The sequence below is a fragment of the Archocentrus centrarchus genome, chromosome 16 (assembly GCF_007364275.1).
Source record: "Archocentrus centrarchus isolate MPI-CPG fArcCen1 chromosome 16, fArcCen1, whole genome shotgun sequence".
Taxonomy (NCBI): Eukaryota; Metazoa; Chordata; class Actinopteri; order Cichliformes; family Cichlidae; genus Archocentrus; species Archocentrus centrarchus.
Window position 1 is genome coordinate 8,035,546 of NC_044361.1, and position 144,179 is coordinate 8,179,724.

The 144,179-nt window shown below is 41.8% G+C and overlaps 1 protein-coding gene across 1 annotated transcript; it reads right to left on the reverse strand.

Annotated features, from left to right (window-relative positions):
* Positions 1-28,032: 28,032 nt before the first annotated feature.
* On the reverse strand, positions 28,033-116,448 carry gask1a (golgi associated kinase 1A). Its single transcript, XM_030750456.1, has 6 exons — positions 116,128-116,448; positions 76,170-77,315; positions 71,269-71,706; positions 39,072-39,194; positions 32,912-33,015; positions 28,033-28,840 (listed from the first exon to the last, which is right to left on the reverse strand). The coding sequence occupies exons 1-6, from the start codon at positions 116,128-116,130 to the stop codon at positions 28,636-28,638; spliced, it is 2,019 nt and encodes a 672-aa protein (XP_030606316.1). The 5' UTR covers positions 116,131-116,448; the 3' UTR covers positions 28,033-28,635.
* Between the last annotated feature and the right edge of the window lie 27,731 nt (positions 116,449-144,179).

A 144,179-nucleotide genomic window follows, 5' to 3' on the forward strand; every position in this document is an offset into this window, starting at 1 on the left:
TCTCTACATTTTACCCTCTGAGCCAAGGGAACAGTACAGAGACATCAGCATTAATAAGGTATGAGGTGGTGTACCATTACCACCTAGACAAACACACAACCACACACACACACACACACACACACACACACAATTGACATCCCTGGACTCTTCCATCAGAAGAAGGGAGTGCAGGGCAGGGTTTCCCTAGGGAGGATGTTCATGTTTTTCCTTGACGGATGCAGTCGCCAAGAAGCCCAGAAAAACAATTCAGAGGGTTGGAAGGGAATTCAACCTGGTAGGTGGTGTTAGGTGAGCTACAAAGACTCTTTTGAATAGAGCATAGTGATGGTTAACAATTCATCTTTAAAATCTGACGAAAAATGACGCTAGTGAAATAATTATACAGAAATTAGTCCTAATGAATGCTGAAAAACTTATACAAAATTAAATTGAGGTCTTTTTCAATAGCTTTCAACAGGCTGCCATGGCTGTTTCACCTTGTTGACAGCACGTCTGCTTCAATACACTGGACTATAATTATTAGAATTTTTATCTTCCTCAAACATTTTGATGTGCTTGTTTCAAATACAGTAAATAGTTCAGATAATTACAACCCTGGATGCCCAGATTCCTATTACCTCTGGTCATTTAATGCATGAAAATCTTTTGGTTGACTACAAGCAAAATGTTGCAAATCATGTGAGAAGAAAAATGTTTATGTGGCTTTAAATTCTTGTCATCAGAGATGCTCACTTCATAGTTTTATTTTTAGGGTCTGGTAGAACATCACCTCTTATCACCCTCTGTCTGATAAACATTAGCTCCTGTTGCTCAGTCTGTTCTGATTAGTCCACTGATGTTTCAAACTCCCACTGTCTGGAATTTGAGTTTTATGGGAACATGTGCAATCAAGCATTCAAGCACTCTATTTTTGATAGAGGGTGTTGTGAAAACAGATTTATTTTCAATTTTTTTTTTGTTTCATTTGTTGTAATAAAAATAGCTGTATGTAAGCATCAGTTTTGCACACGATCTATTTTCCTCTCTCTTCCAAGTCCCTGTTAGTAAATGATTTAATAATTTATCAGCATACTGATTCAACCTGGTTACAGCAGAATGAATATGTTAGTTTAAATGATTCAACACCCCCTAGTCACACTAACTGTCAGAATGCTCAGGGTACAGGTCGAGGAGGAGGAGTAGCAGCAATCTTCCACTCCAGCTCATTAATTAACTAAAGACCCACACAGTTTTAATTCATTTGAAAGCCTGACTCTTAGTCTTCTCCACCCTAATTGGGAAATTCAAAAACCTGTTTTATTTGTTATTATCTATCGTCCACCTGGTCCTTACTCAGAGTTTCTGTCTGACTTCTCAGACTTTTTATCTGATTTAGTGCTCAGTTCAGATAAAATAATTATAGTGGCTGATTTTAACATCCATGTAAATGCCGAAAATGAAAGCCTCAACACTGCATTTAATCTATTAATAGATTCAGTTGGCTTCTCTCAAAATGTAAATGAGCCCACCCACCACTTTACTCTAGATCTTGTTCTGACATATGGCATAGAAATTAAATATTTAATAGTAGTCCTTGAAAACCCTGGAGTGAACAGCAGTGGGGAATAGATTTCATTGCAGCAGACGTCTTTCTGAAAGTGCTGTAACTAAGTTTAATGATAAGTAACTAAGCTTCCCCCAATATTATCTACTTCAATGCCATGTGCCAGTGAAGAGTAGGGGAACTACCTAAACCTTACTCCCGCAAAGGTCAGTTATATTGTCAGTAGTTTTACATCCTTACGGCATACAACTCATAAGGATTTTGTGACTCCTCTGAAAATGAAAACCTCAAATAAGAGGTGCTTGACTCCTTGTTATAACTCTCAAATGCACAGCTTAAAGCAGATAGCCTGTAAGCTGGAGAGGGAATGGCATCTCACTAAATTAGAAGATCCTCATTTAGCCTGGAAAAAGAGTTTGTGGCTCAATTAAGAATCCCTCTGTAAAGCTAGGACATTGATCATTAATTGAAGAAAATAAGAACAACCCCAGGTTTCTTTTCAGCACTGTAGCCAGGCTGACAAAGAGTCAGAGCTCTGTTGAGCTGAGTAGTCCTTTCACTTTAACTAGCAATGACTTTCTTCACAAATAAAATTTTAACCATTATAGAAAAAATATTCATAACTCTCTCATAGACACATATTTATGTATAGCTAATACTGCTACCATCTAATAATACTGATTTATATTTAGACTCTTTCTTTCGGATCGCTCTTTCAGAGTTAACTTCAATAATTACTTCCTCCAAACACTTCAAAGGGTTTATTAGATCCCATTCCTACAGGACTGCTCAAAGAAGTCTTTCCATTCAATTTTAAATATGATCAATCTGTCTTTATTAGTTGGCTATGTACCACAGGCCTTCAAGGTGTCTGTAATTAAACCGCTACTTAAAAAGCCATCACTGACCCAGCTGTTTTAGCTAATTATAGGCCAATCTCCAACCTTCCTTTTCTCTCAAAGATTCTTGAAAGAGTAGTTGTAAAACAGGTAACTGATCATCTGCAGAGGAACGGTTTATTTGAAGAGTTTCAGTCAGGTTTCAGAATTCATCACAGTACAGAAACAGCATTAGTGAAGGTTACAAATGGTCTTCTTACAGCCTCTGACAGTGGACTCATCTCTGTTCTTGTCCTGTTGGACCTCAGTGCAGCTTTTGATACTGTTGTTGACCATAACATTTTATTACAGAGATTAGAGCATGTCATAGGTATTAAAGGTACTGTGCTGCAGTGGTTTGAATCATATTTATCTAATAGACTCCAATTTGTTCATGTAAATGGGGAGTCTTCTTAACACACTAAGCTTAATTATGGAGTTCCACAGGGTTCTGGCTAGAACCAATTCTATTTACAATATACACTATACATGCTTCTCTTATTATTACAAGAAGGTATAGGATACATTTTTATTGTTATGCGGATGATACATGGCTTTAGCTATCCATGAAGCCAGATGACACACATCACTTAGTTAAACTGCAGGAATGTCTTAGGGACATAAAGGCCTCAGCCCCACAAATCTTAGAAACATGGTGTCTAACCAGATCCTTACTCTGGATGGCATTACCTTGGCTTCCAGTACCACTGTCAGGAATCTTGGAGTCATTTTTGACCAGAATATGTCCTTCAATACACATATTACACAAATATGCAAGACTGCTTTTTTGCATTTGTGCAATATTTCTAAAATTAGAAACATCCTGTCTCAGAGTAATGCTGAAAAGCTAAAAAGCTAAAACCTAATTCATGCATTTACCTCTAGGCTGTACTATTGTAATTCATTATTATCAGGCTGTTCTAAAAGCTCCCCGAAAAGCCTTCAGCTGATCCAAAATACTGCAGCTAGAGTACTGACAGGGAATTGAAAGAGAAAACATATTTCTCCCATATAAGTGGATAAGAATGAATGGATGGATCTTAAAGACCTTATAGCACCATATCACCCCAATAGAACAGTTCACTCTCAGACTGCTGGCTTACTTTTCCTCTTCCTTTTCCTGTTCCTTCTTACTGTTCCTCGGCTGTCAGAAACCTTGGAGTGTTTTTTGATAGTTCGTTTAAATTTGAGAAGCAAGTAAACACAGTTGTAAAGACCAGTTTCTATCAGTTACGGCTGATTGCCAAAGCTAGATCCTATCTTCCTCCAAAGGACCTTGAAAAAATTATTCATGCTTTCATCACCTCTAGATTGGACTGCTGTAATTCTCTGTATTTGGGTCTTGAAGGATCATCTCTCCATCGTTTGCAGGTAGTCCAAAATGCTGCTGCACGTCTTTTAACAGGTACTAGAAAGCATGAACACATCACTCCAGTTTTAGCAGGTTTACACTGGCTCCCTGTCCAGTCTCGTATTGATTTTAAGATTCTTTTACTTACTTTTAAAGTCTTAAAAGGAACGGCACCCAGCTATTTGGCTAAGCTGCTCAAACTTTATAACCCCAAGAGAGCACTGAGATCATCTAGCCAGATGCTCTTAGTGCAACCAAGGTCTCATTTTAAACATAGAGGGGATCGGGCTTTTGCAGTCGCAGCCCCTAGACTGTGGAATAATTTGCCACTTTATATTCGTACTGCAGAGTCCATACAGTCTTTTAAATCCTCTCTAAAATCTCACCTCTTTACCTTGGCTTTTAATTCGAGTTCAGTTTGAGTCCTATCAGATTTTATGTTGTGGTGTCTCTTGTTTTAGTGTGTCAGTTTTAGTTTTCTTTTATTGTATCATATTTCTTTTATTTATTTAATTCCTTGTTTTTTATGTTTATGTTGTATTCTATTTTATTCATCAATGGAAATTTCTTTGTTACTTTGTAGTTGATCTTGTGAAGCACTTTGGTCAACAATGTTGTTTTTAAATGTGCTCAAGAAATAAAATTGACATTGACATTGACATTACTTTGGTTCCTAGGATACTTAAGAGTATCCTAGGAACTCTGCCTCCTAGGGAGGTAGGAGGGAGGCCTCCTAGGGAGGCAGAGTCTTCAGCTTTCAGGCCCCTCTTCTGTGAAACCAGCTCCCAGCTTGAATTCAGGAATAGGCTTGTCACATTGTCAGTTTGGAAAGATGCGCTTTAAAAACGTTATCATTCTTGCTATTGCATGATCCTGTTCATGTGTGTGTACGTGTGTATGTGCATGCGCGTGCAACCGTTTTTTGTTTGTGTATTTAGTCAACTGGCACTCTCAAAAAGCATGATGTTGTTGCCATGATAACAGCAAATTTTGTTCTCAGAGTTCACAAATGCACACTATGTTTCTATTCTCTAACAGTCTAACACTGAACCTGCATCAGGATCTGTCTTCCTTATCTGGCAGTCACGCCTCTCACAAGGTGCTGGTTGCTAGTCAATGGTGCCAGTTCTCTCACATCCAGCTACCATGCTGGGTAGTGTTGAATTCTTTCTTTTTCAGATGTTGTACCATGTCAATTACATTTAGGGTTCAGAATTAAACTTCCAATATCTGTTAGAGTACTGGGTATAAACTTTCATGTGTTCAACACAGAGTGTATGTAAAATATGCTCATAGCTTTTGAGCCTGAAAAGTGAAGCTAATGTGCAAGCGCCTTAGACCTGCAAAAGGCAAATCCACTGGTTTTAAGAATGCATCCTGTTGTATAGAATCTATGGGAAAATGACCCTTAAGCTCACTTGAGCTTTCACCTCAATAAACACTTTCTTGGTGGGTTTATGGTATATCATGATTTGTATTGCACACCAATAACATACTATAATACAAATGTTGCTGTTCTTAGGTTAACATATTATACGTACATGTCAAACATCAGCATTAATTTTATACAATATATCCTCAGCAGCCTTACAATCTTGTGATCTCAATCAACATTACAGCCTCACAGAACTTCTACTTTGACTTTCTTGAGACTTGAAAGTGGTTTTAAAATAGCTTTGATAGACTCGAACTGTCTAACAATATCATTTCAAGGTAATCATTCTGGTTTGTAGTAAAACACCAACAAACTTTCCTTTGTGTCCTGTAATGAGTCCTGATATCTTCCATGTGCTAGCAGGAAAAAACATGATGGCGCATCTCCTGAGGTGGAACCGGCTCCCATCTGAACTGACAGCAAATGACATGAGTGAGTGGTCAACTGGAGCAGAACAAGACAACTCTTGGGGAGTTCAGAGAATTAGTGAGACACATTCAGACAGTCCATCCTCAAAGCTTGAATAACCTCGCATGTTTCTGGAATATACAGAGCAGAAAAACAGAGGTAAACACTACTTGGGACTTATTTATTTATTTGTAGACTTTGTTTTGACAGTTGAACCATTGCAATTATTTCTTTTATTAAGAAGATGAAAGCATCAGATTATTTATTTATTTAATTGGTAAATGACACATCTCACCCCAAAAATAAGCCATAAGGTGGCATCTGAAAAATAATCAAATAATTGATCTTATCCTTTTCCATTACTTTCAGCCCCAGCTGCGGGTGTCTCTCTAGAATCACAAAAACATAGGCCAGAGTGTTTTAATTTAGACCTCAGACTCATTAAGAATAAAGCGATTCTTTTTGACCAAACACATTCAGCTGCCACTCTTTAAAACAGTGGCAAAGGAATGACAGAAAATGAGCTTGTATATAATAAGGGAACATGAACCTGACATTACCAGTCAAATGCAAGTGAGTTTAAAACCTCTTATTTTGCTTCTGATTTGCTAGGTGCAGTAACAACAGCCACCTCCACAGGCAACTGGATGGACCTACAGCAGACCTACAGTTCTTCTTCCCTGCAGTCACCAAGTACTCTCTTATGGGGGGGGACAAAGGCTTTTATTTACGTAGACTAACACCATCATGTGCCATTCACCTATGTAATATTAAAATTCAGACAGTTATTTTCCATGGTTAAAGCTTTCATTAAGTACAAGGTTAAAGGTGACCTATTACCCTTTCCCTTATTGCTGCCATAGCCATTGATACGAGGCGGGATGGATCCATGCTTTCATGCTGACCCTACAATCTGAATGTCACTACAGAAAAGAACAGACTCATCGGCCCAGTCTTCTACTGTCCAATTTTGGGGAGCCTTTACAAACTGTAGCCTCAGTTTCCTGTTCTTATCCAACAGGTGTGACACCCGGTATGTTCTTCTCCTGCTGTTGCCCATCAGCTTCAAGATTTAATGTACTGTAAATTCAGAGACCCTCTTCTGTTGATTATGGTTGATATGAATGGTTATTGGAATTACTGTTGTCTTCCTAATCATTTCCCAAACCAGCCCATCTGACACCAACAATCATGCCATGTTCAGTGTCACTTAATCATCCACATTCTGATCTAAGTTTGAATTTCGGTCAAGATAGCTTAGTATGCCTAAATGCATGGAATTGGTGCCATGTGATATTTGCATTAACAGTCTAATCGATGTACCTAGAAGGCATCCAGGATTCATCGTGGTCATTGTTGATGTGGGGGATCACACTGAAGAAAACTCTCCTAGAGATAAAACTAAGGCCGAAAATGTAACCACATATAGCCGTGACCATTCTTTTGTTCACACCACACAGTGTCTGGGCATAGGTGTAGGTAAGGACAAGCAATAAATCGACAGCTTTGCCTTCATGCTGCAGCTGTCATACCAATCCAACTGTTAATATGAGAAAATACACCAATCGAGTAACATTATGACCACTGACAGGTGAAGTGAATAACACTGATTATCGCGTCCTCGTGGCACCTTTTAGTGGGTGAGATACATTAGGGAGCAAGTGAACATTATGTCCTTAAAGTTGATGTGTTAGAAGCAAGAAAACTGGGCAAGCTTAAAGATTTGAGCGAGTTTGACAAGGACCAAATTGTGACTACTGGTTCAGAGCATCTCCAAAACTGTGTTGTTGTGGGGTGTGCCCAGTCTGCAGTGGTCAGTATCTATCTTAAAGTGGTCCAAGGAAGGAACGGTGGTGAATCAGCCACAGGGTCATGGCCAACCAAGGCTCACTGATGCACGTGGGGGTCAAAGGCTGCCCTGTGTGGTCCGACCCAACAGATGAGCTACTGTAGCTCCGATTGCCAAAAAGGTTCATGCTGGTTCTAATCAAAAGGTATCAGAATACACAGTGCATCAGTTTGTTGTGCACGGTGCTGCATAGCTGCAGACCAGCCAGGGCACATGAGCATCAGAACTGGACCACAGAGCAGTGGAAGAAGTTTATTGCTGTAAAAACATATCTAAAGTCTGATGCATTGAGTGTAAAATGACAACAAATGTCTGTAGTTTTACATGCTTTTGTTCATTAAATAACAGATATGTTGTGTCATTATGGACACCACAAATTCACCACAGAAATGGTGGGAAAAAATTTTATAACTTTCATCCGTCCGTCCGTCCATCCATCTTTTTCTGCTTATCCTGGGCTGGACTGTGGGACAGCAGGCCAAGCAGACAAACCCAGAGCTCCCTCTCACCAGCCTCATCCTCCAGCTTATCCGGGTGAATCCTGAGGCGTTCCTAGACCAACCACGAAATATAATCTCTCCAACGTGTCCTGGGTCTGTCCAGGGACCTCCTCCCTGTAGGACATATCTGGACCACCTCACCCAAGAGGCGCCCAGGAGGCATCCTAGTCAGAACCACCCGAACCACCTTAAATGGCTCCTTTCAATGTGGGGGAGTAGTGGCTCTACTCTGAGGCCCTCTTGAATGACTGTGCTCTTCACCTTATCTCTGAGGGAGAGGCCAGCCACTCTTTGGAAGAAGCTAATTTCAACCACTTGTATCTGACCATAGGTGAGGGTAGGTTGAGCAGTAAATTGATAGCTTTGCTTTTAAGGTCAGTTCCCTCTTTACCACGATGGACTGGTGCAGCATCCATACTGCAGCTGCGGCCCCAATATATCTGTCAATCTCCCACTCCCATCTCCCTTCACTTGTGAACAATACCACAAGATACTTAAATCCCTCCACTTGGGGCAGCAATTATTATTTTTTAATTTTTATGCGTATATAACATCTGCAAGTATTACTAAACTGCTGTCCCAGTTTATGGCAATACCACCCTAAGGACGCCTGCTCTCAGAAGCTAAATAGAGTTGGGCCTGGTTAGTACTTGGATGGGGGGCCACCTGGGAGCATCAGGTGCTGTTTGGAGTGCCTGTAGAGCCTACTAATTGGCAGCTTGATCTATGCTGGAATTTTTTTATTTTTTGTTTTATGGAACAGAAAATTTCCTGTTTTTATTATATTTTTCTGGTGCCCCAGCTGCCGGAATATTTGTTATTTTGTACATGCTTTCATGGTATTCCTGTGGCCTCTTTCAGCAGGATAATGCACCTGTCACAAAGTAGAAATGATTCAGAAATGGTTTGAGGAGTACAACAAGGAATTTGAGGTACTGACCTGGTCCCCAAGTTCCCTGAGATCTCAAGCCAATCAAGCGTCTGTGAGATGTGCTGGACAAACTCACAACTTACAACCGTTAAAGGATCTGTTGCAAACATCTTGGTGCAGATGCAACAGCACACCTTCAGGACTCTAGTGGAGTCCCTGTCTCGATGAGTTAGGGCTGTTTTGGGAGCTAAAGAGGGACCAGCACAATATTAGGCAGTCAATGTTATGACTGACTGGTGTATAAAGAAATTAACAGAAGTGCAATGATACATCCTTCAGTTCTCTTAACCAAGTATCTACCATAGGGTCTTGGAGCATATCCCAACTGTTAAAGGGCAAGAGGCAGAGCAGGGGTTAAGATGATGAAGTTGAAGTAAAGTAAGCTTCTCTCGTTTCTTTACAAACTGAAACGCAGTGAAATAACAAAGGGAAAGAGCAATATGAAGGCGGTGGGCAGCAGATGTTACAGAAGGTTTAATTTGGAAAAACTTTGGAAACTTAAGATGTTCCAAAAGTAAGATTGAAGTAATAACTGTTGCACTGGCAGTGTTTGTTGGGAAACGGTGAAGTCAGCTGCTAACAGGCTGCCATGCTTGAGACACAGGATCAGTGCAGGAGTCAGGAGCATCAGCTGTGCCAGACTTGCTGGCAGCTCTTCAACCAACAGTAGCCAAGAATCTGAGCCCAAGCCAGACAAGCCAGGGTGATGCCACTCAGTAGCTTAATTTCCACAGACAGAGACAGGGCTTACTTTCATTGCTCAGGTTACACATGAGTGTGATCTCTCTTCTCCGTAGTACCTCATGAATACTGACACATTAACAGTACAGCACTGTATGTGTTTCAGATATACCTAAATGCATGATAGCAGTTTTGTTTTCTCAAAAAAAAAAGAGAAAAAAATTAACCCATTTTACTGGCAATAGTGAAAAAAGCTTACAAAGTTAACTGCCCTGAGAGAATGCATTTCTCTCAGGGCAAATTCTTCCTCACTGATTTGAACTAAAATGACCTGTGATTTTTGTGATCAAAACCCTGTAACAACATCTTGGGTGACAGGTGATGGGTTCCTTAGTGGTTGTGCTTGGATTTTACATGGACAAAGTCATTTCTAGTATTGTATGGAAAAAGGATATGAAGTTAATTTAAATTCAGTTATTATACTTGTCATATTTTTGTTTGCATATCTTGAGATCAGGGTATTGGTTTTATGGGGTCCCTCAAGGCTCAATCCTCGGTCCCCTGCTTTTCTCACTTTACTTGCTCCCATTGGGCTCAATGCTTAGAAAACATGGGATCTCCTTTCACTATTATGCAGACGATAGCCAGATATACATGCCTTTAAAAAAAGGTACACACTCGATTAAGCCACTATTGCTGTGTCTTGAAGACATTAGAAGAAGAAGAAGAAGAAGAAGAAACAGCCTTTATTGTCCACAGAGGGGAAATTTGGGTGTAACAGCAGCCGCAGTTATTATAATATAAATAAAGATATAATAATTCACACTATTAAGAAAAGAATATATATAAAATCAACAAACAATATTAACCTTAATACTACTAATAATAATAACACTATATACAATGTACATGATGTGCCTGTGTGTTGAACCTTAACAGGCCGGACTATTTACAGTATATTATATATTATCCTACAATGTGTAGGCTATTGTGGTTTTTGTTGGGAGCAGTGATGGTTATAAGTCTTACAGCTGCTGGGAGGAAGGATCTGCGGTAACGCTCCTTTGTGCATTTAGGATGCAGCAGTCTGTCACTGAAGGAGCTCTCCAGCTCAGCAACAGTGTCATGCATGGGATGGGAGACCTTGTCCATCAGTGATGTTATTTTGGTCAGAGTCCTTCTGTCTCCCACCACCTGCACTGAGTCGAGAGGACATCCTAGGACAGAGCTGGCTTTCCTGATGAGCTTGTATATCTTCTTCCTCTCAGCTGTAGATAAGCTGCTGCTCCAACATACTGCTGCATAGAAGATGGCTGATGCCACCACAGAGTCATAGAAGGTCTTCAGGAGTGTCCCCTGCACTCCAAAAGACCTCAGCCTTCTCAGCAGGTAGAGTCTGCTCTGACCCTTCCTGTAGAGCGCATCAGTGTTATGAGTCCAGTCCAGTTTATTGTTTAGGTGAACACCCAGGTACTTATAAGAGTCCACTATCTCAATGTCCACTCCTGGATGTTCACCGGTGTCCGTGTGGTGGGTCTGCGCCTGCGGAAATCCACCACCAGCTCCTTGGTTTTAGCGGCGTTGATCAGGAGGTGGTTCCGCTGGCACCAGTCCACAAAGTCCTGAGGCCACTGTCTGTACTCTGAGTCATCCTCACCTGTGATGAGGCCAACTATGGCAGAGTCGTCAGAGAACTTCTGCAGATGGCAGCGTGGGGAGTTGATGGAGAAGTCTGCAGTGTAGAGGGTGAAGAGGAACGGTGCCAGCACAGTTCCCTGTGGGGCCCCCGTACTGCAGACCAGCCTGTCAGAGACACAGCCCTGTGTCCTCACGTACTGTGGGCGGTCAGTGAGGTAGTCCAGTATCCACTCGGAGATGTGGTGGTCCACTCCTGACAGTTTCAGCTTGTCTCAGAAGTCCTGGCTGGATGGTGTTTAAAAGCACTGGAGAATCAAAGAACATGATCCTCACAGTGCTTCCAGGCTTCTCCAGGTGGGTCAGAGCTCGGTGCAGGAGGTAGATGATGGCGTCATCCACCCCGATGCCAGGCCGGTAGGCGAACTGCAGCGGGTCCAACGAAGACGACACCATGAGGCGTAGATGGTTGAGGACCAGCCTCTCGAGGGTCTTCATTAGATGCGATGTCAGGGCTACCGGCCTGTAGCTGCTAAGATCCTTTGGATGTTTGGTCTTTGGTACCGGTACCACACGGAGGTCTTCCACAGTTGTGGTACTTTCCCCAGCTTCAAGCTCAGGTTGAACATGTATCCCATGATGCCACACAGCTGATCTGCGCAGCACCTCAGGAGCCTGGAGCTGATGCCGTCTGGACCAGCAGCCTTTCGCACCTTGATCTTACGTAGCTCCTTCCTCACATGATGAGTTGAGAGGGACAAGATGGAGGTGGGGGATGGGGGTTGTGAGATGGAGTCCTCAGAAGTGAAGGGGGTGGGTGAATGGCTGAGAGCTGAGAGATGTGAGGTCCCAAGAAGAAGAAAGGTTGGCAGTCATTAAAGATGGTGGGGCTGACAGCAGGGGGGACTGGGCTGGGGGAGGGGTGGGTGGCTGGTCAAACCTGTTAAAGAACTGGTTCGGTTGTTAACCCACTCTAAGTCTCCCACAACCCTAGGGCTTGGTTTTGTGGCCTGAAATTGAGTTCAAACTCCTCCAAACCCCACTGATGTTGCTCTGCTGTAGTGGTCCTCCATCTTCTTCCTGTAGATGTTTTTTCCATCCCTGATTTTCCTTCTCAGATCCTTCTGCACGGCTCTCAGCTCCTCCTTATTCACTGACTAAAGGCTCTCTTCTTCTCCTTCAGTAGGCCTTATTTTCAGAGTTGATCCAGGGTTTTGTTGTTTGAAAAACACCGTACCCTCCTGGTGGGCACAGTGTTTTCCACGCAGAAGAATTGATGTAATCAGTGATGCAGTCCGTGATGCTGTCGATGTCCTCCCATGAGGGGCACAAAGCTCTTCCCACACAGTGAGCTAAAAGCCAGTCTCTCAGAGCTTCTTCAGTCTCCTCAGACCATTTCTTCACGTGTGTGTCACAACGGTTCTCTGTGTACCAAGGGTTTGTACACAGGCTGGAGATGAACCAGGTTGTGATCTGAGCCCCCAGGGGAGGCAGAGAGAGGTGATGAGCTGTATGCCTCCTTGATGTTGGCATTACAGTAGATCAGTGTGTTGGTGTTCCTGGTGTGGCAGGTGACATACTGGGTGAAGGTGGGGAGAGTGGAGGACAGGGAGACGTGGTTGTTAAAGTCCCTGAGCATCAGAAAGAGGGCCTGTGGGTGCTGTGTTTGGAGTCTGCTGGTAGTAGCCTGGAGGACATCGCAGGCTGCAAGCAGCTTAGCAGAGGGCGGCACATACACAGTTATCACAATAACATGTGAAAAATCCCGAGGAAGTAGTGCGGTATCATACCAACAGCGAGCAGTTCAATGTCCTTACTGCAGAGCGTTCTTGATGGTTAGATGTCTGGAGTGCACCATCTATCGTTTACAAACACAGCCAGACCCCCGCCCCTCTTTCTTACCACTCTCCTTGGTTCTGTCGGCACGGATCAAATGAAAGCCGTCCTGTTTATGTGTGAGTCCGGGGTTAGCTCGGTTAGCACGTCTCCGTCAGGCACATGAGGCTGCTCATCCCGGTAGCTCCTTTGATGTCGCGTTAGCGCCGCCAGCTCGTCCACTTTGTTGGGAAGAGATCTCACGTTTCCCATGATGATGGACGGGATGACGGGCCTGTACCTTCTCCCCTGGCAACGACGACCTATGCCCGCACGTCTCCCGCGTCTCTTCCTTCTCAGTTCGCGGGGAATATCGAGTCGTTCTGCAGGAGTAGGCACAGCGGAGCTCCCGATGGAGATCAGCTGGTCCCGAGAGTAAACAATAGGAGCGTAGCCACTCTCGCAGTCTCCAAACATAAACACCATAAAAAGGGTAAATAAAAACAAAGTTTTCCAGAAAAAAGTCTGCTCCATCATGAGGAAAAAGAGCAGAAGATACAGAAACACAAAAACACATCTAATACTAAACAAAATGAGAAAAAACACGGAATTAGTGCGGAGCTGCTGAAACTGGCTGCCTGCTCGCGCGGCGCCGGAAGTTTAAGGCATGATTGGCCTTAAATTTCCTAAATTTTAATGATAAGAAGACTGAGGTAATGGTGTTTTGTCCCAGTGGCTCCTACGCAACATCTTCCATTGACCTGGGGCCCTTGGCATCTTCTTTAAGGCAGACCGTCTCAAACTTAGGTGTAAAAATTGATAGCGACTTTAAAATGGATTCACAGGTCAGGGCAGTGGTTAAGTCCTGTTTTTACCATCTTAGGCAATTGGCAAAGATTAAACCGATCCTTTCAAAACCACATTTTGAAACAGTGATCCATGCCTTCATTACATCTCGGCTTGACTGCTGTAATGCTCTTTACCTTGGAATTAGTCAATCCTCCCTTAAGCGCCTTCAGCTCGTCCAGAATGCTGCTGCACGGCTTCTGATGGGGGCCAGAAGAAGAGAGCATATCACTCCAATTCTGGCTTCACTACACTGGTTGCCAGTGCATTTTAGAGTTCATTTTAAGATTCTCTTATTTGTTTTTAAATGTTTACATGGTCTTGCCCCATCTTATCTCTGTGAGCTATTAAACCCATACCTCCCAGCTCATTGCCTCAGGTCAGCTGATCACCTGCTCCTAGAGGTACCAAGGTCGAAGTTGAAGCTCAGGGGTGACAGAGCTTTTAGTGTTGCTGCTCCTAAACTATGGAACAACTTGCCGTTGCATATTAGGAGCGCTCCTTTATTGGCGACTTTTAAAACCGCTCTTAAGACACATTTTTTATTCCCTGGCTTTTAATACATGCTGAGACTCGTTTTATTTGTTTTATTGTGTTAGTGCTTATTGTCGTTGTTGTCATTGTTATGTGAATTGGTTTATTTGACTTCTATCTGTACAGCACTTTGTTGCAATTGCTGTTGTTTTAAAGTGCTTTATAAATAAAGTAGTAGTAGTAGTAGTAAAAAAGATGAACGTAACAACCATGACATCACCCACTGGTTTTTGAGCCAGAAGTGACCATATTTAGACCAGAGGCTAATGACTTAGCACTTCAGCCTCTGGTCTGAATATGGTGCTAATATTTGCTTATTAGCACTTAGTCACAGACTAATAATGAAGTAGAATTTTCATTCATAAAAACTGAAATGCCCATCTAAGAACCCCCCACCCCCTTCCCCCATCTGACTCCCTTTTAGAGTCCTTGGGTTTGACTGCTGTCTACCTCATGTTGCACCTGACCCCAATGCCCCTCCAATAGGAGAGCTGTTCAAAAGTGATTAGGGCAGAAACAGCATTGTACCAGGTCACTGTGGTGAAGAGGAACCTTCAGTTTATCCATTTGATGTACACATGTTTCAACCTATCTATGGTCATGTGCTTTCAATAATGACTGAAACCCTGTAAATACAAAATGAGTTTCCTACATAGGAGGACTGTATAGGGTAAGGAGCTCAGTCTGGTGGGACCTTGGAGTAGAGCGATTGCTCCTTTGCTTCATAAGGAGCCAGGTGAAGTGGTTCAGCCATCTGATCAGGATGCATTCTGGACAACTATCATTGCAGGTTTTCCTATCACATCCAACTAGTAAGATACCTCAAGGTACACCCAAAATACGCTGGAAAGAATATATATATGTCATCCAACTGTGTAATCCCTCAGGATCCCACAGGAGGAGCTTAAGAATGTTGCTGTGGAAACAAACTTCCATCATGCCCTATTTAAGGACAAGTGTTAGAAATGGCTGGAATGGATTGATACTTGCATCACTGAATTTTTGATGTAAGCTCTGTCTAATCTCTACACTTAATTTTTTTTACCATAGTACGCGGTAAATGTTATGTAATCCCATTAATAAAGTTTTAAAAAGGTATTGTAAGAGATCTGTTAAGCCATGAAAAGGAGACTGCCATAAAGGTCGAATGCAGGCAGTCAGTCAGTCAAGGACAATGCATTTCTGCAAGCAAATAGGCTGACTTGAAGGAATCGTCCTCTGCGAGTATAGAGTTTTACCATCACATCGTCACCACCTGTAGACATGGAACGTGTTTTGAAATGTAGTTTGTCTTCTGTGCAGCTGCAGTCAAGCATGGAGTCACAGCACTTGGATTCCAATGGGATTTTGTCAAAACACGATACAAAACTTCTTTAAATACTGTGATAGCACAATCCATTTTCCACTCTTGGTTTTATGCTCAGAATGTTCAAAACTTTAAAAAAAAAACCCAAAAACAACCAACATTATGTTTGGGACTGTTATTAGACATCATAGTGAAGAGCAAGACAGGAAAGAGGGTGAGAGAGTGGGGGAAGCCAAGCAGGAAAGGGCCCTGGGTCAGAGTCAACCTGTGCCCACTGCATTCAGCCTCACAGCATATGGCTGCCCCGCTCGCCCTATGGGCTAAAATGATACCCAGAATATTCAAGACTTCCTTTGAGTTGCCAATAGAGTGCTTCACATCTATGAAGAGTTAACACTAAAGTCCATTTAACTACGTATGTAGCAGACAGCCGTAAATTGCAAGACTGGTACTTGATGCTTAGAGAAGTGAGTTACATTTCTTTTGGTTATGCCTCTGGGTTGCCCACCTTAATTCCATTAAGCTGGCCATGTATTCAAACCAGTTAAAGTAACTGTAAGGAGCAACTGTGGCTCATCATCACCCAGGTTTTGCAGTTTTATACTATAAAGTGTTTGATTGTTAGAATTAGAAATAGAAGTACATTAATTTTATACAGAGTCCTCCATTTTCAGAGGCTCAAAACTAATTGGTTAATTGACTGACACACAGTTTTCATGGCCAGGTGAGCCCAGTTCCTTTCTTATTTCATGACAACAGAGGGAGACATAATATCTGGAGCTAATTCAATTGTCAAATCAAATGTGAGGACCAAAGAGATGTGGGCATGTCTGAGAAACGCCTGGGTTGCTTTTGCAGTATGCTCTGGATCATTATCCACTGTGACACACTGTCCTATCAGTTTTGCACCATTTGGCTGAATCTAAGCAGAGAGTATGCGCCTGTACTCTTCAGAATCGATGGTGCTACTTGCAGGCTCTTTTAGATGTTTTTCTTGTGAACAGAGGCGAAATTCACTCGGGAACAGCCTCACCTTACACCATGTATATAAATGCCTTTAAGTCCTCATCACTTAAACCCTTCACTTCAGTCACATCTTACAGTAAGTGTTGATTTTAAATCCACTGTGATGGTGTACAGAGGCAAAACTGCAGAAGCTGTGTCACTGCCCAAAAACTCACTGTAACTGTTGGACTGCATTCATCAGACACAGATTTAAATAAAAAATGCTTCTCCATACCACTGGAAACAGCATTAACAATTGCTAATATTTCCATGCCATGTTGTTTAAAAAAAATTAAGATATATATAGTAACATGCTGACTGCACATTTACAGGGTACAGTACAGTGGCTGAAGTCACCAGGCACCAAATGCTGGTGCTTAAGCCAGGCGGTACGTGAAGACTGTGTCGGTTTTAAAAAGCTTTTTAAAAAGTTGATGAGTGAACAAGTTTGAGGTGAAATTGGGTATTATGAATTGCAGCTGCACTGAAAAATGGTCCAAACAAAATGACCTCGAAGGGCAAATTTGCATGACCACACCTCATGCACTGACTGCATTAAATCAATGCTGAAGCTAAATAATGTAATATTTTTAGATCAGATAAGTCAATAAATGCATGAGACTGAATGATTAAGCACACAGTAACTCATTATAGTACACACTCCATTAAACAGTTTCTGTAGGTCACAGCCTGCTGTCTGCCCTGCAGGCTGCCATGTGGCTAATATGTGGCAGGCAGGGGGCTATGTGTCAGCTCCTGCCTATCATGTCACCGGTAAAGAACTGATGGGGTTTCTGCAGGGGCGAGAGCAGCAGTCACCTTTGCATGGATCTTCACAGTAGCTTTGGCATATCAAAGGACCCCACTGTGTGCTCACGTGAATGTTATGGCGCATAATCCACCCTGCAGTGTTGCAGTGAGGAGCTGCTGCTGAGTGAAAGTAAGCTGTATTATAGGATGAAGAACATAAGCTTATATGAGCATGTGATCTACAGTATTTAAATATATAGAATGAAAACCTCAGGTATTATTTTTCTTGCTTCAAAATGGAGCAACCCTTTTAAACCACTGTTCTTCTTCTAGTTTAAATTTGTCAGGGGTCTCGAGCTTTTGTTCATTTGGAGACAGGAAAGAGCCGCCGTCTCCAGCTGGTTTCTCTCATCCCAATATGTGTCTGTCAACCAATTACTTAATCATTCCACTGCTACGCTCTTTTCCAGACCTGTATTTTCATTCTTGGATTCAACTAGAGCAGCTTTGCATGAAATAAACATGTTTATAGGTGCAGCCCCTCATCATGTTTGAATCAACCTGGTTCACTCCACTGTCTTTAGCCTTTTTCTTTTGATTAGCTGACTATCATAAACACAGTGTGAAAGCTGATGGGTTTGAATCAACCTGGTTCTGTGCTCACAGCCAGAGCTTTGTACCTCAGATGGATATATGGGATTTTCCTTATAAATGACATCATACAGATACAACAACGGGTGGGGGGGGGTATTCGATGTTGCCGTAAGTGCATCAGGACAGTTCTAGATCACATGCATGTCTTCACAAATGCACACAAATTAAAAAGGCTAATGATGTATCAGAAGAATGACAGATGTCTCAATATACATATGACAGCTGAGCACTCTACCTGTTTTTAAGGTAAATACAACCATGTAACTATATTTAAATGGACACATCTTAATAGGGCTGCACGATATATCGAAAAAATATCGTCATCGCGATATTGGCACGTGCGATAGGCATATCTAAAAATGCGCGATAATTTCTAATTATTTAATGTATAAATCACGTCTTTCTTTATGTCCGCACTTTGACCAATCCCGCGCGACCTTAAATGTGAAGGTGCCGCGTCGCTATTGGCCAGAGCGAGCACATGCTCTCAGCGGCGCAGGGAGCACGTACACACACAGAAGGAAAACAAGCATGGCGGGAATTGAAGAGACGAGTCGAGACGAAAACAGAGAGCATTTGGGACGACTACGGTTTTTCCACACAGGACGAGTCACAGACACAAATTCTTTGCAAGTCATGCCGAAAAATCGTGGCTATGTCAAGAGGAAACACGACAAACCTCCTTCAATACAACCACAAGGAACTTTACAACGTATATTTAACATCTAAAAACCCACAGCCTACTCCGGTAAAGTCAAGCAAACGAAAGGCAAGTTCACAAACTAACATAAATGATAGTTTTGCTTCTGCCGCTCCTTATGAGAAGGCAGAGCTCAGTGAAGTGGATTTTTATGCTAGCACTACTGACTTGTGGTCCAGTCGAACCACTGAGCCATACATGAGTTTTACCGTGCACCTTTTGACATGCAAATTTGAGCTCATTACACGCTGCCTATAAGTAGCATACTTCCCCGAGACACACACTGGTGAAAACATTGCTGCTGCCCTGCGGGATGTTTTGAACAACTGGAACTTGCCCAAACACAAACAAGTGGCCATCACAACAGATAACGGAGCGAACGTGGTGAAGGCTGCTGAGGTCAACAACTGGTTCAGAGTGCAGTGCTTTGGCCATCGCCTGCATCTGGCAATTAGTAAGTGTTAAAGATAAAAATTACTCTCAAGACATATAGCCCTAATGTACTATAACATTTAAATGAAAAACAAACAAACATGTGACATGTTTGTTTATATGTAAATAATGCAACATTTGAAATGCATATTTGTTGTTGGTATACATTTTATAGATTTTTTTTTCTTATTGTCATGTATATTGCATTTTTAGGTAAAAGAAAAAATATCGCGACAATATCGTTATCGCAATACTAGACCTCCATATCGCATATCGCACTAATTTCCAATATCGTGCAGCCCTACATCTTAACATTTATAATTCTGTACAACATCTAACATCATTCTGTAGCTCCTGCTGTTAATGTGTTAGAAGCTTGTAGTTAGCAATTCTACACACCTGTGTTACTCTCATAGCCACTGTGTTTGGATAATTAGTCACCCTTTTAGTTTTTGTTATCCTCATTTTAGACAAAGATATGGCATCAGCGGCACATGCTCCTCAGAGGCCCAGAGTTACTGTAAATATCAGAAGTATCTGGAAATTAAATGTTGCCTTTTGAGATTTTAACACAAGATTAAACATGATATAAAAGTGTGAATGTATAATGGCTCTGTTTACATTTTCACTGAACATTTTAAATAAAGTGTTAGCTTTAAAACTCACCAGCAGAAGATTTAATAGAAGTGTAATTTGCTCCCAAAGTAAACATTATTATCAAAACATCATGTCAGAAACATCAGGAGCACCGAAGCTCATTGCAGGGATCAAGCAGGACCTCACAGTCTTCACCAGCAGCTCCCTCAGATTTCCTTCCGAGTTTTCCCTCAGAGGGAAATCTTCACCACGTCCAGAGAAGGTGGACAAAACCCTGCACTTATGAACAGTGTGGTAGCAACTTGCTTTGTGTAATGTTAGAAGTACTGTGCAGAGGGTTTGGATTTGTTCACATAATGATGTTCTATTCAGTCCTGTAGAAAATGCTCAGTTTAAAATATATATTACCTTCTGGTAGCTCTGGTATGAAAGCCTCTTAATTATGTTGGAGTAAATAACACGTTTAGCCAAACACAGTATGTGAAATAACTCCAGATCAAGTTTTTAGCTCAACATTCAAGTGAAAACATTTTACTTTACATCAGGTTTTATTGAATGCTGTCAGAGAAAAAAATCATGCACTCTTCATTACAGCCGACTACATTCAGTATTAAAAATGGAAGCTGTGCAACAAATAAGTGTTACATAACCTGTAAACTGCAGGAAAATGGAGCAAAACCTATGAAATTACTATCACCAGTCATTTCAGCTGCGCTAGAATTGGACAACATATAATCAGAATCAGAAGCCTTTATTGTATATAATAATACTTTATATTATTTCTCTCAAAGGATGTGGGCTATACAGGGTACTGCACATGTAATTTTGTGAAAAATGACACATTGAGAATAATTCAGACTGCTTTATAACTTGGATATTTGAGACAAACCTTCAGTTAAAAAAAATAAAAGCCTAAAACTCGGTAGACACTTGCTGACTTGGAGTCTGCCTAAGCTGCCTGCAGAAGCTGAAATCAGGACTTAGTGCTCCAAATGCAGAGCGCAGACAAGAGGAGAGAGGGAGCAGAAATCAGGGTATAAAAGAAAGTAAAAGAGAACAGCAGAGACTTGAGGCGCTGACCTCTCTCTGATCCACATTCCCTCCTCCATAGTTAGAAACTGCTGAGCAGCTGAGCACTCTTATTTATGGCTTGCTGTCACCTACCGTGAAAATATTATTATCAGCTGATAGGCAAGAGCATAAAGTGTGTAAATATTCTTTTAATTGCTGGCAGCCTGCAGCACTCATTACTACAGCTTCAAGTGAGAGACATGAATGGAGGAGTAATCGGAGAGGGAGGGACAGGCTGAGATAGTTTTAGAGTCTTCATTTATTTTAAAAGTGAAGGAAAAATTTGCATACTGTTTTGTTTTGAATGTGTTCTTCAACTATAAGAGGACCAACCAGACAATTTCAGTCCACTCTGACATGTTAAAATTTGATCTTTTTTATGGTGAATGTTGATTTCACCTCACAGTTTGATGTGATTGATGGACGTCATCAAATGATCAAATTCACTAGACGTCTTTTGCTGTGATGCCAATTAGTTCTCAGTCTGCAGAAATCATGAAAATATTATTTATTAAGTTACAAATACTCCATTTAAGGAACTGCAAATAGAATTCAATTGCAAACAAATGTGGGACAGACAACATAAAAGATTATTTAGTTTCCAGGTCAGAATCCTTTAAGATGCCCAGATCATCAAGTTTCCTGGGCACAAATGTTTGATGGACCCTAGCCAACTTGATTTGATGATCATGCTTCTTTTTTTTTCTTAGTAATTACACACAACATGCAGGAATGTATAGAATATTTGGAAAAAAAAAAGAAAAAAAGAAAAAGAACCATTGCAACTTCACTATGCTTTAAAGATTCTGATATTAAACAAAAAAATGAAGCCGCCAGAGTTTCTTCTTGGTTTTTTTTTTTTTTTTTATGAGGATAACAGTGTCCACACATGTGCACACACACAGACACACACAAAAGTCCATTTTGTCCATTTTAATTTGTTCAGAAAGATCAACTCTCCCACTGTATTGCTCATGGCTAATGACATGTGAATGGCATGTCGTTAGCCAATGACTGCAGCTCTGCAGACACACCTCTCACTTGTCACGGTCGCTACAGTACATCCATCTCTTTTATACTGTTTCTGAGGACTGTAGCATTGGACATGAATGTGCTTAGTGAGTGGCAGTTGAATCATCTCTAAAAGACACGGCAGAGCCTGAATGCAATCCAGCTCGAACCTGTTTGTCCACACTGGCTGTAAACAACAAATGCAAACCTGTGACCATCACTGTTAAAAGATTTGCATGACTTCTGCCAAATCAGAAAACCATTGAATTGACTCGGACTGTTGATTGGTGAAAACATTTCTGGTCCTGTGCAGAAAAGCACAGCCAGGCTTTGATGGATGCAGGAGTTGTGTACACTTATGAACTCGCTGGGCTCGCTGTAATAGCGTGAAGCTAATGCAAAATTTGATATCATGCTAATAAGGGGAGAAAAAATATCCTCATTACCTGCATGCCTCCTTTTTCCAGAGAGCAGCGGTCTGATTCACACGTTCACATCAGCTTAGAGGCAGCAAACATCAGGCCTGCACCTCTGCCTCTCATAATAGCCCATTCTTTTTGCACTGCACCAGATAATGACCTTCACCATACTGCTCCATGATGATAGCTTTTTACGGATGAGTCATGGTTGACTGGCCATTTATGTTTGCCATCTATATCTCTGTCTCTGCTGCTTTCTCTGTCTCACATAGAAAACACATTTGAGGTTGTTTTTTTAGCATGCATGGGAGGGCATACATTCATTCAATGGAAATCACTGCAAACAGGAACGAGGCTAATATGCTTCGCAGTACGCAGCAGGCTTTATCGGCTATCATTTACATCCGAGATGCATTACTTTAAATGATAATGACAGTAGCACTCACTTACACGCTTTGAGTTCAGAGAAGAAGCAGTCAGTGGACAATGTACATAGTAAAATGCAGCTTCTTAATATTTTCAAGTGATATAACATTTAGATCACATTGCGAAATCAAAAATCAGTGCTGATGTCAGGGGACTAATATCCAATGTCCAGTCCTCTGAAAAGACAACAGAGGAAAGGAGTTGAAGGTTCATTCTCTAGTCAGTTCTCATGTCAAAGGTGGGAGTGAGGAGCTGAGGTGTACCCTGTTCAGTTTGGGAACAACATAAATTCTTTTACAAATTTGAGGAAAGGCTGTGAGCCTGTGCAGGCAGCCAACACTGAACATTGTGCATCTGGAGGAAAAAATCACTGTTACTGGACAGGTTTACAAGTATGACTGATCTTATCCTCCATCCATCTTCTTCTGTTATCCGATTTAGGGTTTGCAGAGGGGGCTGGACCCTATCCCAGCTGCCATAGGGTAAGAGGAAGGGTGCACCCTCACAGGCAGCCAAACTGTCACAGGGCTAACACAGACAACCACTCACACCTATAAGCAATTTAGTATCACTAATTAACCTAACCCCATTATTGCATGCCTGTGGGAGGAAGCCAGCGTACCTGAAGAGAACCCACGCAGACATGGGGAGAACATGCAAACTCCACACAGAAAAGTCAGATTGGTGGGATCAAACCCAGGACGTTCTTACTGTGAGGCAGAAATTGCTAAGCACCACGCCACTGTGCTTATTTCTAGGGAATGTGTTGCATGTTTTGAATGGGAGCTGAGGATTTTGATCCTGTGCATTGGGTTTGGTTGTGGCAGAAGATGTTGAAATGGGAGTAACTATAATACAGCCTTGCTACTGTAGCAACATTTTGTGGTCATAAACAGAACGGTCCGTTTGAGGGAGACAGCTGAGGCTGACAGAAAAGACATTAGATTTTCAAGTAGCCTTTTGAAAAAACTAAATGTTACAAACCATCTCAAGCTAAGAAAGAGGGAAGCAACATAAAGCCATATGGATTTAGTTCAGCAAAGTTACCTAGTGCTTATGTATTCAATAGATGGAACTGTAGTGGGATACTGCAAAGGAAGGGGGACTGTGGATACTGCTAAATCAAAGAAACAAATGAATCAAAAGACAACAGAAGTTATTACTGACACACAGAGCTGGACCGGATGCCTTTGGAAATATGAGGGAATGACTTGTCAGTCAAGTGTCTACTTTTTGACCCAGTTAATGCAGTTGTTAGAGCTGCTGTCATATTCATGTGGTCATTCTTTTTTATTTATTCTTCCTTAACAATCTGTTTGTGTGGCAGCTTGGGAAATCGGGTGCTTTTTATGTAACGTCTCAGACCTCTCTGGATGGGGCATAACAGCAGTGATTTCAATATTCACATTATCAACAGCAGAAACTCCGACACCAACCAGTTCACCAGTTTATTAGAATGTTTAATAATTTTGAACAGCATGTGACTGAACCCCTCCGTGCAAATCCTGGTCACACACTTGATCTAATTTTTTCCAGAGGCCTCGATGTCACAGTCACAAATGTTCCAGAGGTTGCTGTCTCTGAATCATTACTGCAGATTTTCAGTATTTTGTTCATCTGTCAGAAAAAATATCAACCAATTATCAAAAGCATCATATCAATGCCAGCACAGCTGATACATTCGATAGTGAATTTCTCTGATGCCGCTTCTCAAGTTATTGACCATATTGCAACCTGTGAAAACTGTACGTGGTCCACTTAAAGCAACCCTGGAGAAACTGTGCAAAGGTAAAGCTGGAAAAAAGAATCTGCAGGAGAGCTGAGAGAAAACACAGAAACTGCAAATTCATTTTGAAATCTATAAAAATGTGAACATCTGCATGGTGGAGGAAAGAACAGTGAAATAAAATTAGCCAGATAATCTTACACCTCCCAACTGAGTAACAGTAACCAGTTCTAACTCTGCTTTTCTATTTTCATCCACTGACAAACTACTCAGTCCCCTCCCTCATTTATTAAGTGCTCTAAAACCCAAATGTTTACAGCTAACAGGCGTTTTTCACCCGTTTTCAGTGCAGCTAGCCAACAACAAAGAGCTGCTTAAGAGACACGGAGTGAATGTGGACAGCATAGCATCAGGTTTTTAACATAAAACCTACTGCTGCAGCCAGGGCCAGCACAAAAGTGACCTCCTTAGGCTTCTTTTTGGTTTAACTTCCTAATTTCCACCAAGTTATTAGTTCTGTCACTAGTTAGCTACATAAACTAATGTAAGATTCTATTAGCGGCAAACGACCAACCGACCCAGTGACGTACATTCTGCCCGGCAAAAGATGGAGCTACAAATGCTCTAAACTTGAACTTGAAACACTTATTTCATGAGTCCAGCTTCACAGACCGTGTTAAAACTATGGCATTTTTAGAGCAGTGTGAATTAGCCTTTGAACATGTAGTGTTTTATGTCCACTAAAAAGCTTTAAGTGTTGGATGGAGCTGCAGTTTCTCTATGTGCTTTTAGTATTTTAGTAATAGGTTACTTGAGGTCAGGCATCATATTTACTCCATCAAATCCATCTGCTTTTTATGTGTTTTAAAGCCAAATCCTGGTAGTGTATTCATTTGTTTGCCTTTCTATAGTCACAAAGTCCTGCTATTTGAACTGCAGTCGTTCAGCAGTACAATACGAAGGATTTACTATTTATATCTGAAAGCATACAGTAAAGCATGGTACAATCCAGATGGGGCTTAATGAGCCGGACAGAATGGATGCAAAAATAGCAAAAACCAGCACACTGGTTTGTCAGTGGTTTAAAAAAAGAAATGGCATGATATATAATGTAAAAGAGATCAAGCGGGCATGAACAGAGGATCACAAATTTGAATCATTTCTCATTACAGCCATTTATTCAGTGATAAAAGAGGGAGCCATAGAAATGTAATTAATCTGGGAATTGACTTGGATTTTAATTCGGGGTGAGTAAAACATAAAACAGCTTCCAGTGATATCATCTGTGCTTTTTTACAAGACCAAAATACCGAACGAATATTTTCTGACAGTTCAGCTTATAACTGTGCTGCTCGCACAGAAAACCCCTCAGCTCTCCTCCTTCACTAATGACATTTGATTTTCTTCCAATTCCCTTTTCTTTCATCTTTAGTTTCACTGTTGTGCAATATACAATGTACAAAAAAATAGATTAAAAAAATATACCGAAATATATTTAATCCATTTTTATCAAAAAGCTTCCAGGATCTGCTCCAGAAGCTATTTGCTGACAGCCATTTTTAATCCCTCGATTAAAAGCTTATCTCACAAAAACAGACTTCCAAATCAACCACTTGATCTGCTGCTAGCTCTCTGTAATATTAAAATAGAACGAGAATAATAATAAAAAAAAATGCTTTGATAAAACCGGCTGTTGTGGAGGAAATGGGGGATAATTTGTCTCATATTTCCCTTCAGTGAGGCGACATTTGGAGAGAAGTTAGTGAGTGCAGGTCGGAGGCTTCAGTGAAGAGCAGTGACAGGGATCCCGAAGAGCAGACAGAGCTACAGGGGTGCACATGATCAAACCATTTGAGTCAATCAGATTTAGGACAGGCGTCTTTTTTTGCTTCATGGCAGTCCAGCAGGGGAAACACAACGACAGCTTGGGGTTTAGTTTTGATTCTGTTTCCAGAAGAACACCATCTCATCTTCTGCTCGCAGAACAAAAGAAAAAAGGCTAAAGCACATACACTGACAGCAGACTTTTCTATGGGAAGATGGCTATTTTGTAATAAGTTAAATGGATTGAAGCCTGTGAGTTCAGGCAGGTAACTGCAGCTGCACTGTGTCATACATCTGTCAATGTTGAAAAATTTCCCATCCCTCCCTCTGACATATCAATGGCTCTGCTACCTCCATCAACCTGTAGGTTCTAGGAAAGCTGTTTACTCATCACTCCCCAGTTGCCATGTGAATCACATTTGGGGGAAGTGATGAACTTGAAGCCCAGATATCAAACTTTTTGTGGTAGGACTGGGTAATACAGTATAATGCAAATAGGAATATACTTTTAGAAAGTTAAATTCAAAAAATAAAATGCTCTGTATCAACTCAGTCTCATGTGAAGTCATCACATGGAGACATTTGGTCAGTCCCACAGGCATCACATTGTGAGGCACCGAGTGTCCTTTAGCACCTTCACAAAGTGCAGGCAGCAGTCCCTCAATGACTGAGGAGCTGTGATGGGCAAAAGTGCTCTGCGGGTGTTGTCATGATCAGTGATGGTATAGTTACCTTTAAAAATCTGATTACTCCTTTTAAAAGTAACTCAGTTACTTTACTGATTACTTAATTTTAGAAGTAACTAAGTTAGATTACAAGTTACTTTATTAGTTACATTCAACAGCTGCCGGTGTGCCAAAAAGTGATCGTCTGTATTTAAACGGCAGTAAATGACTTGTTGACCTATAATCTGTGAAAGGTGTCAAACATATTTCTCATGAATGATATCAGGTCATTTTGAGTGAGAAACAGCATTTCTATCACAAGGTAGAAGCTGCACTCAGTTTTTGGCAAAGTGACTTTTGTATATTGTTTTTTTATCAAGGTAAAAACTGTCATTGACATAAAAACTGTCTTTTTAAACAGAAATCTGGCTCAGAAGGCTGCAGAAATCACAACAAATAGAACATCACAGTTCTATAAAGATATTTTAAGTGGCCAAAAAGCACTGGATTGATTACAATGTAGGTACAATAACACAGACTCCTAAAGATTGTTGCAAACAGGTTATTTCTTCATTTTATATATAAGCCCTTCATAAATCAGGCTGACTGCACTCTATTTACCAATATAAGCAAATACATTACACATAAAAGCACATAGAAACATCTGAATCACTTTATGGCAGACGATCGCTTTTTGGCACAACACCGGCAACACCCCCCCACCCACCACCACCAGCACCACCACCAGCACCTGGTGGGACTCGCTCTGTAAGTTTGACTGTGCCGTGCTGCAACTCCAAATGTTTCTTCAAATCTGACGTAGTGTTTCTGAAGCTAGATAGCACTTTGTTGCCAGCACAGAGTGCACAACTATCCTTGATATTGTCATCATCGTTACTTAGTAACGTGTTACTGTAATCCGAGCATCAAAGGGTAAAGTCAAAAACAAAAGTGAAATGAAGTTAGGACAGGGTCACAGACACCCTGGAGTCTTGTGGACCTCCCCACCCCCCTACCCCCCACCCTTTGTTACAAGTTTAGAAAGTTGTGGCAAATTGATTTTTTTTATAATAATCTTTTGATTGTGGTTAGTGCGAGTCTTTCTAACTCTGGACTCTTCCACCTGTCTAACTGAGCTCAGCTTTAACAAACCAAAGACTGAACTGAATCTGCTCTACAGCTGGTACTACAGATGGCTTCTGTTAAAACAGAAGAATGAAAGCCTTCTCATGAAGCAACAAACTCAGAAGCATGTTAATAACTCGCTGTGCTTAGTCTCTCAGTCTTTGCAGTCCACATTGTTGCTTTGTTAATCTGTTTGCCCACATTTTCACATAAATATTTTATTCCAGTTAGACGACCCCTGGATGTCTCTGTATTGCAATCACCATTTGAAATGTGTTTACATTGTGCGTTGGTGCATTTGCATGAGCATTTTTTGATCTAAATGACTTTTGTGATTTCAGCTGGATGCGATGTGCTTTTAAATTACCCGACTCATTTCGTTCTTGCATGCTTCTTTTCATTCAGAGACTCTTCTGCTCCTGAATGAGCTCTCTTTGATCACACCGTATCATGTTGAGCTCATCCATCTGTAGTTTGCATCTACTTTCTGCTCCAGTTCGGCCTGATCGGCTCAGTCACAGGTCCCTCTTGAGCTGAAGCTTTTTGTTCCTGATGTGCTGGAGGAGAATTTTCCCTCTCTGCTCCACCATACGGATGAGAGGCCTGAGACCGCTGGACCCACCATGGCTGTCCCAGAATTCCCTGTCTGTGTACAGGGAGCGTAGAAGAAGATTTTCCAGACAGCCTGAGCGCAGCACAGACACAGCTTTTTCTGGAAACCTGGCAAGAGATGCAACACTGGATGTGATATGTTGTATTTTTAATGGCTGCTTCACAGTCTAGAAAAGAAGACTATTTATGTGTAGACCCACTTCAGCAGACTCTAAAGGCTGTCATGTTCTTTCCCCACCACAATATAAGACAAGAAGCAACCATTTATGATTTAGGTTTTCTCACAGCCATACCAATGCCAGGGATGAAATAATGGTACCAAGCCTGATTTGTACGTACCGAACACTTTAAAAGAAGAAAGTGCTTCTGTATGAAAAGTGAAAAAAAAATTGCCCCGAGCATGCTGCTAGAATAAAGGCTGCAAGGCCACTGAAGACTGACATTTCAGCCTGAGGGTGGCACGAGAAGAAAACTTTTGGATTATCAAAAATAAAAAGGGGTTCATTCTGTTGGGATGCGCTTCAAACGTTAATGTAATCCACAAACTGTATATTTATAACATAGAAATACACATTTAGACCCGGTAATGGTGCTAGAGGTGGAGTCACCAGGTGCAATAACACAAGAATTCACTCTGGCAATAAATGTCCACACAGCAAATTTTCTCTTCAGCCGTCATCATTTTTGAACCCCCTGATTCACTGAAAGGAAGAAGACACTTTTCTTCATCACCTCTCAGGGTCATGGGTTAACACCACCTTTCTTTGCTTTTTCAAAAAAAAAATAAATAAAAAATTGCTGTCCTCAGTGTGTCATTGTAAATATAAATAAAGTTATGAAAATCTGACTGTCCCTCACATGTTTCCCACTGCATACCATTCTCGAACTGTTTTACTCCCCAAAGGTGAATTTCAAAGGATGTGTAAGACATTGTTCCTTAATTATTACACAAAATGCAGTCTATGAAACACATTTCACAAGCTGCGTCTTGTTATCTCCGTCACCTCAGGGCTGAAGCTTGTCTTTCAGTGTGTCTCCTGACGCATGTTTATGGAGGTGCGTTCACAAATAAAATCAACAGATCTCAGAAATTTCAACCAATTTTCAAGCAGTTTGGTTTCATATACACTTCTGACAGAGCAACGCCTCTGCTGGAGCCTTAATGCAGGTTTATTTTTTGTTATTTATTTGTTGTTTATTTGTCTGATTATGTAAAAATTACCAGTCCAAATTTAGCGAGGTAGAATGGGCGAAGGAAGAACTCTTTACATTTTGGTGCTGATCTGCATCACTTTTCATAATTTTCTTTATTTAGGATCACTAAACAACAACAACAATCACTTCTTATCAGTTTTTCTTTTTTAAATCATTAAAGAACACAAGAAGTGTTAATAACCTGATGGCACATTTATCTTAATGAATTGATAAATAAGTAAACAATAGCACTGAGCTAAAGAAAGGATGCACACTTTTCTGGCTTTCCTCATATTTACCTTCCTGTAACCTCATGGAGAGGGAAATTGGGACATCTGCTTTATGCCATTTCTTTGTAATTGCTCTTCTTACAGCTATATTCAAAACTCTAAGCCAATAATTTGAAGTTTGCAAGAGACAGGTCTCTCCTGCCACCAGGCACGTGTCCAAATCTAAACCTGAAGCTTACAGTTTTTCCACTTTTTAAGACGGACACTGGCCGACTAAAAGGGTTAAAATGGGCGACCAAGTTACGTCTGTTTTTGAACATTTAATTGAAAGGATGGTGTTCTGGACCTCGCCCGGTGTGTTTCTTGTTTATTGTGTTTAGTCGTTCTCCTCCGTCCTGGTGCAGGTGAAGCAGCAGCAGGAGTATAAAGGAGATTTTTTATATGGCAGTGCTCATACGGTATGTTTGCTTACTTTTTTCTGCTGGAACTGTTTAACTTACCTTTTGTAATCTATCCTTCAAGCCACCATTGCTGGCTGTTTGAGTTAAACAAAGGCAGACTTTCTGTTGTTATCTTTGAATATTCTTGACTTTTGTTCTGTTTGTCTTTAATTTGAAGCTAGTTTTTGTTCATAGTTCTGCTTCTGACTCACTCCACATGGTTATTTTTTAACAGATCAGTAATTACGCAGGGAAAATTTTAATGAGGAAAAAGGAGGCATATCATTTTTTTTTTTTTTTTTACATTCCTGTGCCTTATTAGATTTTTGTGACAGTGAGCTGCAGACTTCAGTGAATCCTGAATCATTAACTCATAAGCAAAAATCTCTCGAGCACAATTTGGTGAAGATCTGTGTTTCACTCTCAAAAATTCTGTGTTTCAAAACACAGGAACAGGCATTATACTGTACAGCTAGGTGGTGGTCGTCATTTTAAATAATGTGAGCATTATTTTCCAAGAAATGTCTTCTTACAGTAATCTGGTCTTGTGGATGTTTAAATACTGCAGTACCTGTGAGGTTTTTTTTTTCCCATGGTTACTAAGAACAAAACAGTCAGAGAATCTGTGCAATTCAAATCAAATTCAAAAAGTTATCTTTTTACAACATGCAGTCTGCTGCCTGTGTTTGCCATTAAAAGCTTTTGTTTAATTTCATCTTAATAGTAGTTGTGTGTGTGTGTGTGTGTGTGTGTGTGTGCGCACAATTGGTTAAAAATAAAAGATTTTGTCCACATCTTTCATGTTTCTACTCATCAATCAACCACGAGTCACCCATCCATCTAATGCCAGTAACCTGACATTCAGCTGTTTTTCAAAATAAATAACAGGAAATACAGTTTTCTGTGAGGTTTGTTTGTATGACTGTTCCACATCAGATCAGACTGAAGACTTTCAAAATAAAATGAGGAGATTTTGTCATCAGCATAATCAGAAACTCTAAAATTGCAATATAGGACTGCCCATTGTATCATACTGTAATCATATCAGCGGTGCCAACTGAAAAGTGTCTCTGCCATCAAAAGAGCACTATCCCGAGGTAAAAGCAAACTGGGAATGGTTCTCGCAACACAAGTTCAGGGGAATAAAAATGCTTCTAAACTTCTAAAGCAAAGCAGTCCTTGGTGGTCAGAGAATGATACTGAACAGAGACCTACACAAAAACCCTGGTATTTGTTAAGTTTGTTCCATGTTCTTCCAGAATATTTATTTTCTATAAATGAGACTTTCACTTACAGAACTGCTGAATGCCTGAAAAAAACTCATTCTTTGGGCATTCATGAAAATGAAGAAATCTCTCATTTCCAGGAGCAGTGAGAACCTTATAGTTGAGTATTTTGTATAAGACCCTACAGATTTCAGTCCTCTTGGGTAGTTGGTCCAATTCTTCCTGACATATCACATTAAACTATGTAAACTACCCTCATTATTTGACAGTTTATGTCAATGCTTATTATGAGCATAATCATTTTATCAGAATAGATGTAACAGAAAATAAGGACCCCCCCGCCCCCCAAGAACTTAAAACATTTTTTTCACTTACACATACATTGAAATTAAACTTTCAACCCAATAAAGAGTGCTAAAATGGAAGGAGTCCAATTACTATATGAAAATGACGTTTATTAATGAAATACAAGTTGTTCAACTTAAAGAAAATAAAATCAGTCATGTTACACCTCTGGAAAATAACCAGTGTCTCTTTTATTTGGCTCCTTAATATTCAGTGATGAGAAATAATATGTGACTTTAACATTCTAGTTTCATTCAGCTTCAAGTCTAGGCTTAAGATATTTAAGAGAGTTTTATGGAGCAGCTTAGTAATCCTCAGTGACAGACAAAGGGGGAAATTCTATCAGAGCTGATTCATTCAGCATACTGAATCGCAGGCTAATTGAAAGCACACTAATCTAATCAGACAGACATTGTAACAAATATCTAACAAGCTTCCAGTGGACGTTTCTGTGCTGCTGATTTGAACAGCTGCTGATTTGAACAGAAACGTCACCGGAGAAATATGCTACTGGAAATGATTCATTTTTTCCTGAAGAATTTACATCAGTGTTTCTGCCTGCTGTGAGCTAAAATGAGTTTCTGAATCTACATGGTGTAATTTGTTGAACCTCACTGCTGGAATGAAGGACACACACACACACACACACACACACACACACACACACACACACACACACACACACACACACACACACAAATCCAATTTACAAGCTTCTTCTCTGACATAGTGTTTTATACTCACTCATTAATGCCTTCAACCAGCCTGAAGTTGAGGTTGGTGGTGGACTGTTGTGGTCTGCCAGCATTATCTATGAACACCAGTGTGGAGGGATCTGCCTTCCTCACCTGAATACACACAAACATACACATGACACTGAATGCACACTGTTAAAATAGAACCTACTGTTTGTTCACCAAGAATGAAGTGTGCAATAGTGCAAAGTGAATAACATGAATGAATAAATATTAACAGGAATGAATTAAATGGTAATGCTTTAGATCTATATAATTTTGTACAGTTACTGTACAAAGAAGGAAAAAATTATTGTTATTACTGATGCCCCTAAATCAAAAGAAGATAAATTAAACCACAGTTCACTTTCAACTGCTTTTTTAAAATAACAAAGTTTGTCAACATCACAGTTTTTATTCTTCCATTAACCCAAGTGGTCATCACTGGTGAAGACCCCAACCCTAGCCCCAAACCCTAACCCTAAGTACTTTTTTTGGAAAAACTGTAAATAGTTTTTGATGGATGACAGAGTGATTAAATTTGGCCCCTGATTGCCAAAACTTGGGAGAACCAAAATGACATACTCTGACAGCATATGATTAGTGTCAACACCGATGCTGACTTAAACCACAGGGGATTAAGGGCCAAATTTGCTAAACAGGGCAAATTAACATGAGGCCTATGGAAGCGAAAATTTTGTGGGTGATCAACAAACTGTGAGAACTGATATGATCTATATGGGCAAAGTCCTCTATTAGCAATTGCTGGGAACTATGTGGGGTATTGGAGGTTGTAGCAGCCATCCTCTGGATTATTCAGAGGAGGTTTGCATTATTATAAACTATTCCATCACATAAATCTGTGTCTCATAGCTGACCTGTGGGGGTATGGAGAACACACTACATTATTTACCATCCTATCCTGGCCCATCCGCATGTTAATGAAATTACCTGAATGCATTGCTTCAATTTTTTTTTTCTGCATGCCATATAAACTGAAGCCAATATTACATATCGTATCATTTAGACATTATACTTATACTAATATACTTCATATCTGTCTGAGTCCCATTAGTGGCTGTGTGAAACTTCTGTGTAGAAATGTGACTAACAACCTGAATCACTGCAAACCCACACTGTAAAAAAAACCAAAAACTGAGAACACTCAAAATATTAAGGAAAGTTTATTCATTAGCTTTTTGAGTTCTCTCAACTTTTGACTCATGTTGAGTCAACTTGAATTGGATAAGTGGAAGATGGATGGATGGATGGATGGATGGATGGATGGATGGTGGTTGGATAGATGGATGGATGCAGCATTCCCAGTTTCAAACCGGGGACCTTTTACTTGTTAGGCAAATATGCTATCCCTCCACTAAACTTTCAGCTTTAATTATAGCAACATGAATATCCTTGAAAGCTTAATGTATGTTGGTAGTGTTTGTCTAATTCACAAAAAGTCCCCAGTTCCCAGCCTCATGCAGGAGAGTCACAAGCTAGTTTACAACTCCTGCTGGTCCCAAGCCTGGATAAATGGGAGAGTTGCATCTGGCATAAAAATCTGTGCCAAATCAAAAATGCAGATCAATCTGTTGTGGGAGATAAGGGAGCGGCCAAAAGTAGCAAAGTCAAAAAATGATGCCACTGACTGAAAGAAATGTTTTATGTACAACAAGGATTTAAGTATTTTTTTGAAGGTAGAAATACATGCAATTGAAGCTAGCATTTTATTAACCTCATAGATATACAGTAATCAGTTAGTTAGAGTCTGTTCACCTGTGTCTTGTCCCAGCTGTGTCTTCTCTCCCTCAGTTTTCCTCAGTTCTTTGTCATGCCCCCCCCCCCCCCCCCCCCCCCCCCCCCCATGCTGTGTGCTCTGTGGTTCCTTCTTGTGAATTCCTGCCTCCTGATATCTATTGTTTTCTATTATATATTTTTGCACGTCTTGAGCATTAAAGCTGCCTTCTTTAGTTCACATTCCTGCCTAACAATTTCTGCAATTGTGTCTGCAGTCTGCCTGCCACAGAGCAACATATGACAGAAGGTACGTGACCCAGCAGACGTAAAGGAGCATCTGAGACATCTGGAGTCTCGTTTTGCTCTGGGAATCTCAGCGAAGCACTCATCCTCTTCACACAGAATCAGTGTTGGAACTGTTGCCACAGTAAACATGTGGCTAAACAGATTTCTTCCTCTTGAGTTAGGGAATCAAGTAAAGCCATGATCCTGTCATCATCTTATATTCTGCTCCTCGGCCCTCATCGGCTGTAACATCTACCTCGGCCCACCTTCTTCAACACCTCTAAGACGAAGCGTGATCCTTGGCAGTGCTGCACACAATCCGGCTCCTCAGCCTTCCCACCTTAATCAGTCTACATCAGGTCCTGGCCTGCTCAAAGGGTGACTGATGTCAGGACCATGCCTGTTCCCCTGCTGAGGATGAGGGCAGATGGGTGCATAGCTGTGTCTCAGCCTGTGTCTGCTGACACCAGGTGTTCTTTTAACTCGGCTACAGTGAGTAAAATTGTTTCATTCCCTGGTGCTCTTCATCAACCTGATTTATTTCTGTGTCCTTGAAGCCCGAACTATTTAAGTTTGATAATAAAACCATGTTCAGTGTTTCTGAGGCGGCCAATAAGACTGTATGTTGACTTCTTGAGGCAAGACGTGAGCATTAAAGCTGCCTTCTATAGTTTACATTCCTGCATTTGGGTCCAAAACCTGCCTGCCACATAAACACCTGTAACAGGTAAATCTAACAGTATATTTTAAATGGCAAAAGGTTTTGTGCTGGTACAGAACATTCCTAAGTCTGGCTTCAAGTCTGTTTTATTTATATAGCATCAACAGTCAGCTCAGTACTAGAGAGAAAACCCCAACAATCAGACGACCCCGTATGAGCAAGCACCCACTGAAAGTGGGAAAGAAACTCCCTTCTTACACAAAGAAACCTTCGGCAGACCCAGGCTCAGAGAGGAGAAGCCGTCTGCCATGACTGGTTGGGGGGGGGCAGAAAAAAGACACACTGTGGAAGAAAGCCAGAATAACTAATGATTAAATGCAGAGTGGTGTATAAACACATGGAGAGTGAAAAGAGTGAATGTGAAGAAGAAGAAACACAAGACTGCAGAATTCAGACTTTTCTGTGAAAAAAGTCCCAGAGTCAGAAATCTGAGAAAAAAGTCTGAATTCTGGAAGCCCAACACCCTAAACCTCTTCAGTAAGGGAGTCAAGCACTTCTGATTTGAGGCTCTCTTTTTCAGAGGAGTCACAGTATCCAGAGTTGTATGTTGTAATGCATCCTCATACCAGCTTTTGAACAGAGTGCTGATAACAAGGTGGATGGTCTCTCTTCTCTTTAGTCCGGAGGATGTAACATCAGTGTTTTCCAAAAAGAATTTCAAATCTAAATTTGTCTGAAAACAGAGCATTTTTCCACTTTGCCTCAGTCTATTTTAAATGAGCTTTGACTCAGAGGAGACGGTGGCATACATGTATATAGCTTCTTCTTTGCATGACGGCGCTTTAACCTGCATTTGTGGATGGCACAGTGAACTGTGCTCACAGACTGATTTGTGGAAGTGTTCCTGCAGTGATTTCCATGACAGAATCATGCCTGTTTTTAATGCAATGCTGCCCGAGGGCCTGGAGATCACAGGCATATTGTCGGCCGTGTCCCCTGCACACAGATTTCTCTAGATTTGATATTATGTACTGTGGATGATGAGATACTCTTTTTATACCCAATCATATTCCTGACCTGTTGCCTACTTATCATAATTATCTGCAAAACGTTCCCTTGGGTGTTTGTTTTTAGCACCACTTTTCCCACCTTTTGTTGCTCTATCTCCCAACTTTTTTGAGATGTGTTGCTGTCATCAAATTCACAATGAGCTCTTATTTTTCTGAAAATTGTAAAAAAAATTTTTAGTTTAAACACTTGATATATTTTGCATGTTCTGTTATGAATAAGGTATGGGTTTGACATATGCAAATCATTGCATTCTGTTTTCAATGGCATTTCACAGTGGCCCAACTTTTTCATAACTGCGTTTGTAGATTAAATTTCTGATAAACATTCATATCAGCACTGTTATTTGTCAGTGAGCCAAAACAACTTAGATAGAAGCCAAAGCAAATCTCAAAATCCACTCAGTGTTTCCCAATCACATTCCTGTTTGCTGTTGACACTCCTGGTCAGTAGTTCACAGTAGCTGATCTGCAGGATGATAACAGCATGTGGCTGGATGAGGAAATGTCTACAGAATGCAGGATGGCTGCGAGGGGTCAAAATGCCTGGAAGAAATGTTGATCAGCAGCCTCGTTTCTATGCAGAAACATTCATGAGGTGCTTAGCGTTGCATTTATGGTTGTAAGTAGGCATACAGAGGGCAGGATATGATGACGTGTGCACAGTTACACGTGGGACGTAATTTTTGTGTATGTTTTATAAATCTTAAGAATTAAGAATACATTTTCAGCTTTCGTGCTCATATTCACTTTAGTATGGATCAGTCATACTCCTTTATAAATGAAACCTATGGCCATTTACCTGAGTATTCTCCCTCAGAGTCCTCAGGAAGTTAAAGTTGAAATTTGCACTGACAGTCTCACTCTGGAGAATGAATTCACAGTGCACAGTACTGTGTCTGATCAAGAAAATGGCAAGCATGCTCCTGGTCATGCTCCTAGTGTGTTGTGCTGCCTTCCGTCTGTAACAGTGGGGCTTCGGACTTTGACAGTGTGGCCATTTTAAATGAAGCTGGTGATGAAATAGTTTTGGAATCTATAGACTGGAAAGGTAAAACCTCACAGACAGATGCCTGGACGGATGTACGGACATATGAATATCATGCTGCACATCTCTGAACAGTAAAGTACACATATGCAAAATTTCATGGCTCAACTCCTTGCTGTTTTGGAGTCTATAGATCAGAAATGTAAAACCTCACGGACAGACAGACAGATGGCAACAATATTCCCCCGCTGAATCTTGCGTGGGAGGATAAAAACAATATAAAAACACATTGAGTGAGAAAATAAAAAGAGAAGAGAGTAAAAATGCAGTGCAGTCAGCACAGAGCATGACAATAAAATAGCCTCAATTGTAGTTTATCTACATTATTTAATGGAGAACTGCAAGTTGAAGCAGAACTCATTTTCTGAAGTCTTTTTTGTGAAGTCACTTCTTTAACACTGGGCCTTGTATTTGCTATTGTTTCCTGTTGAAAGCATGTTTACCAAATACCAGGCTGACTTAGGATGATCTAGGGATACCATTCTTTCTTAAACTAGCACTCAACATCTGTAAAACATTTAATATGACAAACTGATTTCCCCCCTATCACTAAGCATATTTTGTACCCTTTAGGACATGAAGTTGGGAAGGTGGGGGTGGTGGGTGTGTTTTGTGGTATCTGTTTGCAGCATTACTTCTTAATGACACACACAACAACAACACACCGCTTGTAAAAAAAAAAAAAAAAACATGCACAAAGGTTTAACCTGCACCAACTTGGACTGACAGGCCAGCCTGGTGTTTTTGGTATTTATATGGTCTGTGAAGTTCCAGTACACCCATTGTAGCTTTTGTGTTGCTAAGGTGCACTGAGATTTTCTCTCTGCAGAGCTCGATTCCTCCAGGAAATGCTGTGAGCTTTTATCTATTCTTACATGCCGTAGCAAACAATATGAAGCAACATAATCAGCTCCAGCTCGGTAATATCTGCCAGCCTGTGAGCTCATTCTCTGGCTGTGACAACACATACATCAACACTCTCAGAGTTTAATATCTATTCCGGCTGTATCATTTAAATATAGAGCCATTCTCTCTCCATGGAAGAATGACAGCAACAAAATGTGCACAGAAAAATTTGGAGCCATGGCAGATTTTATTTAGTGCATTCCCAGTGATATAATGAACTATGCTCTGACAACAACAAAAAATAAAATGTAATAAACATTTTTTAATGGCAGGAGAAAAGTATTGTTTGCTATCACATCCATCAAACAAGTAAAGTGGTCTGCTGATTGGGGATAATTGATTAATGTTTGCCTTCTAGTGTCTCGGGACATAAATTACTTGGATAATGGAAAAAAGAGAGAGAAACTTAAGGGTCTGGAGCAACCAGACAGGATGAAAAAGCATTAGCACAGGCTGTGATACATACCAAGATGTGAACCAGCAGCAGGTCTTTGGTGTTGGCACACTTTGCATACAGCAGGTTCTCCACACAGAGTTCTGTGGGATCAGGTATGAAACCACAGCAGTACCTGTCCAGGCGGTCATTTACCTGAAAAACAAAGAACATACAATGATAATAACGGACCTCTGCGGGAGGGCCTTAGCATGTTAGAGTGATTAGCATATTAGGGGCCAAACCAAAACATTAATTGAAATTATTCATTACAATGTTTAAATTTGTCCTGAAAGCTGAAAGTGAGAAGAATCCTCAAACTGCTGTTATGTGAATAAACCTCGGTGGAAGCAAGCTTTCAGTGGCATTTGTTTGTGTTTCTGTCTCTGTCAGCAAGATTGTGCAAAAACTACCAGGTTGGACTTTGTGGAGAGGTTGAGTGTGTACAAAAAAAGGACCACTCTGAAATAGCTGCCAGAGGACAGTGCTCCAAGAGGACCCTTCAGACTTAGAGAATAGCCTTACTGCAGCTATGAAACTTGGACAGGTTGTAACTAATCTAGGTTTGATGACAGTTTTGAAAATCTGTGAGGATAAAATGGATGTAAAGTATTAATATGAGAACATTCTGTGATCTTTTCATTTTCATATACCAAATAAAATGATTTAAACTAATGCATATTTTTTGTTGCTACAGTAAATTAACAGCAGGTGGAGACTTTAAATCTGAGGACATTGACAGTTAAAGTAACACCTTATAATGACCATCAATAATAAACAGTAAATATTAATAGTTAACAAAACTTTAGTTGATAATTATTTACTGGTTACAAACAATGAAAGGTTTTCACTGTATATCACCAGTATAAAACAACAGCTTTCTCAAGGCACTTTATATTGTAAAGTATAGACCCTACAATAATAGAGAGAGAACCCCAACAATGGTGGAGAAGAAGAAGGTTCCCTTTAAATGACAAGAGACCTCTGGCAGAGCGTGCAAAGTAGTTAAAATAACATTTATAAAAGCATGAATTTTCCCTGAAGAAGCTCTGATTTCATTTTGCCCTCTTTACACCCCTCAAGCCAAACACATGGCTTTTTTGGCCAAATGGTTTGGAATAAAGATCAAGAAATCCTTATGAGGCTAAATTCATGCAGCTTTTGGTTAGTCCTGCTGTAACTCTTGTCCAAACTAGCAAAGAGTGCTGGCTTATCACCCTAATCAGTGATCAGCTTCTGGCTGCTTTCCTGCATAATGGCATGCAGTTAAACACACACACACACACACACACACACACACACACACACACACACACACACACACACACACACACACACACACACACACACACTCTCTCTCTCTCTCTCTCATGGTCAGTGCCTTTAGCTATTCCAGGGGGACAATGAAGCTGCTCACATGCTAGACAAGACACATAATCTCTCCAAAATGTCCTGGGTCTGCCAGGGGTCTCCTCTCAGCTGGTATACCTGTAAAACCTCACCTACCTAGGAGGTATTCTGCACCTTGATGGTAAAGAGCTATTTCTGTCATGGTCGAAAAACTACAAGAGTCCATTTTAAATATGTGAACTGATTAACAAAGGTGATTAGTAGTAATCGGGTTAAGTGTAATCATTATTTAATACTCCCTTTAAATCTTTAATTAAGCACACTGATGTTATGATTTCAATTCTCTCTTTTTTTTTTTTTTTTTGCATTTTTGGCCATAGCAGCTTTTCTCAGCAGTGGAGAGAGACAGGAACTGGGGAAAGATACAGGGGAAGACACGCGGGCAAATTGGCAATGGGCCAGGACTCGAACCCACACCGCCCACACCGCAACGTATGTATATGGTTGCTGGCTTCACCACTAAACCACCCAGGCACCCCACAATTCTATTTTATCTACTGTATATAGGGCCAAATCACAACAGTCGCCTCAAGGCGCTTTATATTGTTCACTTTATATTGTAAGGTAAAGCCCCTACAATAACTACAGAGAAAACATTTAAAACGACTCCCTATGAGCAAGCACTTGGTGACAGTGGGAAGGAAGAAACCTCCGGCAGAACCGGGCTCAGGGAGAAGCAGTCATCTGGGGCTGAGGGGAGAGACAGGACAATTTCTTGATTTCCACTTATTAACAGTGTATTAGAGTTGTAACTGTATGTAATGGTCCTGTAACATTATCTGATTTATGCTGATAACACTGAAATGTAAGTGCTGTGAGAATAAACTGTGGAGGAGCTTATACATGAGGAATGATGCATAAAATGCACAACTGTTACTTCACGCTAAGCTCATCCACAAACATGCCCTCTCCTCAAGGTGCATTTAAGGTACGGAAGCCCTTTCAAGGTGGTGGAGAAGGAATGATTCAGAGGACAGAGGACATGAGAAAGCATATTCTACCAGAGACTAAACAGACTAACCAAAATTGTAACCTCAGGTCATTAAAATGTAAGTTTACATCAAGTAAGAAAATCATCAAGCTGTTTATCTCCATCCAGGACTTTGGTGGGACGGCTGTCTCAACATAATCTTTTAAAAGTTCTAGTGAGATAATCAGAATGCAGTTTCATATATGTTGTAGCTCATTCTATTTGTATGCAGCAAAGTATTTAATTGCTGAATTTTAAATTTCAGTGTGAATAAGAAGCTAGTCTGAGACTTTCTTGTGACCTGCTATTGTAAGTACTTTATTTAAATCTAATAGCTGAGGTAACCCGCAAGTTACTCATGAAGCTTTCCATGGAATAAAAGGTTCTCATGGCCATTTTTTATCTGCTGCCTAGCACATTTCTAGCCAAGATTAAAAGAAAAGTGCTTTAGAGTGTGTTTCTCATGTACACATTCAAACACATCAATGGCCATAGAGCTGCCTTCCAAGGTGGTTGCTATCACCTTGGGGGTTCAGTATCTTTACCAAGAACACTTGAGCATGCAGACAGATCAGGGACTTAACCTCCGACCCCACTATACAGTTGTTGTCAGTGGTTTACATATATTCATCACAGGCTCAAAGATACACATGATCTAATTTAAATCTTTTAATAAGTGGTGCTGAAGGTTCTACAAGGTCTTTTAACTTGGCAAGGCAAAGGCTTATTAACTTCTCATGAGTGATCATGATTGACTACAAATGATAATTTCTCTTTGCCAACATAAAAAGGGTTCGTCAGCACTCGTTGGATTCACAAATACTCAGAACAATGGATAAAGTCCAAGGAACTCAATGAAGATCTAAGAAGGAGAACTGCAGATTTACACAAGTTGGGAAGGTCTCTTAAAGCCATTTTTAAACAACTGGAGATCAGTTGGACCTGAATATTCGGATGTGTCACCACTTTGCCAAGGTCTGGAAGATGACCCAAACTGACCTTCAGAAGAAACTGGTTGGGATATTCAGAACCAACCCAGGAACCACCAAGGCTCAAGCCTGCCATGTGCTGAAAATGTTCATGGTCCTGGGTTCTTGGTCTCCACTGTATTTTATGCCTCCCTTCCCAGTGCTCTCTGTCCTGCATTATGGTCCAAACCTGCCTTCCACAGCATTACATGGCAAAAAGTGATGGACAGTGACGCTGGAACACCAGCATCATTATCCACAGTAAAGTGAGTTTTGTATCTATAGGCAAGTGTGAAAGGAGCCTAAATTATATCTATAAACACATACAGAGCATCAGTATTGTACAGATATGTTGTTCTGCGTGTAGACCCTTAAAAGGTTAAGTTAGAATTATTGGGCCACAGCCCTGAGGAGACTTTGTGCCAAATGACTTGTCTGAAGCTCTCAAAATTTTGCAATAAACTTTCTAAAATGAATATTTCTGTCCTTTTGACATTTTGGAGTCAGTTTAGACAGCAGAACCTAACAAAACAATTATAGTTACTATCAAAACTATAATATCTGTAGCACCAAGCACTGGCAGCACATTCTTTGGGTCCTGTGGGTTCTGGCACATTCAGTGGATTCTTAAGTGCATGGCAATCCAACAAGTTTGAAGTACGGGCTAGTCCCCTGCTGTGTTCCTTAAACATTTCTTGAAAAAGTTTTTGTGGTATGGCAGGGTGCACTGCCATGTTGCCACATGGGAGTGCTGTTTGCCACAGGGGGTGTGCTTGGTCATTGTGAGTGGTACACTTTAAAACAACATACACATGAATGTCAGGACCTAAGGTTTCCCAACTGTTATTCATGTTATCAGTGGTTTAAAGGTTAATCAGTACAGAACAAATTTGCAATAAACACAATATTTTCACCAGTAACCTTGCCATGTAAATATAAATTTTTTAAGTCATGCAGGCTGCTCTAAAGAATGAGAGTCATGTAATTTAGTCCCTGGTGCTGAAGTGAGAGGCTGGGCAAAGTCAGAAACAAACAGATATAACCTTCCTGAGACCTGCCTTCAGGTCAACTGCCAGGGTTTGTGTATATATGTAGTAGGCAAGTGTTGTGTGCATGTTCAAGGTCGTATGACTCCCATAATCCCGATGCCCTGAGGTCGACAGTAGGTGCGTGTGTGTGTGAGAGGTGTTTTGTGTGTTTCATTGTGTAGTAAAGCTGCACCTCTCCTGTTTCTTCTCACTTTTAGGAGACTTCTCACCCTGCTGCCAGATTTCACTCCCACACTGGAATATACTGATTTTGAGCTCAGTCCAGCAGCTTTGTGCAAACTGAGCCAATATTGACTTACACTGCCACCGAACACCAGCAAGCCTCAGGGTAAGACAGCTTTCTGCGGTCAGAGTCAACACAAAATTAAAGTGGAACAAACTGTAAAGCGCATCTGGGGAGTCTGATTTGCTGAAATATATTTTTCCACTGCAAGTGTCCATTTGCAGCAGAGTGATCCACTGTTCAATCCCATGTTCAGCAAGGCTTTTAAACATGGCACTCAGACCTTACCTCCATTAACACTCTCCTCTAGTGCCATCAGCTCACTAGACATAAATTTGTCTATATAAATATGTTTATATTCCTTACCATAGTTATTAGTGTTTATTGCAGCATTGTTTCTTCTTTCAACTTGTAAGTGTTCACTAGTGGCTCGAATGGTGTGGGCAGCATGTACTGGTTCTTAGCTTTTTCACTCTAATGAAATTTGACTTTGTGTAGGTGCTGTTCTTTCCTCTACTTTCAAGCCAGTTCTTGTCGTTTCACAGCTCCCACTACATATTAATACTAAGCAGGCATATTCATTCTAAGGTAAGATTCCTCATGAACACCCAAATTTCCCCTCTGTGGGACAATAAAGGCTGTTTCTTCTTCTTCTTCTTCTGAACATGACTACGAGTGTATCTGTGATGAAAACATTGCTAATGTCAGCAAGCTAACATACGAAACGTGACAATGACAATGTGACCAACCACATGTTCTCAGTTTAGCATGTTAGCATGCTAACATCTGTCAGTAAGCACAAAATGCAAAACACAACTGTAACTAAAAGAGTGCATGCAGTGTATTTGCAAGAACACAGCTGTGTGTGATGTTTCTTACTGTAAACAACACATGTTAAAACTATTATAAAACTCTAACTTTGTACTCCATATGCTAAGGATGGAACCAAATTTCATGGTAGTACTTCTAATAGTTTTTGAGACTTCCTGACGAACAGGAAGCAGCACGTGAGGCTGGGGAAGAATGTCTCGGACTCCCGGACCATCAGCACCGGCACTCCTCGGGGCTGTGTCCTCTCTCCTCTGCTCTTCTCCCTGTACACCAACTGCTGCACCTCTGACCACCAGTCTGTCAAGCTTATTAAGTTTGCAGATGACATGACTCTCATCGGACTCATCTCAGACGGGGACGAGTCTGCCTACAGGATGGAGGTCAAACGTCTGATGTCCTGGTGCAGCCACAATAACCTGGTGCTGAACACCCAGAAGACAGTGGAGATTATAGTGGACTTTAGGAAGCACACAGCCCCTCTACCCTCCATCATCCTGACTGGCACCCCCATCACCACAGTGGACTCATTTCGCTTCCTGGGAACTACCATCACCCAGGACCTCAAGTGGGAGCCCACCATCACCACTGTCGTCAGAAAGGTCCAGCAGAGGATGTACTTCCTGTGGCAGCTGAAGAAATTCAACTTGCCAGTAAGGACCATGGTGCAGTTCTATACTGCCATCTTTGAGTCCGTCCTTACCTCCTCCATCACTGTGTGGTACGCTGGAGCCACCACTAGGGACAAACAGAGACTACAGCACGTTGTGCACTCTGCTGAGAAGGTGATTGGCTGTAACCTCCCATCTCTCCAGGACCTGCACACCTCCAGGACACTGGGGCGGGCAGGTCGGATCACAGCCGACCACTCTCACCCTGGGCACAGACTTTTTGACCCTGTCCCCTCAGGCAGGAGGCTACAGTCCATTCGGACCAGAACCATAAGAACAATTTTTTCCGCTCTGCTGTTGGACTCATGAACAATAACCCTAAGACTGTTACCACCACCCTCCACAATTGCAGATGACCCTATGTTTATGCATCTGTCTGTTTGCACTGATCACTGCACTGTCATGTACATATTACTGGACTATAGTTTACATTCTTTTATCTTTTAATTATTCTCTGCACTGTATATTTTGTAATATTGTGTTATAGTTTTCTAAATGTCTGTATATTTGTAATTTGTATATTTGTAATATTGTCTTATAGTTTTTATACTTACTTGTTTTTCATGTAAGCACGAAGTACCGCAGCAATTTCCTAATGCTGTGAACCTGTTCACCCATATGGCAATAAAACCTTCTGATTCTGATTCTGATTCTGATGCTGGATGACAAAAGTATTAATGAAAGCATTTATCATTATTTCAAATTTATCAAAGAATCTGCCAAAGAGAACAAAGCAAATTGTGATTCACATACTCATGAGCATTCACTGTCTTATTTTGAAAGTTTAGTCAGTGCTAACCAGCGAGTCTGCTGTGAGACAAACTCCAACTCTAAACTCCTGGACTGCAGCTGACAGCAGCCCTCCTGCCCAGGAGGCGTGTTGGAGCTGGAGGGCCACTCTAACCAGAACCTGCAGCAGGTGGAGAACTGCTTCATGCACCATTATGCCAAAATCACCAACACTGCCGTCAAGAGGGACTACAGCCAACTGCAGTTCCAGATGGTGGAGCCGGAGTTCATCCGCAGGCTGAGAGACTTACTGGGGAGAAATCTTGATTATACTGCTCAGTTATGTATTTGTCACAAACTATTTGGCAAATAAAGTATTTCAGCAACAGGATTATCACAAGGACAGTTACATGCTGAACAGCCATGAAACTTACCAAGCACATTTATGCAGTACACTGTAGTAAAATATGAATGAGGAAATCTATGCACATGAATTACTTCTATGCACATGAATTACTTCAGCAACAAATGAATTACCATATCATTTGTTCTTAAAATGACTGCATGAATTTATAATTGCATACTGAAAAAAAGGGGCTATACATAATGCTGTGACATGGATCATAAGTCACTCAGAGCAGAGAGCAGCTTAGACACAGTGAAATTATACCGGACTGTAAATAACAAACTGATATGTGATAAAATGAAAGCCGGGGAATATATTTTGAATAATTAATTGTACCTTAAGATTTAAAGTGAAACTGTCATGTGATAAAAGTTGTATGAAGATGCCCAGATTGGGGGATGAGCAATCTGAAAAGTATTTGTTTAAAGGTTTGGATAAAAAAAGAAAAAAAACTTCCACTTTCCACCACTAATCCAGGTCATGGGGTAGCAGTATAATCAGAGCTACTACTACCCCCCCCCCCCCCTCACACACACACACACGCACACGCACACGCACACACACACACACACACACACACACACACACACACACACACTCACACTCTCTCTCTCTCATGGTCAGTGCCTTTAGCTATTCCAGGGGGACAATGAAGCTGCTCACATGCTAGACAAGACACATAATCTCTCCAAAATGTCCTGGGTCTGCCAGGGGTCTCCTCTCAGCTGGTATACCTGTAAAACCTCACCTACCTAGGAGGTATTCTGCACCTTGATGGTAATGAGCTATTTCTGTCATGGTCGAAAAACTACAAGAGTACATTTTAAATATGTGAACTGATTAACAAAGGTGATTAGTAGTAATCGGGTTAAGTGTAATCATTATTTAATACTGCCTTTAAATCTTTAATTAAGCACACTGATGTTATGATTTCAATTCTCTCTCTTTTTTTTTTTTTTGCATTTTTGGCCATAGCAGCTTTTCTCAGCAGTGGAGAGAGACAGGAAATGGGGAAAGATACAGGGGAAGACACGCGGGCAAATTGGCAATGGGCCAGGACTCGAACCCACACCGCCCACACCGCAACGTATGTATATGGTTGCTGGCTTCACCACTAAACCACCCAGGCACCCCACAATTCTATTTTATCTATATAGGGCCAAATCACAACAGTCGCCTCAAGGCGCTTTATATTGTTCACTTTATATTGTAAGGTAAAGCCCCTACAATAACTACAGAGAAAACATTTAAAACGACTCCCTATGAGCAAGCACTTGGTGACAGTGGGAAGGAAGAAACCTCCGGCAGAACCGGGCTCAGGGAGAAGCAGTCATCTTGGGCTGAGGGGAGAGACAGGACAATTTCTTGATTTCCACTTATTAACAGTGTATTAGAGTTGTAACTGTATGTAATGGTCCTGTAACATTATCTGATTTATGCTGATAACACTGAAATGTAAGTGCTGTGAGAATAAACTGTGGAGGAGCTTATACATGAGGAATGATGCATAAAATGCACAACTGTTACTTCACGCTAAGCTCATCCACAAACCTGCCCTCTCCTCAAGGTGCATTTAAGGTACGGAAGCCCTTTCAAGGTGGTGGAGAAGGAATGATTCAGAGGACAGAGGACATGAGAAAGCATATTCTACCAGAGACTAAACAGACTAACCAAAATTGTAACCTCAGGTCATTAAAATGTAAGTTTACATCAAGTAAGAAAATCATCAAGCTGTTTATCTCCATCCAGGACTTTGGTGGGACGGCTGTCTCTGCTGCTGCTGCTGTCAGGGAGTCAGACTTGAGTTATTGGCTTCAGGCTGGTTTGATCACACTGTGAAAAGATTTCAGAATATAATCTGAGTCCATCAAAAACATGCTGAGCTTTGGTCGATTTTGCCCCCACCCCCCACCCCCAGCAGCTAAAGCAGAAGCAGCTAGGCAGCAGCAGTCTGTAACGGTGTCCCTTTCATTTTTTTAAACCTGCACTCAAATTTTTACCTTAGCTTCAGTTCCCTTATCCTCCCCAGGGTGTTCTCTACTAACACTGTATGTGTGAGAGTATGTGTCCTTCACACTATTCTTCCAGTGCCTTTGGTGTTTGGTTCCCTGCTATCAGAGCCAAGGGAGGTGTTAAGGGAGCAGGTAGGAACAAGTGTTCAGAGGCGCCCTCATCGGCTCTCAGCAAATCAATAGGAGGCTATTAGAGCTTGGCCCTATTACAGGGATTGACTTCTAGAGGGGGAGAGAGCTGCCTCATGGGCTATTCATATACCCCCCCCCCACACACACACACACACACACATACTGTAGAAGGGTGTTAGATACACATTCTATCTCAGAGTATGGACAGAACAATGCAGCTCCAAATTATATTGGGGTTGTAAAATCAACGGCAGGGTGCAGCCTCTGCAGTGTAAGCAGAGCACGTCAGGATGAGCTTAATACCGAGATGTTGAAATGTGAAAAGAACTGGTATGTTCAGCAATACAGTAAGATTTAACATTTACTTGTTATGAACAGATGAAAAGGTACAAATCTGCACTGCTCTCCACAACCATGAAACCACAGCAGGTACTGCAGAATGAGACAGCAGGGATTTTATTTCTGGCATTGAGTAAAAAGCAAAAGGTTATACCAGGCAGTGAGCACGACTCACAGTTAACCATGTTCATACACAGAAATAGATATATTCTACTGTAATTAATTAGTGGGCATGAGTTGAAAGCTAGCCAATTAATGCTAGTTAAGATTAAGATACAGAACATTTTCTCAACAGTAGCTTTACATTAAGTTATATGAAGATGTAGCTCACTGCTGGAGCTGGAGTCAACTTCAACTAATCATCCAATAGCTGCTGATCAGCACATCATCGCAATCTAACAAAGTTAAACAAAGTTCTGCTCGAGCAGAGAGACAACCTTTTGCTCCCACATTCATATCTATGGCTACTTTAGAATCACCAGTTAATGAATCAAACTGTGGGAGAACACACAAGCTCCACAAAGGGTCCAGCTGACAAAGAGGTTAGAACCCAGAACCTCCTAATAGTACAGTAACAGTGCAAACCACTACTACACCCCAGTCTCATCCCATCCCCTGTTTCCTTTGTAGATTTATTTTGGTTTGTCCTGTTTAATGTGCATGTTTGTTAGTTCCTTTTATATCTGAGACCATAGGAAATATTTTATCCCCAGGTCTGTAATAGGCTGTGTCACACAGTTCAGTTTCCTTATAGCTGACACAGCATTACTGTATGTGTGTTCTTATACTGCTTCTGCTCACAGGACATAATTCTTTTTACACGGTCCCATCTATGGCTGTCAAAAAAAACTGATTCTTAGGAACTAATCAATTATCGAGTGAGGAGAGAGGGGGAGCGTGAGAGTGATGGATTGGGGCCATGGCTGCAGTGATGCATTTTAGAAATGCACTGGTCCATCATGGCGAAGCCAGAGCTGAGTGTGAAAGCAAAGCTGTTGAGACACGCTGGTGAGATTATATCTCTCGGCTGGCCTGGGAACGTGTCAGGGTTCTCCCGGATAAGCTGGAGGAGGTGTCTGGGGAGAGGGAAGTCTTGGTTTCTCTGTTTGGGCTGCTGCCCTTGCAACCCAGCCCCTGATAAGTGGAAGAGGATGGATGGATGGATGGAGATACTAATCAATATTACAAATTACTAAAGGGTTAGATAGACATTTGCAACACTATTGATACCAACAGTGCCATCTTTGCTTCCTCCAGTTGACGCGCAGCCCCTCCCTGCAGCTCAAGTAATTGACATTCACAACACTGAACAACACTTTGAGGTCAGTAAAGCTCTGACAAGGATTGAAAAGTTATCATAAATGTTGACTTGGCTGCCCACGTTAATGTTAGCCACTTAACTGTTAGCAATTACACGACAGCCACAAAACTAACTTCAGCGGGTGGCTGTGGCTCAGGAGGTAGAGCAGGTCATCTACTAATTGGAAGGTTGGAGGTTCAATTCCAGGCTGTGTGCCAAAGTATCCTTGGGCAAGATACTGAACCCCAAGTTGCTCTCCGAGGCAACTGTCGGAGTGTGAATGTTAGATAGAAAGAGCTTTGAAATAGAAGGATGTGCTTTGGGTGCTCAGCTAGAGTAGAAAAGCGCTCTATAAGAACTAGTCCATTTACAAGCTACTAAATACCTAGTGCCAGTTCCCAGCCCAGAAAATTCAAGGAAGTGAAAATAAGGGAGCGGCTCAAAGCACCTTGAATGAATACCCACATCAGTGGTCTGTTATCATTAAGGTGAGAAAAGTCTAACATCAGCTAGACAGAAAGAGCGGTAGCCTATCTTACCAAATCTAATTGATCAGCAATGAAAGTATTTTTCTTTGCACTATATCAGTCAATTTTAAATTTTGTCATTTTTTGCCTCAGTGGTCCTGAAAATAGCATCAAGTATCGAGTATTTTCCTGGGTTTGTGACAACCCTAGTCCCATTGTGAGGACCTACCTGCCTTTTGGGGAAAAAAAAAAAAATACACTTACCTCCCAGTTTGTTCGGTACACATGTTCAACTGGTCGTTAACGCAAATATCACACGGCAGATACTCAGTGCATTCAGGCATGGTCAAAATAACCTGCTGAAGTTCAAACTGAGAATGAGGAAGAAAGTTGACCTAAGTAACTTTGAACGTATCATAGTTATTGTTGGTCTGAGTATTTCAGAAACTGCTGATCTACTGGGATTTTTCAGCACAACCATCTCTAGGGATTACAGAGAATGGCTCCAAAAAAAGAAACTATCCAAATGCCGAAGAGAATTGCCTGGTTTGATGAATCTCAATTTCTGCTGTGATAATCAGATGGTAGGGTCAGAATTTGGCATAAACACCCTGAAAGCACGGATCCATCATGCCCTCTATTAACGGTTCAGGCTGGTGTAATGATGTCAGGGATATTTTCTTGGCGCACTCTTTTCTTCACCCTTAATACCAGCTGAACGCTATTTAACTGCCACAATCTACCTGAATATTGCTGCTGCCAGTCTCTTTGTTACCACAGTGTACCCATCTTCTGCTGCTTCCTGCAAAATAACGCGCCATGTCACTAAGCTCAAATCATTTCAAAGTGGGTCCTTGAACATGACCATGACTTTACTCAAATGTATAAGATGCAGCCCAGAAATCTGCAGCAGCTGTGTGATGTGTCAATACGGACCAAAATCTGAGGTTGCTTGTGTTGTTGTTTCCAGCATCTTGTTGAATCTATGCTATGAAGAATTACAACAGTTTTGAAGGCAAAAAAGGGGGGCCCAACTGTATTTTTAAAGACCTTAAGCTTAAGGTAAGGTGACATTGGCAGATGTCTCCATGAAGTGACCAAAGGTAAATTTAAGGTCAGTCTGCAGCGGTGAACAATAAGTGTATATATATATGTATGCAGTATTCTTAATTCCACCACCAAGGCTTGAGAAACTAGGCACACAAACTGTAAATCCAGTAACTCCAGCCCAGAACAATTACCCCGATTTCACACTTAATTGGAGAAATTATTTGTATCCTGACATGAAAGCTGACATGTATCTTTTTATTTAATAGAAACACAATTTTCTGGGGATAATCACAACAGTATTTCCAGTGGTGTAAACAGGATTACTGTGGGCAGCTCTAATGTAAGCAGCGAGGCTTTATTTGCAGTCATTTGCTTTGAAGTGTGTGTGTGTGTGTGTGTGTGTGTGTGTGTGTGTGTGTGTAAACATACCAACATACAGCAAACTGAATCCCATAAGTAAACGAGCATAAATGATTATAGAAATACATGCTGCAAGTCACCAATTTGCTGGATCTGTAATCATGAGACATTTTCTAAATTTCTTACAATAAAAATCCTCATTTGGTTCAGTGTTGTGAAAAAAGAGCTGCATGTAATCTATTGTCCCGACATGAAGCTATCATAAATTAAGAAAACAGTCAGAAAGCAGTAAAAATTGAGCCCAAGCTAATGTCAGGCATTATCTACATAAATATTTATTGTTAGCCACGATGAACCATTAATCAAATTCTTCGAGCCAGCATGGCTAACATTAGCAGTGTAATTAGCAATAACCGCCCTGCATTTATATTCACTGTCACAGTGTTGCACACTCATTAAAAAAAATGCCTGTTGAGTTCTAAGACAGCCACTGATTAGAGCCTCCTCTGGACTCCACCTGAAATGTGGTTCAATCCCTGGCTCTTCCAATCCGTACGTTGAAGTGTCCTTGAGCAAGGCAACCCAAAATCTCCTGGATGCATCTGTCAGAGTGTGTCTGTGCCTCATCGGTAGAAAGTGGTTAAAGGAGAAGAATAAAGCACAGTATGAGTGTGTGTGAATGGGTAAACGTGGAAGCAAAAAGCACTCTGGGTAAGTAGCAGTCCATTTACCATGTTGATTTAAGGTACAAGTTCAAACATAAGAGAGTGTTTGAAGAAAAACTTCTTTTTCAAACTAAGTCTCATGCTGGGTGTTCTCTAGTGATATTCAGAATAGCCTCAATAACATCAGTGTCACTGACTTATTGTTATGGTCTGTTTTTTCTATCAAAACAGAACTATACATTAGAAGGGAAATATCTCAGTTTTTACTTGAGTTTTTTCAAATCTTACTCTGGTCTGGAACAGAGACTTGTCATATTTCTACATTTTCTTAAATGTTTCTCATCACTAAAAAAAATAGAAGTGGACTAGGGCATCTGGTGGCCTGTTTCAAGAGCTAATGAGAGGCCCTCGCACAGAAGCATACATAAAAATTTAAATTGGATTTGGTAAAGGAGAACCAGGTCAGCTTAGCCAGTTCTGGCACAGCAGCCATATAGCCAAATACACAACTGATCCATCTGTGTAATCACTCACACACACAAAGAACGAGAGACGGGAGATGCAGCAACATGTATAAGATGTCACTGAAACTACACCTGTTTTTTTCTGTTGCACAAACTAAAAACAGAGTCCAAAATGGTAAGTTACCTTTTTTTGATTGATTATAACAGGAAATGACAGACGAGTCTTTCAGCAGGGTGATGGGGCCACTAGTCATGTGATGAGCAACTTAAATGATGGACAGGCTGTGTTCACTGTCGCTTTACATTCAGTAGAGGTGGGAAAAGACTTAATTCAATTCAATTCAATTTTATTTATATAGTGCCAAATCACAACAAAGGCGCTTTGTATTGTGGGTAAAGACCCTACAATAATACAGAGAAACCCCAACAGTCAAAACGACCCCCTATGAGCAACACTTGGCGACAGTGGAAAGGAAAAACTCCCTTTTAACAGGAAGAAACCTCCAGCAGAACCAGGCTCAGGGAGGGGCAGACATCTGCCGCGACCGGTTGGGCTGAGGGGAGAGAAAGACATGCTGTGGAAGAGAGCCAGAGATTAATATCAATTAATGATTAAATGCAGAGTGGAGTATAAACAAAGTAAATAAGGTGAATGAGAAACAGTGCATTATGTGAACCCCCCAGCAGACTAGGCCTATAGCAGCATAACTAAGGGATGGTTCAGGGTCACCTGATCCAGCCCTAACTATAAGCTTTATCATAAAGGAAAGTTTTAAGCCTAATCTTAAAAATAGAGAGGGTGTCTGTCTCCCAAATCCAAGCTGGAAGCTGGTTCCACAGAAGAGGCGCCTGAAAGCTGAAGGCTCTGCCTTCCATTCTACTCTTAAGTATCCTAGGAACCACAAGTAAGCCAGCAGTCTGAGAGCGAAGTGCTCTGTTGGGGTGATATGGTACTATGAGGTCTTTGAGATAAGATGGTGCCTGATTATTCAAGACCTTGTATGTGAGGAGAAGAATTTTAAATTCTATTCTAGATTTAACAGGGAGCCAATGAAGAGAAGCCAATATGGGAGAAATCTGCTCTCTCTTTCTAGTCCCTGTCAGTACTCTAGCTGCAGCATTTTGGATCAGCTGAAGGCTTTTCAGGGAGCTTTTAGGACAGCCTGATAATAATGAATTACAATAGTCCACCCTAGAAGTAATAAATGCATGAATTAGCTTTTCAGCATCACTCTGAGAAAGGATGTTTCTAATTTTAGAAATATTGCGCAAATGCAAAAAAGCGGTCCTACATATTTGTTTAATATGTGCATTGAAGGACATATCCTGGTCAAAAATGACTCCAAGATTTCTCACAGTGTTACTGGAGGCCAAAGTAATGCCATCCAGAGTAAGTATCTGGTTAGACACCATGTTTCTAAGATTTGTGGGGCCGAGAACAAGAATTTCAGTTTTATCTGAATTTAGAAGCAGGAAATTAGAGGTCATCCAGGCCTTAATGTCTTTAAGACATTCCTGCAGTTTAACTAATTGATGTGTGTCATCTGGCTTCATTGATAGGTAAAGCTGAGTATCATCTGCATAACAATGAAAATTGATGCAGTGCTTTCTAATAATACTGCCTAAGGGAAGCATGTATAATGTAAATAAAATTGGTCCTAGCACAGAACCCTGTGGAACTCCATAATTAACTTAGTACAGTGTAGCAGCGTGATATTTTGTGTGTCCATGTATTGATACAGGGACTCCAAATATTGATGTTTTTTTAAATAAATTAAAATACTTTGGGAATACCATGAAGAAGAGGCCTCATCTCGTGCACCACCATCCTGTGATAATGTTGGCCGAGCAAACTTACGTTAAATCAGCTCAACTGAAAAACCATCCAACATTGGGCTTTTACAAAGCTAAAAATAAAATAGCATTTCTGGCTGCCTGGTGACTGTACTGAATTTTTTCACATTCTGCGACTGATTACAACCTGTAGTGACTAAACGGTCGCCCCGAGCTTGAGGGTGTTGCACCCTCACGACCACTTTTGATCACAAGGTGATTGCACAGGTCGTCTGATAGGAGGCACCCTTTCTGCAAACTGTCTCACTTAGACTGACTGCAATCACTCTCATAGAGATTGTTGAAGGTTTGTAAATAATTGCTAACTAATTCATAAATGCGGACAGATTGCCAACATGTTGCCATAAGTCTGAATGAGTGTTGGTCTATAAGCATAACTTGAGGGAACTCAACTCAACTGGCTGCCAGCTGGTTGTATTCTGCTTATATTCCTGTAGAACAGGAAGGTTGCTGAGCATAAATCTAATAGTTAAATGTGAATTTCTCTCTACTATATGAACAGAGGTATTGGGTCACCCCTCTTAAACTTTGAATTCAGGTGTTTTCAGTCACATTGCCATAAGTAGTATCTTTATAAACACTTGTGAAAGAATAGATTGCTCTAAAGAGCTCACTGAGTTCACACACAGTAACATAATAGGATGCTACAAATCACTTTGTGAAATTTCTTTCCTCCTAAATATTCTACGATCAACTGTGAAGTTGAAGTGTTTAGAAAGTACAGAAGCTCGACCACAAAGCTGCAGACTATGTAAAGTTACAGAGTTGAGTCGCTGAGTGCTGAGGCGCATAGTTCATAAAATTTACCAACGCTCTGCAGAGCTCCAAACCTCCTCTGGAATTAACATCAGTGCAAAAACTGTGCGCTGGGAGCTTTAATGCATGGATTTACATAGCCAAGCAGTTCCTGTAGGTGTAACGTGGACATGGCCTGGTACTTTTGTTCATACAGATATGTGATTCTTGATGATTTAGCACAGTTACTTACTTTGTTATCAGAAACAGATGGCGTGTGATGGCCAAACTGACCCCATTCATTTGGAGACTGATATCAGACTGACTGTCTTATGAAAACATATATGGCAGGTTTTAGTGACAGTGCTCGTATGGTTGACTTGAATCTAATTATGCACAAAAAAAAAAAAAAAAAAAATCACTGAAGCCAAAAAAACTAAATTATCCTCTAGCCAGTCATGTACTATGTGACCGTGACACTTGCAAACTGGTGTAGGAGCAGGTCTCTGGGTTGAGAATAATAGATGCTTGAGCTGAATTCTTTTCCTCCTGCTCTTCACGACAGCCTTTAGTGACAAATATGTACTGCTTTGTGTTGCCGTGATTCTCATCTTAACCTGTATTAAAAGCAGCTGGAAGATAGCAGGCTTCTGTTGCTCATTCCAAAGCACAGCAGTGAGTGAAAGAGGAGGGGCTGCTCACAGTGTGGTATTTGTGAAATGCACGGCCACTGAAGAAGTCTGACCTGTTATCATGTGGCAAACAAGCAGCAAGAAACAAGAGCTGGGGTAGTTTTTAGAAATTATTACCCTTCCTGATAACTTAAGAATGATCTCACCTATCCATCCAGCCATTCTCTGAACATCTTGTGAATGCAATAACTCATTAAAGATGTGACCTGGCATATTCAAATTCATAGCATAGGTGCCTCTAAACATCTTGGACAACTTAGTTCTTACCCTAATGATGCCGGTCACAGAAAGTGACAGTATTCTCTGGTTTATATTTATTATGATTTTAGCATTTCTTATTCCTGGTTCTTACTTAGCCATCTGCAAGTCACTGAGGATCATGTGCACCCCATTAAGATTTATTGATTCTGCTGCCAGGAGGCTGAGGGGCAGCACTGCCGACTGACAGGATTTTTTTGTTCAATCATTGAACGCATCTTTACACTAAATTAAATTAAAAGTGAAACTGATCCGATCCAGATTCTCTATTTGCAGGCTATTTAAATTTAACATGGGAAACTCCATTTACATGGTATTCAGCAAAAATGTGTGCCATGGGCTGGGTTTGCTGTGCCCAGCACCACCTGTTTATACAGGATTTACTGGGTACTCTAAACTCCACAAAAAGATATAAAAGACAGTAAAAAGAGGTAATAGGGTGAATTACTCAGTTCTTGCACGTGAAACAAACAGCATGAAGCATAACTAATGCCTTCAGTGTATAGAGCTGTATGTGTAGTGCTGCTGGAGAACACCAGAACAATGCTCTATCACTTTTTCTGCAAGAGAGGAGCTGGCATATTCAGATTTGGCTTAATTTAATGCAAAAGAAACTGTGTGTTGATTAATTCAGTGTCAACTTATGCTTCAGGTAACATGTAAAAAAAACAAACATTTTTTTTAAATTCCACCTTAAATGCTGCCAGTAGCTGATGGTTGCCTCAGCAGCAGCACAGTGAATTTAAATCAATCATCCATTATGTCTGTAATATCTGTGAAATGTAAACGCAGTAAGAGATCCTTTTATTTTTGGAGCTAAAACAGTACAATTATGAAAAATGTTGCTTTTTTTCTCATTCATTCACTCATTCATTCATTCACATGAACACTGTATGAGTTTCTAATTTAAAACACTTGGTGCTTTTTTAGCAGACTGAAACCCTTCATTTCTTAACAAGGCTTTAAATGAGGGAAAACTCAAATTACAAAAGGAAATTAAATAAATTACAAATTTACGTGTTTTTCTGTAACACCGGAAAATAAGCATCAGATAATATAATGAAAAAGAGAGAAGAGGACATTCAGGTAGTGAGATGTGAGGGAAGCTGTAGATAAAGAAACCCCCTGACCTTCATTAGCTCCTGCCCACACACCATCAGATAAGTAACGTCAGACTCTGACATTTTCAGGGGGTTTTGGACGACGTTTACTCATCAAGCATCATGATACTCAGTTCTATGTGTGTCATGTTTGTAGGGAATGTTGAGCTCAGAGCATATGTTTGACCATATTCTGCTGCTGTGATAAATGAATAATTTCAGTGTAAGTTGCCTTATTGAAATAAAGTCGTTTGATCATATAGTCGGTCATAACTTTTCCATTTGATTAAGTTTGATTTAGTTCCTCATCAGTGTACTAATAAACACTGTGAACATCCACACTCATTTTTGCTGTAGTCCAAACTATCTACTCATCAATGTTAAGTTTCTTAGTTCTCCAAATCTTCCCCAGCTGCCCCACAGAGACAGCAGCTCTGGCAGGCTCATCAGCAGCTGACGCCTCGTCCACTCAAAATGCAAACTCAAACACACAGACTCCAAGAAATAAAAGCACACATATTTATATACACACACAGTACCCTGGACACACACAAGCAAAACTACACAGAAACACTGGTGTGTAGGTATTGCTCAATCCATGATGTAATAGTTTTGCTGTGCTGCGTTCTCTGTACAGTTCCATCAGCCACAACATAATTGTCCAATTACACTCACACTGACAAAAGAATTAAAATCTAGAACAAGTAAGGACTGAGTAATTAATCCTGATATATTTTCAATTACAGAAATATATCCTCAAGAAAATTAAGGCCTCACTTAAATCACACACTAGCTCTCAAAAGAAATATTCAATTATAAAATCATTATTGACATACTTGTAATTTGTGGAGAAGAAAATGATACAACAGTAGGTGGAAACCAAAACCATCAATCCACTAAGAGCTGGGTTCAAAAACAAACCAAAAATCCAAGTTAAAATTTTAAATCGCATGTTGATCTAACCCTCTACAGCACAGCGTTGCCCTGGGGCAACAGAAAGTTTTTCTAAGCCCCATGCCCAGTACACGTAAACTTAAATGATGCAAACCAATCAGAATGTTTTAAAAAGTATTACATTTCAGTCCAACAGCATGTTGGAGTCACTATCAAGCATGATTTGAAGGCGGGACATCCTTTTCTGACACACTGTCCAACATTGTCCAAGGAGCACACAGCGTGAGAAGAAGATAAGAATAATTGCCCAAGTAATCATTTAAAATGACATAAATCCTAAATAAAATTTTGTCAGGTTTTATGATTTTAAAAATTTTTTTTTTTTTGGATTTTCAGAAATTCAGTTCTCTTTTCGTTGCCTCGGGGCAATGTTGTGCAGGAAGGGGAACTTCTTGAGGGAGACTTATAGGCTTGGGCTTAGGGTACCTTAGGTAAGGTAAGGTAACCCTAACACTCAAAAAAGTGGTACCACTGCCTTTACTTTGATATACATGGCAGTGAGTGGTGACATACTGGCTGCTCTACAGACTGGACTGCACTGAGAATGGGATGACAAAAGGTGACCACATGCACGTGTATGGATTAAAATCCCAAATTGCACAAAGTCTGTGCAAATCCAAAAAAGAAAGCAAGAGATGGCAAACCAGAGGTGGGATATCTCAAAAGTATGAGGAGAAGAGGAAGTAGCAGGGACCCATGGCCCCCATTCCAAATCATGATTTCTGCTTGGACAGTACATCACACCGGCCAACAATATGTGAGAACAACGGAAGATGGAGGGTTAACAGGTGCACATAAACACCAAAAACAATGTGTATAAAATGTAATGTGAGTTTTGACATCATTTAAGTCACTTTAAATACATTTAATTCCGTTTTCAAGCCTCATCTTCACTCAGACATTCACATCATCTTCTGACCCAGACATTTTTCCATCCAAAGTGTGTTGTGTGTCTGCAGCTTCATCCAGATCAGTGTGATGTAACAGTGATGCTACAGTAACTACAGTAAATGTTTCAGAGGAACTGACTGACAGTCTGACAGCTGCAGCTGCCTCATTATAAATCTGTGACATCATCGCTGTCTCCGTCCTTACAGGCTGTTGATGAGTGAACAACTGTAAAAGCTTCATGTTACGTACAAAAATAACAAACTAATGTCTAACTGGGATTTCAGTGCTTGTAGAAACATAAACGTCTGCAGATGAATTTGCTCCTCTGACGCTCTGACAGCCACTTTATGAAGGAGGAAATGAATCTGAGTGTCAGACAGGTGGCTCAGGTGCAGCAGACGGGGAGGAGTCAGAGAGACACTCAGAGTTTGTTGGATAAAACCTGCCAGCGAGCAGGTTGGGGTCACAGAGTCTGTTATCCCGGTAAATGACTCAGAGTTGGAGTTAGCTCTCTTTGTGGACCTGAAAACCCAATTTTCCCTCATTTTAGCGTTAACAAACCCAGAGTTGTAGCTAAACCTGCTTCCTGGAATAGGTCCCTGGTGTTTTTGGATGAATGCCAATTGAGCAGGATGCTGGGCAGTGAGCAAAGGTTCCACTAAAGTATTTCCTTGCCCACCTTCTGCAAGACAGTTAGTCTCTGTTCCATGTGCTTTAAATCTCAGTGCCTCCTCCTCCTCATCTTCAACACATTCAGAGCACTCGGAGCCTCATCCTTCACTTCCTTTATCTCAGCCACCATCACTGTCTAGACTCCAGGGGTCTTGTCCTAGTTCCTAACAATGTTGGGACTCTGCTATGCAGTCTTATCTGAATCTAATTGCCAAATATCTTCAAGGTTCAAGCTTCTTGGGTAGGACTGCACCGACAATAAGAGCATTCAGAACAAGAAAACCACTAAAATCCAATGAAAACAGCGAGACAAGCACAATAAGAATTATATGGACTCTAAGAAAATAAAACCAAAGACAAAAAAAAAACCAAAATTAGTGTGCAAGCTTATGAAAACAGTGTGCATAATTAGCCATATGCACATTCATGTTTGCACATTGATGAGTTTGATTGACAGAGGTACAAATGAGTGTTTACACCTGTTATGTTTACAGAGGGGAACCCTATATCTCATGCCTGATTTCAACAAAGTGTGTTCTGTGTGCAAAACATGGGAGCCCCCACTGATACACCTGTTACCTGTCCTTACTTGCACAGCTGGTTAATGCCAAGCGTATCATCGTTGATTACCGTAATTACGTGACCATTTTTCCTATTGGAGAAACGTATGAATACTGAGAAATTGCGCTTCATACCCAACATAGGGTTATTACGGTAATTGTTGCTGGAAGTATGCAAACAGCGGCACTTTTGGAATAAAGGGTTAAAGGGGGTATGACCCACGATCTTGCCTGCTGTTCTTATTAGATTGTAAATTTGAGTTTTGGATTTGACTGTTAGGTTCCCAAATCAGCTGGTGATACCATACCAAAGGCAGACTCTATTGTTGCTCTGTAAAAAATTAACATGTTTTTGTCTAGGCAGAAAACGAAGGCGCTGGGGGATTCTTGTGGAGATGATGGCAACCTGTGTCTTATGATCCAAAGCTTGTACTTCAATGAATCTTGTCAGTGCTTTCAAATGATCTCTCTTTATTAAACTGACTGTGTTACAGTATACATGATGGAGTGTTCCCTTAAGTAAGAAAGAAGAGAGGAAAGTGTGTCATCTTTACTTAAATATTAACATTGTAGTCCCCCAAGTCGAGATGTCTTACACCTAAAATAAACGTGATCTAAAATAACACGTCATACTAAGTTGTTTATTACATATATATATATATATATATATATATATATATATATATATATATATATATATATATATATATATATATATATATATATATATATATATAATGTTTGTTGTGTGAAGTTGTTCTGGTTATTTTTCATTGACTTTAACAGCTCTGGGACATTACGTTTGGGTCTGTCCGACCAGGCTGCACCTCAGACTGTCCAGGGGCTCAGTGATGCTCTGGTCCAGATCTGGGAGGAGATCCTCCAGGACACCATCCATCATCTCTGTCATGGTGAGCTGTGCAGTAGGAAAGGTTGGACCCCAAAATGCAGGACTCTTGATGCTGAGATGAACTGAAAGGTGTTTTATTTAAAAGAATGACGAGGAATACGTATAAACTGGGCTGGCCAGGTACCAGAACTAAAGGACCGGATGACACACATCTGAGGGATCATCAGCACAGACTGGGGACTTAAATACACACACTAGGTAATCAAGGAACAGACAACAGGTGAGGGGCACAGCTGAATGTAATTACACAAATGAGACAAGGGGAAGACTAAACACAAAGCACTTGGGACAAGGGACTGTCAAAGTAAAACAGGAAACAACTAGATGGAGACAGAAACGCAGACTTGACACACTGCACAGGAAATAAACAACACAACAAAAACACATAAGACAAGAGACATGACAGAGGGACAGGACAGACACTAGCGCACAGACGCAGGGGAGACAGAAACAAAGGGAACTAGGAAATCAATATGAAAATAACAATAACCAATAACAGGACAGGAAACAATGATGGAAAATCAAAACCAAAACAAACTGGGAACAACAGAAACTCAATGAAAACAGAACCTAAAGGAATAAAACACAAAACGCTGGACACACGGCCCGGGACCACAACAGTCTCATTAGGAGCCCCAACGTTGTCAGGCATGCATACAAGCATGTGTGGACCACGCAAACAACTGAGAACCATTTTGAGTCGCTGCAATGAAAGTTCAACAAAACGGACTGACCTGCTGCAGCATTTTTTTTTTTTCACTCTGATTTTTGGCATGTATTTGAATTCTACCCTCTGTAGGTTGCTGATTTTCATTGGCATCCTTTCATTCCTAACACATCACCCAGTCGATATCAGTGTAGATGTTCAGCATGATTTTTTTTCCCACTAATAACTGACGTGTTTTCAAAGTGTTCCTTTACTTTTTTGGGGCAGAGTACAGTAGTAGTAGTAGAAACTGTGGATGCTTCACTTTTCCTTGTTGTGCTCAAGGGCTGCACTTGAGAACTTATCCAGGTTTACAGTGAGGCACAGTCTAGTTTTAAATAAAGTGACAGATATATTTATTTAGTCAGGGGAAAATAAAGTACAGTATTGTGTAAAAGTTTTGAGCCACTTTCTTTCTTTTTTGCGCCCAAGGAGCCAGACTTTCTTGTAATTTTTAAAGTGGTCTTGAGCAATAGTTACCCAGTCTTTCAGAAGACAAAGATTTTCTTGAGACATTTGCTGCTTTTTCACTCATTTTAAGCTCGGTCCTTGTACCTGACCATTTTCAGAGGAATGTGTTTTGTTTATTTGTTAAGCCACTTAACACTGACCTATGAATCATTCAAGCAAAGCATAAAAAGGCACCTAACCTCCACATAACAGACAACTTAGCAAAGAAGGCATTTTGGCTTATCTTTAGGCATTTTGTTACTAGCAGCCTTTGGTCGTTGTTCATTGATTGAAGCTACAAAAAATGCCAAAGATAACACAATTTGACAGGCATAAAAGGGCATTTTTATACCAACAAGGTGATTCCTGAGACCTGAGAGAAGCATTCATCTATAGCTTTTCAAAGCCTCATCAGAAATGGTCTCAGGCCAAATTACACATGAACTGGACTGAATATCACTGGTCTGAAAATCAGCGTGATGAATCCATAATAGAAATTTTTTGCCCAAAACATCATACAGCAGTGAGTGTCTGCAGTCGTCTGGTGCAGGGGATCTTGTCAAAATTGATGGGATTATGAACACAAGAAAGAACACCAGATAGAACGTGAAAGCATCTGATTGGCATCATTTTTCAGCATGACAATGATCCCATAGACACTAATAAATAAATAAAAACACACCTGATAGAAAAAACACAGAATGAATCATGGACTGGCCTCCGCAGAGCCCGGTCTTTTTCTGGCAAAATCTAAAGAAATGAGGGGTGGCTCTGTATATACAAAAGCAGACAGAACATTCACACATAATACAAATAGAAATAAAATACAACAAAAGTTATATTGATCATGGACAAGCAGACAGATTACAGTAAGAGGAGCAAGACATGTTACCCAACAGACGCTTAGCTGCTGTAGGATGACCTACATGTCTAACCTAAGAGAGAGCTGAAGTCTATTCCACCTATGAGATGTATAATAGGAGAATGCAGTTTTTCCCTGCCGTGTATTCATAAATAGGATACCAAAGATAATGTGTACTTGTGAACTGTACTGTAACCCTTATAAAGTGATGATAAACAACATGCAAGTTCATTAAGAGTGACTTTGCAAATAAAAGAGAGGTAGCCATGCCCACTCGACCTTCTCAAAGAACTGTCCCCAGTGACAAATCTAAGAGATCTGTGATACTGATCATCAGGGGCTTCAGAGCACTGGCAGCAGTATGCATATAAATTACATCTGCACAGTCCAGGACTGGTACACATGTTGCTTGTATAATCTTCAGCCTGCTTCTGAAAGAGATGCTTTGTTTTTTTCCAAAAACACACCCACATAATAGTGTTATTATATATTAGGTATAATATGTAGGCTACTGTGAATTATTGCTGCGAGCAGTGACATTACAGTGCAGATTCTTTCTTGTGTAACATAAACAGCAGACATTTGTGAGTTTTCCTGTGGGAAAAAGGAAAACTTGGCAACCTGACTGTGTTATTTGTTGTTAAACAACAGCAGGGTAGACAGAAAATAATTAAACATCTGCTACGTCTGGAGGGGAAGGAGGCTATTGTGTTTGAGGACACATAGGCCTTTTGGATGCAGATCCTAAAAAAAATTAAAAATAAAGCTTGCACGCCTGTGGCCTAAATGATGAAACAATCACAGCATCGTTTCCAAGCTGACCTTGCTGGCAAAAACATGCATATGCGGTGTTTACATGCTTATATGAGTTTAATCTGAATGCTCAGGTTTCCTCCCACACTTGAAAGACTGCACTCTTATTAGATCATCACACTGAAGTAAAAACCAAAAAAAAAAAAGAAGCTCAGGATTGATGAAACAGTGATGCTTTCCAGAGGATATATCAAATGCAATGCAAAACATGGGCTTCACTGTGAGGCGTTTACTTACTTTAAAAAAAAACAGCATTTGTCACAGTAGATCACAGATTTTAGATAGAAAGCTAGAGCGATGGGGTATTAGAGGAACAATACACTTGTGGCTAAATGCACTGATCAACACCAAGTCAGTTAAATTCAGGGTTATAAATCTGGGCAGTTAGGAAGCAAAACCACTGAGAAACAATTTCATCTTGCACCAATTTTTGATGCAAATGAAAGTGACGATAGGAGCACTGGAGAAGCAATCCCCCCCCAAAAGAGAACGGTTTTGCAGATGGTGGCCATAGACCACTGTGGTCTTGTTATCCTTCCTGACTGATTTTTCCCTAGTTTCGGTTTTGTGATCGTGTCCTCCAGGATGGCACATCCATACGTGCCATCACAACGTTTGCTGTGTCTCCCAGCATACTCTCAAAGGTGTGTGGAGGAGATTTCAGGACATTGGCCATTACACAAGCCGAGCTGGACAGCACCTTGGAAGGGCATAAACCCAGCAGCAGAATCAGCATTTATGTGCAAGGAGGAACAGGAGGATCACCGCCAAAGCTCTGCAAAATGTTCTCCAGAAGGCTAATCATGTGCATGTTTCTGACCAGACTGTTAGAAACAGACTCCATGAGGGTGACATGAGGGCCACAGCGTCCTTTAGCGGGATTTGTGCTTGTTCTGAAGCAACTCATTTCCACAAAAAAAACCAAAACAAAAAAACACTAGTCAGTTAAAAGTTGGGCCTCTGATAATGGTCTGAGGTGACATCAACACACACACACACACACACACACACACACACACACACACACACACACACACACACACACACACACACACACACACACACACACACACACACACACACACACAGCAGAAGAGAGACCACAGTGGAGAAAATATAACAGACTTCAGATTGTATTTTTCTCATGTCAGTGACTCCAGTTCTTGTAATCATAAGTGCAACATGATTCAACATTAAGGGAGACAATACAGGCAATTTATCAAACACCTGCTGAACAACCAGAACACAAGCTTGCAGAAATGTGACGTGTGCTTGATTGCTCCTCGCACCCTCATAATGCCATGCCTCCACATGTCAGCAATACCAACAGCCTTGCCAGCTCAACTAAAGTTTGCTTTCTTCTCTTTTTTTGTGCTGACATGACAAAATGTGTATTCTAAAAAAAATGTTCCCTTACACAAATTAGCTCATGTCCACTTAGCTAAAATAAACCATAGACCGATCTATTTCACAGAAATGAGATGGATTGTTAAGTGTTTAAAGGTGTATTCACACAAGGGCTGTTAAAATGAACTGGAGAGTTGAACATAAATCAAATAATAGAAATAATTAATACGGGATGGGTGTGATGCACTGACCTCAACAGACATGAAAATACCTGCTCCTGCTGGATTGCTATGAACTTTGCTTTTCAGCCATTTTTTCATCAGTGAAAACTCTGTTGGTTGTAAATCAGATTCATAATGTCACTCAACACTAGAGGTGTAACGAGTGAATATGGTGTATCTATGTTTATATGTGTGTGGGAGAGTGTGTTTGTGTATAAATGTGTACATGGGTGTGCTTGCCGGTGTGCGTGTGGTTGTATGTTTGGCTGGACCTGGGTCTGGGCCGGTGGCTTGCCTCCTGACCGCTCCTTGCTGGTTGCCTCTCCCCCCCTGCCCCCCTGGGGTGTGGGTACCTCCTGGTTCCTGGGTGGTGACCTGCTCCCCTGGGGGCTGCGGGGCTGCGTTGGCTTCTTCGGCGTGGGGGGGGGCCCTGTGGGGGCTCGGGCGGCCCTTGGGTGCCGGGGGCCCTGGGGCCCTGCTGCCGGCCATGCGGGGGGCTGGCCGCTGGGGGGGGGCTGGCTTCTCGTTGCCTCGAATGCTCTGGTGCCCTTGCTCCTTGGCTGCTGGGACTCCATCTGAGACCTCCGTCCTCCGTCTGCTGGGAGGGGTGTACGGTTGTCTTTGGAATGAGTGGCCGCGGGTCTTCGTAGGTCTTGATGGGCTGCTGGTGGCCTGGGCTTCCTGGGATTCTCTTTGCCTGCCTCTGGGTTCTGATGGGCGGGGCTGCGGCTTTCTGCCTTCATTGGTAAGTACATTTCATGACACAAACACATATACCCACATAATGACACAAAATGGTTGGTTTGTATAACTATTCTTCTTTTATTTTTATTTATTTATTTTTTTTTTCCCCACACAATCTTTAATTTTGCAGATATTGTCAATATCTTAAGTTTAACAAGTGGCTAACTATTTGGTTTACTTACTTGCACTCTTTCCTGTTTCTTTTTTCTATTTTCTCTCCTTTTTTTTTCCCTTTCTTCTTCTTCCTCTTTCCCTTTCTCTTTTCTTTCTTTTCTCTTTTCTATTTCTTAAGCCTGTCATTTCTGGCACAATTTGATAAATAGCATGTTAAAAATAATTCAAATAAAATAAAGGATTACATAGTAACAAGAGGAGCCTATAGAGAACCTATAGAGCTCATCTTGAAATAGCAAATATGTTTGGCACAACAATGCATTCAGATCACAGTTCTGTTTGCAAGATCTGCCAGACATGACAGGCAAAAAAAAAAAAAAAAAAAAAAAAAAAAAGAGGTGTAACCGCAGCTATTTAACCTTTAAAAATGATTAACAAAAACAGATCTAAATAAGTTCTCTCTGCACCCCATAGCGACCGCTGCCGGCTGCTTTGTATTTCCCCAAAACAGCTGTGGCCCGCCGGCGTGTTTCTACTGTTTGTGCATAGAAATGTTTTTGTACGTAATATATTTTGACATATTTTAATAATATCAACACTTATCAATAAATGGGGAATAAAAAACGTGTTAATTAAATATTTTTTCAAGATTTTACATAGGGTTGCACCTACTGATTATTTTAGTAATTGAGTATTCTATCCATTATTCCATCAATTACTCGAGTAATCGGTAGCTGGATAAGAAATACTTTTTTGCATATTTTAACTTCTGTACTGCAGTTTTTTGCTGTGTAAAACAAACAGCGGTGGATGGAGCAGCTACAAAGTTCTCTTTTCTTCACTTGCTGATCGGGTGGTTGATGAAGGACCTCCAGCTGTGTCCCAGTAAAGATTTAATGGTGGATGCAGGAAAAAAGCTTCTGTTCTGGATGCGAGAAAAATATTTTCATTTCGCTCCACCTGAGCACACCGTCTCTATAGCAGCTCCGCCCCTCTGAGACGTTAAACTTGAACCTGGGTAAGCTTTCACAGCTAACGACAGCCTGGAGTACTTTGCTCGACCGTGTACGAGACAATGACATGTGGGATAACATTTAGCGACTGCCTTCCAGAATTTCAATTAGCAACAGCTATAAAGAATTATAATATTTTTCACCACATCTACACATCTTTGTCCTTCTATGGCAAGTACAGAATGTGAACCACACTAAACTGTCCCATATGTAAATCTTACGTAGGCACCAGCTTGCACTGTTTGTGGGAATTCTCTAAAATTCATATGTTCAACTGTTAGTACAGCAACACTTGAACATATTTCTCCTTCTATGTCTGCTCGGGAAGGTTTGCACCTGCTATTTCTATGTGGACATTTCTGATTGGAGAGGTTGTGAATTTAGAAATTTGGACATTATTCGTTTTTTGTTCAGCAGAAATGGTGGAGGCCACGGGAACTTCTGAGAGTTGCTGATAATCTGGATTTAAATGGATGGCATGGACAGCTGCCATATTTTTGGACTAAGAACATGGACTGGATTCATATATTCACATTTGCATTTCACCATATAAAATGAACTGTTGTGCGAGTGCAGCGCATAGTCTTACTGCATTAGTGATGTCACGAGCTCTCTTGCCTTATGTACCAGTTTAGCAGCATCTCTGTAGCACTTTTTTTTATTTTGTTTGTTCATTTATCTTTAAAAAACGAACAAACAGAATACAAACAATAACAATTTTACATTGTAATTTACAAAATTACAATTTGAATGTGTCTTTTTTTATTGCGTTGAACATTATTGAATATTACTCTTCTCTTTAGTGTGCCTGACAAAAAGCAACATGACAGCACACTGGAGACCTTAAACAAGCTAGAGTCTGATAGGAACTGCATCTCACTTTCTTTTTGCCTCTTCCCTCCTCATCCAAGGAGGCTGACCAGCTGCCACCAACTGACTACTGCAGCCAAACTGACACAGCATGCGAAAAGATATGAAACCTACAAACGTCTCACAGACATCTGGGTTTAAAGATTTCATCCACAAACTTTAACCAAAGTATTTAATGTCTAGTGACATAAGAGAGTTGGGAAATACTTTCATACCACTACTGATAAAATCAGAAAAAATTATTTCTATGGAAAGATCACCCTGACCACAGATGGGTAGACATCACTAACAGTGAAAGTATACAGCATACCGGTGATGTTGGAATTGCCTCTAGCTGGCAGAACACATAAGAGCCACGTGCTGGCAGTGTCACAGGAATGCATAACCCAATATTTACAGTGACGGCAGTAGATATTAATAATAGTAATAGTAACTCTAAGAAAGACTGACAGCCCAAACTCACACCCACTATATGCTGGGATAAACTGGACTCCTGGGTTGTGAATATGCTGATGAGAAATACTGCACGCAAGAGTGATGCGATTATCAGGAAAACTGCACAAAACCTGCAACACTATAAACAGCCAACAGTACAATAAAACACAAACTGCCACATCAGTAGACTCATAAAAATAGCAGAGGCCTTTATAATAGCTCATAGTAAATGCTTGGGTTGCACTTTGACTAACTGAATGAAATCACATAAAGGAACAGAACTTGCCATCAGTGCAGTCATAATGATCAATTTCTCCAGTTTACTTGAATAAACAATGTTATTTCCTGAAAGGTTCTCTACCTGCAGAAAATCATTATAAATGGCACCTGCAGCCTTTAACTGAAGTGCAGTCAGACATGCAGAGACTGTCCTACCGTACCTACAACTCAGAGCTCATCTTCATGTCACGTTACAATCTGTTTACATACTGATGCTATAAATCACACTCGTTAAACATATAATAGTCTTCACAGGGTGTAATTTTCTGTTCAGTGGAAACCTTTTTTTCCCCACATGCATGTGTGTCCAGATCTGTGCATAACGTTTTTACATTGTGTACATTAACCATTATGAAAGCTCATTAAATGCATTTGTTGGCTCACCGTTAAGCACATGCTTCTGACTGAAGTAACCCGTGAATGTACCGTTATGTTACCGCTTCAGCTTTAGACTTTATAAGTGAACTGTTGCTTGTAATCCTCTTAAGGAAAGTGTTTGGAAATCTTCCTCTGGGTGGGAGCATTACTACAAACAGCTTTGTGTTAGTTACAGTGTGTGTGAGATCAGATGGCTTCTAACACAAAACACTGCATCTTTGATTACATCCTAAATTTAACAGTTTGGCCAGTGTGTGTATGTGTGTGTGTGTGTGTGTGTGTGTGTGTGTGTGTGTGTGTGTGTGTGTGTGTGTGTGTGTGTGTGTGTGTGTGTGTGAGAGCAGATATTCATCATTTTCATTCTTCCCTTCCCATTCAGCGAATCAGGGAAAGCACAGGATTATACAACTACAGTATGTGCTTTGTGTAACTTGAAAAGCAAATGTCAAAGTAATACACAAGTCTTTTCATTGCCTCTATCCAGCAGAGCCGAAATCAATGTCAGAAACATGACTGGGAGAGCTTTAAAAAGGGGGAGGAAACCCAGCAATGACTGACCCTCAATGCTGAAATCTGGTTTAAAGAAAGGTTGGTTGTTTCAGTGCTTTAAAACCACTGAACATTTTCATGCTAGCTGCTTGGAAAAAAGGTCATCGGAACAGAAGATCATGTTTAACACAATGTTTATGTTTTTAATGTAATGTAACATAAAAAGAAATTGCTTTCAAAATTAGTATCAGCTGGATTTAATGTTTTGATCTTAAAGCCACTTTAGAAAACAAACATATATTTCTCCTTATACTATGACTATTCTTAGAAAGATTTATGTCACAGCATTTGAAGTTATAGATGAAAACTATCACCTTACCTTGTTCATAAAATCTAAAATGACTAACGACTGACCTCATATAATAAGATATGACTCGTGGATTTAAGATGGAAACTTATTTGAACAGAATCACAGTGATTAGCAGAGGGACACACTGGGGCAAAGCAATGTGCAGATTAGACTTTGGTTGAGTCTGAAATGCAGAACTGAGCAGCTGATTAACAACATGCCAGCCTGACACTGGTAGTATGAACGTTAACAAGGTGAGGGTCAGGTGGCATACCAAAAATTATTATTTAGCTCGCTAGTTTGCTGTTTGTCTGTACATATTAACATATCGGTTAATTTGGGTTCCACTTTCAGGCTTTACCTGATCTTTAGAGTTCCACCTCTGTGCCATATTTAAACACAAATATCTGGAATTTCTCAGACATCTGAAGGAACAGCTGAAAATGTATGCAGTGTAATTTACTGTAAATACAGTAGAGCACTTCTCTTACCTGTAATAGGAAGTCAAAAAGAGCTAGCTTTCCCCACTCTGAGTGCTGCACTCCCACACAGGGGGCTGATCTCAGGTCTGTTTCACTGCCACAGCGGGCTTTTAGTAGTTTCTGATAGTGAACCCAGCTTAGTGGTACTGAGTTCTGGTCGTTGTCTTCATCAGAAAGGTGCTGAATATCTGGGTCCCACCACACTGCAGGTCTGGGGGTGCCGCTGATGTACCTGTTGGGCAGCATGTCACTACAGAAGGTCCTCAGAATTGCAGGGAGACTTCTGTTGAGTCCCAGCACTCTGTCCAGGTGGAAGGCGAACACTTCAAACCAGTCATCAGTGCGCTTGATCAGGGAGCAGTACCCCTGCTGGCAGCGCTCACTGTGGGTAGCTGGATGTCCATGTCCAGCCCCATGCTCATTTGAATTTCTCCTCACTGATGGCTTCTGTGAAGGAAGAATATAGTTAGATAATGCCATTCACTTTAGTTTATCACCGTTCACCCATTATGATCCTATAGCCATGTATATTTGGTTGTAATGACTTTATTGATGATAAAGTAAAAATTTATTTACAAAGCAAATGATGACATTTTATCCAGTAGTTTAATATGCATCTGGGACAAAGGAGGGGCTATAATATACCTAATATTATTGTTGGATATTTTCAAATGTAATATACACTGCTCAAAGAAAATAAAGGAACACTTTGAAGCTAGATGACACACATCAATTAATTAAACTGCAGGAATATCTTAAAGACATTAAGACCTGGATGACTTGTAATTTCCTGCTTCTGAATTCAGATAAAACTGAAGTTCTTGTACTTGGCCCCACAAATCTTAGAAACATGGTGTCAAACCAGATACTTGCTCTGGATGGCATTACTTTGGCCTCCAGAAACACTGTGAGAAATCTTGGAGTCATTTTTGACCAGGATTTGTCCTTCAATGCACATATTAAACAAATATGTAGGACCACTTTTTTCCATTTGCGCAATATTTCTAAAATTAGAAACATCCTTTCCCAGGCTGATGCTGAAAAGCTAATTCATGTATTTATTACTTCAAGGCTGGATTATTGTAATTCGTTATTACCAGGATGTCCTAAAAGCTCCCTGAAAAGCCTTCAACTTATTCAAATGCTGCAGCTAGAGTACTGACAAGGACTAGAAAGAGAGAGCAAATTTCTCCCATATTGGCTTCTCTTCATTGGCTCCCTTTTAAATCCAGAACTGAATTTAAAATCCTTCTCCTCACATACAAGACCTTTAATAATCACCAGGGTTACCATGATGCACTGAGTGTTTCTTTTCATTCACCTCTTTTCACTCTGTTTACACCCCTCTCTGCATTTAATCATTAGTTATTATTAATCTCTGGCTTTCTTCTCCTCCCAGATCTGGACCAGGGCATATCTGAGCTCCATTGGATAGACCAAAACATAATGTTTCAGAGCAATTCTATTCAATTTAGGTCAGGTGAGTATGGGGGCCAGTCAGTGGTATCAGTTCCTTCATCCTCTAGAAACTGACTGCATGCTCTCGTCACATGAAGCCAGGCATTGTCGTGCACCAGGATGAACTCAGGACCCACTGCACCAGTGTAGAGTCTGACAATGAGTCCATGGATTTCATCCTGATACCTAATGGCACTCAGAGTGCCGCTGCCTAGCCTGTAGAGGTCTGTGTGTCCCTCCACGTATATGCCTCCCCAGGCCATCACTGACCCACCACCAAACCGGTCACGCTGTCACGATGTTACAGGCAGCATAACGTTCTCCACGGCTTCTCCAGACCTTTTCACGTCTGTCACATGTGTTGAGGGTGAACCTGCTCTGTGAAAAACACAGGTTGCCAGTGGTGGACCTGCCAATTCTGGTATTGTATGGCAAATGCCAATCGGGCTCCACGTTGCCGGGCAGTGACCACGGGGCTAATGAGAAGACAACAAGCCCTCGGGCCATCCCCGTGAAGTCTGTTTCTAATTGTTTGATCAGTGGCCTGCTGAAGGTCATTTTGTAGGGCTCTGGCAGTCCTCATAGTCTTCCTCCTTGAGCAAAGGAGCAGATGGGTTAAGGACCAATGGCCCTGTCCAGCTCTCCTAGAGCAACTAATTGTCTCCTGCAATCTCACCCATGCTCTTGAGACTGTGCTGGGAGACACAGCAAACCTTCTGGCAATGGCACGTATTGAGGAGTTGGACTATCTTTGCAACCTCTGTAGGGTCCAGCTACTGTATTGCCTCATGCTACCAGTAGTGATGCTGACCCTAGCCAAATGCAAAACTAGGAAAAAAGCAATCAGAAGAGATGAGGAGGGAAAAATGTCAGTTTAACTGACTTGATGGTACACTGTGATTAAAAAGTGTTCCTTTAATTTTGTTTGAGCAGTATGTATTTTCTTCTTGACTCTTCCACATGCAGCAGGAATCTATTAGCAGACTCAAAAAATAAACTGCTTGAGTCATGACCACAAACATCAGCTCTTATTGGAGTCACACTGTCACTGAATGACAATAAAGCTTAATGGATGAATCTGATATTACTTTATATTTTTATTTTTTCCCACAAAGCCCCTCCCCTCACTGCCAACTGCCCCTCCCTGAGTCAAATGTGATCCTGTAAAGAAGATGCTCTATGTGAACATTCCCTGGACCAAAGCTTGTTTAAAATGGACTGAAGCAAAGTGGAAAACTGTTGTTTGGTCAGAAAAAACAAAATTTAAAATTATATTTGGAGATCATGGACCCAGCATCCTCTGAACTAAAGAAAGGGACCATGAGGTTTGTTAACAGTGCTCAGTTCAAAAGCCTGCCTCTCTGACGGTATTGAGTGTGCATTAGTGCTTACAGAACTGGCACCTTGAACTTCTGAAGACACCATCAATGCTGAAAGTATATACAGTTGTGGTCATAAGCTTCCACACAATCATCATGGACATGAATGTCATTAGTGTGTGATTAGTGTGCAATTGCAACTTCCAACAAATTGATGCATTCTTGTAAACTTAGAATCCATTAAAAGTGCAGGCGCCGGTTTGTGGAAGCCACCATGTTGCTCCGCCATCTTGAACATACTGGCCAAAATGGACATCGCCGTTCAGCCTAATCACTTTTTTTGTATGTGGCTCAAGGCTGGCCGCATATGTAGTATGCCTTATAAGTTACTTATAATTCAAAGTTCACAAATTGCCCTTTCAAACTATATATGACCATTTAACACGTGTACATGTATATTTTCACCATCTCTTTCTCCTCCTCTTATTCTGTCCTCCCCTCAAGCCTAACACACGAGAACATGCATAAACATGCTTATTCATTCACACGGGCACGCAGTAGTGCGCATACCTAGATGCAATAGATGCAACCCAGTGTTGTCATACTCCATCATAAATCACTGAATCACAAGGACTAGAAAAGTATTTTATTGGATTTTAAAACCTGTAAAATATATTATTTGTATTTTAAAAATGAGATCCACATGAACAAATAATGGCATATATATATATATATATATATATATATATGCCACATGAACAAATAATGGCATATATTGTCAAGTTTTATCAATTTTGGTTCAAAACCTTTTGAAACAGGAGTGAAAACATAACCTCCCCTCCACTTATTGGTTGGCGAGGTAACAATAAGCTCATATCTTAAACATATATGTATAAATGTGCATCTAAATACTTAATAATTTAAGTAAATCATTTATGTACAGTAGACCAGCCATTCCCAAAGTCAAGAGTGCTGCGGCCCATTTAAAAAAAACAAAATATCCCATGGGGCCCACCCAATCTTAAATTTTCACTCTGATCAAAATACAAGAGAAAGTGACGAAAAAACATAAAAAACACAAGCTGCTGGTTATAAATTGCTAAAACTACCCAGTCATATATAAACTGCTGAGGCCAATCTGTGACGCACCTGCCACTGGGACACAAACTTCAATACAAGAGCAGTAAATTTAGATCAGAGTAATGAGTAATATCACAAACTAACCACCTCCTATTACCAGTTTCAATTCACTTTTTATATAAATAAATAAACTAATATAAATATGTAACTCTGCATGTGAGTAATTTCAATCTGAAAAACAATAGGGCCTTCGCACAGTTTGTGCTCGGGCCCTAATTTATACCCACCTGCAGTTCCTTCGTGACCCACCAGGGGGGCCCCAGCCCACACTTTGGGAATCACTGACATAGACTTTCTAAATGACAGCATGAACCAACAGCCCCTAAACAAGTATTTGATGTAATACCGGTCACATTTACATACATTTAGCAGAATTCAGCAGTAAGAACAGTTTCAGATATCACTCGTCTCATCGTGCCACCCAGTGTCTCCGCTGGCATGCAGTCACCACTGACCCCCTCTGCGTGTGTCAGGAGTAAGTGTGGTAAGGACGGCGCAATATTCAATGGCAACACAACATGGGCTGATGCTCCCCGACAATATTTAGCTTAAATCAGCAAATTAGATCTTTGGGCTGTTAGAGCCACATTAGAGCAGTGCTTTCTTCAATTGAATATGTCTATGTACTGTTCATTAAATACTGTAAATGTCAACTTTTTATCTTGTTTTTGTAGTAATTACAAAAAAAGGATCTTAGCTACATTTCTATGGGGGTCCAATATCTTACCTGCACTGCAAGTTCACGCTAAACCTTTACGTGTCCCCAACCCAACCTCTGCGTTATGCGATTTAAAAAAGTAGAAAACAACTGTGGATTGAAGCTCTTTAGCATTTATTTATAGCTGGAATAGCAGCTTGTTTGTTTTATTGAAGCTGTATTTTTTTTTAAATAAAACCTTGATGAAACAAAGTAAAAAAAAATATTTACTCAGTTATCTGACTCATCTGAATCAGGACAACACAGATCACAGAGGTTACTGCACTACAGCATACCTGCTGGTGTGCTGGAGGATCCAGGGCCACTTGGAGCACCTGTCCGTGTCCAGGCATCCTGGCCTTGCTAACCACCTCACCCTCTGCAAGGAACTCCATCTTCTGGATGTCATCCTTGCTAAGCCAGGGAAGATGGTGCAGGTCAGCCCTGATCCTTCTGCGGTCACTATCTAGAAAGTCCTGCTCTCTAAAGCTCTCACACAAGCCGCTGTCATCTTTCCTCACAGCAATCTCTGGTTTGGACAAAGGCTTTCTGTGGTCCAGCAATCCAGGAATCTCCTTCGCATCAGAGGGATCTTCAGAGAGATTATGGCGCTTTTTGAAATACCCAGGGGGCTTTTTCACAGCCTGCTGTTTCTTACCCACATCATCTGATTTCAGAGAGCGCTTTTTTGGTTGTTTGTGTTTTTCCAAAGCCTGGTGATGTATTGCTAACTTTGCACTTGTATGGCTGCCATGTGTCTGTCTGTCTGCATTCCTGTTTGTGCGTCTAACCCCTGATTTGGCTGCCCGTCTGTCTGCAGCTCCTCTCTCACTTACTATGGCATCTGCTGAAGCGTGGAAATGTCCTCCTTTGGATTCCCTCTTTTCAAGATGAATGTATGTGTGCGCAGCTTGTTTTGCCACAGAACTGCGGTTGCTTGGCTTAATTCTATGCTTTGGCTGCGTGTTGTTGACTGTAAAATCTGGATGGGGATGGTGATGACTGGCTGGCTGGCTGGCGCCTACTAACTCTTTTCTTTTGGAGGCAATGCCTTTGCTTTTTTGTTTGTTTCTGTGTATATCAGCGTGATGTCTCTCTTTGATGCCGTTTTTGTCATCGCCAGCAGCGTCCCCGAAAGGTTTAAGGGGCACTGAATGTTTAGATGTCTCTTTTCTAGTGCTGCTTCTCAAGCCCCTGCTGTAGATGTGAGTCCGTGGCTGCTGGAAGCCAGAAACTGGAAGGGGCGCCACAATCCTCCGCCTGGATCTAAACTCCCCCGTGGAGCTGAGGGCTCGGGACGACCTCCAGGCGATGTCAGCAGGTGGCAAAGGGAGGGGCAGAGTGATTGTCATCACGGCGATCATGAGGAAGAGAATGAAAAGAGGGGAAAGGAGTAGGATCCATTTTTGACCACAGCAGAGTTTTGACCACAATCGCCAGGCCTGCGGTTAAAAACATGGATAAAAAGACGGAGAAGTACAAGTTAGAGGGAGACTGATGGAGCCATGATTGTAATAGAGAGGGAGCACAAAATTCAAAGATAGCATTTGCAATAAACAGAACTGAGTACTCAGATTCCTGCGGGTTGACACAAAAGCTGAACTGAGAACGTTCTTCTTCTTGGCATGTGGAAAACAAACACTCTACAAAGGACAGAAAGTCAAATAGCAAACAGTGATTTTGGCTCTGGTTTGTTGTATGAGATCACAATAGTGACCACTGAGTCATCATTTTATTACCTAAAATGGAAGTGAGAGAAATCATCTGGAATTTTGTAACAAAGAACCATCAACACTAAAGCGAGCAGCAGAATATAAAGCTTGTGTCAGCTGGCTGCATGTTTCCAGTAGCTTACAACTGCAGTGGACTTATCCAGCTGAGGCATACCCATAATTCTGTTCTGCCTGTGCACAGCTTGGATGGAAACACCATATTTCACACAATATGCTCTCTCTGCCCCAATATGGCTTTAGGTGTTCTCGCTCTGCAAAAGTGATTTTGCCGTAGAGGAGCTGGTCCTTTATTTACTGCAGACTGCCCTCCTTCCATTTGCTTTTAAACTGCAAAACTATAACTCCATGAAGCTGACATTCAAATAATGAAACCAGAACAGGGCCTTCCATTGATTTATTGTCTGATTTTTCAAGGCGTTGCGTTGCAAGAAGTCCCTATAGCAGCATTTATTTTATCTGACAGGCTGGTAGCTCCTCTGCAGACAGGGTGGCCTTCCAGTGGAATCGGAGGAAGCAGACTGCACTCATCCCATCTGCAAAACTTCCTTTCGTTCCCACAAACATAAGCAACTTATAGATGAGCCAAACAGCTCCATCTGAATGCCACACTTTTCCCCCCTCACCTATGAGTAAATCCATATGCCAGGCTGACCCAGATAACTGCCGGCTCTCCACTCTGCCTTCTCTCTCACTCTCTCCCTCCCTTCCCATCACCTTCTCTCTTTTTTCTGCATTCAAGTGAAGGAATGTTTCAGACCCTTGAGATCTCTTCCTCATCTCAAAGCCTCTTAACAGCATGCCCAGATTCCTCCACCTGTGAAAGGATTCCATTATTCTTCTCCTGGACTGGAAGGCCTGAGTCAGACTCCCTGTGCTGACCGAGCCTGTACACACTTATACACCCAAATGGTACCAGTGTGAGAAGTAGAGTAAGTGTGTCAGACTCATATAGATATATGTATCTACTGCTCAAAGACCATTGTTGTTATGTTAACAGTGTTAAAGAGACTGCAGCATTTTATAGAAATGCTCACATTCAGTCCAGACATGATCAAAGGTGCTAAATGGAGCAATTGAATGTCACTGAATCATTAGTGTGAGACTGCTGAATTACTTTAAATAAATGAGATCATTACTGAGCAGACTGGCAGCCTTTACTGACCTCTTAATGCCTTTTTATATTTCATGCTGCTGGATTGGATTTCACAGCAAATCTGCCAGCTCGCCTGCCTCAGACAGACTGACTGAAACTTCACCTTCACCTTCCTTGTAAAGACCTTTAAATATCTACTCAAAAGTTAATAATGTAAACATTCTTCTTAAAGCTATTATCAGTTTTGTCATTAGTCACAGATCATATTATCCTTCTACCCATCCATGTATTTTCGAACTGCTTATTTAACCAAGCATCTTTACTTTTGTCTTTTTACCCGCTCACTTCTACAGATACTCTGCCTTTTGCAGCAATTGTGGATATATATATATATATATACAAGCACTTGGATATATAGGTGGGACTTGGATATATAAATATAATCCAAGTCCCACAAAAACTAATGTTTAATCTTTGACTGGTTAGTCGATCATTAGTTACCTTCAAAATTTGAAAGATATTAGGGAATTCACAATCAGAATAATTTAGCTATTAACAAAATTTCTCCAGCTGTACAGAAAAATGATTTTAAATGATAAAATACAAGGTTTTTGGTAATTATATTGCAGCTTCATTTTCAGCAAATGCTCTACTTGAAAATGACCCTGCCCACAACTTCAAAATCTCAGTAAGTCATGTGAATCACAACACTGAGACTATCAGACTGACGAAGTCATAGGACAGTAAAACAGTGATCCACAAAAGCACATTTCACACATGCTTGACAGGCGACTACATTTAAGACCCTGAAAACAGCAACAACTCTAAGGTGCCAAAAACTGCAGTTCTTCTAGTGGCGCCTTGAGGCTGACTCCAAAGCAGGTCACTACAGACTGATGTCAAACTAAACTGAATTAAAAATCATGTTTATGGCCTGATGCAACTATACTCTTTTTGTTATTAACTCATCCATTTCTATACTGGCTAGGCTAGGATAGGGTAGGCTAAGTGCTACAGTATCTTCTAGCTTTTACTTCCACTAGTTTAAGTCACTGAAGCACTCATTTATTCTGCCATGTTTGTGCTCTTGGTGCCTTTTGGAGAGAATTATCTTAGAGGTAATATGGCTTGCTGTGTGGTACACTCCCCAATACATTTGTCCTTAAGTTTGGATAAATGAAATTCTACTTACACATAATTGTGTCTGTGCAATACATCTCTACAGTTTATCAGTGTAGCTTGACTCCAAATACGGTCACTTCTGGTTTTAAAAGATCCCAGCTGATGACTGGTTATATATAACTATGTTATTATATATAATATAATTGATGGTTATATCGCAGAATTATTAAATATAATAGAAAAGCTTTACAGTAGCATGTACTGTAAATAGACCTGGGGCTCTGATTTGATTCAACTTCAAAATTGATTCTTACTGCAGCCCTACCTTTTTGTTCACTCACTAAGGAGGAGAATATGTGGCTCTTTCCCTTCTCAATTCTTCACTATGTTCACCAGCTAGTGTCTAACAACTGTCGTCTGCTGTGTGGTGCTGAGCAGGTAGTGTACAGTGGCCTTTTGAAGCTTTTTCATGGAAAAGAATTGCCTGCTGCTTTGAGAAATTTCAGTTTGTGAAGAATGCTCAGCGTGACAGCAACAGCAAAGCTGCAGACCATAAAAATAAAACAATGAACTGAGAAAGAAACTAATTTGCAGGGAGTGTGCCACTAAGTGAAAATGCTGTCCTTCTGTTTTCTAGTAAAAGGATTTATATCTGTCTCTGTACACCAATAAAATATCCTGCCAACGACCTGCAATAACTGCATCAGTGACACCTTCCATAGCCAGGTTAATCAGTAGTCACAGTAATAATCACAGTCACCTGCTTGCGGTTGCTGCAGCCTAATTCTGGTGAAACTAAAGATTTTTGGGGCTCCAGTCAGGATCTCTTTTTGCTGTATTCCACCGACGGCTACGGCTGTTTGTGAGCTCAAAGAAAACACCCTGCAGAACTAAACCGTTAACTGACAAACTTCCAGAACATTGTGTCTGATTTTAGCCACTGTAAGACTGAAACAACACAGTCACCATTAGGTCAAAGTGGATAACTGTGAACGGCATATGTTACATTCAGTTATTACAGTCACTTTTTAGATAAGTTAATATCATGTTTTGCATTGTGTGCTACAACTTTACAGTCAAACAACAATTTTGGCTCAACAGTTACTTTGAAACTTGTGTTTCAAATTAACTGAAGCACACTGGAGACACAAGGTGCAACCATTCCATATGCATTACTAAGCCTGGCTCAAAATCTACTACATGGACAGATGTGAGACTGGAAGCGCTGCTGTTATAGTAAATAACACACGCACACACACATCATGCCACACATCCTCCTCTGTGTTAGCACTTGCTTTGGCTGGGCATTGCTAATTAGTGTCCGTTCATGTGCAGCTTAGCATAGCTTGGTGTGAATATGTCAACAGAAGAATGTGTTGTTGCCTTCAGCACCTCTCTATAGCAAACACAGAGAGAGAGAGAGAGAGAGAGAGAGGAAGGGGAAAGGGAAACTCACTGTATGATTCATGTGATGTGGTTGACTGTACTTTTGACTGTGCTGTCATGCACTTTGACCCACAGAATAAATGCTTTGAAAGAAAGCACTGGAAAACCACAATGAATAAATATAGAGAGCGGTGAGAGCGTGCACGTGCGTGCACACACACACACACACACACACACACACACACACACACACACACACACACACACACACACACACACACACACACACACACATGCATATATAAGCTTTTTTGGATGCGATAAGAATTGCAAACCCCCTAAAGATCTGAGGTTACAGAGTCTAACTTAATGTAACATTTTGCCTGCTCTTTCAAAAAGAAAAATGACACTATTACTGCCAAGCTAAAGCTATTTTACACTTATCTCCAGGTTTCCTTTTTTTCCCTGACAGGTTATTTGTGTCTGCAATCCTGCCTCTTTGTCTGGCTCCGCTCTTCTCCCTGTGCTGAAAACAGCTCTAGGGTAAGCAGTTCCTCCCTCCATTAGGAATGAAACTGGTGTCCACAGTTACCAGAGTTCAATTCCCTACAGTTAGGATACCCAGTTGAGTTTTATAAATCATGTTTGATTGCCATGCTTTGAAAAACTCCCACTGATGCAGGTATGCAATGTGGATTTGATGCATGAAAACATGGTGGCCAGCAGTGCAAAGGATTTTCAAACTCCTAAGGAAACTAATTCAGAATTTTTACTTAAGGCTCAACTTCAACCTTTCTTTTTTGATACAGCTTGTAACTGCAACTGGATCAGGTGGCCTTGAACCATTCCTTAGTAATGCTGCTATTGGCTCAGGTTACTGCAAGACTGTCCCTGTAGGACTGTTTTATTTTTTTATAGAAATGTTGAAGGGAAGCTGATTAAACATGGTCATCCTGTAGGGCTGTGCCATATTATATTGTCAGCAATAATAATAATTTCTTATGTGATATTGGCATATCACAGTATGATTGCTATTACAGCACCATGTGTTTATGTTCCCTAATGTGCACAACGAACATGTCTGAGAGCTCTCAGACGTGTCAGCATCCGATGACCAAAGTAGCTACTTCAGCCCGAGGCAGAGTACGCCATCAGTACAACCAGGCTACGAAAGAGGAGATGCTAGCAGCTAACGCTGACTACTTTTTTCCGTAACGACTAATCTAACTCAGTAATCAGATTAAAGTAACTTATCAAAGTGACTGTGCTTTACTATTTTTGTCATTTTCTTGCTAAAACGATATATTTTTGCTTTCTTCTTGCGTCTTGGGGAGTGATGTCTGGCCGATGTAACAATTAGGTCCCGTTTTCAGCATGAGGGCAATAATAGCACACAGCGACACAAATGTAACCAATGGAGGGAGGAGAGAGATGCGTGTTTTCTAGCTGGAAATACAGGCACTATTTTGAGTTTGTGTCAGCTAAAGATGACAATATCAAAGTTAGTTTTGCACTATGTGCTGGCGACAGACAGCGAGTCCCACCAGGTGGTGCGAAGCAGAGCTGCGGCTAATGCAGGAGGCCCCCCAGCACCCAAACAACAAAAGCTGGACTTCAGTACAAATCCAGTAACTGGGGGGAGAGCTGAAGACAGTATGTAGTAGAGGAAATGCTGCCCTTAAACATGGTTGACTCACCCTTGTTTCGTGGTTGTCATTTTTATGTTGAGGCGGCGGTGGTGTCTGTGTGTGTGTGTGTGTGTGTGTGTGTGTGTGTGTGTGTGTGTGTGTGTGTGTGTGTGTGTGTGTGTGTGTGTGTGTGTGTGCTGCTGGTGTTGTGCCAAAAAGTGATCGTCTGACAAAAAGGGATTTTCGGTGTTTGCCAGAAAATGATTGTCTGTATTTAAATGGCTGTAAATGACTTGTTGACCTATAATCTGTGAAACATGTGTCAAACATAGCTCTCATGAATGATATCAGGTCATTTTGAGCGAGAAACATCATTTCTATCACAAGGTAGAAGCTGCAATCAGTTTTTGGCAAAGTGAATTTTAGATATTTGTTTTTTATCACGGTAAAAACTATCACTGACATTAAAAATGTCTTTTTTTAAACAAAATTCTGGCTAAGAAGGCTGCAGAAATTACAATACATATAACATCACAGATCTAGAAAGATATTTGAAGTGGCCAAAAAGCACTGGCTTGATTATAATGTAGGTAGTGCCGTATTTCTTATTTGGCAAGAATGCAAAAGGCCACCAGCTGGAATCTTTGAGAAGATCCGGCACCAACACCGGGGCAGCGGCCAGTGAGGGCCTATTATTGCCTCTTGTGGCTATAATTATTAGGCCCCAGGTTCCCGAAGGGATCGGTGAGGAGCCTATTGCATTCATTAGCCCGAAAACAAAAAAAAGGGTCTTTTTAAGGAGGGGGAAACAATGCTGTAAAGGCAAGGGCTGTGCTTCACAAAATGGATGCAGTAATCATTTTATCACTTGTGTTTTCATAATTCAAAACTGAAATTAAATGTATTATGTTTGAATTTAATCTGTAGCAATAAAACATTAGGCTGTTTATTCTGAACTACATACAGCAAGAGCAGAAGAAAAGTGATGGAAATAAAACAGACGTAGGAGGTTTGATCTTCAAAGACTCAATGTCTTCAACAAATGCCGTTTCAGTCCATGGAGACTTAGACATGGGCAAAGTGTTTTTCAAAAGCATCCAGATTTTTATAGATGAATAGATCAAAAGAGGGGGAAAAAAAAGTCAGTGTCTACAAAATATTTCCAGTAATATACATTCAAATTATTTGATAAATGTTTAAACTGCATATGTATTTAAATACTGCTTTATTGCTACTAGCGTCATTCCTTTCTGCTGAGCTGCTTTATTTCAGCTCTGGCACCACATGGTCAAATTCAACGTGAAATTGAGCTGAGTGCACTTTGATTTAAATGTACCACAGAGCAGAAGTCTTCATCATCCATTAGTGTTATACACCAGTAATTAAACATTTATATAGAAGAGAAGTACAGAAAGAAGCAACACTATCATGCTTTCTGTAATGAACAGATACTGAAGGAAAAGAAGGTTTAACTGCATATGAATGATAAGAAGTTAGCATCAGGACATTAGAGAGTTTGAATGAGCCAGCAGTTGAGATTGGTTTAATAGAGCTATCAAAGCTGGAATTATGTTTGAAATTTATGAGGTCAGGAGGTCTCTGTCTGTGCCGGCTTCAATTATAAGAAAGAAAAAGCGCACACAAATACACACATAGCATCCCCTCATAAACTCGCACACACATACACTAACTCTGACTGGATCAAAGCAGATTCAGAGTATAACCAGTTGATGCAGTCTGGACTAATTCAATCAGAGACTCTCGATCTCCAGAGAGAGGGACATTCTGCATGTGTTAATGTGGAATCAATCCAAGTTGCCAAGTTTCAACACAAAAGATGCAGATATGTATGAGACAGAAAGAGGAAGCGATAGAAATCCGAGACATGCCACTTCATAATATTCAGTTTGGGACTGGAATCTATTAATGTCAGTAAAATTGTTAAACTGAGTTGGTTTGCTTGCAAAGCTCAATTAAATTTGTGCAGCGCTCTTACAAAGAGTTCAACTTGACATGCAAATTCACATCACTGACCAATCCTGACAAGAGCAGGACTCTCTGTGCAGGTTGGTGCTGCAGGATCAAGAGTGAGGATGAAATTTGTATCTATATTAAAAAATAAACTCATAAAATACTTCAGATTAGTTATACAGACTGGACACTCTGAGTGAGCTATGCTGTGAAAGACATGAAATAACCTCGTAATTTTCCATGAAACAGGACATAATCAAGCTGTCAGAGTCCTGCGCATTATGAAGTACTTATCACTAGCCATTTCTAAGCCATTTCTAAGATTGATTCAGTATGTATTCAGTCAGCACAGCTGAAGTTATTGCCAAGTGGTGCTTGCAGTGAAAATCATTCTCTCTATAGTCAAGTTGGTTTTGAACTTTGTGCCTTCTTTTCCACACAGTTGCTGAATAAACTTCGGACTAAGCTGACTCCTGTCTTGGACTAAGCAGCTGAGAATTCTGTATTTTTACTCAGAAATCACAAATGTTACCGTACTGTTCCCATTGACCTTTTTTTTTACAAAAATAAGAACAACCTGAAAGAGTCAGAAGAACTAAAAAGGCTTTGAAAGAAGTTAATAAATGTAAAATAAGCAGTATCATAACCAGTGTCCACTTATGTTCACTAATTATGGAAGCTAAATCATTGACCACGGTGTCCTGAAGCTTCCACCTATGACTGAGCTCTTGACTTTGCCAAGCAGGGTGGGTGGAGGACCATTAGATTTAACAGCTTTTAGTAAAAGCACAGCTTTGCATTCTGTGCAGCTTGGGACGCAGACACCTACTAGTAGGGTTTTTATAAGTGGACGAGACCAATAATAATGAACTAATGAATGACAATAAATAAATCAAAACCATTTTCACAATTGAATGCCTAAAGTTTATTTAACAGGGAAGAGATACTCTTGAGATTAAGAATGTATTTTGCAAGAGCGGCATGGTCAGTGATAGCAGGGTTTAATTAAACTACAAGCAAGCACAGGAAGAACACGTAAAATCCACAGAGAAGGGCCCAGCCTGGGTTTGAAATCACAACCCCCTGTGCTAACCACTGAGCCACTGTGCTGCCAAATATATTCAAGAATATTCCTTGACAGTCTTAGACTGTGATGACAAACAACAGTTTTAGTTTAGAGCTTAGAGTGGGAAGAATTCAATTTGGCCCAGCTTTACTTTATCCCAGTGGCTCCCAAAGTCAAACAAACATCTCATAAAAGAAACTAAACCAAAGTGACGATGGCGAGAGCACACAGACTGTGACAGAATATAGTTTAAAACTGGCTGTGATTCAGTGTTACAGTGTGTCCAGTATGCTGTTTTTGTTTAGAGGAAAGCCTCCAGATTAATTTACTGCATTCCAATCAATAACAGAAAAGAAACGGGAGTGCTGAAAAATGATGGAGGAAAAAGGCAAAAAAGCAAAGCGCACAAAACAAAAGCCCAGGAATTCTACAGAGGAGATGAAGAGTGCGTGTGTGTGTGTTTGTGTGTGTGTGTGTGTGTGTGTGTGTGTGTGTGTGTGTGTGTGTGTGTGTGTGTGTGTGTGTGTGTGTGTCCCTCAGCTGTCAGCAGACAGAGGACCTTAATGAAAGCGGTCAGGTCCTCTTTTTCTCTGACACGCACATGAATAAGGAAGAACATGCGAGAAAGGACGGCGGGAAGATGAAAGAAATGCAAAAGCAATGCAACAAAAGTGAACCGATGTTCCAAGGCACATAATGCATTCAGCAACTGCTCGGTTCATTTTCTGATGCATCTGAGTCTGAGGATGATGACAACACATGAAAGATGAAAAATAAATTACTTTAGAGATTTCAGCCTGATATCGGCGTATTTTTCTACCCAGACAATAATGGGAACAAAGCAAGGAAGAGGAGATGAGGGAGAAAGATGTTGTCATGTTATTTTCTATTAAATATTGGTTAGTTTCAATTTAATTTTTGCAACAGGGGAGGAAAACATTTTCTTTTTTGTGTTGTGGCTGGTGGAGTCAAATCGGCTGATAGGCAAGGGCTGTATGGCACATACGTCTGAGCTGAGATGAGTTTTCATTTAATTTATTTCAGTATCTTGGATGTATTCATTTGTTACATTTTTTATAAAGTTGAGAAAACAATGTTTGAGCCTGATGTTGCTTTAGAGATAAAAGAATAACTCACAGTCTCTTCATGGCAGCGAGGAATGCAAGGCGTTAAATGCTGGCCTTAGATCAGCACTCAGTATCATCACATACTCAAAGCCAAGGTATCAGTATTGTAGCGATTCTCTTAGTTAGAGAGCGTGTTGATGTTGTGGGATTTCGGACTGTTCGGGAGGTTCGTGAAGGCAGCATGGAGAGAGAGAAAAGACCGAGAGCTTGCCTGTGTGTGTGTGTTGCTGTTCCGTTGTTGTAGTTGTGGTTGGCATGGCTGTGGCCTACAGCAGCCGTTTTCCTGGTAATAAAGACGACCTTTGTTGTGAACATCGCCGACTGTGGAAGTGTGTTTACAACGTTACATTGGTGTCAGAAGTCAAACTGCTAACCGTCGGCTAGCCCTGCTTCGGCTACCTCAGTTGACAGCCTGCGCTAACTATGGCAGCGCAGCGAGATGTGGCCGGGGCCCGCCCGAAGATCAAGAGAGAGGCTATGGACAGTGACTTTGGGGGCACGCTGGGTCCTGAGGGAGCGGACAGTGCCGGAGAGCGTTTGGCCCGCCTCAGACGGACTGCCGGAGGCCTGGCGGCCGCCGCTGGCTTTAGCCCATCGACTGCAGGAATATACGCGGGCGCGGAGACACCCGCCCCGAACAGCGCGGGGCCCGTGCTTGGCGATAGTGGCGCCCGGCCCTGCCAGGCAAATGTGAAAACCCCCAAGTACTCCGGTAAGGCTGACTGGGAGGCCTTCCATGCTCAATTTGAACTGTTAGCGCATGCTGCGGCCTGGTCCACAGACACTAAAGCACTCCAGCTAGCCTTGTGCCTCACTGACGACGCTTTGGCATGCCTGCTGCTGCTTAGCCCAGCGGAGAGGGGTGACTACAGGGCTCTGGTTGGTGCTCTGCAGCGGCGGTTTGGGCAGTGTGGCCAGCCTGCTGTCCTGCGGTCCGAACTGACGAGTAGACGGAGACAACCGAGTGAGCCGCTTCGCGCTTTGGCTAATGACATTGAGATGCTAGCGAAGAAAGCATATGCCCACATGCCCATCGACGTGCAGAACGAGCTGGCCAGAGACCAGTTCATCCGCGCCATTATCCCTGGTGAGCTGCGCATCCAGACTCAGCTTTCCCACCCCCGCAATCTGCACGAGGCCCTGGAGACGGCCTTGGAGAGGGAGGCCGTGGTGGCTTCTGCGGGGTGCGACCATAGCGAGTATGACCCGGTGGTGAGGGCTGCGGTGCCGGAGGCCCCGGGCCAGGGGGTGCCAGCTTGGGCGGCCGAATTGACCGAACTGGTTCGAGGCGTGTCTCTACAATCTTCACGCCGCGGTGCTCGTCCTCGCCGAGACCCTCCTGTTTGCTGGACGTGCGGACAGCTGGGCCACATCAGCGTGCGATGCCCAGACCGTGCCGGTGTTCAGGGAAACGCCTCAGGGCCTGCGTAGGCGGGACGACGCAGGCCCCTTCTTCTGTGTCCCAATCCGCCGGGGCGCCGGTGGACAGAGCCCAACGGTACAGCTGGGGGTGCGGGGCTCAGCTCCCCCCAGAAGCAGACGACAGCACAGAGTCCGCGAGGGTGGTGGGCTGGACGCGTGCAGGGGATTTTTGTCACATCCCCATCACCCTGGCAGGGGCTCCGTGCACAGCTCTGGTCGACACTGGCTCCACTGCGACCTTGATGAGACCTGACGTGGTGCCGGTGGGAACCCAGTTGGAACCAACTACAGTAAAACTGCGTACAGTGACTGGTGAGTTAGCCCCGATGTTGGGAAAAGGACTGGTCCCTATTCAGGTGGGGGGCCTGGGAGTGAACTTGGAGGTGTGGGTGGCAGCGGTGCAGGACGTTTGCATATTAGGCCTGGACTTTCTGCGGGCCTCACAGAGTGTCTTAGACCTGGGGAATAACACGCTGACCTTTCCAGGGGGCCCCATGGTTGACCTGGTGCGCCCCGCACAGGCCCCGAACCTACACCCGCCAAAGTCGAGAGCAGCGGGGGTGCACCATGAGGCACACCTTCCGCCCCCGATCTACCCCCCTGCACCCCTGTCCCCTGACCCTGATTTAGCCACCGTGGTGGGTTCTCCTGCCTCAGACCAGCACACTGTAATGGGGGAGGGGGATAGACTGGCAGTAGTGAGGGACATATGGACACGTAGCTGCCAAGATTTAGATCATCCACAGCGGGAGGAGCTGTGGCAGGTGCTGCTGGAGTTCAAGGACATTTTTGCTCTGTCAGAAGACGAGGTAGGCTTAACTCACCTCCTGCAGCACGACATTGACACGGGAGATGCACGGCCTGTGAAGTCACGCCCTCGCCGCCTCCCCCTGGCGCATCAGGCTGCGGCTGATAGTGCGATCGGGGAGATGCTCAGGGCTGGCGTCATTGAACCCTCCGACAGCCCCTGGGCCTCGGGGGTTGTGATGGTTAAAAAGAAGAAGAGCCCCAAAATGAGATTCTGTGTCGATTTTAGGCCGTTGAACAGTGTGACTAAGAAAGACTCATACCCGCTGCCCCGCATCGATGAGTGCCTGGATTTGGTTTCCGGCTCTTCCTGGTTCTCCTCGCTGGACCTGCGTAGCGGGTATTGGCAAGTGCCCCTCAGCCCCGCAGCCAGACCAAAGACTGCTTTCAGCACAGGCAGGGGGCTGTGGCAATTCCGTGTTCTCTGCTTCGGCCTATGCAATGCGCCGGCCACGTTTGAAAGGTTGATGGAAAAGGTGCTGGCCGATATTCCCCGACAGGAATGTTTGGTCTACTTGGACGACATCCTGGTCCACGGAAGTTCCTTCGAGGCAGCTCTGGCATCCCTGCGGCAGATTCTACAGCGGATAGCGGCAGCGGGCCTGAAACTCCACCCTGATAAGTGCTGCTTTATGAGGAAAGAGCTGGAGTTCCTGGGACACAAAATCGGGGGTGAGGGTATCAGTACGCTGGAGGAGAAAGTGCAGGCGGTGAAGGACTGGCCAACCCCCACAAACTTGAAGGACTTAAAGAGCTTCCTTGGTCTGGCGTCCTACTACAGGCGGTTTGTAAGGGGGTTCTCCTGTATTGCTGCGCCCCTGTTCCGCCTGCAGAAAAAGGATAGTGACTTTGACTGGTCAGCAGGATGTGAACAGGCTTTTGAGCGGCTGAAAAACGCCCTAACAGAATCTCCCACCCTCGCCACCCCGGACCCCAGTCTGCCGTTTATTCTAGACACAGATGCCAGCGATGTCGGAATGGGGGCAGTGTTGAGCCAGGTGGGGCCAGCGGGGGAGAGAGTGGTGGCGTACTTCAGCAGAACCTTTAATAAGGCTGAACGACGCTACTGTGTGACGCGAAGGGAGCTCCTGGCCATAGTACGGGCAATAAGTCACTTCAGGTACTACCTTTGTGGCCTGCCCTTCACTGTCCGGTCAGACCATTCAGCCTTGCAGTGGCTAATGGCGTTTAAGGAGCCAGAGGGGCAGATTGCACGCTGGCTGGAGGAATTAGCGCCATACGTCTTCGAAGTGAAGTACCGAGCGGGGGCTCACCACGCCAACGCAGATGCCATGTCCCGCCGCCCCTGTGCTCCAGCTGGTTGCCGGTACTGCGAAAAGCGGGAAGCCCGGGAGGAGGAGCTCCGGGCTGGGGGAGAGCATGATTCCGGGTGTAGCGGAGGTGAGCTGGCCTGCAGAGTGGCACAGGTGATTGACCCGCTCGAGTGGAGAGCGCAACAGGAGCAGGATGTTGACCTCCGGCCAGTGCTACAATGGGTGGAGTCTGGTCAAAGACCGCAGTGGAGCGGAGTGGCTGGATACTCACCTGCAACTAAAGGACTGTTTGTGAAATTTTCAGCTCTCCGAGTAAAGGACGGAGTGCTGCAGAGAGCCTGGAAGGAGCCAGCTACGGGGGAGGAGAGGTGGCAGGTGGTGGTCCCCAGGGCCCTGAGGGAGGCAGTTTTGAAGGCCTCCCACGGAACCGCCGGGGTGGGGCATTTTGGAGTTTCCAAAACCCTTCGGCGGCTCCGGCAGAGTTTCTACTGGGGGCAGCTCAGGAGGGATGTTGAGGACTTTTGCCGCCGGTGTGACCTCTGTGCAGCGCACAAGGGTCCCTCAGACCAGTCCCGGGCCCAGCTACAGCAGTTAGCAGTGGGAGCCCCGATGGAGAGAGTAGCAGTGGACGTGATGGGGCCTTTTCCACGCACAGACAGAGGAAATCGTTATGTCTTAGTTGCCATGGACTACTTCACAAAATGGCCGGAGGCATATGCCATACCCGACCAGGAGGCGGAGACGGTGGTCGACAGGCTGGTGGAGGGCATGTTTGCCAGGTTCGGGATGGCAGAAACCATTCACAGTGACCAGGGAAGGAACTTTGAGTCGGCTGTTTTCTCTGTCATGTGTGAGCGCTTAGGGATGCGAAAGACCCGGACGACACCGTTACACCCGCAGAGTGATGGGCTCGTCGAGCGCTTCAACAGGACCCTGGCGAAACAGCTGGCCATCCTCACTGCAGAGCACCAGCGTGATTGGGACATGCATCTCCCCCTTGTTTTGTTGGCGTATAGGTCCGCTGTGCAGGATTCCACCTTGTGTACGCCTGCCCTGCTCATGCTGGGGCGAGAGCTACGGACGCCAGCGGAGATGGCACTGGGGAGGCCTCCGGACGCTCCGGTAGTCGTACCGGGTCCGGAATACGCCAGGAGACTGCAGGACCGGCTGGAGTCGGCCCATGCTTTTGCCCGTGATCAGCTGGAGAAAGCGGGAATGAGACAGAAAAGGAATTATGACTTGAGGGTAAAAGGGAAAGACTTCAGGGCCGGTGACCTTGTGTGGGTGTACAGCCCGAGGAGGAAGAAAGGCCGGTGCCCTAAGCTGGACTGCCACTGGGTGGGGCCTTGTGTAGTGGTAGAGAAGCTGGGGGAAGTGGTGTACAGGGTTCAGCTGCCGACTAGGGGGAGACGAGTGGCCCTTCATAGAGACAGGCTGGCTCCATATAAGGGTGATGTGCGCCCGGTCCAGTCGACCTCCCTGAGAAATGAAACAGCCACAGCCCCAGACTCACTGACTGTGCCCCCTTCTACTGCCCCACAGCTTCCTCCACTTTTGCACCCCATCCCAGATCAAAAGCAGGGTGCTGCAGGACAGCAGACACAGCCCCAAGTGTCGTCTACAAGGGGGCTGCAGAGGCAGAGAAGACCCCCAGGTCACCTCAGAGACTTTGTACGGGATCCCTCGGGGCGAGGGATTTAGTGAGGGGGGGCAATGTAGCGATTCTCTTAGTTAGAGAGCGTGTTGATGTTGTGGGATTTCGGACTGTTCGGGAGGTTCGTGAAGGCAGCATGGAGAGAGAGAAAAGACCGAGAGCTTGCCTGTGTGTGTGTGTTGCTGTTCCGTTGTTGTAGTTGTGGTTGGCGTGGCTGTGGCCTACAGCAGCCGTTTTCCTGGTAATAAAGACGACCTTTGTTGTGAACATCGCCGACTGTGGAAGTGTGTTTACAACGTTACAGTATCATATCAGAATGGGAAGAATCGGACTCTATTAATGTATACTGGATGACAAAGAAACCACTGCTCCAGTCTGTAACACTGCATTTATTGGTCTTTGGACATTATTTCACAAATGCAGGTTCCAATCACCTCACTTTATTCTGATTTGCACCTTCCTACCAGGTGATGCTCAATACAGCAAGGCAGAGTGTATTCCGCAGTCAGACCACAATGATCTAACTTAGAAATACTCTTTTGAAATGGTAGCATACAGTACAAAAAGTACTGTATGTGTGACGCCTCAGCTCAAGTGCACACATGCCTGAGGCCGATGGATACTTATGGGAGTTACAGACTTGCTGATGTAATGCGAACCGATGGTTATGGTATCGTATATGACAACGCACACTCAGAGGAGCGAATGTTCACACAGCAGGAACTAATCCATGAAGGCAGCACCACACGCGGACAAGAAAATGCATTTGCAAGAATCAAGTCTAAACTCCACCCAGAGCTCACCGATTGCTGTATTTCAGTTCTGGCCTTTGAATGAGTGCAAATCTAAACATTCCCGCAGAGATCCTCTTTGAAGAAGAAACTTAACACCTGCTCTTCCTGTAGTTTGAAATGTGAGCGCTCTGCTGTCCCGTTTTCCTGTCAGCAACTTTTTTCTCGGGAACGCCTGCATCAGATCCAGTTACAAAAGGTGAAAGCTGAAGTGCATTTAATCAGCCTGGGATGTGCTTTGGCTTTTTAAAGGAAGGTTAAATGTTTCTAAATTTTTTACAGTAGTTTCTATAGTGCATATTTGTTGTGAAGATGCATTTCATAAAACTGCCTTATTATTTTATGTTTGTAACAAACCCAAAACCTCCTGAGGAATAATTAGTATTATTTCATCACAGGAAAACCACAAGGCTGAAACATCTCTTGTATAATATTCATTAAATTCATACTTTACCACATGATGACTGATGAAAAGACAGGTGGAAAAGGTTTTTTCTTTTTTTCCATGTTAATATTTCATGTTAACAAATGCAATGTTGTCTGTCCCCAGGGTGTGATTTGTGTGTGTGTGTGTGTGTGTGTGTGTGGTGTGGGGGGGGGGGGGGGGTCAGAACTTAAACATATAACTGCAGCATTTACAATACTATAACTTATTTATTGTTTATGAAGACACAGGTGATCCAGTGAATGAACAACACAGTTTAGCATGCCAAAATTAAATCGTCCTTCCACTCAGCTTTATTTGGCCAACTGTGTGTGTGTCACTGCACAAAAATTAGGAAAAAGAATTTAGTATTGAATAACGTGCCTGTAAAGTGGTGACACAAGTATTTAGACCTGTGTTTACTAAAGGTTTTGATACTGGTTGGGGCCCAATACTACAGAAGTTTTTAGCTAGAGGTGGGGGGAAAAAACTGATACAGCAAAGTATTACAAATGCTTAAAAAAGCTATGCTTCAGGTCAGAACGAGCTAAGAAAATAACACGATCCATCACCTACTGCGTGTGCAAAGACAAACGTCAGTGCAGTGCTGTGGAAAACCAGCACTAGGATCCAGGTGTGTGACACCATCAGTGTTGAGGAAAGTTTCCGTACAGCAGGAAGGGTTGCATTAACTTGCAACATGTGGACACATGGATTCATATGCGACTAAAACAGCTATCCTGCAGAGGACAGGCAACTGCTGTCCCATGTTCAAAGTATCTGTGATAGTACACTAGTTCACACATATCTGCATTCAGTTCATTTGAACTAGACTGCAGTAAAAACGGTTCAGTTTGTCAGGTATATGTAAGATTTATGATATGTTTTCAGTTTAGGTCAGCCTGTTTGTCCCACTTTGCAATGACTAAGGCGAGAGGACAAGACCAACAACTTAATCTCATTAGATAAAATAGACACAGACAAAGATCACCTTTAGGGGCATTAGGAACTTTTTAAAACAAAACAAAAAAAAAAACTGTATTTTTAATTGTAGTTGAGTAATATTTGCAGTGCAATAATATTACTACTTGTATCCAGAAAACCACCATCACTGTTGTGTACCATATTTGCTGCCCTTTAAGAAAGGAAATATACACTCAGCTGATGACAGTGGTGTCTCTCGCTGCCCCCCTCTCATTGTGGCAAAACGGCCAATAAGCCAGACTACAGTAAAGAGCGCAGCATTATTGAAGAACAGTAAAACCATTAAATGAAAACCGTGAGGGAGAACTATTGCTCCATCCAACAACAGCAAACATGACGCATCGCTTGCTTGATTACAGCAGTTGTGTTCATTTGTGTAGGTATCTGCCTATGCAGGGTTTGCGGAAACAGGTTTTCAACCCATGCAAACATACTTGTGTGCAGTCCTCCAAAAGCCAACAGCACAGAGCTCGACGTGGATGACGCTATGTGCAGGTCAGCCACTGATGTTTGGAAAGTGAGCTAGAATAAGGAAGGGAGCAACAGCAGAGTTCAGCACAGATCAGGGAAGCGCAAAGAGACATCAAAGAACAACACAGCACGAGGAGCACAGATGATCGCTGCAGCATTCCCTTTTTAACGCTCAGTTTCACTTCAGCTCTTTGTCTGTTGTAACTTCGCTCTTCTCCGCAGCAGGGCGAAGGACCGACAACAGCATAAACAAAAGTTTCCCACATACTGTTGGCCCTTGGTGACAGTGAACACCTACAGTCTGCAAAGATGCCCGTAGGCTGTTTAGGACCACCACAGAAGCATATGTTGGAGCCTTAATAGGTAAACTGCACAGAGAATTAGATATAATACTTTAATTGTTTTATGTCTATATATTTACACTCATTTTAAAGATAAGTAAAATTTAGGTACAAATATAGTACGTGTGCTATCTGGATGCTGGAGAAATATTAATGCTGGAAAGAGGCAGGAAGAATAAAAAAATAAACCTTTACTGGCCGATAAACAAAACAGGAATCCAAATCAGCAGCACGAGAAGTGACAGAAGCAAGAGAAGTACAAGGAACACAAGGAGAACTCACGGCATACAGACGATAAAGACTAATGGAGAGATGATACTGTGCATACACACACGTGTGAAACGAGACACAGGCGGGAACAAGTTATGAGTGGACACATGCAGGACAATCTAAAAGGAGGGAAAGGAAGTAAATGCAAGTATCCTCCCGCGAATAATGAAAATATCAAATAAAAGTCAGGATAACATTACAGCCCCATTTCATAATAGAAAGCCTTCAGCAGACATCTTATTACCTTCTGCAAAATGATTTTACCCTAATTTGGAGGCCTTGCCCTAAACTTTTATCCAAATACTTTTAGTCACCCCTGGGTTAGTAAAGATATAATACTGTACATACTCCAGCTAAAATATGTTTTCAATATTAATACAATAATAATAGAGTTTTAAGCATGCAGTAAGAGATTGATATTGTGATTATCTTTAAGATTTCTACAAATACTTCTTGGTAACCGCATCCTATTTAAAATAATTTAAAACCCTTCTCCTCACATACAAGGTCTTGAATAATCAGGCCCCATCTTATCTTAAAGACTTTATAGTGCCAATAGAGCACTTTGCTCTCAGACAGCTGGCTTACTTGTGGTTCCTAGGATACTTAAGAGTAGAAGTAGAAGAGTAGCAGTTTGTTGTGATTTGGCACTATATAGACAAAACTGAATTGAAGTGAATTCCATGCAGACAGATCAACACTTCACTTCTCAAATGGCGTGATATGAATCTGCAAGAAGGACTGAACAAAACTGTGTTGCAGACAAGACATCAATGATTCAGTGTAACTAAACATAGTGACAGAGACATTGGAAAACAAAAGGAATGGGAATAAAATAACAATAGGAATGACTAAAAACCATGGCCATGGGGGCCATGGCAACAGTAAGCCCCATCCACTTTTATCTTTACCCTAACTGAAACCACTGATGTCTTTAACCTATAATCAAAAAATGACTGAACAAAATCATTGGAGTCCTCCCTACAGGACGTCCACACAGGGAGAGACTGCCAGTCATGTGGTGGACTGTAGGAGAAATTTAGCAACTTGAAGTAGGCAGGAGCTGGTGAGGACAAAACCAGATTTTTAAAAAGTGTAAACACAGAACTTCATTTTTTTTCCCCTGTGCCAAGAAAGATCGTTTATATTTAATGGAATTACTCCATTTCTGTGGGATAGGTACTCCTGAGGTTTGTATTTGCGTTGATGCTACCTCCAGGTGATCAAGCCCACATATATGAAAACAAAATCTTCATTAGTTTAGTTTTCACTGCAGTCTGTCATGGCTAGCATTTACTCCTTAACAGTTTGGTAAATATCATCCTATATAGAGTATGTCCTCCATACCAGGTGAGACACATAACATACTTCAGACCTGAAGGATGTGAGGAGGAAAAACCCAGAAATGTCTTTCTGTCTTCTGTTTGTGTGGCACCTGCTGTCATCCATTGTGTTGTGACTGTGTGGTCTTTCTGCATGGTGACCTGTCTGTCATCTCCGTGTCAGCTGAGTAGGTGGAGTGTGACAGTGGGCAATCTGACAGTCTTCTTGCTGACAAGACCTTCAGGTAGCCGAGTGTTGTGTGATCATGTGAGACCCCATGCATGTTTTTGCATTACCTCTGATTTGCATACCTCTGCAGTGCACATGGGCTGTGTTTGTGTGTGTAAGTGACAGCAGCGAGTCACTCATTTTTGAGGTGCCAGACCTCATTAGTTGTCCTGGAAACAGCAGTATCATCAGAACTGAGATTCATATAAATTGCTCACAATTTCTAATATTGAGATTCCTGTTTAAAAATGTTCCAGTCTGGATTGTGCAGTGGAACCAAATGCCAGGCCTTGTGCTATATGTGCACATTGATAACTATAGATAACTATTGATAACTATAACTATAGTCTTGTTTTCATTAGATGTTAGATTAATAATGTTTTAGTGATTTACAAAGTTATCAGGACATTAATGTCCTTTGAGTACAGATGAAGCTCACGCTTCACTGCATGCTAGAGCATTTGATCCATGAAAATGATTACACTAACACTGAAATTAAAACATGTCTTTCATTCACTATGTCCAAGTCCCAGATTTCTCAAGTTCATGTAATCCTATATTGCCTATATTAGACCATAAAGTTCATAAAACAAAAACAATACTAACAGTAATTGCCAAATCAGTTGGAAAGCACACTTTTGATCAGCTAGGTAAAACAAAAGATTGCCCATGAGCCACAAATCTAGGGTGGGTGCCAGGTTTAATACATAAATACCAACGAGCAAAAATATTAAAAACACTGGCACATTAGATGAATAACACTGTTGTTACAGTGCAAATGTCATAGGAAACTGTCCTGGGTCCTGGTATTTCAGCCTGCTCGCAGCTCATTTGTCAAAACTGCTGACAAGTTGTCCTTTGGTGCCTGTGCCCTGCAGCCCGGGGTTATGGCATTATTGAGATGGGTCTGTCACTCTCTCACCAGCAACTGAAAAAAGTTAAATCACCAAGTGAAAAAAACGAGGGACTTATGTGCACATTTAATGAAGTTTTTTTTTTTTCTTTTAATTAAAAATCAACAACAAAAGCCAAAGCATGGACCCTGGAGGGAAAACGACTTGTGCCACCACCAGCTCTCCACCCTCCTTGTAGACTTTGCAGGTCTCTGAAACCAGATGAGGTTTCTCTTATTACCTCTGCCAAGGAGGTCATGTTTTTGGTAGCGTTTGTATGTGTGTCATTCTGTCTGTAAAAGTTTTGAACGAATTCTGATAAAACTTTGTAGGAGTGTAGAGTGGGGTCACGTTAACAATCCATTACCATCTGGCTTACATCCACCGGTCAAAAATTGACAAAAATCCTCATGACTTAGAAACTATGATTCTTACAAGTGTGGTGTTTATTCCAACATACAGTATAGAAAGTACCAAATAAAGAGTTAAAATATGTCACATTTGACCTCTGACCTCTCCTTCAAGGTCAATAGATTGATCTGAAGATCAATCTGTTCTGTTTCTTACTGCTATTGTTTGTATAGACAGCAGATAGGGAATGATATATGGGGATCCTGAATATCACATTATAGTTTGCATCCAAATATGTCACCTTTGACCTCTGAAATAAGTTTTACATTTCACGTCTGCCTTTTTTTTTTAAGTTGACCCCAGAATGTGTTACATCTGTAAAGAAAGTGTCAAGAGAAACAGAATGAGCTGCCTGGTTAGTTAGAAATATACTGTAGCATAATATTATATAATAAACTAAAGTTATTCATGTCCACTTATTTACAGATCAGTATCTATTATCCATGACCTGCTCCTACACAATGTTTGTGAAATCAAACATCTGTCATGCTGCCCTGAATTTTACTGCACTGCAAACTTCTTAAAGTTTAAAAAGAACAAAGAAACAAAATGACTACATAAAAAAATAAAATACTGTTTCCTTTAAAGTAAATACTGCCCAGAGAGCGAGCTGCCTTCGTGGAAGCTTGCACTCTCAGAGTGCTTCTTGTATATGTATGATTTGCCAATACTACAGTTTTATGTGTAGTGAAGTGTTTTCGTAGTGCTGGGAATGGTTCTTTAAAGCTTTTGCACCACTTGTTATTGTCAGCTAATCGTGCACATTTAGTCGATAATTATACAGGAAATTATAGTTTTTTTGAATTCTTCAGCCAGGAGGGAGTGCAGGAAGGGGAAGACATCCATGTAGAGTGCAGCAGGAGGCAGAACGGTATCTTTTAATCTTAATAGTCCAGTTTTCCTTGTCAAATGGTGGAGGAAGATAGGTTTTGGTTTTTGGCAAAATAGTTACTGTTGGCACTCACAGCCCCGTATAACCTGGGTAGATGGAGCTCAATGGAGTCACGCTGTTAACCTCTGGATGTACTATGAACCACCACACAGTTTCTAACACCTGCCAAGCTCCATATTTGAAAAGTTGTTAGAGTCTCTTATAAATTTTAGATTTTTTGTATGTAAAGGTGATGCTGCAAAAGAAGCACCAGAAATGAGTGGAGCAACTTTACAGCCTAGTTAGATTTTGGTTTGATTATAGAAATCAATACAGACAAGTCAGCCCCTTCTAATCTATGTTTTTTCTGACATCAAAAAAACAAACAAACAAACAAACCCACTCCCTGTCTTTCAGGGATTTATGTGCTGATTAATTTTAGGTTTTTTAGTTTAAAGAAAAGGTCATGTCTTTGAAAGTTGCCCATTTTCTAAAAGCTACCCTCTTCATGTACCACAGACAGCCACAAAACTGCTCTTTTTGTTCAGAATCCCAAACCAATCTCACTTTGAAAGGAGAAAGCTTTGTTAAAAAGCTTTGTTGTGAGTGAACAGACCTGATTTTTCCTCCCTTTGGCAAAGGAATAAAGAATGCAATGCTTTATATTCTTCATCTCTGTGTGCAGAATGAAGCCCAGACATCAGATCACAGCTCTGAAAGTAATTACTCCGTGGCACAAAAATCTTTGCTCCATATGGCTGCAAAGGGACGGGAGTGCACACGTGGTCATCACTGTTCCCCCAGCGCGCATTCCTTTCTCCTAAGAGGAAAGTGCTGCATTAGAACAATTGCTCACCGAAGGAAGTAGCATCTAAAAGAAAACCAAGGCTGAAATTTCAAAATCATTTACTGGCTCACAAGAGACATTTGGGCTGCAGCAAAATTACATCAACTTAAACCAAAATTAAACTAGAGCAGAAATTTTAATTCTTGTTTAAAAGAAAAAAATTGTTGTCTCTGCTGATTGAACATGATAGCAACCCTATCATGATTACAGAGTTTGAGTGCTGGTAGTAGGGGTGTGCGATATATATCTTAATTGCCGTGTTAATGATGTGCGAGCTGACATTATCGAGTATGCTACTCACTGGGAAAAAAACAACAATCAAAACTCGACTCCACGCGTTCACTACTTCATGCTTTAGTACAGGCTGCTGCGCATGCGCATCGAGAGTGCCCATGCTGTGTGCTAGCATAGCTACCTAAACAACACACCTAAAGCTGGAAAGGAGCGAACACACTGCATCAGGGGAAGAAATTCAGACGTCGCCAGCCTCGCAGTCTGCCGCCTTAGATTTAAGTCCTAGGCGAGGATCCTCTTCACTCACATAGAGGTGGTTTGAATTTGAAAAGACTGACATTGCTCAAAAGACAGCAGACTTTGTAGGAAAGCAGCTGCCGTTAAAGATAGCTCACCAACTAACCTGTTCCATCATCTCTGAACAACAATCATTAATATCCTTTGGTGGCACGGGGGTGCAGTGCTTAGCACTGTTGCCTCACAGCAAGACGATCGAGTTTTGATTCCTGGTCCAGGCCGTTCTGTGTGGAGTTTGCATGTTTTTCCCATGCTTGAGTGGGTTTCTTCCAGGTTCTTCCTCCCACAGTCCAAAGACATGCATGTTAGGTTGGGTCTTTAATTTTTCAATGCATTTTAGATTTGATGTCAATTTTTTTTAGGCAGGGTTTCCTGACGTCCGTCCAAGGTCAAGGGAAGGAATTTGTTTTTTTCCCACTACCTAGCTGCCACTCATTGTATTTTCCTTGAGTTAGCAGGAAGACTTTTATTCATGTGTGACTAGTCTGTGAGACTTTTCCTTAAGAATGTGGTCTCACATGATTATACCTTAATGTGTTGCATGTAGAATCCCAATGGAATCAACATGCATATTCCCCTGAATTGCCATGTATGTTAATACCAAGTAGGGGTGGGTGATACAGCTGCTTGTAGCTTGCAGGCAGCAGCTTGTAAGTAAATGAAGAACACCTTCCATCTTTCTTTTCCAATGAGCTACTGTCATTAATGACAGACGACCTAATTTGAACTGTGACTCTATTTAAACAAGGTGCCAGCAGGAGCATTATATTGACACATATATTAAAAACACAAATAAGAGCCTCATGTGGCTTGTTGAGAAGTCACATTATCACCAAAGTTAGTAGGATTAATCTTTGGTGAATTTTTATTTTTAGTACAAATATTTGAATGTATTGAAACTCATCCAACAGTTTAAACCAACGATGAGGACAAATCTCCATTTGAAGTACTTTACTGGAAATAAAAATTAAGCAGAGCTTCCATGTTCCCGTCTGGGGTAATCATATTCATATTATTCAAACTTGGTGCTTAGTGTTCTGTTTCCTCAGCCTGCAGCCTCAGTAGTCATCAGTGCCTCTTTAGGATCCATCCAGGATACTGTAAAGAAGAGGTTTTTCCACAAGTTTCAGAACATATAGAATTCTCTTTAAATTCATAGCCTTGTGCTTTAGTTTGCTAAGCCACTGGCTACAGTTCATAACACAACCCATTATGTTGCATAAAACTCTGAAACCTTTTGAGTTTGTCCTTGGAGAAGTATATGTGTGGTTGAAAGATTTTAATAGCTATCTGGCCAGCAGCATTGTATACTTCTTGTTTACAAATATAAATCTGACCTGATATTGACACCATAGACAGGGTCCGGGCTCCACCTCCGCAAGCCAGTTTTCTGTTGGAAACTCTGCAATGTGACAAACTGAGTCAGGAAAAATTGTTTTGTGTGGAGGTTTTGCAGAGACATAAAGAGCGATAGATGCCCAGATGGAAGACACAAATTGTGGGCTTCACGAGCAGACTAGCTAATAGACAGAGCAACAAACACTGGCAACCTCAGGCCACACTGCGAGCAAGCCAGATTAGCCAAGGCACTTACCGCAACAACTACATGTAGATACTTTCTCCTCTGTACACGTCTCAAAAAAATTAAACACTTATAATTAGAGCATGGTATCAGGTAAATTAAACTTCTGGGATATCGATCTGGTGAGTTAAGTAGCAGAGGGGGTTGTTAATCAGTTTCAGCTGCTTTGGTGTTCATAAAATTAACAACAGATGCACTAGAGGGGCAACAATGAGGCAACCCCCAAAACAGGAATGGTTTTACAGGTGGAGGCCAGTGACACTGGCTAGGGTCAGTGTCACTGGACCTCTGTAGCGTCCGGGTATCACCTGGACGCTACAGAGGTTGTACAGGTAGTCCATCTCCTCCAGGATGGCACATCAATACATGCCATTGACAGAAGGTTTGCTGTAGAAGGTCTTTAATCTATCAGCAGGACCAGTATCTGCTTCTTTGTGCAAGGAGGAACAGGATGAACACTGCCAGAGCTACAGAATGACCTCCAGCAGAGCACGGGTGTGAATGTCTCTGACCAAACAATCAGAAACAAACTCCATGATGGTGGCCTGGGGGCCAAACGTCCTCTAGTGGGCCCTGTGCTCACTGCCCGGCACCGTGGAGCCCAACTGACTGACCGATGAGAGCAGGTTCACCCTGAGCACATGTGACAGACATGAAAAGGTCTGGAGAAGCCGTGGAGAACGTTATGCTGCCTGTAACATCATTCAGCACGACCGGCTTGGTGGTAAGTCAATGTTGGTCTGGGGAGGCATAGCTATGGAGGGACTCACAGACCTTCAGTCCAGATCTGGAAGGAGACCCTGCAGGATACCATCGGTTGTCTCATTAGGAGCACGCATTGTCAGGCACGTCAAACATGCATACAAGCACGTGGGGGCCATAAAAATTACTGTGTACCATTTTGAGTTGCAATGAAATTTCGGCAAAATGGACCAGCCTGCTGCACATTGTTTTCACTTTGATTTTCAGGGTGTCTTTGAATTCAGCCTCTGTAGGTTGGTCATTTTCATTTCCATCGAACAATGTGGCATCCTTTCATTACTAACACACTGCACAGTACATATCAGTATAAATAGCCAGCATGTTTTTTTTCCTAATGAGAGCTGATGTATTTTTTAAAGAGTTTCTTTAAATTTTTTTTGAACAGTGTATTTCTTTCTGCCTTTTCCAATTTCTGCTCTTATTGCTTGGTTCCTCTTCCTGTTATTCTTTAAATCCTCTTTTCACTTTGTAGATATTTCACAAAGACCCTCACAGGTGGCAGTTTTAATGGTTCGGCACACCAGCCAAACGTTTCATTTTAACAAACAAGCTGAAGAAGTTAAGGCTATTAGCACTGGGCTAATATAACATGCCCACCATGAAGACAGACTAAAAACATTGGTGCATTTCTACACTTAAAACAGCTTTTCATCTGTCATTACCTCCCTACCACTCCACTCTCTACCTTCTCCTTACCTCAGTCTGGCTTTCTCTTTTATCACCCACTACTTGGTTTACTCAACAAGTCACACAGCATATCATTATGAGTTTTGAGCAATACACCAGCCACCTCCACACAAACATGAGGAGCAGATGGCTGTGTGGACAACGTCCCTCTTGGAGTTGTACTCGCGACAGATTGAGTGGGAGGCAAAGCGCCTCTGAAGTCACTTTCGCTGCACTGAAATCTGTTCCATTGTTTTCTGTCCAGTTTCTGTACAATACAAAGCCAGTTACAAAAAACGATGTTGTGCAGAAGCTCGTATCAACAACAGAGGCACACAAATGCAAGAGTCAGTAAGCATGTGATTACATCATTCTCATCATTGCTGCTGCTTTTGTAAATGTGCTTGCTATGCATCTTTAATTCACCGTGTTACTGGTTTATTTTCTTCAATATGTTCTTCAATATGTTAAATATTGTCAAAACCAGGAATTTTCCACCAGAAAATACCATTTGTCAAGCTGGCTCTGACAGGCATGTGTGTGTGAGGGGCAATTTAATGTTGCACTCAATTGAGGTAGTGTTATATATAACACTAATTGTGAGGCACAGCAGAGATGCATGGGCCTAGGTTCACCTCTGCTAGGAGGCCCAGATTCCAACATACTATATTTGACAGCATGTTTGTGTAGTTGTGGGACACATCACTAAACCTGAGAGGTTTGATATATCTAATTCATCTAACCTAAACCATAAAAACACATAAACTAGGCAGGCTGTAGGTCTAGCATTTACAATCCCCTCCAAAAGTATTGGAACAGTGAGAACAGTCCCTTTATTTTTGCTGTAGACTGAAAACATTTGGGTTTGACATAAAAAAAATCATTTTGAAACAAAAAGTCACCATCTCAGCTTTTATTTCCATTTACACCTGGATCTGATACACAGTTCAAAAGCACCTTTTGTCTGAACCCATTTAGCGAAAGTATTGGAACAGAAAAACTTAAAATAGATTAAAGTGACTAAGATTAAGTGTTCTTCTTCTGTGGTGCTTTTCCAGGCTTTCACTGCAGCCTTATTCAGTTGTTGTTTGTTTTGGGGGTTACCCCCTTCAGTCTCCTCTTTGGAAGGTAAAATGCTCTGTAGGGTTTAAGTCTGGAGGTTGACGAGGTCCTTGATGATGTAGCTGTGGGTCATTATCTTGCTGATCTCCTGATCAGTTTGGTTGCCTCTTTCTTTAAATTGACAGACAAAATGTTTCTGTAGACCTCTGAGTTCATTGTACTGCTGCCATCATGCGTGATATCATCACTGAACATAAATGAGCCCGTCTCAGAAGAAGCCAGGCAAGCCCAAGCCATGACATCACCTCCACTGTGTTTCACAGATGAGCTCGTATGTTTGGGATCCTGAGCAGATCCTTTCTTTCTCCAAACTTCAGCCTTTCGTTCACCTTGGTAAAGGTTCATCTTTGTCTCATCAGTTCATAAAACTTTGTCCCAGAATTTCTGAGGCTCATCTCTACACTTCTTGGCAAATTCCAGCCTGGCCTTCTTCTTCTACCTGCTAATTACTGTTTTGCATCTTCTGGTGAAGCATCTGTACTTTTGTTCATGAAGCCTCCTGCAAACAGTAGAGTGTGATATCGTCACTCCTGCCCTCTGGAGGTTGTTGCCCATGTCACTAACATTTGTTTTAAGGTCTTTCTTTACAGCACTTACATTGTTTCTGTCATCAGAACACCAGTGATGATTTTCTTCTTCAGGACATTTCAAATGGTTCTACTAGTTATGGCCAATGTTTGTGCAATGGCTCTAATTGATTTTCCATTTCCTCTGAGCTTCACAGTTGCTTGTTTTTCACCCACAGACAACACTCTGGTTTCATGTTGGTTACTCCTCTGACTACCAATGCAGTCTGCACAGACAAAACCCAAATATGAAACTGGGTGTAGACATTTAGAGCTATTTATTGTTTGAATAATCAATGTAATAAATAATCATTGTAACAGGACAAACCTGGGCAACAAAGCACACTTGTCAGTTACATGTTCCAATACTTTTGCTCACAAGAAAACTGGGTGGGTTTAGACAAAAGGTGCTATCTTCTGAACTGTGAATGAGACCCAGATGTAAATACCTGAAAATAAAAGCTGAGATGTTGATCTTTGGTCTCATATTCTTATATTCAAACCCAAATATTTTCAGTTTTAGAGCAAAAAATAAAGGGATTGGCCTCACTGTTCCAATACTTTGGGAGGGACGTTCATATGTCAGTATTGTTTTTTTGTTTTTGTCCCCCCCCCCCGCTTCTCTTTTCCTCTCTTCCTTTTTTTTAAGCCTGTCATGTCTGGCAGTTTTTGCAATCGAAATGATGATCCACTTTTACAAGAACAGCTCTATAAGTTATCTATGGGCTATTATTGTTAATGTTTGTATTTTAATTTTTATTTTATTAATTTATGCCAGGTCTGACAGGTAGGAAGGAAGGGGTAAGAAAAAGAAGGATAAAGAAAGAAAAAAAAAAGGAAAAACAAAGGGGAGAAAAAATAATCGAAGAAAGGTAGATATAAACACGAGAACCGCCCAACACCCAGCAGACCCCCTCACCCCCACACCAAAGAGGCCCGAGCCACCCCCAGGCCACAACCGCCAAAGGAGCTGGTCGAGAGCCATGCCAAGACACCTGGCCACGCACCCCGGGACCCGCGGGTACCCACACCCCAGGGGCGGCAGTGGGGGGCAGTGGGGAGCAGCGGGAGGCGGTAGGGAGTGATAGGGAGGGGTGACTCCCACTCTCCGCAACCGTGTCCCACAGGTGCCACAGCTCAGCAAGCCACAGACCCAGAACCAGCTGTCCACACACACACACCCATACACACAAGTCATATATTCATACACACACATATGCCCGTCACACACTCATGCACATACGGAACTCACCTGGACACCAAGTGTGGGCGAGCGGGTATCAGCACAGAGCCAGCAGCAACCCAGGGAAGCAGCCAACCCGGCTCCAGGCAGGGTGCATGAAACTGGGGTGTGGGAAGACCCGCCCACCCTCTCCTTCCACTCAATGTGTTTGGGGTGATATGTTGGGTGTATGTGAGTGTATGTAGTGGGAAGAATGTGTATGACTGTGTGAAAGCTACAGTGCTATTAAAATTGGAGGGACAGATGTACATGTAATATGAGCACTGAGTAACAGTGCCCATCAACATCACCCCCCTAAGTCCCTCAATGTCTAAGATGTTAATAAAATTGAGGAGCAGGCAGCAGTGAACAGACAAGTGGGGCCACCTCCGCAGCGCCACTCACTAACCACTGTGTGACCCACCTGCCCCCGAAGGCCCTATGTGTACTATGACGTGTTGTGAGCTGTATGATGTAATTAAAAAGGCGGAGCGGGACATCACACAACATAGCAAGCAGAGCCAAAGAAGTGGCCCCACTCACTGCAGCACGAGCACCCCCCCCCCCCCCCCCCCTCACCCAAGACCCTACGTGTGTTTGATGTAATGCTTGACTGAGTGGGAGGAGGAGAAGGGTGAGGATATATAGGACCGAGAGGACTACCCCCAGAGGGAGAGAGCCAGCTAACTACTGGCTCACTAAACACCCCAGTTCCCTACACCCAACCATAGCGCAGGGAAGGCAGATCGAGGGCTTGAAGTGGCCATCCAGCCCGGGGCCAGCACTCACCACCACGGGCACTCCAGCCCCCACACCTCAAGACCATAAGAGTGTCCATCCAAGCCCCCACCACCAACAACCAGGGCCCGCACACAAAAACCACAGAACAGCAGTCAACATCTCCAGTCCAAGAGCCATTAGACACCTGAATCCTCCAGCCCACCCCCAACTATCTGCCGGGCACACCGCGAGATGAGACCACAGCTGATCACCCCCGATAAGTGATGGAGTTGATCAGTGGGGACCAGAGAGATTCAAATTTGTCCACTTGGTTTGTAGAGGTGGCAGACATTCTTTCCAGACTAATGTGGTCTAAAAGTAAATTCCTATAGGAAGTAATACATAAATCTTTTTTTGATTTCCAATGTCAGTATAGTTTCACAGATGACTGGAACTGGATAGGTTGTTCACAGCATCCTTTTTGAAGAATCAGTGCAATAACAGAGCACTGGTATAATTAATAACATGAACAATGACTGCATTCCTTTTAGGTGAGTCAATGTTAAAGATCTGTTGCTAATTTTGGGCACCTCATGTTCCTGTCTAGTGGAACTGTTTAGTTAACACACTTTACTATTTCCAGACTCTGTTTTAATAAAACCACTCTCTCTACTCAGTCTGCCCTGCTCACCTAAAATTAGCATCAATTAGCATAAAAGCATTACCAACGCCACAGACATCTATTCTTTTCACTAAATACTAGTAAGATCTTTAATTTAAGGGCTTTGCTAATACAGGGCAATCACATTAGTAGAAATAACATGCCACAAAATGATTTTTGGCTTCTTTCTTGATTAACAAATTATTATAATTACATTTATCTTGAGCTTAATCTTCCTGGCTGTAGTTTTACGTCTGCATCCCTGTATATAACTGACACAACACAGACATGTCTGGGCACACACCAGTGCCCAAACACAAGTTAAAGCTTGCAATTCTGCCCTCTACACTGCTGCACTGATCCATCATCTTCTCAAAGAGGAAACAGAAGGTGATATTTTTGTTGTTTCAGTTTTAAATTAGAACCAAATCTAACTGCATTTGTCAGGGTAGATACAGTTAGGGCAGTAAGCATTTGGACAACAACACGATTTTTGTCATTTTGCCTCTGTGTACCACTACAGTGGATTTGAAATGAAGCAATCAAGATGTGACAGAAGTGTAGACTTTTAGCTCTAATTAAAAGGGTGCAATAAAAGTATTGTATTAACTGTAACTGTTTAGGAGTTACAGCCATTTTTTTTTTTAACTTTTTACAGAGACCCATTTTCAGAGGCTCAAATGTAACTGGACAAACTGACACAATTTTAATTACAAGGACTGTTTTTCATATTTGGAAGAATATCCATTGTAGTCAGTGACTGCCTGAAGTCTAAAACCCATGGATATCACCACATGCTGTGTTTCCTCCTTCGGGACGCTCTGCCAGGCCTTTACTGCAGCCACCTTCAGTTGCCGCTTTTTTGTGGGTCTTCCTGTCTTCGGTAATTAAAAGCATGCTCTATTGGGTTGAGATCAGGTGACTGACTTGGCCACTGAAAAATATCGCTTTTCTTTGCCTTGAGAAACTCTTGAGTTGCTTCTGCAGTTTGCTTTGGGTCATTATCCATTCATTCTGTGAATCTCTGTCCAATCAGCTTTGCAGCAGTTGGCTGAATGTGAGCAGAGAGTATAGCCCTGAACACTTCAGAATCCATCCTGCTACTTCTATCAGCAGTCACATCATCAATAAATAAATACATGCAAATGCCTCCTCATTGTTCTCCAGGCTTTCTGAAGGTCCTTCAAAGTTTTTCTTTGGCAGTCTTTGTACCTGACCATTTTCAGTAGAATATTTTTTTGTTTGTTTGTTGAAACACTTTACACTGACATATGAATCGTTCAAAAATGACAATGCACATAACAAAAGGGATGAACCAATGTTGTACGAACCCATAACAGACAACCTAAACTATTTTTGCACCAAAAAGGTGAATCCCAATGCGCTATTAGCTGAAATATTATACATGCTGCACAGCGTATCTCGGCTCTGCTGTGTAGAAAAAATTTAAGGAAACTGGTTGAATGGAGGACAAAAGTAAAACTGGCAGGTCTAAAAAATGTTCTACAGTAGATGAATAGTATCTGAAAGTCATGTCCTTAAGAAATAGAGGGAAAATCCATTAAAGAACAGACACAGGACCTGAGAGATGTATCTCGACCTTCAGTTGATCCATCTACTGTTCACCAAAGAATCATAAGAAATGGTCTCAGTGGTAGGGTGTCTGTCAAGAAGCCATTCTTAAAAAGAAGGAAAACAGGAGGAAAAGGCTGAGATATGCCAAATTATACAAGGAATGGGCTGAAAATCAGTCGAAACAGGTCTGATAGAGTGATGAATCCAAATTTGAAATTTTTGGTTGAAATTGTTTTCAATATGTACAAAGAAAATTAGGAGAGAGATACAACACTGAGTGTCTACAGCCATCTGTAAAACATGGTGGCGGCACTGTCACGGTTTGGGGCTGCATTCCAGCCAGTGGTGCTGTCAAAATTGATGAAATTATAAACAGGAAAGTACCACCAGATTTTGATCCAAAATGCAATGTCAGCTTGAAAGCACCTGATTGGCAATAGCTTCCTTTTTGAACAAGACAGTGATCCCAAACACACTAAGGCATACCTGGGTAAAAAACACACACAATGGCACATTATAAGTCATGGACTGGCCACCCCAGAACCTGTACCCCTAACATCTTTGAATTAGTGTGGGATATTTTTGATAGAGAACGGTACAAAAGTGAGCCAACATCCAAAGAAGAGCTTTAGAATATTATTCAGGAAGTCTGGTGAACTATAAGAAATTATGAGAAAGCTTGCCTAATAGAGTTTGGGCTTCTAATGAGCTTTGTCAAGCTCATTAGAATTGTACAAACTCTATTTTTGTCTTGTATACTTCCCATTTTCCTGCAAAATATTAAAAAAAAAGAGTGACTCAAGACTTTTGCAAAGTACTGTAAATTTTGGTGAGATATTTCACATATATAGCCCTATAACAGACCTAGCCGATTCGCAGGCCTAAGGAAACAAAATAAAGAGCTAGGCAAATAATGTAAGCTGTTGAGCTCATATCAGTCCATTTATGCTCACTAATTTCAGTCATTCAATCATTCATTATTACATATACAGGGTTCCAGCCAGCAGTTGATCACCTGGCGCTGCACCTTGCTGAGGTGTTGTCGTACTGGGCTGAGAATTTCAGCAGTTACTGTAGCTACTGGAACAGATCGCTATCATAACAGTTAGCTAGCGCTGCAGCCATTAGCATTGGCAAGCGGTTGTTCGATACATTCGGTCTGTACCTGAACTAATACTAATTACACTAGGGTAAATTATTCATCAATGTAGGTGAACAAGCTTAACTGTGCTCTCCTGATAGTAAAACCAGGTTACTTTCTCTTCATGCTGGAGGTGGAAGATAAATTTTCTGATGTCCCTCTCCTTTTACCAGTAACAGTGTCTGCACAAAAATGGCAGGAAATACTTGCAATTCTATGCAGCTCCAATAATCAAAACAGTAGGTGGATGGTTATCGCAACAGTGAAGAGCACGAGCCTTCTCATTAACTCTTTTTTTTGTTTCCCCTCCAGCCATTTGGCAGGCTGCTGCACATTTACAGGTGACAGATGCTGAAATGTCCTGACTCATCTGTAATTTAACACAGCAACAAATGTGAATGATAAAATTTGTGTGAGTGTGAGGGAAGTTCATGTGTGCAATTAGGGTCAGTGTTCTGCCACAGGGAGACTCATTAATTATAGGCAGAAACCTGAGTTTCTCATTACACTGCTAATTACTTGGTTTATTTAACCAAAACTAATACAGGTATGTTTACTTTTACATAGAATACCCATAGGAAACGACAGGAAAGCTGCTTTCAGCTTGTGTATATCATAGATATGTGTGTGTTTGGTGTAGCAGCCATTTAGGAAAATGGTTCTCAATAAAGTTAGGTTGAAAGCCCAGTGAAAAGACATTAATGGTTAAATAGTGTTGATTTTGGTTGTACTGTGTATGACAAAATAACTGAGGCATTAACCACACTCCTATTATATTCAGAACTTAAGAGAGCGTGTAGGGATGCACTCCACTGATAAACTGACACGTCTACCCACTTTTTTTGTCTCTCTCTGACACACAGAGGCAGACATGGAGCAAAGGACCAGGAAAGCACAGCTGAGAACACAATGAGCACCGGTCTCTGGTGTTTAACATACAAAGACTAACTATGATGTGGCTCTGCAGGGCTTTTGCATGCCTGGCAGTGAATTCCAGTGTAGGCCCCACAGAACAGTAGTAGCAAGGCCTGAGATCTACAGAGGCCTGTACTGTTGAATTGTTAGCTGTGCTTGTTCTGTCTATATTTACGTCAGTCTGTCACCTTCACAAAAAGCAGATTTTCTGTTATTGTAAGGTCTTTGTATTACTGTAGGGTCTTTACCTTAAAATATAAAGCACCTTGAGGTTATAATTTGTCGCTATATAAATAAAATTAAATTGAACTGAGTCCAATCTGCAGCAAAAACCATAACTTAGTCACTAGTTAAGGTTTTTGTTGCAGAATGCATTACTAGCTGAGAAGAGAAGAGAAGAGAAGAGAAGAGAAGAGAAGAGAAGAGAAGAGAAGAGAAGAGAAGAGAAGAGAAGAGAAGAGAAGAGAAGAGAAGAGAAGAGAAGAGAAGAGAAGAGAGAGAAGAGAAGAGAAGAGAGAAGAGAAGAGAAGAGAGAAGAATGTCTAGAGTTTTCCCTCTTGGTTTCCATGTGGCAGTTTAAACCCAGGCGTCTGTCTGCTCTGCATATGGAACCAATTTGAAATGTGAAACTACAGGGACTTCTTGAAAGAAGGATGATTGCCAATCAGATGATAGGAAAACTCTGTATTAAAGTTCCTTTTTTTTTCTTTAGTATCAGGTGACACTATCTTTCCTCAGAGAGTCCTCTTTCATTTACATTTGCTATGGCTAAACTTAAAGAACAGATTGATTATGGTTATATGTCTGTCTGTTTGTTCATTAGGATGCTTAATCAAAATGTTATTGTTGATTTTGTATGAAAATCTTACCAGTGATGGGACTTGGCCTAAAACCAGGATCTGGATCTAAGAAGGATTCTTGCCCATTTGCAACATATCAAACTAATATAAAAACACTGGTGGCAGTCAGTGCTGCCCCTCAGCCTCCTGGCAGTTTCAAAGACTTAAATAGCAATCAAATGGAAACATCGTCCATCCATCCATCCATCCATTCATCCATCCATCCATCCATCCATCCATCCATCATCCATCCATCCATCCATCCATCGTCTTATGCTTATCCTGTTAGGGGTCACGGGGGGTGGGTGCTGTAAAATTAACAATTATAAAAACGCAAAGAAAGTGACCAAGCAGTGATATTTGTGTTACTATGCAGTTAATTATAACTGACATGTTTATTACTTCACGCAGGAATATAAGAATATGTCCTTCCAACCCTAGAAGGGAATGAGGACTCTTATTTTACCAGGCCTAAAAAAAAAAAAAAGCTGCTGGATGAGTTTCAGACCCTTGAATTTTTATTGATAAACCTTCACCATCACTTAAAAACACACATTTTACTTGCCATGGCAGCCATAAATGCTTATCAATGTAAAAAATAATCTCTGCCTGTATCACCCCTGATACACCTATGTCACCAGAGGTGAACATAAATTATTAAACCTTTAATGTATGAATCATAATGTATTCTTACCTGCACTGTCATGACAGTGCACATGACCAAACACTGATTATACTTCATTGACTGTTATTTGTCACACATCAGCCCTATTTGTAATTGGTAACGAACAATAAAAAAGCCTAATTCCATGCATAATTTGAGTCAGGCCTTTGAACCTCATCATTATGACTACAAACTGCAGCAATACTGACACAACAGTCCAGGCCATGTTCACATAAAACACAAAACATCAGAAATGACACAATAAGTGTGGAACATCTTTTAACACTTCTGCTATCAAATTGTGCCCTGGCCTGAAAATCCATACAGTTACAGTAATCCGACAGCAGAGAGGTTATTATCGTTATGAAAAAATCACTGAAAGCAAATTGGGAAAAAGCTTTGAATGTCATTTTATCAATAGACTGAAATAGTGGTGCTGGTTTAGTTACATATTATACTGTACCAGTGAGAAACCTGCAAAATAAAAAATGCATGAATTGTATCAATGTTGCCAAATTCCAAAGTGTCAGATTGTCAGTAGGTGCAGCTCAGCTATCAGTATGAGAAGCCTGTATGAGCAAATACACCTATAGCGTGATTTTAAAAAAAATCAACCATGACCTCCTTCTCCTGCTATTGTGTTCAGTAAACTTGACCTCTGACCTTGACCTTGAGTTTTTAACTTGTCCGAGATTTCTGGGAGATGCACCTGTGCTATCCATTTGAAAATCATGTTCACAAAGTTGAGTCGACGCTGCTCGATACTCGCACGCCCATCCACCTGCCTGCCTGGCAGGGTGATGACAATATCCTATCAGCCTTTCAGGCTTATGCTTTGCTTTCTTTATAAAATACAACTTTACAAAGGGCTGTGCAATTAATTGTATTTTGATTTTGACTTTGGCTCCACACGATCACAAAAACAGTGTAGTCAACAAAAAATGATTATTGTTAAAATTATTTTGCCACATTTCACTCCGTATATTCTTAGCCCTGATTTATGCTGCAGAGTCTGGGCCCTACAACGTAACCTACGGAAGCGGCCAGCGACGTTGTCGGCACTTATGCCTGTGCAGGTGCAATTTTTATCAAGCAGGAAATCTACGCCGTAACCTGATGTGCACCTCCTATGTGTCGACGATTGTGATTGGTCTGTTCAGCACCATTGGTTCCTCCCGTGCCTTTCCGGCTACTTTTATGGCAAAGTTTTTTAAATTTATCAGTAAGAGAGGATCAATGAACATCTCAATATAAGGAATAATAATCATAGTATCAATACCACATCAGTAACTGATAATTTCCTGTCCCCAAACTGGAGGCAGGATTAGTAAGGAGCTGACAACCCTGTGCACTGTACTTCAGATAGGCGAGTTATTACACAGAGTCACAGTTCATGAGCCATTAGTTTAATACTTGTCTGATCAAGTTAATCTGTATAAATGAATTCTCTCTAATTATCTAAGTAGCTACCAAAATACAGCTGCCATGATAAGAAAATTCTAAATTCATGCATTATATGTCACTTGATGGACTGTGAGGTACTGTGGGTCATTCTCCAAGTTGTTGCAAGGTCTGAATGAAGCCATGAGACACATTAAAGTAAATGTGGTCTTTATCTCAATGTCAGAATGCCATCACTTTAACAGACTGATGAAGCCAGTAATGTTATGTCTGCCAAGTCTGAAAAGCGCTTATGAGAAAAGACACCCACTCACTCATCTCGGCTATTTATTGTGCAAGGAAAGTAGGCTCATTTCTTTGCCTTCTACAGCAAACCAAATGCAAATGACTTTGTACGGGACTAGCATACCCACTTCAGCCACCAGCATCCCTATGTCCCTAGGGTAGCAACTAGAATTCCCAATGGAGTTGTCACGTGTTCTGTAACTGGAAATTAAAGTGCATGTTATGTATAAGATGATGTGAGAGAAACTTGGTTCTGTATTTATGAGATTCAGTTCGGAGTGAATCTATGGGAGAGAAATTTAGCTACAGACAATGTGAACAAAATAGGAGATCCTCCTGCTTTCCCTCAATCCGTCTGTTGTGTTATGTGTTCCACTTCTACCCAAAAAGAGAATGCACCGCTCACTGGTCATGACTCATGGCCAATGAGAAATGCATGTGTACAAGGCCAACAACACCATCTGCACCGGCTTTCCTCCATTAGTCACCTAGAAATTTATGACATCAAACAGCATGCTGGGAGAAGAACACAGGAGGAGATGCAGAGCACAAAAGAAACATGTAAGAGTGTTTTACAAGAATCACACAAGAGTTATCTTGTGTGATTCTTGTAGAACACTTTTTTAAAAAATAAAGAGTTGCATTTCAGTTGAAACACCATCTACTGTAACAACTTTAGTTGTGCAAAGAACATTTTTCATATAATGTATCTACATACTGGCCTGTACTCACCTACAAATTATTTTGTAACTGGGCAAAATGGCAGTTTTAGATTTTTACACACTGGATCAAGACAATGCACAAAATATAAACCAACTATTACTGAAAGCACTGTGAAAAAAAAAACAAACAGCTGCAGCTGAAACAAACCAAAGCACAGCAGAGTGTGTTTAAGTCAGAATTACAGTAGAATGGCACTGAGCAGCTGACAGCACTAATCACACACATACCTCAGGACCTGCCCAGCTGTCTGTTGTGTACTGGTCTTTAAATATGCACACTTCCACTACACTGCTTTTGCATTGCAGTTTACTTCATGATGGGATGGACAGCACTGCTCACTATGCTTACATTTCACAGCGCAGGTGTACAACTGGTGTTTTGCAATTCACAAATAGTCCACATTTAAGGGCACAATAACATGTTTTTGCCCGGTGCTGTGCAGAGGGGTTATGTTTACTTACAGTAAAGTCCTTTTATATTGTTGCATATTATCTTAAAACGTCTTCCACTGCTGCTGATAAACTCATGTAACACATGACAAAATATTGTTTACACCTCACTGAAACAAACAGCTTTAATTCTTTGCCTTTTGGACACCAGTTGATAACCTTTCATTTGAACTGAACGCTGCGGGTGCAGGATCTGCCTACTCAGCACTTAGCGGAAAACTTTCAGTGTTCCGTCTCGTCTCAGGCTGTAAGGCTGAAGGGGATACGAAGGGGAGACAAAGGAAGATTCCTACCATGGTGCGTGTCCCTGGTCGAGCGCATTACCCTCCAGCCCGTGTCAGCAAGTCATTTATCGCGCAGCCATCCTGCTGACTGGAGGTTGCAGAATCTCCACACAAGCATCGGACAGCCGGTGGTCCTGAAGTTGCAGCCGCCACGCGCCACTCGGACAACAACTTTTTAATTTGAAAAATATTTGCTTTGTGTACTGAAACCCGTTTTTTCTGCTTCTAATGAGTTATCTCCCTGGCATATGTAACACCACCATGTCCTTAATTTTGTCTCTGCAAATTTCAAAAATTAACCAAGAGGTCATCGAGAGCGGTGCTCGCCCTCCCAGGGGAACGCGCCTCTGCTGCGAGAGAGTCTGGGAAAGCGCTTTTCAAAGTAAAAGCCCCTGCGTTTCAAGGAGGTACTCGGAGTGAAATTTGAGATGATTCTTCCCCTAAAACATAATAACGTGTCTCAGAGCTGGCAGACAGCCCAAAGCAGACGTTGACGCGGCCTATAGTAACGAGAAACGGAGAAAACAGGTTTAAGCCAGCTGCAACCAGAGTGAAGTTAGACTTAATGGTTTTGCCTTTACTGTTACTGTGAAGGAAGACAGATTTTTGTCTACATTTCCCTGTAGGCAATAATAACATTTTTATTATTATTATTATTATTATTATTATTATTATTATTATTATTATTATTATTGTGTCACACATAGCTACTTATATAATTTCAAAAGCCTCTTTCTATCCTTAGAGATGAACAGCTTAACAGCTGTTGATCCTCTGTGAGCCACCAAAGCAACTTCAGCCTGCCCACTGAAGCCTGAGACCTGAAGACTGTACTGCAAAGCAAAATTTGGAACTGCCATGCCAGGGAACACCAGTGGCCAAAGGGATGTCCCTGGTACTGGCAGCGTACCCAGGGTGTACCTTGACTCTTTGTTTGGCTCCAGGCCCCACTGAATTTGTCATGGTCCCCTGGGGGGCTCTGGCTGGCCTCCCTTTTTTGGTTGTTTTCTATTGTGTTATCCTTTTCTGCATGTATTTTTGTTTGTGGGTGTATCATGTGGAGTCTTGCCTGATGCAGAGGTAGGCAGGTCTTAGGGAGTCCACCCACGGGCGAATGCTCACCTGTGGCTGATCTCATAACTCACCTGCTCTTCATATTCTCTGATGGAGCGAAGTTTTAAGCCAGTGGAAACTCTCAGCCACTGCCAGATCATTGCATCAGCCAGGTATCCAGGTTGGCTCTTGTTTGGAATGTTCTCTGAATACTCTTGGATTAATTTTTTTTTCTCTCTGTGCAGATTTTTAGACTGGGAAATCATCTTTGGAGTTAGTGATTTGATGGAGGTGTGAGACGCCCACGGGGACCCTGCAACCTGAAGCGGCCATAGACTCCATGCAGTTCTGTGGGTTTTTTTGTTTATTTATTTTTTTTTTTTTACCACTTTCTGGAATAAACTCTGTTCAGACTTTATTTCTGTGTCCAGCATCTGAGTCCTCACCAGAGAGTCCTGACTGAATTGGATAAGTTGTTAAGAAGAATGTTTAAATAGGTACCAAATTATCTTCCATGTGAATATCAGAATCTAGGATTTCCCAAAAATGTATTCCCAAAATAATCACACTCCTTCCGGTAGTTTCTTCTATCCTGGTGCCATCACTTCCCAAGGTAAATCACATACACACCAGTAACAACATCTCTTATTTCCCTTCTTGCCTGCAATGGACTGTGTAGGTCTGCTGTTTACTGTTTCAAAGGGTTACTCTTGTATTGTTTTTAATGAGGTAGCTATTAGATTTTTTCCCCCATATTTTGTGTATTTTCTGTGGAATGTAAAAAAAAAGAAAAATGCAGTTTGCACTAATGTTCAAAATACTGCACTGTTGTATCTAACTGTGAATTTGACTGTGATTGAAAGAAACATGAAAGAGTTCAATTTTTCCATTCAGTTATGGACTGTACAAAGTGTTGCTGGTGAGTGTTGGTATGGACACTGGAAAACATGATCAACCTTGTGACTGGAGATTTGAGGAATGGGCGAGCACAAAGTTTCACCCTGAAAGTGTTTCTGTCAGAGGGCGCATACGGAGTTATAACAAGCACTGTGACCTTAACCTGCTGGCTGGATGGTGTTCTACAGCAAACTCCAAGTTTCTCTCTCGTTATAGTCTGCATTGATATGCATTCATAGCTCCACCCAGTTAAAAATGTTGCATTAGTGAATCCCAGTAGTGGAACTCTCTTGGTGATGTTTTTTTTGTGTGTTTGTTTTTCGCTCATAACCCCCAATATGCTTAATGTACTCAGAGCCGATGAGTCTAACTGATAAGTTTTTCAGGACCCAAAAACTCTGAGTTTCCCATCTCAGACGGAATCAACCCAGAGTTCAGAGTTAGAGACAGAGTTTATTAAATCTTCTTTCTGGAACAGACCCCAGTTCAGTCTCAGGTTATGTTTAATTTATGTCAGTGTTAAATTAGTGAAATGGTGACACCATGGGTGCAGTGGGTTGATGGATTACAGATGGCTCTGTTTAATAAAGTCATGCTAAAATAAAAAGCTCCTAAGCAACACTTTGTTGTCTCTCCTGATCTTTGTCATGGGTGTGTTGTTGGTCTCTACAGTAATTTAATGCCAGACAAAAGTAAGAGAGGTGCTCCCAGGTAAATGTGTTATCTGATTTAAAATGGGAATCAGTTAGAAATCATATTCCCACCAAAAGTTGTGGAGTTATACTCCATGTCACTGTTCACTTACATGAAAATTTTAAATCAAAAGTAGCTTTAAAGGGGAAAAAAGAAACCATTAATGCTGAACAGATAAGCCAAATCTTAAAATCAGACCAGCTTTACTTCTTAATATATAGTTTTTCAGTTAATAGTTTATACAAAGAGCATCTTCTTCAATTTACATAATCTGATCTTCAAATGCAAATGAACATTTTTTTAAGGTGATAAAGCAAAAGAATTTCATCAGTGTACAACATTCTCCCACAGAGACCCTGAGATCTGCTAATTTCATTAACTGACAGAAGAAAATAATGGTTCATTTCATCAGCAGGGGCAGCTAATTAAGATATCTAACAGAAATGACCCCTGCCGGGACCGTGGCTCACACACTGAGCTGATCTTGTGGAAGGTTGAGGATGCCATCTTGTGTTCAACGACGTTATTGGTCTCTTCTACTAATAGAAGTGTGTGAAGAAGCCTGGAAATAATATTTGGAGTTTTAAAATATGTGTTTAATCCAGATAATAATAGTAAAATCATAAACCAGATCTAATATGCATGAACAAACTGAGCTGGTGTCACATCCTCATCACTGACTTCCTTCACATGGTTAGGTTTAAAGTGTGCTTTGCATTCATTCAGAAAACAGAAAATCATCAAAATGTTCATAAGCATTAACATTTTCCTTCATGGCCGACTTTTTTTTTTAAACAACAATATCTCCGTGGCGTGATTCATCACCTACGCAGGATCTCCATCATAAAATAGCCATTTCTGGATACCACGCTCTAATAATGCACCATTTTAAACTGGCATCAGTTTAACACATCATTTCTCAGCGCTCCGTAGATCAGCTGTAAGGCAGCACAGGAGTTGCCAGACTGTGGAAAACATTACTCTTGCTTTTCTGGCAGACAAACAGTATAAAGACCAAAATCTTTACACATGGTATCATTTACAACTTCAATTCATGTAAAACAAAAATTTGGAATGTTTTATTCCTCAGACACGGTAAACATGAAGGCATGGGTATCTGATCGGTTATACGAAAACTCAAAGCATTTAAAGAAACATGATGGAATTGTGGGGAGAGAAAAAATCTATATTTTGATGCAGAATAAGACGCTGGCCTTGGCACAGGACATACTCTGAGTGCTCTTCTAGTTTTAATGTGAAGTTGAAAAAGAAGTTTTGTGGAGAAATGATCTCTAAAGTTGTCTGAGAGATCAAAGGATCGATGAAGTATTCTTTATTTACTTTCATTATGGAAATGAAAGTTTCTGTGTTTGCAGCGTGGGTGTGACCCTCGGCCTGCTCTCAGATGCGTTGACGAACAGCAGCCTGTAGATGGGGATGCTGCTGTGTTTTGGAAATTATGCAGTAAGCTGAAAATAGTGTAATGACGCAACTGATTTATTGGTAACTCTGCCCGAGTGGGGCTCCATAAATGAACTGCTTGTACTTTGAAAATGTTTAAATCTGTTCATCATCACGTGAGAAGGACAGTAAAAAGTATGCGAATAAAAGAGGAACAAGTCAAACTTCAAGAAATAATTGGATATAGAAAGAGAAATCAAATCTAATCTAAGAAAATGACAGTTTTCTTAGCTGTAGGTGTTTTGTTGCTTTTTTTTAATATAAACTCTGCATGTAATGCATGTTCACAATTGCTTCTCTAGAGCACATTATAACACCCTTCAAGGTGAAAAGTGCCCCACTAAAAAACTATATTTATTTATTTTTTAAACTATTCAAGTGTGAATGTAATGAACCAGAAATAGAACGCGAAGCGAGATACAGAGAGTATGTATGAGCAACAGTGTGATAGTAGAAAGCTTGGCTGGTGGTTCTCATCTGGTCTCTGACCTTTCTAGCTGCCTCGCAACCCACTCACTCAGTACTGGTGTTCAGCACTTCTGTCCCACTGTACAATCAGTTGCTTCATCTGACTCTACCGACCTCTGACCCTTCACTCTGACCCTTCCAGCCACGCGACCCCTGCAGCTCACGCTCTGTGACATTTGAGCAGAATAAAATATCTGTTAAACAGGGAGCTCAGTGTGCACAGAAAACAAAGGCAGGGTTTTTGTGCAGCTTAGTGCATACCCAGTTAACTGTGTGCATTTGCAGTGCATATGTGCACCCTCTTTTACTGTACTCATTTTTTTTCTATTAGCCTCCACTGGCCTTTAGATTATTTCCAAGCAACAGAGGAGCGCATATATATTTCCCTGCTACACAGTGAGAGCTTTGTTTGTGGCAAGATTCCTTTTACGTTACATTACAGTACATTATTATCAGTTTTGAAATATTGCAGTAATTTAAACCATCATTTAAGTTCCATAGATGCATCCAGTGTTGTACTCAGAGGATTGTTATTTCAGCTAAAGGAAGGAATGCAAGTCTAGATGACGTATTCCCTGATATGTTTTCTGAAATCTATAGCTTAGAGGTTTAAATGTGATGAAACACTAAGTCTAACAGAGTCTCTCCTCGCTTGGCCGTTCTGTGCTGTGAAAACCCAGAAATCTTCAACCTATGAGAAACACTTCAAACACAGCAGTGGTTATATAATGGTCTCATTTCAGGATCCACATCTGGCCAGGGCCAGTTTCATTAAAATCTGCAGAAACACCCAAAGTACGCCTCTGGAGCCCTAAACCTACAAGACCATGAGTCACAGTCAGAGATAACAAATGGGGTTTTGTTTCGCAAATGCATGTTTGATCCCATATCAGATAAGCTGCCTCTTGTGTTCAGTCAGCAGGGGTAAAGATCCGATAGGTATGGGGAAAACCCAGCCAAAGATTTTATACCCATCACAGTTTATTTCACTCTCTTTGAGTTCAGCTTCTTTTCACTACAGTGACAATTCTACAGATTGAGTGTGAAGAAGCTAGCAAACAAGGAGAGGTCTGGACATGTAGATAAATGATTTAAATATGGTCAAAGTAATAAATAAACAAGTCAAATTGAATCAGGCACAAATCCACCATTGGGGTTGCATCAGGAAGGGCATCCGGCATAAAACTGCCCAATTAAGCATGCAGAGGTACCTGCTGTGGCAACCCCTTGTGATAAGGGAGCAGCCAAAAATAGTTTTTACAAACAGATGTTTGAATAACACCTAAAAATGAAGTGGAAATTGTAAATGCACTAGTTCTTATATAGCACTCTTCTACTCTAGTTGCACCGGAGAGCAACTTGGGGTTCAGTATCTCACCCAAAGGCACTTTGGCATAGAGACTGAAGCAGTCAGGGATCGAACCACCAACCTTCCAATTAGTAGATGACCTGCTCTAACCCTTGAGCCACAGCCAAGTCGAGATATCTAAAAAATGAAGTGCTAGTGCTGGTCCCAAGACCAGATAAATGGGGAGGGTTGTGTCGGGAAGATTTCCATACTGGATTTGTCAGGACCTGGGTTAAAAATGATCACATCTGGTGCTGTTGGCCAGCAGGGTACCAGATGAGGACAAACGAAGAGGAGAGGGGGAAAGGTGTCATGGATCCTGCTTTCCTTGGTGTCTCTGGGCCTGTTACTCTGGTCTTTTCTATTAACCAATCCTTGTGTTTTAGAGGCAGACCTCCTCCCATTCACAGTTGCCTGTGACCCAGCCGGTTCCACAGCTGCTGGCGATTTGATCATCATCCGGCCTATTTAAGTGGCGGAGGCCCTACACTCGATGCCGGATTGTTACTTACCCCCCAAGACTGGAAAGCTGGAGTGCGAGCCAGAGAGTGAGTGAGCAGAAGAGGAGTGTGGTCAAGGATCGGTTCTGGAGAGGCATTCTGTTTTATGGTGGAGCATCCCAGGATGCATCCTGCCCTCCGCCCATTGCCGACAAATCTCAGTTTTAACGTATGCACCGTAAATATAGTCCTTGGAAGTGTCACTTACAGTCTGCATCTTGAGTCCTCTCTTCACCATGACAGAAGGCATGTTAGGCGGCAGTGAAAGAGAAGGAAAGGCAGGAGTGTAGAGGTGAGAGCACGGACTCTAAATGTAGGGACTATATATATTGTAGGGTCTTTACAATGTAAAGTACCTTGAGGCGACTCATTGTTGTGCTTTGGTGCAATGTAAATAAAACTGAATTGAATTGAATATCTGTTAGATGAGAGAGCTGGCTGATGTGATGGAGAGAAGGAAGGTAGACATATTGTGGGTGCAGGAGACCAGATGGATGAGAAGAAAGGCCATGAGCATTGGAGGTTGATTCAACCTGTTCTACCATGGAGAGGAAGAGAAATAGAGTAGGAGTAATCTTGAAGGATGAGTAATTGTTGTAGATGTAAAGAGAGTCATGAGTTTGAAGCTGGAAATCGGGGGATGGGGGGGGGCTGTTGAATGTTGAATGCGTGTGCCTCACAGGTTAGATGTCAAAAGAGAAAGCGAAATTGAACAAAACACTAAAATTAGTGTATTTATTGGGGAAACAATTGAATTAGCTAGCTAAATCTAAGAAATTAAAAGCTTAAGCATAAACAAAAAATTAATACCTATTAAATACTGAGCTTAGGCTACCAATAGTTAGCTGTGACTAAAATTAATTTAGTGCAAAAAGAAAAGAAATTCATGTTTTATCAAACATTCATTTATTGTAACAATGTTTCTTAGCAATAAATCTCATACTGTTGGAAAGCCTGTTTATTTGTGGGTTGAGCAGCAGAGTTGAGTATGTGGGTTGCCCCCATAAAAAACTTGCTAAATCTTCTCTGCTAAAGCCAAACAGCTTATTCTGCTATTGACTCTTGTTTAGTGTTGTTTATTGGATTGGTATATTGAAGTCTGAAGAAAGGAGACATGCTGAGAATTTAACAATTCATTCATTTAAAAAATAGGGGCCTCAGCAGTATACTGGTCACCAGTTTAGTCACACACTGCTGATGGCATCCCATTCTTCAACCAGCATTTGTCACAAGTCAGCCAGTGTGGTTGTGTTGGTCACTCTGGCATGAACAGCATGCTAAAGCTGATCCCACAAGTGTTCAGTGTGGTTGAAGTCAGGACTGCAGGGAGGCCATTCCATCCTCCCCACTCCCAAATTCTGGAGGTAGTGCTCTGATAAACCCCGCCCACTCTGTAGGGGCAAACATCTTGGAGATACAGGATTGCCACTGGTTGCAGATCTCATCTTTATATCCCTCTGCATTGAGATTGCTTCCAGTGATGATGAGCCTTGTTTTTTCCAGTGAGGGAGAGACCGCCCCACACCATCGCACTGCATCCACCAAAACCTGTTACCATATCGGGTAGCAATCAGCATAGTGTTCTCTGAATCTGAATCCACACTTTGACCCTACGATCCAACTGATATAGGCAGAACCTGAACTCATCGCTGAACATAACATTGCTCTGCATGTTCAGGTTCCAGTGCACATGTTGCCGACATCAGCACAAGCAGGCCTGATGGTGAAGGGCAGTCATGGTAGGCCTCCTGCCAGCCCTATGAGACTGGAGATTGGCTGTGTGCAGTCTTTTCTGATTGGATAGAGAACTATTGACCATATCATCCTGCAAGCCTTGACTGCAAATCTGCCTACAGTTCATGAGTGCTGACAGGATAGGGAAACGCTCTTCTTGTGGTGTCCTCTTCCTGGGATGCCCACTTTGCAGTCTGTCTCTGACATCCCTCGTTATATGAAAATTTACCTTCAGTTCAAACATGGTTCTAGGTCTCACTCCAAAAACTCAATTTTCAAGTTGCCACATGGCACGGGCCCAGATCTGTCAAATGTGGCATGCTTGGAGCAGACACTAACCGACCGCTGTAGCCGGGTCCATGCTCACAGGTGTTGCGCCCATCAGGCACCTGATTGTCAGAACCGGTGGTACCAGAAGCTCAAAATAAGAGTCAATAGCAGAACAAACAGTTTCATATTGGCAGAGAAATTTTTTATACACGCAACCCACATATTCAACTCTGCTGCTCAACCCACAAATGCATTTTCCTTACAAATATGGCACCATTTAATCCCTCAACAATGAATGTGTCTTCAACAACAGAGCATATTTCAAATATGCCACCGTTCGCGGACTTCTGACAACAATTACTATAATAAACCTATTTTGGGTATAAAAGGAATTTCTCAGCTTTCAGAAACAATTTGAATTTTTCCGATAGGACAAATGGTTGTATAATTACAGTAATGCAAAGTACGCATGATCAAATGTCTCAGTGGTGATACACTCAGTGTTAAAGGCTGTTAAAGGTAAGTAACAGGTGTACTGGTGGCGATGGCCCGGTTTAAGAGGAAATAAACAGGTCTTCAAACGGTATAAGATTTATTGCTAAGAAGCATCGTTACAACAAAGAAATAATGAACCAAACACAAACTTCTTTACGTCTTGTGCTAAATTTATTTAGCTTAGTTTAGCTTAGTAAGCTTAGTAAAGAGTAAACACTTGAAATAGCTTTATAAACAGCTGAAATCCCTAGCGCCAGATGTTCTGTGGAAAATATAAAGTTGACCTAAATGCTAAAATATGCACTGTTAACATTAGTTAGAGGGTTAAAGATAGGGTAATATCCAAAAGACATTTTCCTCATGTGAAATATACCGTATTTTTCGGACTATAAGCCGCTACTTTTTTCCCACGTTTTGAACCATGCGGCTTATAGCCCGGTGCGGCGTTTCTGTGGATTTTTCTTTAACCACCAGGGGGCTCTTTAGCAGGATATGAATCATGGGACGTCAAAGTTGGAAATCGAAGAAGAAAGCGCCAACAAGTGCTAGCAGCAGGCACAAAAGAGATTTTTTTCAAACTCCCTCATCATGGAAACCACAAAAAGAACTTCCTATGATGCCGCTTTTAAGTTGAGGGCTATCGACCTGGCACTACAGGAGGGAAATAGAGCCGCTGCACGTAAGCTCGGCGTGAACGAATCAATGGTTCGGCGTTGGAGACGGCAGCGGGAAGAACTCATGGAATGCCAAAAGACGAGAAAGGCTTTCAGAGGACATAAAAGCAGGTGGCCTGAACTTGAAGATGTTCTTGAGGATTGGGTAAACACTCAGAGGGCAGGCGGCCGAGGTGTATCCACCGTGCAAATCCGTCTGAAAGCCAAATCGATTGCCTGCCAAATGAATATTGACAATTTTAATGGAGGACCGTCATGGTGTTTCAGATTTATGAGAAGAAAGAACCTGTCCATCAGAGCACGGACAACTCTCTGTCAGCAACTTCCCCCGGACTACCAGGAAAAAGTTACAAATTTCCGACAGTTTGTTGAAACAAAGATCGCGGAGAACGCCATCGGACCAGACAACATTATAAATATGGATGAAGTGCCATTGACATTTGATATGCCTCTGACCAAGACTGTAAACAAGACAGGTGCATCATCCATTTTGGTGAAAACCACCGGACACGAGAGGACACATTTCACCTGTGTCCTGGGCTGCACCGCGTCTGGGAAAAAGCTCCCCCCGATGGTGATTTTTAAGCGCAAAACTATGCCGAAAGACCAACTCCCGAAGGACATTGTAGTTAAAGTCAACCAGAAAGGATGGATGGTAGAAAATCTGATGATGGACTGGTTAACGGAGTGCTACGGAAAGCGCCCAGGAGGATTTTTTCACCGGAAAAAAGCGCTGCTTGTTTTGGACAGTATGAGGGCCCACATCACCGATTCGGTGAAATCAGTCATCAAGAGAACCAACTCAATTCCCGCTGTTATTCCTGGAGGTACAACAAAGTATTTGCAACCCCTTGACATCAGTGTGAATCGAGCGTTTAAAGCAGCACTCAGGGTTGAATGGGAGGCTTGGATGACTAGCGGGGATAAATCCTTCACAAAAACTGGCCGAATGCGAAGAGCATCATTTTCTGAGGTCTGCCAGTGGATCCTAACAGCGTGGAGCAGAGTGAATGAATCCACCATCACCAATGGGTTCCGAAAGGCTGGACTGCTGCGTGAAGAGGGCACCACAGCTTCGGAGCCAGCTTTACCCCGGGATGACAGCGACACGGAGAGTGACACGGACATAGAGACAGAAAGGGTATGTGACGAAGCTGTTCTGAGGCTGTTCAACTCCGATACCGAAGAAGATGACTTCAGTGGTTTCAGTGTGCAGGAGGAAGATGAATAAACCAATCAATAACTTTTCTGTTTTGTTCGATCAGCACTTTTACTATGTTACACGCACCGTAACATAATCAGTTCAGGTAAAGCTAAACTTGTCATCTTTTTCTTCCTTTTCGATCAGCGCTGTTACTATGTTACATGCACCTTTCGGAAACTACCGTAATCAGTTCAGTTAAAGCTAAACTTGTCAACTTTTTCTTCTTTTTTAACCTTAATAAATTTGTTTACAAATTAATGTGATGGTGAATTGACTTGTTATAACTCAAATTTGGGGTTGTCTGTCCCCCTCTGCTGAGTGCCGAGTAATTGTGGAAAACCGAGAGCGGCGGAGATACCAGCGGCTTATAGCCCGGTGCGGCTTATATATGTACGTTTCCAGTTTTTTCCAAAAAATTTGTAGGTGCGGCTTATAGTATGGTGCGCTCTATAGTCCGGAAAATACGGTATATTTTAAAATAGAACAAAAAAAAAGTCCGCTTGTTTTATGAAAACAATAAAAGTAGATGTCTTCTGTTAAAATAGTCTGAAATTATCTCACAGAATCAATGGCAGATTTCTTTTTTCAATATTTTAAGAAAATGATTCTCCTACGTTTCAGGACTAAAATTGGTAAAAAATTTTCACAGTGCATATATGGCATGAAATACTAATCTTTAAAATCATTCCAGAGATTAACTGAAGTAAAAAAAAGTAAAAGTATCTTTAATTACATAAATGGTCCTTGAATCACCCAGAAAAACAACCAAAAAAACTTTTGATTTTCTTTCTTGTAGGACTTGACAGCTCCAGTAGTCATCTGTTTACATCATTCACTGTTGTTCCCCCAGCTAATCCCATGATTTTAACCAGATATAAGCCTTTCTGCCATCTCATCCCAGCCACAGACTGACTAATACACTGACTGACTAATAACATCTGATTGAACACCAGTGACTGTCTGTTGTTTTAAAGGTGAGTCAGTGGCATGAAATGCGCAGATGTATGTATGTGTTTTGGGTGGATCATTATGATGATGGGAACAGTTATATATTTTTAAATTATCAATTATCGGTTCAGAAGACCCTTATGAGTGAAAAAACAAGGGAACAGTTTACCCTGCCCGGGATAGGGTTACCGGGGCCCCACCCTGGAGCCAGGCCTGGGGAGGGAGCTCGAGGGAGAGCGTCTGGTGGCCAGGCATTAGCCCGTGGTGCTTGGCCGGGCGCAGCCCGAAGAGGTTACATGGGCCCGCCCTCCTGCAGGCCCACCACCCGCAGGAGGTGTCGTAGGGGTCGGGTGCAATGTGTGTCGGGCGGTGGCCGAGGGCGGAGGCCCTGGCGGACCGATCCCCGGCTATCGAAACTGGCTGTTGGGACATGGAATGTCACCTCTCTGGTGGGGAAGGAGCCTGAGCTAGTGCGTGAGGTTGAGAGATACCAGCTAGACATAGTTGGGCTCACCTCAACGCATGGCCTGGGCTCTGGAACCAGTCTCCTGGAGAAGGGCTGGACTCTGTTCCAGTCTGGAGTTGCCCTCGGTGAGAGGCGGCGAGCTGGGGTGGGTATTCTTGTATCCCCCCGGCTTGCTGCCTGTACGTTGGAGTTTTCACCGGTGGACGAGAGGGTAGTTTCCCTGCGCCTTCGGGCTGGGGAACGGGTCCTGACTGTTGTTTGCGCTTATGCGCCGAATGACAGTTCAGGGTACCCACCCTTTTTGGAGCTGCTGGGTGGGGTGCTGGAGAGTGCTCCATCTGGTGACTCCATAGTCTTGCTGGGAGACTTCAACGCTCACGTGGGCAATGACAGTGAGACCTGGAGGGGCGTGATTGGGAGGAACGGCCTGCCCGATCTGAACCCGAATGGTGTTTTGTTATTGGACTTCTGTGCAAACCACAGTTTGTCCATAACAAACACCGTGTTCGAACACAAGGATGTCCATAAGTGCACATGGCACCAGGACACCCTAGGTCGCAGGTCGATGATCGATTTTGTAATCGTATCATCAGATCTGCGGCCGTATGTTCTGGACACTCGGGTGAAGAGAGGAGCTGAGCTGTCAACTGATCACCACCTGGTGGTGAGTTGGATCAGGTGGCGGGGGAAGATGCTGGACAGACCTGGCACACCTAAACGTATTGTGAGGGTGTGCTGGGAACGCCTGGCAGAAGCCCCAGTCCGGGAGATCTTCAACTCCCACCTCCGGCAGAACTTCGACAGCATTCCGAGGGAGGCTGAGGACATTGAGTCCGAATGGACCATGTTCCGCACCTCCATTGTTGAGGCTGCTGCCCAGAGCTGTGGCTGCAAGGTGGTTGGTGCCTGTCGTGGTGGTAACCCCCGAACCAGATGGTGGTCACCGGAGGTGAAGGGAGCCATCAAGCTGAAGAAAGAGTCCTATCGGGCTTGGTTAGCCTGTGGGACTCCGGAGGCAGCTGACAGGTATCGACAGGCCAAGCGGAATGCAGCTCGGGTAGTGGCCAAAGCAAAAACTCGGGTGTGGGAGGAGTTTGGTGAGGCTATGGAAAAAGACTTTCGGACGGCATCGAAGCGATTCTGGCAAACCGTCAGGCGACTCAGGAGGGGAAAGCAGTGCTTCACTCACACTGTTTATAGTGCGGGGGGGGTGCTGCTGACTTCAACTGAGGCTATAGTCGGACGGTGGAAGGAATACTTCGAGGACCTTCTGAATCCCACTGACACGCCTTCTGTAGTGGAAGCAGAGTCTGGGGATGAGGGGGATGACTTGACCATCACTGGGGGTGAGGTCACTGAGGTAGTTAAACAACTCCTTGGTGGCAGAGCCCCTGGGGTGGACGAGATTCGCCCTGAGTTCCTGAAGGCTCTGGATGTTGTAGGGCTGTCTTGGTTGACACGCCTCTGCAACATCGCGTGGAGATCTGGGGCAGTGCCATTGGATTGGCAGACCGGGGTGGTGGTCCCCATCTTTAAGAAGGGAGACCGGAGGGTGTGCTCCAACTTTCGGGGGATCACACTCCTCAGCCTCCCCGGTAAGGTCTATGCCAGGGTGCTGGAAAGGAGGGTGCGTCCGTTAGTCGAACCTCGGATTCAGGAGGAACAATGCGGTTTTCGTCCTGGTCGTGGAACGCTGGACCAGCTCTTTATCCTCTCAAGGATATTCGAGTGTGCGTGGGAGTTTGCCCAACCAGTCTACATGTGCTTTGTGGACTTGGAGAAGGCATTCGACCGTGTTCCTCGGGGTGTTCTTTGGGAGGTTCTGCGGGAGTATGGGGTGTCTGGCCCATTGTTGCGGACCATTCAGTCCTTGTACAACCACAGTGAGAGCTTGGTCCGTATAGCCGGTAATAAGTCGGATTTGTTTCCTGTGGGTGTTGGACTCCGTCAGGGCTGCCCTTTGTCACCGATTCTGTTCATAATTTTTATGGACAGAATTTCTAGGCGTAGCCAGGTGGCGGAAGGCTTCTTCCTTGGTGGCCTCAGAGTCTCATCTCTGCTTTTTGCAGATGATGCGGTTCTGTTGGCTTCATCAGGGGGGGGCCTCCAGCTCGCAGTGGAACGGTTCGCAGCCGAGTGTGAAGCGGCTGGCATGAGAATCAGCACCTCTAAGTCTGAGGCCATGGTCCTCAGCCGGAAAAGGGTGGAGTGCCATCTCCGGCTCAGGAACGAGTTCTTGCCTCAAGTGGAGGAGTTTAAGTATCTCGGGGTCTTGTTCACGAGTGATGGGCGAAGGGAACGGGAGATCGACAGGCGGATCGGGGCTGCTTCTGCAGTGATGCGGACGCTGCACCGGTCCGTCGTGGTGAAGAGGGAGCTTAGCGTAAAAGCGAGGCTCTCGATTTACCGGTCGATCTACGTTCCTACCCTCACCTATGGTCACGAGCTTTGGGTAGTGACGAAAGAATAAGATCGCGAATACAAGCGGCAGAAATGAGTTTCCTTCGAAGGGTGGCTGGCCTCTCCCTTAGAGATAAGGTGAGGAGTGCGGCCATCCGGGAGGGGCTCAGAGTAGAGCCGCTGCTCCTCCACATCGAAAGGAGCCAGTTGAGGTGGCTCGGGCATCTGATTAGGATGCCTCCTGGCCGCCTCCTGGGTGAGGTGTTCCGGGCATGTCCCACCGGGAAGAGGCCCCGTGGTAGACCCAGGACACGCTGGAGAGATTATGTATCTCGGCTGGCCTGGGAACGCCTTGGGGTCCCTCCGGATGAGCTGGAGGAGGTGGCTGGGGAGAGGGAAGCTTGGGCTTCTCTGCTTAGGCTTCTGCCCCCGCGACCCGGCCCCGGATAAGCGGAAGAAAATGGATGGATGGATGGATGAACACCAGTGACTGTCTGTTGTTTTAAAGGTGAGTCAGTGGCATGAAATGCGCAGATGTATGTATGTGTTTTGGGTGGATCATTATGATGATGGGAACAGTTATATATTTTTAAATTATCGTATATTTTGATGCTGGAGCTGGTTAAGGGTAAGGCTATTTTTTTGAATAAAACTGTGCATACACACAGTACTTTGTTAAAAGTATTTAGTTAGTCGGATTATGATTATGTGATATGAAAACATCCCTGTTACTGAATATTCAGTAACTTCACCACTGAGTCACAGGAGCCCAATGCCCAAAATATGTTTGATGCAAACGAGAGCATCGCATCATATCTTCAAAGAAATAATAACACTCAGCATGGACTCTGCTCCACTATGAGTGATGTCATTAGTTTTAACAACTGTCAGCTACAAACTGTCTTCCGCTGGGGTAAAAAAACAGGATGAGCACTTTGTGTGTGTGTGTGTGTGTGTGTGTGTGTGTGTGTGTGTGTGTGTGTGTGTGTGTGTGTGTGTGTGTGTGTGTGTGGGGTATTCCCCCACTGCAGAGACATGCATTTGGGTTGGATTTACCACAGTTGTTTTTAACATTAACCAAACAAAGAGAGTGGGTGGGACACTACAGCTCAGGAAGCGGGAGATCATCGTCAGTGATTTCACACATACAGTAAAGACACAGGCCCTGACATTTGTGCCTTAATACAACCAGTATCTAAATAAATAAACAAACAAATAACATGGATTTTATTAAGGTGTAAGGTCAGGGCAAAGGCACTTTAATCATCTTTCTTCCCCATTCTCATGCTCAGTTCAGACATCAGCAGGTACAGTAGGTTGGTCCATGTCTACATGCCTCAATGCTCTGAGTTACTGCTATGCAACTGGCTGATTAAATATTTGCGTTAATGAGCAGTAGAACACGTATACCTAATGAAATGGCTGACGGTGGTGACTGTATAATTGATATATTATTTAGTTTATAAAATATGAAAGAAACAAACAGCTACAATGAAACATAAAATAACCACAAAAGATGCAAAACAGCCATAAATAAACCAGAAAGAAAAACACACAGCCAGGGTCTTCCTCCCATAGAGTAAAGGCTGGGCAACCCAAAATTTCATCATCTGCATGCACAGCATGTGATGAAGTGATGGAGCAGCGTGCAGTGTCATGGCGGCACGGTGCAGTAAGGTAGCTTGAGCATCACAGGATTTTTTTTTTGTGACTTCTGGAACTTTTAATCAGTTACATCAGTTTCATCTTCCTGCTGTCTAACCGCCATGCTCCATGGTGTATTATCTAAAAGAACAAAAATGAGTTTGGAAAACACAGTAAATTGCTATAGAAGACCTACCACAGTGGAGCCCCACCGCTAGAGCCCAGCGAGGGCTGTGGAACAACAATGATCTCAGTGTTGGTCTGGTCCGGGGTGGAGGCCTCGCTTGCTCTCTGGCAAACAGATGCTGTTCTGCTCAGCAGGTTCATTTAAGGCCTCTGTTAGCTTTAACTGGTGGAGAATAATGCTGAAATGAGATCCTTGCTTATATGTTATGTTATCTTTTCTCACTTGTGCCTCTTTCACACGCCCAGCCCTCTCCCTCCCTGCATCATCTTCTCTGTAGACTTTGGGTTTCTATTTACATGTGTTTGTCTGCTGTGAGGAAAAAGAGGTATCTGCAGCACGAATCTCCCAGCCTCTCGACTCGCCACTACATTCTGGAATCGTTTGCTTGCCCCATGTGCATCTTAAAAGATAATTAAAGCTGGAGCGCTGGACCTGCTTTCCCAGATATATGTACTTTTCTCTGCCGTGTCTGGAGAGTGTTTTAGATCGAGTCTCTTTCTCTCTCTTTGGCTTCCTCTCTCCTCTTCGTTTCCACTCTTTCTCCCAAGATTTGCTCACAAGCCCAGACATTGGTCTGAGGGCCCAGATTGGTCACCATGTGAACAGGCCTGACAACAGAAGTAAACAGACATGTGAGGAGGGTAATGACGAAGAACATAGTGAGACTGGAGGAGAGCGGAGGTGAAAGGGCATATGGCAAAGCCTGAGGGGCAACAGGGCTGGGGGATTGGGGGGGGGGGGGGGGGATCAACTGTCCCAGAGTGAAAGAGATACATAGATTAGTGTGGTGTTACTTGTCTGATCAATGACATCACTGAACACAGAACCAATGAAGGGGGAAGCACTAAACAGACTGCTGCTGAACCACATTTTCACTGCTAAACGAGGAAGAAACTTCCAAACAAAAAACTAATCTCTGTAAGGAAGGACATGTTTGAGCAGCTCTGCTTGCATGAAGGAGAACAGAATTAACAAGTGATGAAGGAATATGTCACAACATTCATGATGAAGAGATGGAAATGGTTCTATAAAGAAATATAAACTGTCCATGAAGATAGTGGGGGGAAAATAGAAGAAAAAATATAGATGGAGCTGTACAAACGATCAAAAGCTACAATCAGGCAACTTCCAGGATTGAAAATGAAGCCAGAAATTTTCCTCTAAAGGGTAACACCCCCCACCCCACCCCACCCCATCCCAATTTTCTCCAGTTTGCTCCTGTTTTAAAATTAATTCTACCAAACCAGCAAATCACAGAAATAAAAGCCCCGACCCACTAAAAGAAGAATAAAACATTTTGTCATGTCTGCGTTAAAACTTCATAACTTCCTTAAAAATAACAACTGTTGATTGGTGTTTTAATATAAAGCATCTGTATTTGAATCAAAAAGTAACTTCTCATCAAGAATGGAGCCAAGATTGAATATCAGTGCACTACAACCACTGGCTCACCTTTAATGAAATGTGGTGCTGGGACTGGAGACAGTCAACATTTCCAGACTGAATCCTGTCTACCTGACCTCTCCACTATATGTTGATAGCCAGATAATTTTTATTTGTCTTTTTACCATTGGCAGCAAGATGTTTAGAAATGAAGACAGACTTTATAAATTTCACACTGGATGAGGACTTTCTACTAAATTAATTATGATGTCAATTGAGATGCCCTTACATCAGATTTTAGCAGAGTTCAGAAAACCTTTCTGAAAACAATCATTCTGTGTCAGATTCTGAACGCTGCTGCTAACTCTTCAGTAGCGTTAACAGCAGCAGGACACGGCCCTGAATTGTGAGCTGTGCATGCGCTGGTTCTGGTAGGAGACACACTTGAAGGACAGAGTGATGACAAAGGTGGTGAGTAAAGCCACAGTTTATTCACCAGTCTATACAACAGCTGTGTTGGCTTAAAGAATGAGACAAGCAGGACTAATACAACCGAGCAATGTGGGTGTATGTTGTCATGGGGGTTTGCTCCTTGTGGTTGTTAGTTACTAATCTGAACCAAGCCATTCTCAGACTCAGCCCAGTAAACAGTGTAAACTGTGAGTCTGAGTGATTAGCAGTCCTTTCTTTAGGGCTTAATATTACAAAGTCTATCAAAATTCTGCAGATGAAAATACTTTTATACTTTTATTTATATATATATATATATATATATATATATATATATATATATATATATATATATATATATATATATATATATATATATATATATATATATATAAAAAATCTGATCTTTTTCAGCCACTCAGGGACCCCGTATCCTGAGAAAACCTCAGAATTTAAATCTGGGAATAAAGCATTGGTCCTCTGTGTGTGTATCTGTCTGTATCTCAGTGTGTGTGTGTGTGTGTGTGTGTGTGTGTGTGTGTGTGTGTGTGGGTGGGGGTGTTGCATTGTGATCAGTAATCAAAGACACTTTTGGTAATATTTTCTCTGCACATGTACGCACGCTCTCTTTAAGAGTTTCTGTATTTGTTGACTTACCGGTTGATCTATATTCCTACTTTCACCTACAGCCACAAGGTTTAGGGGATTAATATCACAGATGGATGCAGTAAAAATGCAGGGGATCTGAGCTCAGGGCCATGGAGTTGATGCTTCTCATCATTAAAAGCAGTCAGTTGAGGTGATTGAGGCATCTGACTGGGTTGCACCCTGGGTGACGTGTTTCAGGTATGTCAGCCCGGGAAGAGAGCCAACTCTGGGCAGCTCTATGTTGCTGCACCCACAACCTGAACCCAGATAAACAACAGAAGAAAATGGATGGATGGCTCGACAAAGACAATGGTAATATAAACAGGAAGTCTGCTGTGTGAGTTGCAATTTGATGAAAGTACTCTATCCACTCATCTTTGAGAGTTTGGAATCAGAGCTGAATTTCCCACATCGTCCCTTGCCTCTGATATGACTCATAATGAGTCAATACTTTGGAAATGTTTGTTCTTAAGTATTTCCGAAGAACTCTTATCTGTCATTGTTACTAGATTTGTTTTAGGCATACCGCAGAATTTCATTTATATAAACAATTGTTCTATACAGTAGCAATGAGGGTTTCAGATATGAAGCATGGAATTCACTCAGTCAAGGCAAAGTTAATAAAGTTTGATTCCTCGCTTAGTTTTATTTGCTGTATCCTTTCTAAAAGGTGGCTGCAGTGCTTATTGTATCAATCAGTCCACTTATGTTTAACCTCAAAGTGTGGAGCCGAAATGGCGCAAATACACATTAACTCATGCAGCCCTCTAAATTTGTCTTCACATCCCTTCCATTTGACTCTTTTCTGGGTTGACATTTTTTTCCCACTTTTGCTTTACTTTTTGTGAGTGACGTCACTTTTCCCATCACTGTTTATATCAGGCCAAGGCAATAAAAATATGTGGTTAATTTTAGGCAACAAAATCAAGTGCTTAGGTTTAAGGATTTGTGTTATTTACCAGAAGGCAAACTTCTTCCATCTACAACAAGCATCTCCAGTCCCTTGGATCAGTCTGTCTTTACATCACAGACAAGTCAGTCTCCTCCCAGTCTGCTGTCCTTTGGTGACTGAGTGGGCTCAAAGGGGGATTTTTACAATTTTTCTTAGGTATGTGGGATTTTTTTCCTGGCTTGCATGTTTTTGTGTATTATATATCCCTTATAGCGTTAGAATTTTGTTCGATCAAAGTACTTTGAAATACTTTTTCTTAGTAGGTTTAGTTCACCAAACTGAAGTTTTCCATTGAGTAGTTTTGGTCCAGGTTTTCTACAATAATGTTGGTAGTTTGCACATTTCTCCAACAGTTAAAAAAAGTGCGAACTCCTTATTGTTTCTATTGAAAAGTCCCAACAGGCTGTGAACTGGTGAGGAACAGTCTGAAACTTGAGGCAAAGAGAGCAGAAGTCATGATAACGCATGAGGAAAGCGTTTTTAAAAATTACCGCTAATTGGATATTTTCATTTAAAAAAAATAGCAACATATGGAGTGTGTCACGCTCATCATGAGTCACACCTATTTTTCCTCAAACAGTGCATAAATAATATTAGAGTAATGTTTCCCTCCATGTGGGTTGGTGCACTGACCCTTTTCCAGTTCTGAACAATGACACAGTACTGTACCACCCACCCCACCCAATTGGATCAGTGGGAAGATGTCCAAATTACCACCACGTCCAGATGTGGCCAGATGTCTCTGCCCAGTCCCACTATGGTGGTGAACTTGGTGATCATTCATTAAATTTAAATTTAAACTGAGTGTCTTACCCATTACTGTTCAGTCACGTCACACCATCCTCAGTGCCGACCACTCGGTCAATAATCAATAAATTGTGGTGTGAGCCTGACATGAAGGCCAGCCTCTGCCAGTTTTCTATGTTTCACAGTGTTTTCATCATTTTCATCTTGCTTTGTATCCTGTTACACCCTCACCCCCCCCACCCCACCCCCAGCCCCAGCATTCTGTCTAATGCATTGGTGTGGGGATGTTTTTAACAGAACACAGGATCTCTGTTGCAAAATAGTGACTAAGTTTTGCCTTCCAAAGAACACTGGGATTCATTAGCCTGCAGCAAACAAACCTCAAACACGGGACGGATTAAGAGTTTTTGAACAATATAGAGAATCTATGTGTCCTGTGTAAATGAAAAGTTACATTACAGTAAGAGTACACCGTATCTCCAACTCATGCATGAGAGAGAGGAACGCTTGTCTAAAAAACCATCTGGGGTCAGCGCCAACAGAAACACAGCGTAGTACAACAGCAGTCACCAGAGGAATTGCTGCCAAATCTGCTGTTGGTTACAGAGAAAAACACAAAAGTCTGAAGAACAAACTGAATTGGTCCAGTGAAATATAAAGGGTAGTTCAAACCAACTTTTAAAGTTTGCATGCGCCACTCTGGAATAGCTGGATGGGGAAAAAATAAGCAGGAAGCGGAAGTAGAAGTAAACACAATTAACTGGGATGGCTCTACATGTACAATAGGGAAATATGGAAACATGGAATATAATAATAAAATGATGCATGCTCCAGTGACTTAAAAATATCTTATGAGTGCAAACATGAACACAGCATTTATAAAATATTAATATATTAAAATGCTAAAACCCTAGAATAGCGTAATTTGACATGTACAACTGCCTTGAAGTCAAACAGAGTAAGTGATGATGTTGTAATGGTTCTGGTTAGGGCTAAGCTGCAGGAGTGAGAGACAGCAGGAGCGGCTCAGGGAGCGAGAGCCTGATTGACACAGGTGTTTTGTGTTGGCTTAAAGTATTAATATAATTAAGTATTAATCTTCGCCTTCTTCTACAGTATTCTGCTGGCTCTCGTGCCCTGAGGGATGAACAGCACAAAGAACAGGAAGTCGTTCATCTTCCCTTTATTCTCATTGCAGAGAAATTGTCAGCAATTCAACCAAAGTACCAAAAAAGGAAAATCTCCACATTTGACATTCATTTTCATAAACAGAGTATTGATAATGACTCTATTAAAGTGAAACACTGATGTCCATTGTTTAATTGTTTTTGTTTGTTTGTTTGTTTGTTTGACAGTTAACGGGAAGCCGGTACTTCCCAATAAACTGCTGCTACTGTATGCTGATTGGTTAGTTGAGGGTCAATTAAGAGTTTATAGTATGTAATGCTCTTTTGATGGAACCTGTTTCCAAATGATGACTAACACTGGAAGTGCAGTTAAACCACAACAAAAGCTTCCATGTTTGTAGAAGAAGCAGCTGGTTTGCAGTGGTGCGAGATGACTGCTGCTAGAAATGCCACGCAGTGGTATGAAATCCATAAAATACAATCAAAACTCTCAAGAATCTAAAAATTGAATTTGTTCTTTATGTTTACCTCAAGAAATTTATGTTTTGGGGGATTTTGCAAGCACCCTCTAGGAAACTGGATGTTAAGTACTCATGACTTCTTGAGTATTATTATGTACTTAGCTGTGCTAATGAAAACCTGTGTACTCAAAGCAGCTGGGCAGGAACAGGAGCACATGGTTTTGTTTATTTCTTTCTAGTAAACAAAAATAAAGTGGCTTGCACTATTTCCAGAGAGGAACCTGTGGCCAGCAGACTCGTTTACCTAACAATACATTTATGTGCACTTTTGTACACAAATGTCAACTCATGAAACAAATTGTACTTATCTGTTTATTACACAGTAAAGCTTTCAGGCAATCAATCAGATCTGTTTCACAGTGTCCCTAATTTTCCAACAATAAGAAGAGAAGAGTTAATCTTGCCTCTCTTCCTCTGCCCTGCGCTGTGATTACAGTCAGCTGATGGTTATGTACACACAGCTAATTGAGCTTTGGTCTGTCTTTTCGGGTTAAAGCGAGTGTTTGATCTCCACTAATCCTTTGACCACTGTCACAGCTCACTGCCAAATAGGATGGAGGCTCTGGGTCAGCTGAACCGGAGACACCGCCTCTGCTGAGCTCATGGGCATAATTAATTTAAATGTATAGAGAGAAAAATCTAAACAGTGTTAATTATTGTTCTAATACATTTTTTCAGAATAGTAACTGTGCTACTTCATTGTTTTGGGGTAAGATTCAAGATATTTGGAGGTACAAGAGACGTGCCACATTTTTACTCTTTCATCCCTTTAGAAATGCAGCACTGCAGCCTTTGCCTTTAGGACAGCACCTTTTTGCAGATTTTAATTGAGACTTATATGAATTAATGCTGATTGTATACATATGAGCCCAGCAGAAAGGTGGACAGTTTCTGCTTGCTAACTTAGACTACCCTAAAGCCATGAAGAACACTTTTACATTTATTCAAAGACAGATGCTTGGCTTGAGATAGAAAAAAGAGACTTCTACCAAATCTGCAAGCTTTTAGAGTTTGAATGTAGCTAAATAAATGTCTGCACAGTCTCCTGAAATGGTTTTGAACCATCACACATGAAACTAAATGATGCTTTGTGACTTTTTGCAAGTAAACAATGCCAACTTGGCAGAAGGTGGACCCAAATGCAGACTCCAAGTCAGATATAACAAACAGAAAACTAACCTTTATTTGGATTGAGGCAGCAAATCCACAAGGTGGAAGAAAACAGAGTTTGGTAATCCAAGCAGTAATCACGGGGAAACACACGAGCGGACAAACAGTACGATGCGACAATGAACACATGCAAACAGGGGTTTAAATACACACTGAGGTAATAGGGGAAATAGAAAACACCATGGAACATGGTTGAAACTAATCTGGGGAAAGCAAGAAGACGAAGCAAATCTAAGTACAACATACATGGACCTTTGTTTGTCCTGTTCTGTTTTAATATGACACCTCCATTATATAGTTCCATATCCACGGAGGACCACTTGAGTCCAAGTGATGTAAATTTTGTCATCACGAACTGACCATTCAGCTCTGTGTAGATGTCTACATGAGCTACAGTATATTGCAACTCTACACTACAGTACACCAACTAAGCATTCACCTTCCAGGTTGACTCCAAGCAGACTTAAAAAAAAATAGTGTTAATTCTGATTTAATTGAGATTCAGGTTACAAATCTCATATACGCCATATTATTTTAGCTGCTTTAGCCTTCCCACAATTGTTAAAAACATCTGCAAGCTGCTTTGCAACCCACCTCCACCTCAGCTCTTCCTTTCATGCTCTGACTTATTTAGTGTCATATCTGTTTTTACTGACACCTGCTTTCTTGGATACATAGGCCATCCTACTACGTTCCCGTATCTTCCCTTTTTGAGATTCTGTGTATTTAGCTAAAAAGGTGAAGAGGTCCCAAGACAGAGCCATTACCACCAAATATAAATTGGTGTATATGGAAATAACAATATTTTGATGACTAAAGACTTAAGACTTTTTCTCACTTATGATTTCCTGTGTTTTTGTCATTATGTTTTGGATTATGAGCAGTGTGTTAATTTAAGCCCTCAGTTTTCCTCAATTCTTTGTTAAGTCCTCCTTTAAGCTGTGTGCTCCCTCGCTCTGTGGTTTCCCTGTTGTCTCCAAGTTGTATTTCTGGCTCCAGCCCAGCCCCATCTGAATTTGCATGGATATCTTTCCCTGTGAGTTTCAGACAATAAAGCTGTCTTTAAGTTTACTCCCTATCCTCAGAGTCCTGTGTTTGGATCCTACTCTACCTGCCACACAGACAAGCTGTGACACTTGATTGTCATCCTTGTTGGTGGCACTACCAGTTATTAGGTTTAGGGGACTATTACTTTTTCACACAGGGTCAGGTAGGTTTGGATAACTTCTTTTCCTGTAATAAATGAAATCGCCATTTAAAAACTGCATTTTGTATTGATTCCAGTTACCTTTGTTTAATACTGAAATTTGTTTAATGATGTGAAACATTTAAATGTGACAAATATGCAAAAAAAATAAGAAATCAGGGAGGTCTGAAAATTCCCTAGCTAAAATAAAAGCCAACTCCAAAGAACACTGATTCCAGCCATCTATTCAGCACCTTGGAATAGGAGGTTTAAAGGCCTTACCCAACAATAGTTTGGCTCTCACTACTGCTCTTCTTATTGTTTGAGGGAAAATCCTGGCAGCCAGTTTTAAACATCTGGTGCAAAGGCAGAAACAAGTTAAGACTGTTACACTGAGAAGTTTGTTGTGAGAAAACTTGATCTTACTTCTTATAAATCCTAGAATTCCTGGTTGGTGTTTCAATCACCAGCTCCTCTTGTCCATGCATCAAAGTGTTTTTGGACAATGTCCTGAACTGCAAGCTGATTTTAATAGCAGGCAAAGGGTGGTGTGTGAATGTGTGTGATAAGATTTAAAAAGTGCTACCACTAACACTTTCGAACTGCCCAAGATTTTGGAATAGCATGACATCTGGATGTCAGTGTGCTTTGATGTGGGGGGGGGTCATAGCCTTCAATTTTTATGTTTTGTTTGTTCCGTTGGTCCAAAAGGCACAACTTGTACCAAATGTGTTTACTTTCTCTCTTTTGGACAAACATGTGATTAACGAGTACATTTGTTCATAATTGTGACCATGTTCATTTTTGTGAAATGCGTGTTCACACTGTCTAGACTGGAGACCAGAAAACACATTAACCATGCAGGATAAATGATACCGAGGCAACTTTCCGTAAGTCCACCCCCATCGTCATTCTGAGGAATTATGCCCATGTGTGCTCACTGTCTTGCTGTTTCTCTCGTGCACACAGACGCTCCAATGACTGCATTCGCAGACAATTTGCAACACATGTCAATTCCATAAAACACTTGACCAAAAATGACATTAAACTGCTCCAGAAAAGAGACACAAGCACACGAACAGACATGGGGTCTGCACGATAAAATGCACATTCCGTCTGTTCAGCAGCAACTACAATGGCTCATAGTGGGAGGATGGGAATAAAGTTTTGAGCACTGATTGGAAGAACATGTAGAAGTATGTGGGGAAAAGGGTATTTCGTGAGGACTACTATGCACACAAACTCACAGCATGATACTGGCTCAAAGACAGAGGAAACTAAGGGAAACCTAAAAAAGTGAATAATTTTGTGTTTCTGTAAGAGGTGGTCTTGCATGGTTGTAATTACATGCGTGCAAAGGAAACAAATGAATCTATCGTAGCAGGTGATCATGAGGTCTGTACGTTCAAACTGCAAAAAAGCAGTCCTCCTTGAGTATACGGTGATTTAATACCAGCACTTCCTTTATTTTTTTGATATTTTTAAGCAAATCCACCCCAACGGATCACTGCTGACACCATTTCTGCCTCTCTGTAGATTTTTAGCATGCTGTCTTTCATTGGGAAGAGATCCACCCAACAGAAATATTGCCCACAGCCACTACTACCGTCACCGGTCATCCAGGGAAATAAAATTTCCCTTTCCTGTAGGGTGGGCCCTTCCGTAACAGCGATCTGGCACTGCTGCCACAGACTCTATGAGATAGCTTCCAATAACCTGCCCTACTCTTTTCCGTTTGCTTTTCTTGTGTTTGTCATGTTCCACGCATGCTTTGTAGAGTGTTAATCAACCACAAAAGCCCTGTAGTTAAACCACGATGAAATGATTGTAATACTTCTTCACTGCCCGTCTCTCTCTCTCTGCTTTTTTCTTTCTGTGAGAAACAGGATAATCATGTGTGTGTTAGTAAGATTTGCATCAGCAGACTGTTCAGTTTTTAAATGCTGCCTGCACTATAAGCCTTTTTTAATATCAGGTGTTCTCGGGTTCTCAAAGAGCTAACAAAGATGTTCCGAGTGCACTGACAGTGTCTCCCTGTTGTTGGTTTCCACCTGAATGATTAGAGAAACCTGCATTAAGTGGATTTAACACACCAGCAAACACTGATATGAGTATATGATAACTTTCTTTGAGAGTTACCTTTGTGAGGCAGTGAAGGGTGCATGCTGGCATCAGAGGTAAAACCACCACATCTCCTTCAGCTGCAAATGAAAGATTTTTCATAATGGAAACAAATGTGCATTTACTACTTACTTATTATCTCAGCACTTAACCCGGACAAACAAATATTAGGACCACTATCACTAGGACCCAACTCGACACCCTCTTGCATCCTCCCAGTTGATGGACAAGCCTGAGTGTTAAAAAGATCCATCTGCTCTCATACTATGTAGTTTGGGGTGGGGTGGGGTGGGGGTGGTGGGGCATCTAGCCCCCCTTCAAGCCTCCATCTTCTTCCCCCCCTTAAAATAAAAAGGATGAAGGCACAATGACTACATACTGCTTTGGAATTTTTATGCTCACTCCTTGATTGAGACTGAGACTTTTGCTATTTATCACCAATATTTGGCATTATGAGTAATTTTAATTTTAATTTTTAATGTTTTGAGAGTGCAATGACAGGAAAATGTATTTAATGAGGAAGTTATACTACATCAAGGAATATTTTCATTCCTCTCCAGCTTTTTAAAAAATACTCTGCAGCGCTCAATAACAAATATTTCCATGATATCCCATCTGCAGTTCAGTTTGGGATAAAGAATTCTCAAATGAAATGTCAAGCAGCCTCTTTGATGGGAGTGCACAGAGTCTGATAAAGATGACTTGGCTGTGGCTCAGGAGGTAGAGCAGATCATTTACTAATCAGAAGGTTGGTGGTTTGATCCCTGGCTGCTCCAGTCTGCATTCCAAAGTATCCTTGGGCAAGATACTGAACCCTGAGTTGCTCCTGATGCATTCATTGGGATTCTGTGTGTGAATGTCAGATAGAAGCACTTAGATGTAGAAGTGTAGAAAAACAGTGCTTGTGTGAATGGGTGAAGACATGCTGTATAGAGTGCTGGAGTGAAGTAGCAAAGTGCCATATAAGCACCAGCCTGTTTAAGCAGTTCTGATCTCTGCCTATCTCTGACTGGGCTTTTACGTATTTGTCAAGAAAATACAGAGAAAGCCTTTTTGTGTTTAGCCTGTAATTGCCATGTTTGGGCACAATTTGGATTTATGAATCAGACTGAATAAGCTAAGAGCTTGTACAGTTTTTACAGCATTTATTGAGAAACAGCAATGTTAACAGAAAGCAGGTAGGTGGCTCAAGAAGGCGACATTTCAGCAGGAACACAACCAGAAACACTGCCAGAGAAGAGCGATGGAGTCAAGCCAAGGTGAGTTCAATAGGATCTTGCATTCCTTGTAATTAGTTTTTTACTTGTTTGTTTC

Excerpts from the sequence above, each read along its gene's own strand:
- gask1a (XM_030750456.1), bottom strand. Across the intron at positions 71,707-76,169 it reads ATCCTCCAGCACACCAGCAG|AAGCCATCAGTGAGGAGAAA; the intron begins GTATGCTGTAGT and ends CTTCCTTCACAG. Across the intron at positions 33,016-39,071 it reads TGCTGCTGGTTCACATCTTG|GTGAGGAAGGCAGATCCCTC; the intron begins GTATGTATCACA and ends GTGTGTATTCAG.